Source organism: Artibeus jamaicensis, unplaced genomic scaffold, assembly GCF_021234435.1.
Source record: "Artibeus jamaicensis isolate MK-2021 breed Jamaican fruit bat unplaced genomic scaffold, CSHL_Jam_final contig_387, whole genome shotgun sequence".
In the NCBI taxonomy this organism is placed as follows: domain Eukaryota; kingdom Metazoa; phylum Chordata; class Mammalia; order Chiroptera; family Phyllostomidae; genus Artibeus; species Artibeus jamaicensis.
In genome coordinates, this window is record NW_026521812.1 from 41,123,389 (window position 1) to 41,267,567 (window position 144,179).

The window sequence follows — 144,179 nt, forward strand, 5'->3', positions numbered from 1 at the left end:
AGAGGCAACCACACATTGCTGATCTCCCTCTCTCCCTCCCTTCTCCTCTCTGTAAAAATAAATAAATAATGCCTTTAAAAATGTTTTTTAAAAAGTGTTAAAAAAGATCTAAGTTTAGCTTCTAGGAGCCTGTGAAGATGGTCTGTGCCGTTACAATGACAGTTCCTAAAACAACTTATTTGAGAAAAATTGCAGTTTCACACAGTATTGACATGAGAGAGTTTGTAATTATTGGTACAAAACGATGGTTGCCAAAATTGAGAGAAATATTAGAAAAATGTTTCCATGGTAACGACTTCCTGCAGAAAACATGATCCGACCTTCAACTCCTGGATAAATTACTTTCATTTTTGAGATGTATTGAGAAACCACGTTGATATCTTGGTCACCTAGAAAAATACAGACATTATTGTAATTACAGAGGAGGTACTGATTAACAGTATGATTGGGGAAAACCAATGTATTTCTATAAAGACCTTTCTAATTACAATTGGGAAGATAATCCCCTTATCAGCAGACAAAATGTCACAGGAAAGAAGTAGTGATCACACTGCAAAGATTTGGGTTGCTTTCCTGCGTCCCAGGTGTCGTGTGCCCATCAGTCACTGCTGAAGAACTGGGGGCACAGTCAGCTCTGAGGCGACTCAGGAAAGAGGTTGTTGGTGTAACTGCCTCAAACCACTCCAGAGCAAGGGCCTTGGGGAACTGGGCCAAGGGAACATAGTTGAGACTTTTAAATACAAGTGGCTTCTTTTTGCTTGCCTCCCCCAGAATAATTTTCACAAAATTGCTGGAGAGACAATGGAGACTTCATTTCCAAAAAGGAGAGCTGATAAAGAAATACTAATTGCCTATAACTGTAAGAAATGCATAGGAACCTGACAAATTTTTATTTTAAAAACATCTATAAATTGTATATCTCATAAGGGGTTAATATTAAAACTATATATGAAATATAGTTTGATATATAGTGATAAAACTATATCAAACTAATACAACTCAGTAAAAAAATTTGATTAAAATTGGGCAGAAGATTTGAATAGACATTTTTCCGAACATACGGATGGATGTCCAACGAGCACGAGGAAAGGTGTTCGGTATCACCAATCATCACGGAAATGCCAGTCAAAACCACAGTGAGGTATTACCTGACACCTGTTAGAATGGCCATCATCGAAAAGACAAGAAATAAGTGTTGGTGAGGATGTGAAAAAGAGAAGCTTTTTGCCTTATTGGTGGGAATATAAATTGGCAAAGCCACTATGGAAACATTATGGAGGCTCCTCAAAAAATTAAAAAATGGAACTGCCTTATGATCCATCAATTCCATTTCCAAGTATTTATTCAAAGAAAACGAAAACACTAATTGGAAAAATATGCACCCCTCCCTCCCCGTGCACAACAAAACATTCTTTTCAGTCGCCAAGAAGCAACCTAAGTATCGGTGGATAAATGGGTAAGAAATTGTGACATAGATGTAACATAGTCACATGCACACACAGGGTGGGGCCAAGAGAGGTTTGCAGTTGTTTGTATGGACAATAATACAGTAGTAAGTAATAATATAAGAATAAACTTTCAAAGCATACATCTGTAAACCTCCTTTTGCCCTACTCTGTATATGCACACTATTCAGCTATACAAAAACAATAAAATCTTGCCATTTGGGGCAACATGGATGAATCTTGAGTGCCCTATGCTAAGTGAAATAAGCCAAGGAAGACAAACACCGTATGATTTCACTTATATGTGTGATTCAACCATAAAACCAACCTAACAGATACTAAGAACAGACGAGGTTACTGGAGGCTGGGGGTGAGGCGTGGGAGAAACATGCAAGGAATCAAAAGGTACAAACGTCCAGTTATAAAATGAGTCTTGGGAATGAAGGTCCAAGACTCACCGTAGATATTAACTACGGTGACTGCAGTAAATATCACATTGTGTATTGAAAGTTGCTGTGAGAGTAGATTGTAAAAAGTCCTCATCATAAGAAAAATACTGTTTCGTAACTATGTATGGTGATGGACGTTAACTGGACTTCCTGTGGTGATTTTACAAAGTATGTACCAAGATCAAATAATTATGTTGTACACTGAAACTAATGTTATGTCAATAAAATCTCAATAAACATTACTCTAATACTTAAAAAAACAACAGCTCTCTGGTTCTCACCCCGGGGTATACATGAGGATCACTGAAAGAGACTTTTCTCTCAGCCCAGTTAAATTAGAATCTCTTAAAAGTTGGGGCCAAGGTACTGGCATTTAATTAAAATGCTCCCCTAGTGATTCTAATGTACAGCCATGGCCGAGAAACCTTGGGGCCAGGGCTGCCTGAGCCTCCAGTGTGAGCCTCCAGGGCTCGGGTGCTGCGCAGACACCACGCTCTTGTCTCATGGGGAGCTGACGGCCACGGGACTTCAGAGAACACCTTGTTACACCTGACTTACATCTTCTATCCGGGAATGGACAGGAGTAGCTAGTGCCTTTTTCCCCGGGAAGGGCTGCCTGCTTTGCCCCGACTCTGCTCTCCGCCCTTCTTGGATAAGCGGCTAGAATGGCGGGCCTACCACGCTAAGGCTGAGGAGGAAGCCAGCTGAGCTCCAGCCCAGAGACGCAGAGAAGCCTGCGTGTGTGTTCTGCCCTGGAGAGAGGAAGGGGTGGCATATTCTCAGTGGACTTTAAGCACATGATGTGATTCTCATAGATTTTTAAAAGGTCGGGGTCTAATGACTGACCCTCAGTGCTGACGAATATATTGCCTGGATCAAGTGGGGCTCCCGTTACTTGCTCCCCCAATGCGCTGTGCTGACAGGTGGGGATGCGTCTCAGGCCTCCCTGACCCATTCACACAAAACACTTCTTCAGGTTGAGATGATTTACTGCGATGATTTTCCACATTCAACCTAAAGATCTAGGGTTATGTTTTTTCTATACGTTTTTTTTTATATTTTTCACAATTCAAACTGGTGTTTATATGTGCATAAAAGAGCTTCAAAACATTTTTGATTTAAAAATGTGTTTTCCCTCGGAAGGATGGGCGAATGTGCTGGGAAGGGACAAGGCACAGGTTTGCCCGGACAGGCGGCCGTCGGCCCGCGGGCAGCACCTGGATTCTGGCTTCGCCGTCCTGCCATCACGAGCAGCTCCCTTCTTCGGACCAGCACTGTTGTGCCCCAGTACCTCTGGGACGTGGGCAGGGATGGGCACTTGTGCTCACCTGAGTTGTGTTGTAACACCTCTTCTTTTATCATCTGGAATCCATCTCCACCTTTGGCGAGGAAGCTCGGGAGGACCACGTTATATTCGTCATCCATTCTGAGAGGCTCGTAGCTGGGCACTCGACACCGGGTGCAAAGACCGTCTAATTTGACCACCCTGTCCCCGGGGTTCCGGGAAAGATCGTACACCACGTGGATTCCTAGAAAAGAAGTGAGTCTGTATGTTTTCCCTGGGTCCCAATGGAAATTTCTGTTTTCTAAGAGAGAGATTTTGGTCAAAACCTAGAACTGGGGCACAGGGCTTAGTTTGCATTCAGTGTGAACTCGAGTGGAATTTTGGCAAGCGAGCTGAGGTGACATTGCGGCTTCCCATTCTTGGTTAGGCTGCGTCCTCCTGGGAGGTCTGAGAACCCAGGAAAACGGAGACTGGCCCGGAGTGGGCAAGGAGCAACTCTATGCGGAGAAACCACATCTTTTAAAAATCCTGAGTGACTGGGTCCAGCAGCTCAGTTCAGCAGCTTTGAAAACTGAGACATGGATGAGAGGTGGTGAAGATTTGCTACAATTTTGAAGACTACAAAATGGTAATAAGTTGGACTTGGGCGACTTCCACAAAACATACAACTACCAGGCACAGCGCTGGAGCATCGAAGCCTGGTTGTTCCCTCCGCTGTCTCCTGGAAAAATGCAGAATGTCCGTGTTACCCCACAGCAGGCCGGAGCCCCGCCACCTTCTGCAGCCCCTCAGTCCCAACAGGCTCCTGCAAAGGGAGAACCCCACAAAGCATTCGCACCCACTGAGTGAAGGCCCACCATCTACAGGCAAAGAACTGAGGGCGTGAAATGGATTCGGAGTCAAACAAGAATATTCATTTAAAGGTTAATTCGTTGGGCTGTGGAACTATTGACAAAAGCACTGTCTGAAGCCCTTGGCAATTTGGGAAGCGTTTCTTTTCATCCACGAGTCACTGGAATCCGTGAAGCGAGCAGGGCAGGTTTTCTCTGCACTCAGAGATAGTGAAGACCTGCCCCAGGCCACAGTGGAGTCAGAACTGTCGTGGGGGTGAGGCCAGGGCTGCGGCCCTGCTCTGCGCGATTTGAACCCCTTTGCTCCAGTTGTCGGGTGTGTCTGTGCAGCAGGATGCCCCTTCCAGAAACCATTCTTGTTAACAACTGATGGACAGACACGGCACGTCTGCCTTTGAACTCCAGCACGGTTCCAGACGATTATGACGAGAACGCAGGAGGGATTTTTTTTTCCTCAACAAAAAGTATTGAATGCTTAAACAACTAAGATTTTAATAGAAATGATTTCAATGCAGCTGACCCGCTTAGAGTTGGGAGGGTCCATCTGAGGTCCAAATCAGATTTGACAGATACTGCTCATTGCCAGGCACTTGGGGCTTTGAGAGGACCTAATCTCAGTGGTCTGGGAGTCCACAGCCACTGAAAGACTATGCGCCAATGTTGGCTTGTGGAAAACCTGAGCAAGCTTGGCCACAGGGGTCCTGGTGAAGAGGGAGCTGGCCATCTCCCCAGGAATCCCACCTCACTGGGAGGGTGACTTACCGCCCACCTGCAGGAACTCTCCGGTGGACTGGCCATAGCGGTGCACGCTGTGCTCAAAGGCCTTCTTCAGGGTGGAGCCTTTTAATCGGACCAGGTCAAAGGTGCCTCCAAAGGGTAACACAGCAGTCAGGCTCTCCCAGGTGATGGTGCCTGAGGGTAGTCACAGGTGAGGCAAGAAGGAAAATATCTTGAGAACAAGCTGACACCCAAACAAGTTTTCTTTAGGACAAGGGGTGGGGGGAGGAGGGGAAGGTGAGGGGGACACAGGGCCTTGGGAGGCTGTTGGATCAGCACCTGCTGTGTCTCAGTGCCTCCCAGCACTTTAGGAGGGAACAGGTTCCAAGAGGCCTTTGCCTGTGCCCTCCACCACTGAGCAAGACAGGAGGGGCTTATAAATGGCTGTGGCTCCAAAGTGGCCTGAACCCTGCCCTGGGTCTCCTGGCGTGAGGTGGGATCTGCAGTGGGTGCTAAGCATTGCTCAGGTCCTCCAGACAGGCAGTATTTCCCTGCCCCCCCCCCATCCCTGACCGAAACAATGAGGGGCAGGGCACACACCCGGACTGGCTGGTTTTGATGGTGTTATCAGTGAAGACAGCAAGAATGCCTTGAGTACCTGCTTGGTTTATTTCATCATATAACATAATCCTGGGTATCCGTAAATGCGCGAAAAGGATTTAGTCCAGTGGCATGCTTTCCAGTACGGAAAACCTTTTGCCTTTCCAGATTTCTGGGTGGAGGCTGTCAATGTTTTGCATAAACCAGCAACGATTCCTATTTAACTTTGTGAGTCAGAAGTTTAGATTGAGCTGGGGTTCCACCAACCTTAGCCTGCCGCTGCTGTGTGCAGACACACAGGAGAACCTGAGCATGTGTGTGTGTCCTTTGGGCAAGGTGCTGCCTTGAGTAGTGGCTAACTCAGGCTGCACGGCCTGACCTTGCGGTGCACGGCTGGCAGCAGAGGTCGGCCGGGCTGCCCACGTGCACGGTCAGAGAGAGGACGCTGACCCGAGGACCAGGAGCCTGGGGACCGTACCGTTGTTCTGCTCGTCAATGGGAGACCGAATGCCACCACCGTTTAGAATGCACATGGACACGTGGTTCCAGGACATTTCATCCAAGTGTCTGAGGTTGTTGTTAATCTGCAACGGTAGCGTGAATCTACGTTACTTATTCTGAGTCTTCGTCTTCGGGATCAGTTCCAGGAATTTGGTCGCTCTACTGGGGACGTAAAGCCACTTTGCCCTGCTGCTGTGTTCCCAGAGACTTTTCAAGTGTAACGAGAGCTAGTTTTATGCTGTGAGAAGCGAGACTAGGACACTGTGGCCTGTCCCACGCCCTGAGCCCCCTGTCCCTTGGTGCCTGTGATCTCGGTGGGCCTCAGCAAACCCGGCTCTGCTCACGCCGCAGACTGTTCTGCAGCGCCGCTCCTCCAGGGCAGGCCCCGCACTTGCTCCTGAAGGCAGGGCCCGAAAACCTTTCCACTCCTGGCCTCAGGCCAACAAGGAGCCTGGTCTGGCCCTGATCCGTCTGACTGTCCTGTGAAGAAAAGGGTCTCCAGTTTGACTCCGGTCAGGGCACGTGCCTGGGCTGTGGGTTTTGATCCCTGTTTGGAGCATGCGTGAGAAGCAACCAATGTCTCTCTTTTATATCAATGTTTCTCCCCCTCTCTTTCCCCCTCCCTCCCCCTCTGTATTAAAGAAATAAAATCTTTAACCCAAACAAACAAACAAAACCCCCGGCCTCATGTTGGGGCCCCCAGGAAGTTCACAAACAGGCGATTTTAAAGACACAGAGACAGCCTCCTGAAGCTGGGAGAGCCAGTTACATTTTTACTTTCATCCTACAAAATACATGTTTAATTACAAGAAATAAAATGACTACATTCTCATTTGGAAAAAAAAGTGCAAAGCCAAACATGTTCTTCTACTGGCCCCAGTCTATTAGCAGAGAGGTAAGCACTTCAGCCCAGGGGTTTCCTTTGGGACTGTTCCCTAAACACCCACACCTGCTGGTGTCTGCAGCTCCTTCTCTTGTAGCATCGGTCTTACCTGGGGAAGTGTGAATATTGTTACTTTCCACTTGGCAGATGTTAATTTAGTGTGGGTGGCTATGTCCCCCACACCATCCAGAGTGCAGACCAAGAAATAACCCCTTGGGTGTGGGCTTGGAGTCTGACTTGGGAGGCCTGGCTCGGCAGAGTCCCAGAGGACTGCCGCCCCAGCCTCCCCACAGACAGGTGGACGGAGGGGGCTTTTTGTGGCTGCCGTTGCTCAGCTGCAGAACTTATTACCATCACTGTACGTGTGTTGTCATCCTGCTTGTGACGGGGTTCCAGTCGCATAAGGCCTAGCTGTCTGGAGCCAAGTTAGTCCCAAGGACATGTTTGATGTCTACATCTTCAGAGTAGTGGAGTTTTATGTATTCAGATCGCCTTACAGGAAAAGCAACCCCCCAAATTCAGACATCCAAAAGTGAATGCCTCAAGAACTCAATTTGCCTTGAGTTCTTGCAAATCGATAGAGTGATGGTCCGCTGTCTAGTTGATGGACCTTCCCAAGGTGCTGGGTGTGACTCCATGCAGAGCGCTAGTCTGGGCACTAATTTCTTTCTAAACGCTCAATTCTGTAACCATCAGGTTGCCCCTCCCTCCCTCCCCTCCCTGCATCTCCCCTCCCTCCCTCCCTCTCCCCGCCCCCGGTGGGCCACTCACCATTGCATCGCAAATCAGGTTGCCCATGTTGCATTCTTTAAAGCGGCACGACCGAGAGGAGCCATCCAGGTAGACGATGGTCTTCCCCAGTTCCTGGGAAGAATAATTATCTAATTTTACCCGCCATTTGTTAATTTCTGCTTTTATGGTTGGATCTAGAAGAGAGCAAAGTAACCACAGCAACAGCAATCAGTCTGCCACTCAAGCCCATCTTGCACTGGCCTAAATTTTGAAAAAAGAATCAAGCATTATTTAGCCTGTGTGTGTGAGTATGCATTTCTTTAGCCTTTGTCTGTACATTTTGGGTTTGACTATGAAATTTCCTTAGGAGCCTCTGTTCTATTTCCTGGTACTAAGGCCCAGAATGGACCCTAACTTGAAGCCATGCTAAGTATCTGAACATCAACTCATCCCATCTGTGGAGTGCCTGTTGGCACCCCGGATTAGCACTGGTGGGGTGTGGGGCCATGAACGAATGGCCAAAGTGCAGGCACAAGGGGCTTGCTGAGGTCCTGCTCTCTGTGTGGTCCCTGCCCCTGCCTCTGGCTCTTGACAGGTCTGTTGAGACCATCGCCCTTCAGGGCCCCTCACTGTCCATCCCTCCGGACCAAATCATCCTCAGCAGTCAATGGCCAGTGAGGGGACATGCAGGAGTGTGTTTGTGTATATTATATGAAAATGGATGACAGGAAGTGTATATTTACTCTGCATCCCAGACCAAGAAGGGAGAAAGACACTCCCTCATTTGATAAACAAAGAATCTAAAGCCCTTGAGACTGGGCAATTTGCGCCAGGCACACTGCTGCTGGGGCTGGGGCCCCTGCTCCGCCCCATGTGACCCCCTTGGTGTCAATCATCAACTCTCCTCTGGACAGGAACTGAGAATGGCCTTCCCACACCAAGGCAAAGCTTGGAAAGGCACAGGAGGCAGTGACAGTGTCTGATGTTAAAAGGACTTATAGAAGCAAATGGAGATTTGTGGCATTTGGGTGAGTTTTAAATCTCTTTATCCATGAAAACAATAAACTCAGAGAAACTCAATTCTTTAAAAGTATATAGTCTTGTCCTGAAATATTAACAAAAAAAGGAGAAAAAAATCAGCCATCTAATTTTTGCTTTAGTGGAACATTGCCCTGAATTTCACATACCTTCGGGAATGCTGCTGTTGAGAAGAATGGGATTTCCATGTGAAGTGATGACATTTCCTTTTACATCAAACTCAACCTTCAAATAGCCTAAGTATTTGCCAAAAGCATAGGCTTGGACCACAGGAACCTTCCGTCCATCATCGGAGGTGACTATGAATGGGTAGTTCCCAGCCGGCTTCTCTTTGGAAGGTGGGTTGCCTAAAATAAAAGGGCCAAAGCTGATCAAGTCAGCCCTCGTACATGGCTGACTGCAGGCCAGAAGGCCACTGGCCAGATGACAGTGAATCCCGAATTGATGAGTTGCTAGCCACTGCTCCACCCAGCTGGTCTTTCAGAGCGCTGGTTGCTGGGGCAGCTGCCCATGTTTCTGAATGCCTTTTTGCAAACAAATCCTTCTGTTTGCAACTCAGTAGGCATTTGTTAAACCCTTCCTGAGTCCAGGACACTGCCTGGTGCTGTGTGTGGCGGGGGGGGGGGGGGCGCAAAGATGCAATACTGCTCAGATTATCCTACTTCCTCCATCCTGGCCATGGTCCCACTCTCGCTGGCCAGGTATAGCCGCTTCACTGCACTTCAGTTTCCTCGCCTGTAAAATGGGTGGAATCATCTCTAGTTCACTGGGCTGCTGGGGCAATTAAATGACTAAACTCCCTAGCATAGTTCATGGTGCACGTTAGGTACTCAATAAATGTATATTTCCTTCTCTTATCCGGTGATGGCAACCTCTAGAAATGCCAGCCACGCACTTTTAGATCTTAGAATCTTCAATGACACATGAACAGAAATGACAAAGGGCTGTTTTCAGGTTTTGCTACTAAATCTTGTGTCCACTCGGGTGACTTTTGGAAGAGCTGGAATGTGAAGGATTCCCACTGGAAAGCAGGGCTGTGAGTTGGGTCCTCTCCACTACCCACTCCAAGCCTGGGCGGCACTGCGGTGCCCCACGCTGTTCGGGTCTTGTCTCCACACCTGAGCCAAGGGCAGTGGGTGTTATGGAACCCTGCCCCCTGACCGCCCCGCTCGCTCCTGTGCCCAGAGCAGCCTCCTCCAGCTCAATTACCACAGAGCAGAAGAAGTGCTGCAAATACCAGCACTCTACAAGCATGAAGGAGCTGTTGCCAACCTTAATTTCCACTTTTTTAACTCTCTCTGGGAAAAAAAGAAAAAGAAAAAAGTCTTGTAACTATTCTTACAAAAGCACCCGACTGGAGAGGCAGTGCAGACCTTGGCCCATCTCCATCTGCAGGGTACAATTTCATGGGCTATGATAGCTGAAGGTGATATGAAGCACTGCACAGTAGCAGGGAATATTAACACTCGCATCTTCCTCCTTCTGTTCTGTGCTGGTCCTCCTCCGGGCAAGCCTGGGACCTGCTTTACTTCAGGGCATCAGGGGACCAGCTGGGTGGTTCTCTGAACCCAGAGAAGTTTAGGGAGGTGCAGTTCCAAATATGCCCACAAGGTGGCGTAGAACGCACGCCCAGGAGGAAATAGCACTAAGTCAATTTCAGAAAGGAAGTCTGGCACTTTCCTGGAAATCCAAGAGGAGGACGAGCCTGATTTTTTTTAGCCTGTAGTTTTCCGCTTTCCATAGACATATCTGAACTTGAACAGAATGTAAAAGCTAGAAATTTGACGATTGGTGAAATGCCCCATCTGATGAGCATGCACTCTACAAACAGGAGCTATGAATCCCAGCTCCTGTCTGACAGGGAGCAGCGCCCTCCAGCACTGAGAGCCCGTGATGTTCCTTTTAGAACAAAAGACATGTCATCTGTGCCTGAAATGGACTTAATCAGGTACCAACCAGCAAGATACTTTCCGTGTGGCCAAGCTCTGCCTCCTCCACAGCTGAGCCCTCTCTGCTCCCGGTCAACTCAGCAACCGCAGAAACCACGAGCAGCGAAAACAACCCAGGGCTTCAGATTTTCCATACCATTCTACCTCTTGCCAAAGATGCTCATGCACCACTACCCTGTCCACATGGAGCCACACCTCTGTCTTTAGAAACCCAACTTGTCATCTCAGCAGGAGAGAAGTTATTTGCCAGAACTCTATTTCAGCCATTTAGCAAATAAACAAATCTGGGAACCAAACCTGGAGAGTCCGTGAAGTTGCGGGCTGGCATTTAAAGCCAGTAAACTGACTAGCCAGGGCATTCACTAGCACATAGTGGGTGCCTGAGAAAACCCTACAGGGAGGGCCCTGGGAGCCGGATCCAGCAGCCATCAGGAGCACAATGGCTCCAAGGCCAGAAGGGGTGGCCAGAGTGGATCCCATGGCGACAGAGGTGCCAGGGAGCGGACCTTTGACCTGGTTTTCAATTGGCTGAATTTCAGAATATTTTAACATAGTGCGTATCATAGTTTTTAATGTGTATGGGAACCAGTTTAAGAACTTCCAAAATTCCTATTAAGGACAGGATAAAAGTAATTGGTAATTAGTATATTTCACATCATTGCTTCTAAGGGAGTTGAGTCTTTTATTTTTATTTTTTAAAGATTTTATTTATTTATTTATTTTAGAGAGGAGAAGGGAAGGAGAAAGAAAGGGCAACATCAGTGTGTGAGATAACATCGATTGGTTGCTTCTTACACACCCCCTCACTGGGGACCTGGCCCACAACCCAGGCATGTTCCCTGACTGGGAAATGAACTAGTGATCTTTCAGTTCACAGGCTGGCACTCAATCCACTGAACGATACCAGCCAGGGAGACCCTTTCTTTTAAATTACTTGGAAGTGGCTCACTTCTACTAGACACTGCTTTTGTCTACTTCTCTAAATCTCAGGCAAGCCACGGGGGTAGTCACCATTATCTTAAGCCTGGGCTACTGCAACGGCCACCTATACCTGGCCTCTGTACATCCCACCTCCCCTCTTTCCAACTCATCCTCCACACAGCAGCCTGAGTGGTCTTACTGAAACATAAACATGACCATGTGCTCCCTGGTATAAAATATTTCCTACTGGCCTTAGGCAAAACACTGTAAGTTTTGGCACAAACATCATAAACTATTACACCTACATGACCGGGCTCTTTCTCACTGTGCCAACTTCATCTAGAGCGAGGGGTGCCCAACCTTTTGGCAACTCTGGGTCACACGGAAAGAAGAGTTGTCTTGGGCTACCCATTAAATACACAACCACCAACGAACACTGACGAGCAAAAAAAAAAGTTTTAAGTAAATTTACAGTTTTGTGCTGGGTCCCATTCATAGCCATTCTGGCTACATCCTGGCCACATGCAGCCCACAGGCCAGAGGCTGGTAGACCATCTGCCCTGCACCTCAGCAGTCTTAGCTCCTTTCATCCCTCCACCACACCCAGCTGCACAGCCTTAGAGTTCAGAGTAAGACCCGGAGCTGGAGGGCTGCATGTGAATTACATCAGTTTATGCATCTTAAGCCTCAGTTTATGCATCTTGGTAAAATGAAGAAAGTGACAAGACCTACCTTATAGGGTTGTTGGGAGAGTTAACGAAGTTAATGTAACAAATGAAGCCCTACTTACGTAAATGCTCCATAAAGATTAGAGATAATCATGTATCAAGTTAACTCTCGGCTGTCTCTCTGATCTTAGCCCAGACATCCTTTCCTCAGAAGAACACCCTCCGATGATCCCCCAGACTCGGTAAGGTCCTTCTATAGGGGGTGGGGCAAAAGTAGGTTTATGTTGTTCATATGGAAAATAATACCATGACTGATGCATAATAGTACAAGAATAAACTCTGTTTGGAGTACTCACAGCTGTAAACCTACTTTCCGCCCCAGTCTGTATATGCTCTCACAGGATCTCGTACTTCTCCCTCCACAGGGCGTTTTTTGGTGATGTATATTGTAGGGGTTCAGAATGCGTCACCCCAGAATGTGCCTCTGTGGCATGGGGATGACTTTGAGCTACAGGCAACTGAGACCCTCTGGGTTCAAGAGGAACTTCTGCCCCTCCGCTAACTACCTAGAAGAGATTGAATTAGTGACCTTGCCTATAATAAGAGATTATCAGAGATAAGCATAAATTAACTGATCTACAGGTCAGGACAAACTTCTACCTACTGAACATTTGCTCTTCTTGTTCAGTAGTTAGAGTGACCATCCTCCCCCAAGGTGCCTCCCCCGACCTTTAGCTCAGAACATTACATACACCCATGTTTCCTTTCTGTCTCCGAACCTCTCATGTATGTAGGGTCTCTGACTCTCTCGTGTATGTGGGGTTCCCGTGTGTATGCGCATTAATTAAATTTGGTTATTTTTCTCTTGTTAATCTGTTTCATGTAGATTTAATTATTCGGCCAGTTGAAAGAAACTTGGAGGTAAGAGGAAGTTTCTCCATCCCCCAATACAATGATTCCTTTGCGTACTTTAAGAGGAAGTTGATCAGGGTCAGTGTGGAGGAGAGGCTATTCCACTGCCAGCCCCACCAGCCAGATCCAGCCAGACGAGGTTGCTTCCGATTGACCCCCTGTGCCTTGGCCCAGGCGTGCTGGTGCCTGGCGCAGGCTGTTCTCGGCTCCCCAGGCAAACGCGCAGGTCACACTCCCCAGTGCCCTTATCAGTCCCGAACCTACGTAACCCTTTAGTACCTGCCATGGACCCACATCACCCCGCCACTGCCAAGATGTGTCTCCCTCTTATGTGAGTCCCCTTAATAAATACCCTTGATATAATCATGGAGTTGTCAACCTCTTCCTCTGATCTCTCAGCCCTGGGAAATTTTACTTAAGAGTCAGCATCTCTTTTAAGATAATAAGTTTCATGAGTGTAAAGTCTGCCATGTCCCTGGAGTTTGCCTAGCACATAGTGGGTGGTCGATAAAAATTTGTTGAATGACTAAGCGTAAGTATTTTAACCAACACTCTTCTATAGATCAGTCAAGATTTTTATGCTTTGCCTGTGGTGGAATCCATCTGTCGAGAGGAGCAAGGCCTGCGTGCCCACCCAACTCCCCTGAGTTCCACTTCCATAGCTGATGAGCTCGGCAGAGCTCCCAAAGGGGGATGGGAGTTGAAAGTCAAGAAAATGCATTTGGTGCTAGCTCAGTTTGCATCTGGTTTCATGACCTTGGGAGAGACAGTGAGCTCCTGGGGCCTAAATTTATCTCCTAAATTTGTAAACTGAGAGATTTGATTAGTGGTTTCAACCAGAAATGGTTTAACTTTTGTTGGTGTTGTTTGTTTTAAAGCTCTGAGCATGCCTTGCCCACAGAAATTCAGTGGCAGTGTGAGGCACAAAGCAGGCTGCTCAGGCCGTGAAGTGTGAGCGGGGGCTGGTGCTGGAGTCCAGCTCCAGGTTCCTGCCCCTGCATTCTTCAGGGCACAGTGTGGGGACTGCTGGCAGAGATGCCCTCCTCGCCCAGCCAGTAAGGCCAGCTGCCGTGTCCCAGCCTCTGGTACAGGAGCAGCTCCAGGTGTCCAGGGCTCCCTCCCATCTTCACAACAGAGTTAAGAGGTGGCTGGCAGCCAGAGAGCTGGGTCATGGTCTCCCTGGTGGTCCCTGCACCCAGCCAGGGTGCACCCACTGTCATGTCTCCTCTCTGTCTGCATATGCTTTGACTCCCTGCTCAGATTCTTGCCCTTGAACATTCCATGAAGACTGAGAGGCCTAAAAGAGGCAATGTAGCTTTGAGTAGATCCCCAGACACTCTGCCCAACTCAACTAAGGAGCCCACCTAACTTGCTTTTCCATATGAATGGCTGGTCTTGGCTCATACTGTACAACTTCCTAAATCCTCTCAAAGAATCAAGAGCTGGCCTCAGGGAGCCCCATGCCTGGCGCTAGCAGCAGCCAGCCTAGATTCACTGCTTGGCTTTGCCTAGGAATCTCCAAGCCCAGCACAAGAAGCAGCCATCTATGATAGCTTTACAGCCCAGGCAGTATGGCTCCAGGCAAAACACAGGTGGGGGATGACCTTGGCCTGCACCACCCGGGAAACTCCAGGGCCTACAACCCTGTGGACAGCTACAGACCATGTTGGAGCACTGCCACCCTGTGCCTGCACAGCTGATCCTCGGGAGAGGTTGGTGGTCAGTGGTCACAGCCAATCCTTACAGCTCATTGGCCTTGGTAAATCTCTCCAACTGATCTGCCAACAGCGGCCGAAGCTCAAATACAAAAGGCAAGTGTACTCAGCCCACACAAAGAGTCCACCTCAAGTACCCAGCTTGTGTGATAGGGGAGGCTGTGCCACTGGACCCTACAGGACACCTAGTAGGCCACACTGTTGCCTATTAGGCCACACTGCCAAGATACAGAGTCAAAGCAGTTCTACCTAATACACAGAAACAAATACAGAAAGGCTGTGTAAACCAGGAGACAAAGCAACATGGCCCAAATGAAAGAACAGATCAACACTCCAGAAAAAGAGCTAAATGAAATGGAGATAAGCAATCTTTTAGATGCAGAGTTCAAAACACTCATTATATGGATGCTCAAGGAACTGAGTGAGGACCTCAGGAGCATGAAAAAGACCCAGTGAGAAACAAAGGAGACACTAACTGAAATAAAGAACAACTGACAGGGAAACAACAGTAGAGTGGATGGAGCTGAGAAGCAACTCAAAGATTTGGAACATAAGGAAGAGAAAAAACAACCACTCAGAACAACAAGAAATAAGAAAAATCCAAAAAATGAGAACAGTATAAGCAGCCTCTGGGAGAACTTAGAGAGGTCCATCAAAGGCCTCAAAGGGATGCCAGAGGAGGAGAGAAAGAGCTAGAAATTGGAAATCTATGTGAAAAAACAGTGGAAGAAACTTCCCTAATTTGGTGAAGGAAATAGACATACAAGTCCAGACAGCACAGATAGTGCCAGACAAATGGATGTGAAGAGGCCCACTCCAGGATACATCATAGTTAAAATGCCAAAGGTTAAAGATGAAAAGAGAAAATCCTAGAAGCAGCAGGAGAAAAGCAGTTAGTTACCTACAAGGGAGTTCCAAAAAGACTCTCAGCTCATTTCTCAAAAGGAACTTTGCAAGCTAAAAACATTGGCAAGAACCATTCAAAGTCATGAGAAGCAGGGACCTACAGCCGAGATTGCTCTACCCAGCAAAGCTATCATTTAGAATCAAAGGACAGATAAAGAGCTTCCCAGACAATAAAAAGACTAAAGAAGTTCATCCTCATCAAACCATTTTTACATGAAATATTAAAGAGACTCATTTAAGAAAAATAAGATGACCAAGAGTGTGAATAATAAAATGCAAAAAATACATATCAACACTTGAATCTAAAAAACAAACTAAGCAAACCAGAAGGACAGAGATAGAATCACGGATATGGAGAGCATGTTGATGGTTGCCAGATGGAAGAGGGGTGTGGGGGAATGGGTGAAGAGGTGAGGGCATTAAGAAGTACAAATAGGTAGTTACAGAATAGCCATGGGATGTAAAGTACGGTGTAGGAAATAAAGTAACCAAAGGACTTACGCGCATGACTCCAGGACAGAAGCAATGGTGTGGGGATTGCCTGAGGGAGTGGCTAGTGCTGAGTGAAGCAGGGCAAAGGGGGAAAAATCAGGACAACTATAATAGCATAATCAATAAGATAAAATTAAAAAATAAATATTCTAATACTAAAAATAAAGCCTATTTTTCTGTTTCAGTACTGCAAACTCCTGCGTGTGCATTTCTTAGGCCAGTGCAGGCAGGCAGACTCCGGAAAATACACTGGGGCTCTGGTAACAATCCTCTGGTCTCTATCGCTATGGCCTGTTAAAACGCGGCATCCAAAGGCATGGGATGGACAGAGAGAGGAAGAGAGGCCAATTTTCATCTTAACATGCCCTTGTGGTTCCATTTATCAACAGTGCTCTTTTCAGAAGTAATACCTAATTTCTTGAAATTAATAAGCAGGTCCATATGACCATAAATTGATCATTTTAAGGGAAAAATCAGCATTTAGCTGCAGATTCCCAGGGTGGTCACGCCCCTGGTCTAGTAGTGCAAAGTGCTGTGTATTTGTACTCAGTGAGGGGTCTTAACAACTGATTCGCACAAATTCCTTTCAGTCACATAGGTGAGCCAGGAAACCTGCAGCGCACAATTTACATAGGCCTATCAAAGAGCACGTGGAGGTCACCTGGCCTGGATGACTCAAACCCTGTTTTCAAGCTGTGATAGAGTCTTTACAAATTCCCTCTTAGATGAACACCAGTTCGCAACCATTGGAGTTCCTAGGCCTGGGGAAGTTTATAAACTGAGAACAAAAGAATTGAGTAGACACAGATTAGCTGCTTGGGATAAAGCACTGTATTTCTGGTTTCTTTTAAATGTAACAAAATATATTTGGTCATATGTGTATTTAGATCAGAGTCTCAAATTGAATAAAAATATCTTTTTAATTTAACAAAAATATTTATAAAAACCCACTTGTTAAAATAACCAAATGAGCCCCAAGATGCCCTTTGCTCATGTTAAGCTCCATATCAGCAAACCAGAACTTAGCTCTGTTCTTATGCTCAGCTCTTCCAGAAAAGGAAGACCTGGGCCAACCAATCAGCACTTGCCTGCTCACACAAGTTACCCAACCAGCTCAAGAGGAGAAAGAGAGGGAAACATCAGTGCGTGGTTGCCTATTGTGCGCCCCCTACTGGGGATTGGGCCCACAACCCAGGCATGTGCACTGACTGGGAATCAATCTGGTGACCCTTTGGTTCGTAGTCAGGCACTCAATTCACTGAGCCACACCAGCCAGAAGAGCCTTTTTATTTATTGAAAGTAGGAGTGATTCCGTAAGTTACTTGAAGATGTGTGAGTCTGACGTGGTTACAGCCTGGACAATAACTTTTTATACAGTTCTAAAAAATTTTTTTGTGTGTACTCTACTTTTTCATTTAATATTACATGTTTGTCTATGTTGCAGAATACCAGAGAATTGACATATTTGTCTTGGACCCGCTATGCTCCACGACCTAGTTGTGTTCATATATCACCTCATTTCACCCCTACAACATTCTCTGAGGTAGTCGTATCACTGCAGCCCATTTTTAAAAATAAAAAGCTGAAGCCCAGAGTGCTTAAGGAACTTGTCTGAGGTCACATAGCCTGTAGTGACCCACCCCAGCAGAACGGGGTTGGTCAGAGTCCAAGGACCTCTCCACAGCCCCAAGTGGTTAGGGGGGTAGGAGAAATGAGGTCCTTCTTGGAAGACCATTGGGCAGCAAATTAAGGCAACTCAAGCTGCAGTCCTGGGAAATATTTGTACTTTGTGGGAAGAATGAGCTTGTGATTTCACAATAGTTGACTTTCCTTTTAACATGACCTGCTGAATCGCCTTGACCTTGTTTTGTAGTTCTTATTACATTTTGGATTTGGCTAGCCCCACTTTATCTTGGGAAACAGTTTCATGAGACCTAACTAAAACTGATCAGTGTTATGTAACTGCAAACATCACTAACCAGAAGGCTTTGCTCCATGAAGGAAGCTATTGCTAAGGCTGGGGCATGGCTAGAAATTGACTAAATGGTCCAGAGGAATGACTAACTACTGAAATAGGTAAGGACATCATCTTTGCAAAGAAGGGCATCATCTTTTGAAGCTACGAGCCACACATCTGCCCTCTGGCTGATCCTCCCCACTGACTTAATAAACTACAGCTGTCAGCAGTCCTAATTGGGGCCAATGGTGGGTGTGGTAAATATGACCATTTTCTTGTTTTAAAAGGCAAGATTATCTAAACTGCAAGAGTGAAAGCTGATGGAGAGATGAACAACGATTGCAAACAAAGCCTTTCGCCCTCCCTCATTCTGCTGAAGCAGGGAGGGGTCCGTTCCTTTGCACTGTGCACCTGGCCACTGGCTACAGTGGCAAGAACCAGCTGTAGGTTTTTCTGCTCTGTCTTAATTTATATTTACATTGCAAGCTATGCCTATTTTGCAAACAAAATTTAATACTCACTAAAATCATTTACATTCTCTGCATAAACGAAAGGTCTGAATTTCATATTCAGCCAATGGGTGCCAAAATCCAGAAGCAATACAAATTGGGTACTTTGTCAAAAGACTGATCAAATAAAGAAATCTTGCTTTTAAATGAGCTGCATCTGTTAACAGTCATTCAACAATTCTGGGCACCTGCCTTCCGTGTGGCAGCCATAGACTCAACCCAGAGTCTGTAATGGATACAGCCAGGCTGACGAGGAAAGAGAAGTGAAGCCCGCTGAGTTGGGAGGAGACGAGGACTTCGTGAGGCTGAAGTTTCAGTAAGGCTGAAAGCAGCCAGCTCGCAAAGGAGTGAGGGGTGAGAGAGCTTTAAGGCTAGGAGGCTCTGACAGGGAGGTGGGCAGTGTTTGAAGACAGAGCAATTCTGGATGATGACATGCCCAAGTCTCAGCCTGTGATCCTAAAAGCGAAGGAGTGGAGGTGACAGTCATGAGGATCCAGGGGCTCTCAGCCTTGGGTATTGGATCAGCCATTCACATGGCCACTCAGCTAAGATGAAAGCAGGCGCCGCAGTGGGGAGGAAGAAAGGAAGTTGGGTGCTAAGTCGTCAGTGATGCTGGGGACTGGTTTGGAGGCCATTCGATGGCAGTGATGGGGAGGGACAGAGAGTGGTATAGCCTGGTATAGCCAGGAGGCATGGGCCTCAAAGGAACAGAGGTTAAATTCCTGCAGAAGCCTGAGGAAGTTATAAGGTGTTCTGACAAAAGATGTCTTATTTCCCCCTGTTTTGAAAATTAAGCAATCAGGCTGTTTGCATGCTGACTTTCTAGGGAACAGGATGTCAGACTGGAAGGAATCGTAGACTTACCACCTCTAATCCTGTTATTCTGCTGATACAGACGCTGATGTCTACGCTCACCTGAGGCCACGGCGAGCCAGGCTGGCTTGTATAATCCAAGGGGATGTTAAAATAGTGGGCGGCAAACAGAGAGACAGCATCTCAGGGGTTTGTCTGCCTTTGAGGACTGACACGGAACAGGTTCCCTGGTGTACTTGGTGCCGCTTCCAACCTGCACTCACTTCACTGCTTTCTTCCCCAAAGGCAACAACATGGATTCGCTCCCTTCAGAGGAGATATGTGCAGACCGGCCCTGGTCCTTGTGGCTTTACCATTCTGTGAGTCTGGGGGTGGGGGGGGGAACCCTGTCTCTCCACTCAGACGTGGCAGACGGTTTATCTGCATGTGTGCTTCGGTTGTTATCAAAAGAACCTGGAACAATCTGCAACATTTGGAGAGGAACTGTTTGTGTACTGTTCTTTGTCATGCCTCATTTAAAGCTGAGTTTAAATTTTTTTTATTATTTTACTTATTTTTGTTTAAACAAAATTTATTGGCGTGACATTGGTTAATAGCATTATATAAGTTTCAAGTGTACAATTCTATGATACATCGCCTGTACATTGGATTGTGTTCTCACCACCCAAAGTCTAGTCTCCTTCCATCACCACCTACGTTTAATCCCTTAAGGGGTCAAATGGACACTCCAGGGTTCAACCTCACCTGATCCTAAAGCTGAGTTTTCAAAAATGAGGGCCAGCTACAATACAATAAAATGAATTTAACAGGTGGTAACCAGCATTATAAAAATTAAGTAACAAAACAAGAAAAACATTGGGTGCTATCTAGATGCTTTTCGAAATTTTCTTTCAGGTGTGTATGTGTGCCAAAATGATTCTTGGCAAAACTTAAAATTCCAAGCAGTGTGTCGTTTTAAACTATATTTTATTAACTAATAATATGTAACTTTAACTTCATGCTAATTCAATTCAAAACAATTCAGTGAAGGTTTTTTTTTAAAGGCTGGAAAAATGTATTTAAACAACCAAATATGCCTCTTCCCCTGTTGTGTCCTGGAATTACCTTATCACCTCCGTGAGCTCACTTCTCAAAAAGATGAGTGTCAGAACTGAGTGTTTTTCACAAGAACAAGTTTAACCTTGGTAAGCAATTGGGAAATGTGAAAGACATGACTAAGACTCTAGAGGCAGTTTTCTCAGAGACTGTAATTATCTACGTTTAGATTTATGAATAAGCAAATTATAATTTTTATCTACATATCTTTCTTTCACCCATTCATCATTAAATATATTCATCTACTTAGCAAAAGGCACATATTATTTTGCAGGACTTCAATGGCTGGAACACAAGGACAAGAACAAAAGGACAGGCTGCAGAATTAATGGAAGCCAGACAGAGCCACCAGCCTTCTGAGAACTATCAGGGCCCACATTTAATTGGTGGCCACACGTCAAGGTTGAGGGTGACCAGCTGGCGCTGTAAGAAGGTGCCACCTGAGATGATGTCAAATCCTCAGCAACAGGGCGGTGACTTCAGCATCTGAATAGAGGGGTCAAGTACTAAGATTGTTCGTGCATGATTTTGATCTTGCCTCATTTAAAGCTGAGTTTTTCAACATATGGGCTAGCTACAATATGAATAAACTAATTTAATGGGTGGTAACTAACACTTAAAAAATGAAACAAACAGAAGATATCAGAGTGCATCCCAGGTGCTTTGTGAAAGTCTTCTTCCAGTTTGCGTGTGCATGCATGTGTATACCTGCACATACACAGACAGTGCCTTTCTTACTACGGACCAGAATGAACAGAGTTTGAAATCACAACTGTACAGCAGGAGGGGGTGGGAAGCAGGTGTCTGGCTCCCACTGTGTGCCCTTGGGTTCTGACACTGTGTTAGAGAAAAGCTAAGAAGAGGCTCCAGGGAAGGGTTTTTCGTGGGTCTCAGCTGCAGTGCTGGGACCTAACTGAAACAAGAACAGCTAAAGCAGAGGCCCTGTCCTGAGGCTTTTCACCGACAGCCATTCATTACACACAGGAAGTCACAACGACCCTGTATAACAGGTTCTGTTGTTACCACCCTCATTCTGCAGATGAGGGAAGTCAGGCAGAGACAGGACCCAACCACTCTTTAGTGGCACAGCCAGAGTCAGAACCCAGGGCACTTCACCCAGTGCTGCTCTGGATTTTTCCTGGTCTTGGTGCAGTTGGTCCAGCTAACTCACTGCGGTTCTTAGATGGCTCACTGATGTTTGACTTCACCATTACCAATGCTAGGAAAGTTCATGTCACTGTCGGTGACCGTCAACACCCTTGTCCCATGTATTGATTGCCTGCTATGTGCTTGGAGCTGTTATCATTTTATGTATGTGTTTTTTAAAAAATATTTTATTTATTTATTTATTTATTTATTTATTTATTTTAGAGAGAGGGGACAGGAAGGAGAAAGAGTGGGAGAGAAACATCAATGTGTGCCTGCCTCTCATGTGTCCCCTACTGGGGACCTGACCTGCAACCCAGGCATGTGCCCTGACTGGGATTCGAACTAGTGACCCTTTGCTTCACAGGCCCGTGCTCAATCCACTGAGCCACACCAGCCAGGGGTATATAGGCCTTTTTTTATACTTTATTTTTATTGTTGACACTATTACAGATATTCCCATTTCTCCCCTGTTTGTCCACTTCCACCTAGCACCCACACCCCTTCCCTCTGGCCATCGTCACACTGTTCTCTGTGTCTATGGGTCATGTGTATATGCTCTTCGGCTGATTCCCTTCACCTTCTTTGATCCAGTCCCCCTCTTTCTTCTCCCCTCTAAGATTTTTCTTGCTTCTTGAGGAAGGCCTGTAACACTATGAACTTCCCTCTCGGGTCTGCTTTCCCTGTGTCCCACAGATTGTAGGCTGTTCTCATTTTCATTTGTTTCAAGGTAACTTGATTTCTTCCTTGAACTCACTATTGACCCATTCAATGTTTAAAAACATGTTGCCTAGCCTCCGTTTGAATGTGTTTTTTCATCCTTACTTGAGGACATTTCTTCATTGCTTTTAGAGAAAGAGGAAGGAGAGAGAGACAGAAAGAGACACACAGAGAGAGAAACACTGATGTGAGAGAACATCAATCAGCTGCCTTCTTGTACATGCCCTGAACCAGATACCAAACCCACAACCTGCATATGTGCCCTTGACTGAAAATCAAACCCATGACCTTTTGGTCCATGAGATGACGCTCCAACCAACCAAGCCACGCTGACAAGGGCTGTTTTTGGTTTTTTTTATTGTAGTTTCATAGCACTGTGACCCAGGAAGATGCTTGATTTCAATCTTCTTGAATTTGTTAAGCCTTATTTTGTGCCTGACGTGATTTATCTTTGAGAATGCTCCATGTACACTTGGGATATATGCATATTCTGCTGCTTTGGGACGAAATGTTCTGTAAATATAAACTTAATTGCTCTGATCCAGTGTGTTGTTTAAGGTCACTGTTTCCTTGTTGATTTTGTGTCTGGAAGATCTGTCCTCTGATGAGAGTGGGCTGTTAAGTTCCCCTATTATCACTGTATTTTTGTTGATCTCTCCCTTAAAGTCCACCATATATTTTCTTTATATTTAGGTGCTCCTGTTTAGGGTGCATATATTTTTATAAGTGTTATATCCTCTTGTTGGATTGATCCCTTTAATTTTATGTAGTGACCTTCTTTGTCTCTTGTTATGGCCTTTATTTTGAAGCCTATTTTGTCAGGTATAAGTATTGCTATCCCAGCTTTTTAAAAAAGATTTTATTCATTTATTTTTTAGAGGGGAAGGGAAGGAGAGAGGGAGAGAAATATCAATGTATGGTTGCTTCTCCTGCTGGGAACTGGCCTGCAACCCAGGCATGTGCCCTGACTGAGAATCGAACTGCGATAATCTATTTGGTTTGCAGGCCCGAATTCAGTCCACTGAGCTACACCAGCCAGGGCCCCAGCTTTTATTTTTGTTTCTATTAGCATGGGATTTTTTTCCATCCCTTCATTTTCAGCCTGTGTGAATATTTTGTTCTGAGGTGGGTCTCTTGTAGGCAACACATATGAGTCATGTTTGCTTATCTATGCAGCTACCACATGTCTTTTGATTGGAGCATTTAATCTATTTACATCTAAGATTACTATTGATACATACTTATTTTTTGTCATTTTTTCCCCTTTAAACCTATGTCCCTCTATTTCCTTTTCTTAAAGAAATCCTTTTAACATTTCTTTCAATACTAGTTTTGTGGTAATGAACTCCTTTAGTTCCCTTTTTTTGGTCTGGGAAGCTCTTTATTTCTTCCTCAATTTTAAATGATAGCCTTGCTAGATAGAGTAGTCTTGGTTGCGGGTCTTTGCTTTCCATTGTTTTGAATACCTCATGCCAATCCCTCTGGCCTGAAGTGTCTGTTGAGAAATCACTAGACAGATAGCCTTATGGAAGCTCCCTTGTAGATAAATAATTGTCTCTCTCTTGTTGCCTTCAAGATTGTCTTTAACCTTTGCCATTTTACTTATGATGTGTCTTGGCATGGGCCTCTTTCAGTTCATCTTGATTGGGACTCTCTGTGCTTCCTGGACTTGTGTCACTTTTTCCTTCACCAGGTTAGGGAACTGTCATTGTTTCTTCAAACAGGTTCTCTGTCCCTCGCTAATGTCCTCCTCCTTCTGGGAGCCCCATGGTGTTCCTGTTGTCATACTTGACGTTGTCCCAGAGGTTTCTTATTTCTTTTAATTCTCCTTTATTTTGATGATCTGCTTGGTTGCTTACTGCTAACCAGTTCTCTAATTTGCAGATTTCCTCCTCTGCATCATTTGACCTGCTGTTGATTTTTTCTAGTGTATTCTTCATGTCAGATTTGTAGTCTTCATTTATGACTGGTTCTTTTTTATGGTTTCTATGTCCTTTTTAATGCTTACTGTCTCTTTGTTTGAGATCACCTGTTCTTCCCCTAAGGCCCTTGAGCATCCTTGTAACCATGATTTTGAACTCTGCTTCTGGTATTTTTGTTTTTTTCCATTTCATCCATTTCATTTAATTCTTTTTCTGGGGATTTCTCTTGTTATTTTGTTTGGGACATTTTTCTTTGTCTTTCTATTTTGTCTCTGTGTATTAGGTAAATCTGCCATGACTCCCTAACTTGTTACGATGGCTTTACGATGGTGTCTTATTGGGCTCATTGACACAATCTTCCAGATCACCTGTGCTCCATGTTCCAGGAATATTTCTTGTGGGTTATGTGCACCCTCTATTGTAGCTGAGTCTTAAAAGCTGTTTGTCCTTTTGCAGGTGGAGTTGACCCTTCAGTCTGGGTAGCTGTAGGAGTAAAACCTAGGTCACCGTGTATAAGACACTGTGCAGAGACTGCCCCCCAAGGCAGAGTTGTTCCCAGCAGGGTCTGGTGCCTGTTGGAATGCCCCTTTGGGTGTGACACTTGTGTGGCTGGTTAGGTCCAGCTCTGGTATGGACTGAAGCCCACCACTGGTTGTGTTGCTTCTGGGTCCGCTTGGGTGGGGTTCAGATTAAGGTCTCTGTCAGATGTTGTTTGTAGCCGGCCTTGGGCTACCTGTCCATAGCTACCATGCTGTTCACTATGTTTGCATTTACTGGCCCTGGGTGTGTGTAGGAGGGGCCAGACTGTGTACCAAGATCAGCTTCCCAGAGCTCTGAGCTGGGGGCAGGTAAGTCCAAGACTCCCTGAGGTCAGCATTTACCTCTTGGCCACTAAGAGGAGAATTCTACCTGCACCCTGCAGTTGCCTTGACTTCCTCTAGAGTCTTATGAGGAAAGGCTGTAGAGTGGGCCCAAGCTGGCTACACCCCACTGACCCTTCCACAGGGCTCAAGCTTGATAGGGCAAAGTGACCAGGTCAGGAGAATTGGGCTAGTGGGGCAGCCTGTACTGGGGGCAGCCTGGTCAGGCACTCAATGGGGAGAATGTGGCCCCTACTCCTGAGCCATACCATTCAGTGTGTGTTAGAGTCTCCAACTCTAGCTCCCCCAGGAGGAGCGTACCACAGGTTCAGGTTGAGTGCAGCCAGCTATCGCCTCTATAGGACCAAGCTCAGCAAGACAGGGCAGTGTCACCAGAACTTGGGCAAAAAGATCAAGAAAGTCTTCCTTTGTGGGTGACATTGGCTGGGCCATGGGAGGGGTCAAGCTGCCCTCCTCTCCTTAACTCTGTTGGCACACCTGCTTGAGCCCTGGACTAGAGCCTCTGAGGCAGATGCACTTTGAATGTCTCAGCTCTGAGCCGAGTTGTCCTCCCCACTGCAAAACTGAGCCCAGCAGGACAGGGCCAGTGTGGCTCATAAAAACAGACCAAGGCCAGTACCAGAATGTTTTGATTACAGTGGCCTGGTAATACAGTTAGGTATCAGGTATTGTGATCCCTCCTACTTTGTTCTTCTTTCTCAAAATTGCAGCTGCTATTCGGGGTTGTTTATAGTTTCATATAAATTTTTGAAGTGTTTGTTCTATGTATGTGAAATATGCCATTGGTACTTTAATAGGTATTGCATCGAATCTGTAAATTGCTTTGGGTAGTATGGACATTTTGATGATGTTAATTCTTCCAAAATATACAAAGAACTCACACAACCCCACTCTAAGAAGACAAGCAACCCAATTAGAAAATGGGCAAAGGATTTGAACAGACACTTCTCCAAGGAGGACATACAGAGGATCCAGAGACACATGAAAAGATGCTCAATATCACTAGCTATCAGAGAGATGCAAATTAAAACCACAATGAGATACCATTTTACACTGGTCAGAATGGCCATCATAAACAAAGCAACGAACAACAAATGTTGGAGAGGTTGTGGGGAAAAGGGGTCCCTAGTTCACTGTTGGTGGGATTGCAGACTGTTACAACCATTATGGAAAACAGTATGGAATTTTCTAAGAAAACTAAAAATGAATATGCCTTCTGACCCAGTAATTCCACTGCTAGGATTATATCCTAAGAACCATGAAACACCAATCCAAAAGAACCTATGAACCCCAATGTTCATAGCAGCACAATTTACCATAGCCAAGAGTTGGAAGCAACCTAGCTGCCCATCAGTAAATGAGTGGATCCAAAAACTATAGTACATTTACCCAATGGAATTCTATGCAGCAAAAAGAAAGAAGGAGCTACTACCCTTTGCAACAGCATGGATGGAACTGGAAAGCATTATGCTGAGTGAAATAAGCCAGGCGTTGAAAGGCAAATACCATACGATCTCACCTTTAACAGGAAGCTAAACAACAAAACAAACAAGCAAGAAAATATAACCAAAGACACTGAAATACTGAACAGGCTGACAGGGACTAGAGGGGAGAGGGGAGGGAATTTCAGGGGAAAAGGGGAAGGGTTTACAGGAACAAGTATAAAGGACACATGGACAACAACCAAGGGGGGTGGAAATGGGAGGGAGGTGGGGAGCACTGGGGGGGTGGGCTGGGATGGGAGTAAAAGACAGAAAACTGTACTTGAACAATAATTAAATTAAAAAATGCTTTAAAATGCAAAAATCAAATCAAATAAAATTAAATTAAAAATATAAAACTGGCCAAGGCAGTCTTCCATGGGGGGTGGTGCTGGCCTGCTCACCTCCCTTAGCTGCACTGCATAATCTGCCCATCACCGGAGATTAGCAGTGATAACCTTTTTGACTCATCTAGATGGTGGGGAAAACTTGTGTTGACTGAACATCTCCCCTTCTTACCATTCTGCAGTGACACTTGGGAGACCCCAAGGCACCCGACCTTATCATCCCCAGTTCAGAATGTCCCATATCCCCTGTTCCCTTTTTGTCTCTGACCCTCTCATGCATGTGGGGCTCCCATACTTGAATATATATTAAATTTGGTTATTTTCTCATTTTTATCTATTTAATGTCTATTTGATTATTAGACCACTAGAAAGAACCTTGAGGAGAAAGTCTGTTTCTACCACACAATCTTTCTTAGTGATAATCGTTTAAAACATTTTTGGGTGTTATCTACTATTTGGAGGCTATTTCCTATTGTTGCTTTTATCACCTTAGATAGCCCATACAGAGATGTGGTAAGAATAAACCTCTGAAAGGGGTGCGTTGCTCGCCACCAACGCCTTCCTTCTCACTGCTGATAAAGTCTCTAACCAGTCGGGCCTTCCTCTTTTTCCTTTTCTTGAAAACACTTCAAAGCTCCATGCAATGGGGGTGATGGTAAAGACTCGGGGCCAGACTCAAAAATTGTGGGACATTACAGTTCAAAAATTTTTTTCAAATTTCTCACTAAAACTAAGTAACACCAAGGAGAGAGGGGAAGGGAAGAAAAGAGGGGGTAGGGAAACTGGGAGAGACAGAACAAGAAGGTGAAGAGAGAGGAAGGTGTGAATGAAAAAAAGGGTTCTGTGGAAAATAACCTCACAGGGAGAGAGCTGATCATAAATTCCTAACTGGCCGGCTCACGGGCAGTCACACCACAGGCACCTCTGACCATTGTTCCCCTGCATCCAGGTCACTACACCCTTAAAATGCCCCTCGAATAAGGTATTAACCCTCAAGAAGGCACACAGTGTTTTTAACTGTCCTGCAATCCAGACCCCTCCTTCTTGCTTTCTCCATCTCCCTTGCTTCCTCTTCTTAATTTCAAATGCATAAAAGAAACTGCAAAGTTCTTTTTCTCAGGAGCATTTGGAATCTTGCTCCCTGGCACATGTCCTCAGCTTGGCTCCAATAAAATCTTACAAAAATTCTCTACAGCTTTGGCTGTTTCTTACACTGACAGGGAGGGACATAGAGAGAAGACTGAGGGAGAGGGGTGATGACAGAGAGGTCTCATCAGATCCCTGGGGAGAGGAAGGGAGGAGCCGCTGGAAGAGTTTAGCAGGAAGAGGCAATGGTTAACAGCCTAGGACGACAGGATTGGCTGAGACCTAATTGCCTCCAGAGTCCGTGGAAATAAAGATGGCTGGCTCTGCGGCTCTCCGGCTCTCTCTTCCTCAGGGATGCCCGGGTGAGTGTGCTGCAGCTGCCTGCATTTCCAAAGGACGGCATTTTGGATGGGGAAGGGACCCCGGGCACAACTTAGCATCAGGCTGGCCTGGCAGAGGGTGGCAGGGTTATTCTTCTTTGGATGTTCTAGAGGGAATGACCTCTGAGGCAGAAACCAATTCTTCTAAAATTGTGTAGCTTTTGTACTTTATGTTGTTTTAGATTGTAAACTAACCCTATAGAAATAAGATCATTAAAAACTAACAGGGTGAATAGTAGGAGAACCCAGGTGTTAAAGAATTTAGCCTTAATTGATAGGCTTAAGTGATCAAAGCTGTAACTGAAGATTTAGAGTTTAGCCTTAATTGATAGGATTAAGTGACTAATGAGTGGAAAGCTGTTATTTAAAATTGTGCAACTTTTGAATAAAGACTCCTTTACTTTATCCCAAACTTCTGCCTCTAGAATTTTGCCTAGAAGCTGGCAATGGGCTGCAGGACCTCAGCTGCTGTTCAGTAACAGAGGGAGAGGGAGTAAGAGAAAGGGGGAGAAGAGGAAAGAGAAGGTGACGGAGGGGGAAGGAAAGCGGAAGGGGCCAAAAGGGGGAGGGAGGACGGGAGGGAGGGCGAGTGCACTCACTGTCCTGGGCTGCGGCTTCTGTTACCTGTGACCCTACAAATAAGTCTTGTCACTTTGAGCTGTGAAGGCCTTATTTATAGTGTTTTGTTTATGCTTTAAAAGTGTTTTAATCCACACCTGAGGATACACTGGTTGACTCTGGAGAGTGAGGGAGGGAGGCGGGAAAAGAAGAAACATCAGTGTGAGAGAGAAACATCAGTCAGTTGCCTCATGTACACGCCCCAGCAGGGGATCAAACCTGCAACTTAGGTGTGTTTCCTGATGAAGATCGAACCCACAACATTTTGGTGTCCAGGATGACTCTCCAACCAACTGAGTCACCCAGCCAAGGCATGCTTAAAATTTTTTATATGACCTGTTGCCTTTTGCTATAAACTAACTTTTGGTTGAGGTTCAATAATTTTTTGTTATATATTTTTAATACACATGTTATATATATATATATATTTATAATATACATAAATGGAATTGACATAATCATGAAAGCAATAAATTATTCTTAGTAACGTCTCTGCGTAAGATTTACACGTTATCTTTCAACGAGTACTACATGTATATAATGTATTACATATTATGTAATTTATGTAATGTGTTAAATAGTAGTAAAAATGCTAGTAACCATTGCAAAGCGACTAAGTGATGTAGACGCCCGGCCGGTGCAGCCGTTCGGAAAGCATTACCTGTGTAGAGGAACGTGTTGGAGTGCCCTCCCACCACGACGTCCACGCCCTTCACCTTCTGAGCGATGAGCTTGTCCATTTCGAAGCCAGAGTGCCCCAGGGCAATAATTTTGTTCACCTTCAGAGTGGTTAGCTTATCCACTTGATGTTGCAATGCAGTGATTTCATCTTCAAATACTAAATTCGGTCCTACAAGGAACGAAACAAATAACATGGGCATTTATTAACCGTAATTTTTATTATACTGCTTACTGAACACACTAACATGCCAAGTAAAAACACCTCAATCTGTTTCAACCCTTAAATTACTAAAGCAACATGTATTTTTAAGTTAAATATAGAATCGCTACAAAGGCAACCGCAAAATGTTGTTGATTCTTAGTTACGCTCACTTGACCTTGCATCAGTTTAAGCTTGTGGCTCATAGGAGGTTACTCAAATTCAAGCTCAAGCTGTGAGGAGGCTTCAGACTGGCAAGCCTATTTTTTCCATTCTATTTTTTTAAATCTATATATATGTTTTAAAGATTTTACTTATTTACTTTTAGACAGAGGGGAAGGGAGGGAGAGAAACATCAATGTGTGCTTGCCTCTCCTGAGCCCCGCACTGGGGACCTGGCCCACAACCCAGGCATGTGCCCTGACTGGGAATCAATCTGGTGACCCTTTGGTTTGTAGGCCAGCACTCAGTCCACTGAACTACATCAGCGGGGGCCTGTTTTTGTATTTAGACTTTCATTATACCAATGCGGAAAATGCTTGCACACATAAGCATAAAGTACAAAACAGATTAATAATTTTAAGGCTTTATTTGCAAGTGTAGGATAATCAGTCTTAAAATTCTGTCAGCAACTAGTACCTGAATGCCAGTCTTAACACGCCTGCTGACGACTCTGTTTTGTTCACTTGATGAGGGTGGCATTAGAGTATTAAGCTGCAGATGAGACATGGGTCCCTTCCCAACATTGCTGCAGTGGGACTGCGTGTTCTTCACTGGCTGCTTACGCCCACCCAGAGGTAACGGCACGGCTCGTTGGTGCCAGTGGGGGAGTGTGGGGCTGGCTGCACAGCCAGGGCTCTCTGAGGACAGCAAGCCTGTGCTACTAAGTGTGGCCAGACCACCGATTTCTCTCTGTAGCTAAATCTCAGCAAGCCTTGAGGTCTTACAGCTTTCACTCACACAGAGATGACAGTAAACACAGACAGACACACTGCCTTGAAGTCATGTCCAGTACTCAGTGACGAGAGTCCTCCAGGTGATCTAGACTCCTTCGTGTAACATTTCTAAGAATCATCACTAAAATGAAATTGCCAAGCACATATAATATCTTGTAAAGAACTCTAAAAGTCCAGGAGCCTGACAGCTTGAGTTCAAAAAAGAATTCATCTCTTCAAAGACCAGCACGTCTGTGAGACACCTTTTGTATGACAGGAGCAGTCAGGTCCTTGTGGGGGGACCACACCCTTCTTGGTCAGAAGAGCACTTCTAACATGTTTCAGAAGGCGGTGACTTGTGTGCCACCTTCTGGCTCCACAATGACCTCAACGACAACTACTAACTATATGTCACTCGGTGTGCAAAGGCGTGGTCACCGGTGGGCCAGCTGTCTGCCTGCTGCCCAGAGCACCTGGCAGTCCCCAGCTCCCCTCAGCGGAGAGCAGCCTGGCCCAGGCTTGCCCTGCCCAGCGCCGGCTGCAGGACTCTCCCCTCAGGGACAGCCATGCTGCTCAGGGTCAACATCCGTTGACCTTCTTGTTGTTTCCAGTGGCTTGGACTTATTTTAACAAATACAACAAATACTTTTCTAATTGTTAAATATTATATCTTCATTATCAGTTAACTTTTTAAATTTTACTTTTACTGAATTTATCAGTTGGGTGATATTGGTTAATATAGTTATATAGAGTTCAATTGTACAATTCTATGATACATCATCTGTGTATTACATTGTGTTCACCACCCCACGTCAAGTCTCCTTTCATCAGCATTTATCCCTACTCTACCCTCTCCTACCTCCCTTTATGAGGTTTCTTTTCTTAACCCCTTCCCCTTTTACACCCAGCCCCAAACCTCTCTGCCCGACAGCTGTCAGTCTGTTTTCTGTATCTATGAGTCTGACTCTATTTTATGTGTTTGCTTATATTGTTTATTAGATTCTACATATGAGTGAGATTGTACGGCATTTGTCTTTCTCTGACTGGCTTATTCCACTCGGGAATATTCTCGAGGTTCATCCAAACTGTCACAAAAGGTAAGATTTTCTTCTTTCTTTTACAGCTGTGTAGTATTCCACTGTGTAAATGTAACACATAATTTTTTATCCACTCATCTACTGCTGGACACTTGGGCTGCTTCCAAATCTTGGCTGTTATAAATAATGGTACAATGAACATCGGGGTGCACATATTCTTTTGAATTAGTGTTTCTAGCTTCTTCAAATATCTTCCCAGAAGTGGAACTTCTGGGTCATGAAGCAGATGCACTTGTAATTTTTTTGAGGTAGCCCCACACTGCCTTCCGCAGAAGCTGCGCCAGTCTGCACTCCCGCCAGCAGTGCACCAGGGTTCCGTCTCTTTATGTCCCCGCCAGCACTTGGTGTTTGTTGATTTATTGATGACAGCCATTCTGACAGGTGTGAGTATCAGTGTAATTCTTAATAAAAATCCTTATTTCTGCTAGCTTTTAGTTTCTCTTTTTTCTTGAAGTATGGAAAGAAAATTAATTTGTTTAATTTAGAAAAAAACATCATTTTCTGTCCTCACTGATAGTGTTTTGGTGAATGCGTTCCTTCCTGTAAAAGTGGCTCAGAAATATTTCCTGAATGGTTTTGGAAATATATACAAAAGTGTATAAGTGGATATATAGATATAGCAGATATGTATCATATATGTCAGACCATTCAAGAATATATATGTATTTCCCAGAAAGCCAGATACACAAAGTCATTAAAACTACAAGAGATGATACCATATGATCTCACCTTTAACAGGAAGCTAATGAACAAAACAAACAAGCAAAACATAACCAAGGACACTGAAATACAGAACAGGCGACAGAGATGAGAAGGGATAGGGGAGGGAATTTCAGGGGAAGGGGAGAAGGGTTTGCAGGAACAAGTATAAAGGACACATGGACAAAAACAAGGGGTGGGGTTGGAAACAGGAGGGAGGTGGGGAGGGCTGGAGGGGTGAGTAAAGGGCAGAAAACTGTACTTGAACAACAATTAAAATAAAAAAAACTGCAAGAGATGAATAGTACAAAGGAAGAAAGGTGAGGTAGCTAGACATGTAATAGTCATACTAAAACAGGAAAGGTGAGGTGAATCGAGGTGGAACCTGGGCGCCCGGACTGCACAGGAGGGAGGGCATGAGTTACCTGGCTCTCGTTCTCCAGTAAATGTCCCTGTTCATTTAGCCCTGGATTTAAATGGACTTCTCGAATTTTGAACACACTGAATTAAACAAAGATAGTGTTGACAAAGAAGCTCGCTGAGCAGAAGGGCAAATGTCTTTAAGAAGTACTTTAGAATGATTAAGAAGTCAGCAGCCTGGCTTTATCGGTGTCATCCTAAGGGCACCACTTGCCCGAAGCACCCATTGTTCCTACTTTTCCCAGCAGCCCGTAAAAGCAGTGCCAAGCCCTGATGCGGGGCATCTATTTTCAGGCACTGTGTGCCATAAAAGTAGAAAATACCTGGATTTGAGAGAATAGGAGTTTCTTTCGAGGTGTATCCAACAATTCCCACAATTTCACCACCAACAGAAAGGTTTTTATATGGCAAATAAAGATTCGCTATTTGAGATGCTAGCGGCTCCTTCGCTTTAATGTTTGCACTCAGAATTGGAAATTTGGCCTGTTTGAGGAGTGGATCAATCAGACCTTCTGCACCATTATCAAATTCATGATTTCCCAGGGCCTAGTAAAAAAAGAAAGGAGAAAAATAATTAGGCACTCCGGATTTTCCAATAGAGGCATACTTCAAAGAATATTCCACTGGCCTGGTGGCTCCCCAACCTGGCAGGGCTCCAGGAGTCAATCACATGGTCTCTGTCCTCCTCATGTCCAAAGTTGACTCAGTCATCCTGGAGTTGGGCCCAGGGACGTGCAGATGGCTGGGCTGGTTTGAGAATTGCTCCCTTACCACCTGCTATACTGAAGGTGGTATCTATGGAAGAGTCACCCGGGAAGCTGGCTGGGTGTGCATTGCTCTGCCATCCCAGATCTGGGACTGCTTGGCCTTTTTTACCCTCTGTGTTCTCTCAGAAACCCACATTTCAATCCACCCACCCATCTGCCAGGGAAAACCACTAAAATCAATGGGACTTGAGCAAAAGGCAACTGAAAGAGTATTGTTGACTGAGACCAGGGACTTCTCCTCCTTCTCACATCTTCCTATCTCCATGGTCATGATTCCCTTATGTTTCCACCATTGTTTCTTGCCAAGGACTCGGTGGTCCTTTCTAATGCTTCCGGGGAAATGAAGACCCCCCCCCAAAGGCAAGCAGCAGAGAGCATTCTCATTTTACAGGGTGGCCTTGGTTTCTTCCTTCTGTCTTCTCTGGGCTACCCTGTGTTTCATTCCCAGCAGCTTCCTGTCTGATAAAGAACAGGTGAATGACTGCACCATGGTCGGGGTTTCCAGACACACTCTGAGCACAGGGCTTTGTGAAGAGCTGGCACGTTTAACGCAAGCCTTGTCTCCCACCTTCTCTGCTCTATCCCATTTTTTACTGCTCTGGAAGTGGCTACTTGGGGAAAAACAAGCATTTTGACATCTGGTAGCTTCCCCTGGAATAATACTGACAAAACACAGCATGCCAGCCACCTCCCCTGACAAGCCTGCAACTCTTTCTCCATTGGCCTCCTGGAATTTAGTCTGTCTCCTCTAGGCATGTATCTATCTGCTCTGGTTGCCAAAGCTGTTTTGCTAACTTAGTATGTAAACCAGTGAGTCTCAAACTTTCTAAATACCACTCCTGATTTCGCTTCACTTAACTGGTCATCTGGGAAGAGGCCAGGAACTGCTGGCTGGTGACCCCTCAGTCTAAGTTAGTACCTTCTGACCCTGTATTTTCTTATAGCCCCACCCCTTCCTTCTTAGCACATTCCACACTCTAACAGCATGTTCATGGGTCCTCACCAGACTCGGTCCTGCCCCCTCCACCCTGCTCCATGCTGTAGCCTCCCACCTGCCACACAGGCACCCCCTGAGCATCTGCTGCTCAAATGGTTGTGCATTACGTCCTGAAGTGGACACATTTACGCAGAGAGAGCAATGCAATGTCTTCCTATTCTCACCTACCTGCCTCCTCAATTCAATGCAGAATTTCTGATTTGCCTTCTCCCCCATCTCTGAGTATCTACTCATTTTACCTCTTCCTCTTACTTGATTACTTCCCTCTTAAAAGCTAAACTAGTCTTAAACTTTCTCCCAGTCTTGTGTAATTGTCTTTTTTTCTTCTATTCTGAGAACACCATTTCTTCCTATGGTGAAATGTTTCCGTTACGAGATTTCGAAAACTATCTTGCTTAACTATAAAGTTTTTTTAAAATGAACATTTCTATAGTTCTTCAGGAAAGAGTATTGAATGTGTCAGCCACCTTGGAGTTCACCAACCACCATTACATGACTGGAATTAGGTGGCATCCTAATTTTCATTTATTACATCTTGGCCCAAGCTGCCACCATCTACCCAGTTAATAAAGCCAGCAACCCAGGAGCAGCCAAACCCTTCCACTCCCTCCTCCCCCTCTCCTTCCACCAACCTCCCTTCCCTTTGCCCGAATGTCCTGTCTGCCCCATTGCTACTACCTACCTGTAGCCCTCACCATTTTTTCTGGATCACACTGCAACAGGGCTCTCAGCTATGGTCATTCCCATCTCTAAGCCATCTTGTATACTGCTGCCAGAACAACCTTTCTAAAAGGCAAATCTAATTTGTCAATCTTGACCTTAAGGTCCTACAGAGGTGCTCCATTCTCTTGTTGATAAAACTCAACATCCTGAGCACTTTGAACCACAAGGCTCTTTGAGATCTGGTCTCAGCTTCCCCTCCAGACTCATTTCTGACACCAGCCCCTAACGTGCAAGGCAACCAGGCAGAACTGGCTCCACCACTCATGAGCAATGACCTGGGCACATTTCTAAACCACAGCTCCCTCTGGAAGGGCAGTTAATGAAAAAAACAAAAGTTGGAATAAAAATGATGCAGCATTGACTAAGCAGTTGCTTCATACCCACACTGTGCAATGCGATTTCATACAGACAACCTGGTTTTGGGCTGAGAGGTTGGTATTATGACTATTTTCATTTTACAGATGAGAAAAACTGAGATCTGGAGACATTACATGAATTTCAAGATCACACAATTAGGAAGTAGTAGAGCTGGGGCCAGATTCCCTTCTGTTTGACTCCAACCTTCTCAACCTCTGTGCTTGGATGTAAAGGGCTTTGTATATGGCCTAGTATATAGTGAACACTCAAAATCAAATCCTAACTATTTGTGGCTTTTCATATTCTCACTTATCTTTTTCCCTTTGTATCTGATAAATGATGAGAAGATGAGCAACTGACTGATACATACATGGGTGGAACAGAATATTCCTTTTTCATGCCATGCCTTTATTACCTTATTCAACTATGGCTTCATTTCCTAAAGTCTGATGACCCTTCTAGAAGAGAGATTGACCAAGAACCCTTCGCTGTGTTCCCTGAGTTACATGTCCTCCCCCTGGCCCACAGTCACCTCTGTGCAGCCCTCAGAGACCCTGCACCTACCCACTGGGCCCCCTAATGCCCAGCAAAATTCCAGGAGCAGATCAGGACCATACCATCAAATGAATACATGAATAAGCATTGATGTATTCATTTGATGGTATAAGTATTGATGGAGGAACTCGAGAATTAGACAATTTTTGTTTATTTAATTTTGAAGTTGATTGGTTAGTTTGTTTTTTTTTTTAATTTAAATGATATTTTATTGTTAATACTATTACAGTTGTCCCAATTTTTCCCCCTTTTCCCTCTCCACCCAGACCCCTGTCTACTCCCTCAGGCAATCCCCATACCATTGTTCATGTCCATGGGTCATGCATATAATGCTCTTTGACTACTTTATTTCCTATGCTGTACTTTGATCCCCCTGACTATTTTGTAACTACCAATATATATTTCTTAATCCCTGCACCTTTTTTGTCTGTCTCCTCAATCCCTCACCCATCTGGCAACCATGAAAATGCTCTCTGTATCTATGATTCTGTTTTTGTTCTGCTTGTGCATTTGTTTTTTAGATTCAATTATTGATAGATATTTATTACTATTTTATTGTTCATACTTTTCATCTTCTTTTTAAAGAAGATCCTTTAATATTTTATATAATATAGGTTTGATAGTAATAAACTTCTTTAGCTTTTTCTTATCTGGGGAGCTCTTCATCTGTCCTTCCATTCTAAATTATGGCTTTGCTGGGTAGAGTAATCTTGGCTATAGGTCCTTGCTAGTCACCACTTTGAACATTTCTTGCCAGTCCCTTCTAGCCTGCAAAGTTTCTTTTGAGAAACTAGCTGACAGTCTTATGGGAACTCCCTTGTAGGTAACTAACTGCTTTTCTCTTGCTGCTTTTAAGACTCTCTCTTTGTTGTTTCTCTTTGGCATTTTAAATATGATGTATCTTGGTATAGGCCTCTTTGGGCTCAGCTTGTATGGGATGCTCTGTGCTTCCTGGACTTACATGGCTACTTCCTTCACTAGGATAGGGAAATTTTGTCATTTTTTCAAGTAGGTTTTCCATTTCTTGCTCTCTCTCTTTTCCTTCTAGCACCCCTACGATGCGAATATTGGTATGCCTGAAGTTGTCTCAGAGGCTCCTTGCACTATCCTCATTTAAAAAAAAATTTATTCTTTTTGTTCTGGTTGAATGTTTTTTGCTTCCTTGTAATCTAAATCACTGATTTGATTCTCGGCTGCATCCCCTCTACTGTTGATTCCTTGTACATTGTTCTTCATTTCAGTTAGGGCATCCTTAATTTTTGACCTTTTTTTTTAGATTTCCATGCCATTTTTTATGCTGTTGAGGTCCTCACTAAGTTCCTTAAGCATCGTTAAAAACAATGTTTTGAACTCTGTATCTGATAGATTGCTTCTCTCCATTTTGCTTCATTCTTTTTCTGGAGTTTCGATTTGTTCTTTCATTTGGGCCATGTTTCTTTGTCTCCTCATTTTGGCAGCTTCTCTGTGTTCGTTCATATGCATTAGGTAGAGCTGCTACAACTTCCTGGCTCAGGAGAGTGGCCTAATGCAGTAAGTGTCCCATAGGGTCCTGTGGCACAGCTTCCCCTATTACCCAAACTGGGCACTTGAGTTGCACCCATCATGTGGGCTGTGTAGAACCCCTCCTGCAGCAGAGCCTTAATTGCTGTTGGCAGGTCAATGGGAGGGATTTACCAAGGCCAATCAGCTGCAAGGACAGCAGTGACCACTGGCCACCAACCTCCACCCACCATGGAGGATCAGCTTGCAGGAGCCCACTCCACATAGCAGGATTTAGCAGGGCTCTGGTGCCCATTTAGTCCACCCCCTGAGTATGTTGCTTCTGGAGATGGTTGGGTGGTGGTGCTCTGATGTGGTCTGTAGTTGTTCACTGTGCACACAGCCTCTGGGGTCTCTGGGAGTTTAAGGCCAAGTGTTCTGTCCAGGGACACCCAAGTAAGCTACAAAACAATCTGCAGTTGGCTGCTACCTGTGCTGGGTTTGGAGTTGCCCAAGTGAGTCCAAGCAGTTAAATAAGACCAGCTGCTTTGCTGCTAGTGTTGGGCCTCAGGCCCCTTAGCAATAGGCAGGGGGATGCTGAGCCCAGATGCTGTCTGTTTGAAAGAATTTAGGAAAATATGAAGCATGAGCCAAGCAAACTGTTTATGTGAAAATGCCACCTGAAATAGCTTGGATGGACCTGAAAGTTGTGGGTGCAGGGAGCCTCAGGAAATCACCAGGGTGGGGCAAACAGTGTGAGACAGGTTAATGAAATCTCAGATATGGTGTCTACCTGCTGGTTCTGTGGCTTTGTGGGTGGAGTACTCAGAAAACATCCAGTGGCCTCTGCCAGCACTTTTGTCTGGGAGTAAGTTGCCCCCAGCTCTCACCCTGATGCTGGACAATCAAGTTCCTCCCTGTCTCTAGTGTCTTTCAATCTGCTGCCCTTGTGCTGGAGCTCAGAGAGAGTGAGTCCAAATAAGTCTACGTGCAGGTCCTTTAGGAGGGATTGCCTGAGAACTGCCTGAGACCAGCAGTTTGTCTTCCACAGTCTCAGTCCTCACCAGTTTTTACAGCCAGAAATTATGGGGACTTTTCCTGGCACTGGAATCGTGGGCCGAGGGGCTTGGACCCCTCACTCCTGAGATATCCCTTCCAATATTTTCCCACCACAATGTGGGTTGGGACCAGCCCATTCTGCATCTCCGCCCCTCCTATCAGTCATGCTGTGGTTTCTTCTTTAATTCGGTAGTTGTAGGATTTCCATTCAGCTTCATTTCTGTTGGTCCTTAATGATGATTGTTCTGTAATTTAGTTGTAATTTTGATGTGGATGTGTGAGAAGGTGAGCCATGTTTACCTATGGAATCTCGACAGAGAGTTGGAAAATTTTTAGTTGTATGTTATAGTTAATAAAGTTAGTAGTTAATGCATGTGAAAAGCAACTGAAGGTGACACACCATGATTCCAGGAGACCTATAAGCAGTTCCAGGCGGAACTGCTTTGTGCCCCAGGAGGACTATTAGTGACCAAGATGGCATCTGAGCCATTGTGCTCCCGGGAGAGATGTCCACCCTGATGAAGAACCACTGGTCAACTGAAAGGATGCTAGGAAAATTGCTGGACTACAGCTTTTATCTAGTTAACCTTTTCCCTGAATTCCAAACCATTTACCTACACTTTTCTTCTCCTTATAAAAAGGGTTAGTTTTAAATGAAATGTAAAAATGTCTGTTCAGGTGCATAACCAGCTGTGTTCTCAGATCACCGGCCATCTGAACAAAGTGACCATAAAGATTCAATCCCTGTCCTACTTATTAGCTCTGGTGGTAACAGGCAGCGGGAAGACTGACTTTGCCTGTTTTGGCATCTCTAGCAAATTTCTTTCTTCTACACACAACTACTTTTTCCTACAAAAATTCATGCAGATGGGGTGTGGAAGGTAGAGGGATCAAATGAAAAGAGAAGAAGAACTGTGGACACAGACAACAGTGTGGTGATTGTGGGTGGGAGGTGGGTGGAGGTACAGGAGGGTATAAGGGTGATAAATGATAATGGGAAAAATACAATAAGAAATTCATGCAGAAGATTCCTTTGGAAACTTGTAGTTTCATTTTCCCACTGTGACGCTCTCCTGTTTGTGTCTTCCTTGAACCTCATTATTCCTAAGCTCTTCAGAAGGACTGTGCCACTCACCGGAGCGCACCGTGTCCCTACCACACTGCTGGCCTACAGCAGGAGCTCAAGAAGTGTGCTAAATAAATTAATTATTCATTTCTATTATTCTCATCAATAACTTGAAAATCCCTCAGGAAGAGTCTGCCCCTGGGATGAACTCAGAACAATAAAAGATAGAATAGAATGGCAGATTGCTGTTCTGTGTTCTTTTACATCTTGTAGAGCATTTGTATCAATAATGCACACATAAGGACACTTAAAGATTCACACTGCAGTGTTGGTCCTCCCTTTTTTGTGACCTCTGAAAACTGCCTTAGGTGTGTACTTGCCGATGAGAACACGTTGCTGCTCTTCCCAGCTTCTCTCCTGCCTTCAACAACTAACCCTGATCTGATTACTTGCCACTTAATGCTGTTATTCTCACATCAGGCACGCAATTTCCCTGGCCCAAACTCATACTCTTACATCCTCCCTTTCTCTCTTCTGCTCCTTTGCTTTCCAAACACTTCATTTCTGCTATTGGGTTCATTCATTCACTAACCCTAGTCATTCACTAATTCCAGCCGAATGACAACCTTTTATGTTTTTACTACAAATGCTACATTTCTCTACCCTACCCGCTCCTTTGTCTATGGCGAATGCCAGTGCACTTTTTCATAAATTCAGAGAGCTGAGCCTAGTAGGTGACCTTCTTCAGTATCTCCAAACAATTTTCTTATTTAGACAAATTTTCAGGTAATTATGAGGTGATCACATCGCTAATCATTTATTTCCAATGCATGGTATGCTAAAAAGAATTTAACTTAACTTCAATTGTCATATTCTGGATACCAGAATCACAGAAACATATTGTGTGCATATGACCTGAACCCCACTCCTCACCCTCACTCCGTCCTTTGTGCAGGAGAACCCTAAAAAACCATTAAAAACCCAGACCTGATGATTTGACATGAAAGAAACTTTCCATATCCCTCACTGAGCCCAGCCCAGGACAAACGGGCCACCCAAACACCTAAAAGTTAAAAACAATAAAAGTGCAAGGACAAGAGGAGGTTTGATTTTTCCATGACTCAAAATCCTGTTGCTGTTGTTAAATGAACTGTGAGGAGTACATCCCGGTGTTTTTTTAACCCCTTCTGTCAGTATGTGTCAACATTTACATGTTATGTGGATGGTCTGTGAAAGTACAGTGGCGCTGGAGAGACTCTGCCAACCAAGAACGAGGCCCAGAAGGCTTTTGAGGTCATGTGAGTAGGCAATGGAGGAATGAAGATATTCTAAAATTTCTGACTCCAGATTTCTTGTTTTCATTATTAATAATACCCTGCCATTATGAGTGAGGAAAAGCTGGTGTCTAAACTTTGGTTTGAAATTTTCACAAATTCTGAACACAGGCCAAAGTCTACCTTCTCTCTGGGGGTAAACAATTTCCTTACTTAGACAAATTTTTAGGTAATCATGAGGTGATCACATCTCTAATCATTTCTTTCCAATGGACTGTATGCTAAAAAGAATGTAACCCAACATTCAGTTATCATCTTTTGGATACCAAATTAACGGAAGGTAACTAATATTCACCCAGATAGAAGTGCAAACAAATGCATGATGTCACAGCGCTGCTCTTCCCTACACCTGCAGTATCTCTGTAGCAGGAAACCTGCCTAGACAAGCCCAGACAAGTCCGTTTGCCAAGCCACTAAGATAAGGAAGAATGAGCAATTAAGTAACTAAGAAGTAAGAACAAAAGAACATTGTAGGACCCTAGCAGCAGCCCTGCTTTCTTGCTTCTGTAAACCTGCTTCTGCCATGTAGGCTTAGTAAAATCACCTCCTCATGCCACACTATATAAACAAGCCCCTGCCCGAGCTCGGGGCCCAGAATTTGGAGACTGCTTCCTCTGGGTCCATGCATGTAAATAAAAAGTTCCACTCTGTACACCTGAAAGTGGCTGAGTTGTTTTCTGTAACATCTCCAACACCAGAACCACAGAAATACAGTGTCCATGGAAGATGCTAATAAGTCGATTGAATCAGCCTTTCCCACTGAGTTTGGACTGAGCCTCAGACTCCTGCTTATCTTGCCCCTGCAGGAAATTACTGTCAATCAACTAGACACCAACACAACATAAAATTGTTTTTCATGCTTATACTATTATAAATTATAAGTGTGGAATCCCTTTATTGACTTTTACCAATGGTAAAATGTATTTTCAGTGAGTAAAAGATGTTAGGGACAATACTTTCAAATAAAGAAGAAAGAATCCTTTCTGACCTTCCTGTCTTCACTATGTTTGTTCCAGGAACTGTGTGGATGGGACCTGCAACTGAATTCAGTAGTCACTCAGACAGTCTGCTGGCTGGCCATACTGTTGTCTGAGGCTACATGCCAACTGGCAGGTTTTTCCACTTTCCTAGCTTTCCCTAGGAGGAGCTGCCATTTAATTTACTTCCTGCTTTCACCCAGAAACAAATGTTCCCATTGGTATGGAGTAAATGTGTGAACAGAAGAAACAGTGAGGACACCCCTCAGAGAGAGAGGAAGAGAAACAGAGCCCTTCGTGTGAGATGGGTCAGTTGCCGGGAGACCGCAGGAGTCGGGGCCAGAGCCTTGAGGCTGACATTTGTTCCTGGTCTGCCAAAGGGGACACAGAACACAGTGGCCATCTGACAGCCTTCCATGTAGGCCTCCCATGATTCTGGAGTATTTTGTGTTAATGGAGAAATCTTCCCCTTTCTGACTCTTGCAGTTACCGCTGATTGAGCCAAGAAATCCATCTTCCTGTTATTAAATAGTATGCATTAATTGGCCCCCCAAATCCATTTAAAATGTACCTAATACAGAGGAAAACTTGGTAAATATTTACTGAATGAACGTACAAGTAAAGAAATAACCGGAGAGCAGGAGTAGAAGAGAATTGATTCCCAAGGTTGGAGTTACGGTCCTCGGCCCCTGGGCCAGTTGCCTGCACAGCCTCTTCCATGTAACCTGGAATCCTGGACCCGTGCCATGGTGTCTGAGAGCTGCAGTGGAACGAGGCTACAAGACACAGTCCCTCTGAACTCTGGCACCAAACTGGTGAAGAGTTCTATTTTGAAAAACTCTAACGAATGAACACAGCAGCCACAGAATGATAATTTCATCAGGAAACTGGGCCACAAAAGGCATGCAGGCCACGAAGTCCTGAAAGCTGAAAAAGCCTCCCAGGCCAAGAACCTGCTAGGCCTTACTAAAGACAGAGCCTGAGTTCTCAACTGGGAAGTGTGTCCCCAAATCAATAAAGCTGTGAGGCGATCACAGTGTCCCAGCTCCAATGAGCTCCTGATGCAGCATGCTTGGTTAGTTTGCCTCAACCTGCAGCAGAATTTTTATTACATGGTTTACCAGAAAATGTAGATCTTCTCCAAGTTTTGAAGGGTCCCTCCCCCTCTTCATTCCAGGCCTGCCCAGCTTGAAAGCAGGCCAGGTGGGTTGTAGACACTGTGAAAACACACAGGCCCGGGAAGGCACCGGTAGAACAGAGGACTGGACCACTACACTGTTTCTTGTTTCAGCAGACACTGGATGGAGTTAACTGGGTGTGAGCTGGTGGTCACTGCCCTTTCTCCAGCCCCCCGCCCCCCTCCTCCCACGGCTTCCTATTCCTCTCTGCTGGCCAGCGAGCCCCCTGCCAGGTGGAACACCCAGAACCTAATGAATGAGACACTGTGTGGCTGCATGTGGTCCCGGGTGTTGGGAAAGAGCCTCCAGCACCACAGAGAAACACCCTGAGAGGCCAGGAGCTCTGCCCTCCTCCCCTCGGCCCTCCCTCACTGCCAACCAGCCTTGAGGTCCTGTTGTTTGTGCTCCTGCCGCATCCCCCAAGGGCTCTCTTCCTTCGCCCCACTCCACTACCCCACTCCACTGCCCCACTCTGACTCATCAGCGTCCTCTACTGGTCTCCTGGCAACCAGGCTCCCACGCTTCTCAGCCACTCACTTCCCACAGGCCGCCAGACTGCCCTTCCCCACACACCCAGCTGCTTCCTGCTTCCAGTCTCTCCAAGGCTTCCCTGCCTCCCACCTCCCAAAATCTCAGTCCTGACTCCCTGGACAGCCCCTCCTTGATCTCCCTGAACTGCCTCATTTTTTCTGCTAAACTTCAGGTGCTCTGAGTTTCAGAAATACTAAACCACTCTCATGCAATGAGCTGCTTTGGATGCAGCTGAAGTGTGACGGCCTGAGCAGCCTTCCGTGGCAGCTCCGCTATTGACGCTCACCTCTCTGTGCGTCCATCCGTCCGTCCATTGTACCTCGCACACATGTCTCTAGCAGCATTTGTCCTCGCGGTGGCTGCCTGCCCTCACACCTTTTTCCCAGAGGTAGGAGTGGTGCCAACTGTCCCTGCATCCTCTGTGACACCAGACGAGTGGCTGGCACCAGTGCTCAGCAGATGTTTGCTGAATGGATACCAAAACCGCCCACTCCCCAGCTCCTTTTAAACGGTCTCCATTTTACTCTATTGTCTGTATGGGAGCCATTACAACTTTTCAAAAGAAGGCAGGATACAAAAACAAACTTGGTGACGTAGTTAAGCAATAACTTAATTGTAAAATGAGAGGAAAACCAAGCTGCTGGGAAGCAGGCGAAAGCTTAGGCAACTGCCCCGCAGTTCAGAGCCTGAGCCCTGGCAGACCTTACAGGGCAGCCAGCCTGGGTCCCTCCTCTTTACTCCCTGTATTTTTACTTTTGTTTCTACTAACATCTCACTGGCACTTGTTCATGAATGAAACAGGCATTTAAAAAAACAAAGCTTGTTGAACTTTTCTGTGTGTCTTGTATGTGTGCACATGAGGACATTATTTAGATTTCATGATGGCAGAGAAAATGGACACTTGGAACAGTCTGTGTTGGAAATCTACTCAGGAGACCAACTGTTCAGGAGACCTGTCAATGGGCACCTACATTTGAAATAAAAGGGGGGGATTTCATAGCCTCAGCTTTGCTCACAGAAAACTGTAAAAAATGTCATTGAATTTGACATAGGGAACTGTCAAGAAAAAGAAGAATTTTTTAAGTAAAAATATAAAAAGAAATATTGATAGTTAGACTTTGATGCTATATGACCAAGCTCTGTTGACATAGTAACTCATTTAATTCTTACAATGAAATGAGGTAGCTGCTATTATTTGTCCTTTTCAGAGATGGGGAGGCTAAGGCATAGAGCTCCCACCCCTAGTATGTGGCAGAGCAAGGTAGTGAACAGGGGTACTGAGGTTTCAGCATCTAGGGCCTTAACCATTTGGCAAAACTGCCACCTATATAAACGCCTGGAAGGGCTGGGGATTGTAACACCACCCCTCTCTCACAGGGTCCCAGAGAGCCAAGTAACGAGGCCACGGTCCCCATTCTCAGGAAGCTGACAGGGCAGACAGGGAGACAGCAAGACATAGCAAGCACATCAACCCGTCCGTCCATGCTTACATAAAACAAGCAGGAACCACAGAGAGGGGTGTGAATGGGGTGGCCCGGCAGAGACACAGGCACGCCCTGCCAGCCAAGGGCAGAAGGGGCTCAGGGTGTGAGCTTTACCTCCACGGCGCCAGGCCGAGCGGGGGTGCTCGCGGGCAAGTGACGTGGTCGACTGTGTAAACAAATGAGGAAAAGAAAACAGGAGGGTCTAGGAGGTGAAAAATGCTCCCAGTGAAGAAAAGAGGCTTAAACACAATGTGAAAAGAAAAACAGAGGAAAGAAGAATTGATTTAAGAGCAGTGCAATTTGCTGTGATGCAGAAGAAAAAAATGTTTTTCAAGTCACAGATACCAATTGTACAAATGTCAAAAAGCCACTTGTCCGGAATTTGCAACACTTGACTTTAGTCATTTACACACTATCTCACCCCATTAAGGGCCTTGAGTTGCTGTCCACCTTATAATTTAAGCATTAGGGAGAGGCTGGCCTGTTATACAGTGAGGCTCAGTTCTCATCACTCAGGAAGACTCAACATAACTTCGGGAGGGGATGATTACAAATTATGCTTGGTTTGGATGATACATATCTGGCACTGTAGACCACTTCTGGTTTGGGGGCACGCTCCATCCTTCAGTCCTGGGCCCGGGCATGGCGGCCCTGGCAGGTGAATGTGGCTCCTGACTGAATGGCAGAAATAATCAGTGGGGCTCAATCCAGCTCGTCTGCACTTCAATGTTTGTTGAATGAATAAATGAATAAGTATTCAACAGATAGCATTTCACATTTTCCATATCAGATGAAAAAACTTACAAACTCTCCATATGTGCAGAATATGCATACCAATGTTACATTTAAAATGACCTGCTCAACTATTTGAGGTTTAGGCAGGTTTAACTACATCTCTGAGGGGCTGAGGGGCTCCGGCTAATGTGTGTGTTATGTACAGAAGTAGTTACTGAAGTGAGGGAAAGGGAATGTGAAGAGAATTCCCTTCAAATTCTTGTGATGAGGTTGAAAAAAACAGAGGCAGGAATTTGCACAACATTCAAGTGTATCTGAGTGAGTTTTGAAAAGCTGCCAATCTGGTGTATGCTTTGTTTGTCTTTTTCCAATTTTCAGTTAAGCAAACACAGCCACTAGAACGAGGACAACATGAGCTCCTGAGGTCAGCTGCACCCAGCTCAGCCCCGGGCTGGACCTCAGAATGCAACAGAGGAAAAGGCCTTGACCGCAATACCAGGCTCACATCTCTGAGGCCTGGGCACCCACAACCCCCAGTACTTTCAACCCTCAAGGTCTGAGATTCAGATACTAACAACCTTCTTTGCCTTAAAAAAGACACCATTGTCACCAGGAGATCCCTTTCGGGCCTCCCAGTGCAGTTTCGGAACTAGCGTTGCTAGTTCCGTCTTCCTTTAACCAGCTTTATGATTGAACACAGTAATTCTGACAGTTTCCTTGTCAGATGACATGAGAACATCAAATTCCTTCACAAAAATTTCATTTGTAAAGCACTTGGACATAAGGTGACTTCTCTTTACTTTAGGGATTCATTTCCTGGGGCAGACAGGAAACACACTCACTGCCATGACCCCTGCACACAGGTGTTAGAACTTTCGTCATTTGTGCTTTGCTCTGCTTACCCCCATCCTTCATTGGTCTCACCCAGCCTCTTTATTTGGTTAAGAAGGGGTCCAACGGGTACTGCCCCCTCCACCTACTGAACAGCGAGTTTCACCCAAGCGGGTCTTGTTCACTGTCCTCAGTACTAAGCGGAGCCTGGCACAAGGTAGTGCTTAGTGAGTATTTGTGGACTGAATGAGTAAATGAGCTGCAAAGACAACAGGCTTGAAACTAGGCTCATCCTCCTTCCATTTCCTTCGGCATCATTTCCTATCACTAATAGAGTAACACTCCAGCCCATATCCTGGGGCCCTCTTTATCTGGAAACAATGAGAGAAGACCCAACCCATCACCCGACGACGAAAGAGCTGTTGTGGAGGTAACTGTGAGGGAGAAATAAGAGAGTTGTCAAGCAAACTTAGACCTGTGAAATTAGGTCCTGGGGCAAACCAAGTTATTATGCTGGTGGATTAGAAGCCAGGCAGAGGAATGGGCAGGGGCTGAAATGCTGAGAAATGACATGCAACAGACCACTTTCTCCAGTCCCCCCATCTTACAGATGAGGAATCGCTGCCCAAACTTACAGAGCTAATGAGTAGGAAGAGGCAAGCCATAAAGCCTGGGTGTCCCGACATCCCATCCAAATCCCTTTCCACCTCCCACATAGGGGTCCAATCAGGCCCAGTAAGCCCAGGAAAAGCCTTTACACAGATTGCAGCTCTGTGCTGCAAATAGCAGGGGTAAGCTTAAGTAAAAGAATCTGCATTCCTGTGTAGTAGCGTCAAAGTCTGCAGACTCTCCCAGTGCTCCCAGCTTGAACCCTCTGAGTCATCTCTTGATTACCACCCTCCCCTGAGACACTCCAGCCAACAGAAGGTGAGAGCATGGCCAGCACTTGCTGACCCCTTACTGTGGGCCCACCCTGTGCTAAGCACTTAACACGCATCATCATCTCCTTCAAACCTCACAACAACCTCTGGGATGCAGCTGCCGCCACACCCGTCTCGCACAGGCGGAAAGGGAGGCTTCATGAGATTAAATGACCTGCTCACAGTTCATAGATTCTAAGGGGCAGAAGGAGGACTTGATCCTCGACCCAATCACCAGGGAGGTCATCCTTTCAGCCATGAGCCGTGCTTCCTGCCTATTAAAACTGGCTCCCCTGGATTCAGCCTTTCTTTCCCCATCGCCACAGTGCAGTTCTTAGCATCTCACACCTATACTACTGTCCCGTCTCTTCTCCCAGCCTCTTCTGTGGTGTCTCCTCCTTCCACCCACTTCTGTTCATCTTCCCAAACTGTGATTCTTCTATGTCGATGAGAGGTTTTTGTCACATCATCAATTCTCTGTAGACACCAACTGGGTGTCCAACAATTCTACTCAGTTCTGATACTATCTACCTGGAGTGGGCAGTGGATCCCACAAGGTAAGGGGTCAGTCCTACAGGACTGTCTCCACTTCAGATGACAGTGGCAGTGTTGAGCCACCTGTACCTTTGGCTGGTCAGCTATCAAACCTCCATAGGTTTAATAATTTGCCAGAATGACTCATGAAATTCAGGAGAGTGCTTTAGTTACTATTAGTGGTGTATTATAAAGGATACAACTCAGGAACAGCAAATGGAAGGCATGCATCCATTGGGAGTACACAGGGGGGTGTGGTGTCTGCCCTCCCTCTTGGCACACCAGCCTCTCAGAACCTCGATGCATTCACTAACCCAGGAGTTCTCTGAACCCCATCACTCAGGGATTTTTAGTGGAAAGTTCATTACCCAGGCACAATTGATTAAATCATTGGCCCTTGGTGATTAGCACAATCTCTGTTCCCTCTTCCATCTCAGGAGGTTGAAGGGAGGCTGAACATTCAAACTCTCTAATCAAGGCTTAGTCTTTCTGGCCACCAGCCCTCATTCTAAAGCTATCCAGGGGTCCCCAGCCATCAGTCATCTCAGAAACTGGGTTCAAAGACCAAATATTTCTTTTTTCTTGTACCAAAGTCATGCTCTGCTCAGAAACCTCCAGTGGCTCCCCTAACAACAGAAGAGAGCCCAGACTTGTCCAGGTGGCAAGTACACAGCTGTACACAGCCACACTTCCCATGATTCCTACCACTCGCCATGGTCCGGGCTGGTCCACCTTCCAGACTCCTGCCTCTGCACCTTTGCCCCATCCTCCTGCCCTTTGACTGAATTGAAACACTTCTTAGGACACTGTTTGTTTAAAGACTGAGGGGGAGTAGAGGGCTCCAGTCACTCAAGAAGGCAACCTGGTAGTCCTTAGTCAAAGTCAGGATACAGCTGCCTGTGGCCAGCAATTCTGCCCTTGGCTATGGGTCCTAAAGAAATCCTCACAGGTGGGACCAGGGGGAGGCTATTCGGAGCAGCATGCTTGTGGAATTGCAGCATAATCTGTGTGATCTCCAGATGGACCCGTCACCCAGGGGTGGACGGGGGGAGCCGATGGTAAAGTCCGTGGAGATCTCTGTGGAGCACGACGCACATTATGTGGTCTGCGCAGAGTGACAGAGACAAATCATACAACCAGTTTAGGACAAAAGGAAGAAGTACAATAAACTGAGTAACAGGATGGGTTACATAATTTAAAAATACAGGCATCTCAAAGAATAACAAAAGCTCTGCAAGTACATACAGAAACAAAACATAAACATCTGACATGTTGGAATGGTTACCTATGCAGGGCATGAATACCTGACTAGTGGTCCCTGGGTGAGTTAAAGACTGGGGCCACGGTACCTACCCCAGCTCCTGGCTCAGTTACCTTGGAGCAATTTGTGGACAGAAAGGGGGCTGTCAGGCCAGGGCCTCAGAAGCAGGGTCAGCTAGAGAGAAGGCTGCCCTTCTCTGCTGAGGATGTCTTCCTCACAGCTCACCCACCTCCATGGCGATGGTGAGAATCTCATCTCTAGAGATGAGTTCATTTGGCTTTGTAGTTGGGGAGTGGAGGATTTCATAAGTCTGCTCAATGAGTAAACATTAAGGACAGTTTAGACAACGGGACTTAGAAGAGATGGTGAAGGGAGTGGAGGAGGAAGGTAAACTGTGCCAGACTGTCAGAATCAGATAAAACCTCTACTGAGCACTTACAACAAGCCAGCAGGGTGCTAGGGAGTTTCACATGAATTATCACATATAGGTTCACAAATATTCTCCCGACGGTTGGGGGTTATCCCCTCTGGTTTGTAGCTGGGGAACTTGAAGTCAGAGAAAGAAACCTGGCCACACTGGCCTGCACTGTGAGTGCGTCCGTGTTGTTTTCCTACTGCCTGGGGAACACCGGCCTTTCCACTGCTACAGCTTCGAACTAGCTGCTTTTGACATCCTCTCTAGATTTTTCGGCCTAGCAGCGGGTCCGGATCTCCAGTCTCGCCGGGACCTCCAGGGCTATCAGAACTGCTCCAGCAGCTCTGGCTGGAATGTAGCAGGTCTAGAAGCTCTACATCTCAGACTTGCTGAGGGAGCTCCTGGGGTTAAGCTAAGTTCTAGTAACTTCCTCTTTCCCTCCCACACACTTGATTCTTTATTTGTGGCTCCTCTTACTAGGTCTAATTTTTAGGGAACTAGAGATCGTCCTCCACAACTGTCTTCCACTCTGATCTGAATCTCCAGCTTCCTGAGATGCATGATGTTACGGGGTAAGGGGTGGGGTGAGGGGGACCCTTTAATGAATTCTCTGAGAGTAGTATAAACAAAATGACAGTGAACAATCTCTGTAAAACAAGGATACAGCAGAGTTTTGCCGTATGCTAAAGCATTACAAGAACCAGGGTTATACGCAGGTCAAATGAGGCCTGTCAAACCCAGGAATGCACAAAGTTCTGAAGAGATGGCGTCAGAAAGGCGACTTTTACCCAGCCTTACCACTGGTGCTCCTCACCCGCTTCACACCCTGCCAGCTATGTAAGCAGCCTCATTTTCAAGTCCTAGGTCAGTCACTTTGAGTAAAATTTAAAAGAAAGTAATTCCATCCAACATAAAGCATTCTCCAGTTCCTGGCAGCGATTATAACTTGCAGATTGCCCACGCCTCACCCAGAGTCCTGTCATAAACACTTGCTGAAGTGATTAACACCACAAGCTCAATTTGACTTAAACAGGAAAACAGTATTATTAGAGAAAACTATGGATTCTCCTTTTTTTTTTTTTTTTTACCATAAGGAGTTTATACAACTGTGAAGAAAAGGGTGTCACAGAAAGACACCCTTTAAAAATTTACACAGCAGTCTCTGGTAACAATAATAACTAACATTTAGAGAGGCTACATGTACTCTGTGCCATGCAACCCTCTGAGGGAGGCACAGTTCTTACCCCCAATTTATAGAGGCTGGATAGAACCGAGGCAGGGAGAGAGTAAATGACGTGCACACACAGGTACGATGGCTGAGCAGGGAATCTAACCCAAGGCTGTAATTTTAAGGTCAAGCTCCAGAGTCAAATGGCTTTGGAATCCACCCTTATCCGGTCTCCGTCTATTGGGGCTGGTGCCCTTGATGATGTACACAACCTCTTTGACTCTGAGTTTCCCTTCCGATAAAATCAGATAAAGCATTCTTAAATAGCTGGAGCAGTGAATGAGCGAGATGCGTGGCGGGTCTACTTGGGGTCCCTCGTACTGCTGTCAATCTCCCGCACAGCCCAGCTGAACCGTCTCGTAGGCCGGGCTGGGTCTACTCCTCTAAATACGGCATCTCTTGGTGGAGGCCCAACTTCAATGCTTTTAAGACTAATCATCCAAGAGGCTTTTGCATCTGCATCTACCTGGCACACTGACCAGAGTCTCGCTTTCTCCGCACATCTCCCCTGGGTCCTAAGCTTGCAATCTCGCGCCACGCAACGGGCTCCTCCTGCACCCCGGCTTCTGGCTCCTTCCGGACTCCTACCCGGAGCTCCGGGGCCTCCGCGCTAGCGGCCGGCTTACCATGGCATCGTAGCCCAGGGCGTTCATGAAGTGTGCCACCTCCGCTCCCTTGTACACGGTGAACCAGATGGTGCCCTGGTACTGGTCGCCAGCGTCAAGCAGTAGGACGTGGGGCTCGGCAGTGCGGATCCGCTGCACTTGGGTGTACAGCCTCGCCACGCCGCCCACGCAGCGGCTGGGGTTCACGCATTTGCTAGAGTCCTCGCTGGTCTGCTCCAGGCGGCTGTGCACGTCGTTGGTGTGCAGGATGGTGAGTTCCCAGGCGCTGGCCGCCTGCCACAGCAGCGCGCCCAGCGCTAGGAACAGCGGCGCTAACGCCGGTGGGGCTCGGGGACACATGGCTGTGGCGCATGGACTGGGCGCGAGTGCTGGGAGCTGAGCAAGCGGCGGCGGACTGCGGGGAGTGCACTGAGGCGCCCAGGGGAGCGGGGCGGGACAAGGGCGGGACCGGGGCGGGCGCTCTTTCAGTCCGGAGTCCATCCCCGCGGCTTGGTCATACGGTGGGACCCTGGCAGCTGGCACCCGCTCCGGCAGGATCAGTGGGAAAGTGTTTCCCCGCGAGGAGCGAGATCAGGATCCCAGCCGGATCCGAGAGTTTGGGCGCCCGCAATCCCACTGCTGGAGGAGTTGAAGTTGCAGTTGGAGTTGGAGGGTCCACCCTGCGCCTACCACCTGCCTGACTCTCGCTTCTTTTGAGGAACGGATTTTTCTAAATAGAAACCGTATGGTTTGTGTTGGATTTGTGGCGGATTGTACGAGCTGGGTCACTGGAAAGGGCGAAAGAGGGTAAAGAAAGGACGCGGACAAAAAAGGTGGGCGACATGGGGGCCGTAGGGTGGGGAGAAGGGTAAAGAGAGATGGAGACGAAGGAGAGAGACGCGATTTGCGTTTTGTACTTTGGGAGCCAAAATACGGATTGTGAGAGGTAACCAGCCAGTCTCTTTCCAGCCATGGTGAGAACTCCCTAAGGAATGAAAACTCTGTAAGTCTACTTTGCTTAGGCGAAAATTTTAGAAGCTAATAAATAATCCAAATCCAGTCCTCATTTATTTACTATTAAAACCTTAGCGATAAAACAGCAATGGTGCATAGACAGCTATGGGAGGCTAAAACGAACTATGAGGAGTACAATTAGTAGCTTTGAGACTGCGTACAATTGATAGCTTCTGTTGCTTTTATAGGCATTTTTTTCCTTTCTGTCCTGTTTTTGAGGGTTTAATATGTTAAGGATGGCGCGCACATCTTTTAAGGCAAAGCTTTTCACAAGGAGGATGATATGAACACAAACAAATCAGTATGATAAATCATCTTTATAATCTAATTTTAATGGCAGTATTTCCTTCTGTTTCACAGATTGATTTCTTAGTGCAATCAATAATCTAGCCACTTGGTTAACGGATTGGGGTTTGTGGATGCAAAAGGTGAAAAGGATTAATAAGAAGTGCAAACCACCAGTTACAAAGTTAGTCATGGGGGTGTCACATACAGCACAGGGAATATAATCAGGAACATTGTAATAACTATGTATGTTGTCAGATGTGTGCTAGCCTTGTCAGGGTGATCACTTTGTAAGATATATACATTTCCAATCACTATGCCGTACACTAATATAATATTGTATGTCAATTATAATTCTTTAAAAGTAATCTTGGCACGTTGGGAAGGGTAGGAGAAGGGTGTTCACCCATTAGTATATCAATGAACATTGTTTTTTTCTCACCTTTTGGCTACTATGAATAGTGCTACTTGAACATGGTGTACAAAAATCTTTTTCAGTTGTTACTGAACTAAAGGGGTCCATTTGCCTGTGTGCATCAAAGCCCAATCAAATATAAAAAGAGTTTAGACCAAAGAAAGTAAAGTTTAATTAAGAAAATGGCAGAGTCACAGCTGGGCTTGTGCTCGGAGACCTGGCTCCCGGCTGGCACGGGGACAGAGTGTACATGGGAAAGTTCATCATAGTGAGGAAGCAAGTTGGGGTCCTAGGCTCCACTGACTGGTGTGGGGCCAGGGTAGAGAGTAGTTGATCGTTTTATTAGGTCCTCACATCAACTGTGGCACCTTCCTGTCTAGTTTCATGAGTGTGGCAGGTAGGTTGCATGTGCGCCTGGGGCTGAAACACTTTTAAAAAGATGTTATCTTTAGTTTGAGCAAAACACTGTTTCTGTGATCAACTGACTTGAGGCTTTGTTCTTAAGAGTTTGATGTTGACCAGAATCTCACATCCTAAGGATTTAATGATTAAGGAAGGGAGTGAACAAACATCAAGGAGAAAGAATTATATTAAACAAAAGAAGTTTCTGCATTGTTGCGAAGTTTGTGCTTTCAGTTGTGAAAAACAATGTAACTGAATGGAGGTCAGCTGGGACTCCAGCCCGGGCACTCCGGGCCTTACTGGAGTCCACATTGTCCTGGCTGTGTCACCAAAAACTGTAGCCAAGTGCAGGTTAGCTGCCTACCTCTTTGAAAACAATGCTTGAGAGGCAGGTGCTAATGTAAAGAAAATTGGTTTATTCAGATACTGGCCATCTGAAAGAGAGGAGGGGACTCATGTTTCAAAGACCATCTCTGCATCTCAGTGCAGGCAGAGGTTTTTATAAGGAGGGAGAAGGGAACAGAACGAAGAGAAGATCAAAGGAGGGGTTGCAAAGTTCTCTACCTGCAGACGAGCACAGTCCATTCAGGTAAGGCACGAGATGGTCCACCGTGCGTCATCCTGGTTTAGTCATCCCAGCTTCACGTTATCCAGGCTCCACCATTGAAGGTCAGCAGAGCTTCTGGAGCTGGGATGCCCGAAGGTCGGAGTCTGTATCTTTTGAAGTTAGTTCCTAGGACTCTTATACAGATGTGCTGTTCATCTACAAGCTATGTATTAGTCAAGTCAGCAATGACAGAAACAATGTCAGAAGAATGGTGGGGTGGGTTACAATTTCCTACTGTTACAATTTTCCACTACTACAATAATATAAACAAAACCACTACAAAATGGGGTCAGAGTTTCTGTGCATAGGAACTGCCTTGTATGTCTTACTCCTCCAACTTCTGGAATGTTAAAACTGGGCACAATATCAGCTTTGGGACTGGGCCTAAAGCAACACTGCATCCCAAACCACTGTTTGCAAAGACAGCAAAAAAGCCAGTAGTATGACTTTCAAACTGAAGATTTAAAAATTTCTTTAGAATTAGCATGACTATGCTAGTTTATTTGCACTGATAGAAATGCCTTCCTTCTGATGATTCTATCAGTGTAATGATTACCACAAATATTTAATGTAATTTTGGAAAAGAGTGATTTTGGGGTTTTTCTTCAATAAAGAACATTGTTTTCAGACAAAAAATGCTTAAAAAAATCTCCTTTAGAATTTCTGTTGATATTATGACATGGCTATTCAATGCAATGCTATGTAGTATTAAGCACAAAAATTAAAACCAAATAAAACAAAACAAAAGAAAAAAGAAATGCCTTCCTTCTATTGATAAAATTATTTCCCTTCCCTTGCTCATAAATACCCCTTACCTTCACCTCCCAAATGGAACATTATTTGGGTTTCTGCCTAAATCAGTGCTTGCCGAATAGGTATTCTGTTAGATTTCAAATAAATGCTTGTTGCCTCTCACTTCAGCATTCATTTTTAGGTTAGCCCATTTTGGGGGGGATATATACTCAGAAGGAAAATTTCTGAGTCATATGGTGGTTCCATTTATTTTGCTGAGGAATTGCCATTCTACAGATGACTGAACCATATAACACTCCCACCAGCAATGCACAGAATTCTAATTCTCCACATCTTCCTCAACACATGTTTTCTTTTTTTTTATAATAGCTATTGGGAAAATAGTATCTCATTTATCCAATGGCTGTTTGAGAGATAGCATCTCATTTTGGTTTAATTTGTATTTCTCTGGGCTGTGGAGCCTGGTATGGGGCTGGGACATTTCATGCCTTAGGGGGCGGGGACCTCCATAGCCAAGTAGTCCCTCCCATTTCATAACTGCCACATGCAGGTGGGGGTCTCGCCCACCCTGCATCTCCACTCTCCCACCAGCCTCGACATGGCTTTTTCTACATATTCTTAGTCATAGGACTAGTGTTCACCTAGTCTGTAGGCGGTTCTCAGTGACCGTTTTTCTGTAGTTTAGTTGTAAATTTGAAGTAGTCATGACAGGAGGCAAGCACACCGTTGACCTTCTCCGCCATCTTGACTGGAAGTGTCCAAAGATAAACGTTTTACTAAAGAAGTTATATGCTGGGGCAGGACTACCCACCATGACCTGCCCAGCTAGGGAATGTTTTTTCCTCCCTCACACCTCCAAACAACCATTCTAACCTGCTCTCACATTTAATAGTAGATCACATTTAATAATAGTTCCAATTTAATAACAATAAATTTATTGGAAAATGAGACGCAACTCCATTTGTCAAATCACAGTAGAATTGGAAGCACAGTTAGCTATGGATAAAAAAGTACTGCAAAAATCAATGAAAGTGTTCTGTGAGAACTAGCGCAGAACAGTTGTACGGTGTGTGAAATAAAGATTATTGCTATTTCATTATATTTATAAATTGCATGCTATAGTCCTTCATATTGGTAAAATTTGTAATACATATGTATCTGTGTGTAAATATGTGTGTAAATGTTGCGCATTCACCAGCACACCACTGGAACTATGTAATGAATAATTTGTTAAAGTTTCTTTTGTCATATGAAATTTTATTTCTTAACACAAGTATTCAATAAAATGTCCATGTTTCTTTAAGTGTGCTGTGACATTACATTTGTTTAGGTGAACCGAATTAAAAATCTGAGACCTGCTTTGATGTGAAAATGGGGGAAATCTATTTGCCCACAGGCATGGGTTATGCTGTTCACTGTGTATTTTTGTCTTACTGAAGATAAAACTAAACGTGATATATAACCTGGATAAATACTTTGTCCAAGAGCATTTAACTAGTAGGTAGCAGACAGATTTTGAATACAACTGAACTCTAACATTCATATTAAATCATTAAGTCCTTACAAAAGTGTGAAGGCATAGACATTATTATTCCCCTTTCATAGTAATGTCAGGTTGAGGTTCCATGCGTTAAATTAATTGTCCAAGGTTGCACAGGTGAGCAGGTTTTACCCTCTTTTTATATGTGTGACTGTTTCACACAACTTTTCTGCCCACTCACAATATTTATATCCTGCTCCCCACCCCATTCTAGGATCTCTAACAGGAGAGTTCTGGGGCCGGGTTTCTCTGAGGAGACTCAAGGAGCTCGACATCCTGTCTCGCAGCTTTCGCCACAGTCTGGTGGTCACGGCAGGACAGTCGATGGATATCTGCCCCTTTCATAAACCAGACCTAATGGCGCGGGTTGGGTCTGAGTCAGCTGGGACACGTAGAACAGGTAGGCAGTGGGGAGACAGGCCCGTTGTCCACTCGTCCACTCCGGTGCCTCACCTCAGACCCACTCGCTCCACCACTCGGGGGCAGACCGAAGTTTAGCCTGCAGCCTCTGTCACAGCCATTCGGGTTGTGCCAAAGTGCCCTTAAACCTGGAGTGTCAACCTCATTGTCACCAGGGACCACATCAGCCCCGCAGTTGCCTTCGAAGGGCCAAATGTAACTTAGGGCTTTATAAATGTAACTATTCCTTAACTAGGAGCAAGGAGCTTGGCAATGTCGCTGGGTGCCTTGCGGGATAAAACAAGGTGGAGCGCTGGATTTGTTCCCCGGCCTCGTGGTTGCCACCTGTGCCTTAAACTATCTTCGTTTCTTTTAAGTCTTTTTTCTCTTTGTTGCTCTGGTTGCGTGTTTTTTCTACCTTATCTTCCAAATCACTGATTCAAGCCTCTGCTTCAACTAGCCTACATTTAATTCCTTCTAGTGTATTCTTCATTTCAGATATTGTATTCTTCATTTCTGACTCATTTTTATTCATAGTTTCCATGTTCTTTTTCATACCGATGTAGTTCTCACTAAGTTTCTTTAGCTTCCTTATAGGATGCTAAAGGCTGCAGGACCAGTCTGCTGTTGTTGATATGCAAAATAGCTCTCCATGGCCCTGCTCCATGTCTCCCTTCCCCCAGCCAGGTCTATGGGGATATCCTATAATCCTGGACACCCCAAGTTCTAGACACCATCACAAATTCCCCCTTTGGAGGGGCCTGGCCTCCCACCCTGTACCCCATTACAAACCTGCTTGCCTCAATTTCATTTAGCTCTTTTTCTGGGGATTCCTCCTTTTCTTTTGTTGTGTGGTTGTTTCTTTGTCTCTCCATATTAGTTGTCTCTTTGTGGGTTTTTTTCTGTGTATTAGATAGATCTGCTTTGACTCGCAGTCTTTGTCAGATGGTTCATGTGAGAGGTATCCTGTGGGACCCAGTGGTGCCGTCTCTGGATCTCCTGAAGTGGATACTCCAGGAAGGACCATTGGGTAGGTTATGTGACCTCTCCTGTTGCAATTAGGTCTTGATTGTCATTAGTCCATTCACTGATGGGACTTCCCCTCCGGTTGGCTGACTGAGAGGCTCAACCCCAAACACATCTTGAAAGCTATTGCACAGGTGCCGGCAGAACAAAACAAAATGACACACACACACACACACACACACACACACACACACACAACCAAAAGAAACAAGAATTCACAACAAGAGAAAAAAAGAGCAAAGAAAAAGAATACAAGAAGACAAAAAGAAAAAAAATGAGAAGAGAGAAGGAAGACAAACATTAAGAATAAAAATAGAAAAACAGCAAAAAAGGACAAAGAAGAAAGAATTAAACAATAAGAAAAGGGGAAAAGGAATAAGAAAAAAGAGTAAAATAAGAGACATGAAAGAAAATAGAGAAAAAAGAAAAGTAGAAGAAAAAATAAAAATTATGAAAAAGAAAAAGGAAAAAAATGAAAAAGAACAAAGTGGGGTCGTCTCAGCAGAGTTGAATGCCGGCCTATTGGGATCTCTGTCTGGATTCAGCTTCGATGTTGTCTGAAGCTGGTGTAAGCCAATGTCATATGCTGTTCATGTCTGGCCCTCAGCAGCCTGTTCAAAGCTGCGAGCAGTCCGTAGGTTGTGGCTGCCTCTGCCAGGCTTGGCTGCACACAGGAGGGGCCAAACTGCACTGCAAGGCCGGCTTTACCAGCACAGGACCCAGAACTGAGTCAGCAACCATCTCAAGGTACTGCAGGATCTGCCTTTGCCTGCCTCTGCCTGCCTCTGCTTGCCAGCCTGGAGTCAGTCTTAGTCACTGAACTGCTCCTGAAAGGGCTTCTGGAAGATTTGGGAGGAGGGGGCACCTGGATCTCTCATGGTGGGGAGGTACCATTCTGATTCCAGGGAAGATCGTGGGTGTTCCCCTGTACATCTGAGTCTGTACCGGATTATTTTCCTCAAGTTGGCAGGGCAGAACCCCTAGTAGGTCAGCAGATGGGCCCTCCAGAGCCCAGAGTTTTGGTCTGCTGGAAACCAGGAGGGGTTTCTTTTGGCTCTCTGGTGAGGGGAAAGTGCCAGCCTGGTTCCTGGGAAAGGGTAAGGAAGGGATGTGCCCCAAAGCCAGTCCATGACACCCCTTGGGTCTGCCTATGATGCTGTCTCCTTTTTAGGAAGCAGCCAGGAATGAGCGGCCAGAGGGGAAATAAAGCAGGTACCCTGTTTTATTTGATCTAATGAAGAACTTAAAACTGGAGGCTAGATGCAAAAGGGAGGTATGTCACCTACTAACTCAGCAGTCCTGAGCCTGGTCCAGTAAGACACCAGGTTCCAAACGTCACAAGCAGGACTGATAGAGCAGGGGGAGGGCTGGAGCCCTGAAATTCTGTGTGTATCATTTCCACTACGGGGGACAGAAAGCCTCTGACCTGTGAATCAATCCCAAGGTCTGGAGAGGGGGGAGGAGAGGTACCTAAAAACTGGCTACAGTGTGTAATCCCTGGAGCCCAATAGTCAGTGTACTCAGATTAGTTGGGTGCCCACTTGTAGCTTCGGGCTTAAGTGTATAAAACCAAACTTACTGACAACTTTATTTCCTCTATACGTGGGGGTTCAGACTACCTGGGTGCCTGCCTGTAGTTTTGTGCTCAAGTGTATTTCATAAATAAACTTGCTATCTTATTTCCACTATATGTGTTTGTACCCTGCCTGATTTTCCTGCAAGCAAAGCAAGAACTGAGGAGGGGAACCCCCTGACTCTGGTATCCCTGGTGACATCCTTAGCAGGGGGTTAAGATGCAGAGTGGGGAAAAAAGATGCAGGGTGGGGTGAGTGGGATTGCAGATGGTGGGCTGAGTGGCATCCCACAGGGTGCGGTAATTGTTTTTCCCCAGGTTGATTTCCCTGGAAGGAGCTTGCTCTTCTCAAGAAAAATGGCTGATTCCACACTGAGGGATGACCCCACACAGGGACAGGGGCAGCCACTCCCCCATGTTTCCCCCCAATGCCTCCCACTCCAGACCCTCCACAGGTGACTCCAGTCCACACTGCCCTCCCTTCACTGGAGCCCAGGGTAAGTGGCTGCAAACGAAAAACTTGAGTTCTGGCTTCTTTAAGAAAAAGTGGCTCTGTGTCCCTTGGGCTCTGTCTCCCCGTGAACAGAAACCCCACTTCCAGGCTGTGGAGCCCCGTCTGGGGTCCAGGCTTCCTTTCTCTCAGGGTGTGGCTCCCACGGCTGTGCTCTTCGAACCCTGCACCCTCAGCCTGCCGCCCGGGGAGCAGGGCCAGCCCCTGTCTCCACCCTGCCCTCCCTACCTGTCCCGAGGTGGTTCCTGCCCGTCCTTGTTTGAAAGTCTCCTGTTCAGGCAGTCTGAGGTTGGTAACTCTGGGAAACTGTTCCCCGACTTTGTTTTAATTCCTGTTTGGCTGTGGGAGCAGGTGTGAGAGCGGTGCTTCTAGTCTGCCACCACCTTGCGACACCCCCAACTTACGTACCTTCTGATGAATGTTGCTGTGAACCTAAAACTGTTTTAAAAAATAAAGATCGTTTTTTAAAGAAAAGTCCTAGAACGATGCCAGTCCTGTTATTTTTTAAAATTTTGGCAGCTAAGCCAATAAAGCATGTTATTTTTCAGTAGTATGAATAATGGTAATTGTAGCATTTTTAATAGAAAGATTTATCCATTTAAGTATGAATAACTGGCAGATAATACATATATAATATAATACTATGTATTATAATACATACATAATATACTTTATAGTACATATATGTAACTAAAAGTTATATATATATTTTTCAAAGTGAAATAAGAATAGGTTTTCTTTGAAAAAGTGAAGTTTCTTATATTTTCAATCCTAAAGATTTCCCTCTTCTGAGTGGTACAGAAGTGCTCTCCATGGTGTTCCTATTTTTTGACAAAAGTTCTTAAAAATGCCACACTTCAGAGATCTGCTCCTGATGATGGTGTTGCCTCTATTAGCTGTGGGGAAACTGCTTCCGGGTGACATGGGGAGCCTTTGCTGCAGTGTCTGTCTGTGCAGGGGGCAATGAGAGCCGACTCGAGCAGGTTCCTTTCTCACAAAAGTGGGAAGAGATGTGGGACCGAGTGTAGCTGGGAGTCCCACCTGAGTGAAGGGCAGGAAGTGTTTCTTCTCAGACCAAGTTCTGCTTGGCAGCCTTTCTTTATTAAAAAAATGTCCACTCTCTGTAGTTTTTACAAAGGACTGAAAAAAGGGTAAGAATTTGTCTTTGGTGACATCAGCAAGCACATAATGAACAGAACAAGGAGGTGGCCACTTTAAGGAGATGGCCCATAGTTTCCACCAGTTGCCCGCTGAAGGGGAATCTCGAGGCGGCCCATTCTTCAACAATATGCCACAGAATGCTTAAAAAATGTTGCCGACCCCTCTTATGTAATGAATCACTCCTCTCATTGCTTTGAAGACTGTGTTTTTATTTTTTGATAGGTTGACTGTGATGTGTCCTGTGTGGATCTCTTTGAAATTATTGAGCTTCTTGGATGTGTGGATCTTTGGTTTTCATCAAATTTGGAAAGTTTTTGTTTGTTCATTATTTTTTCAAATATTCTTTCTGTTCTCTCTCTTTTTTTCTGGCGGGTCCTATTCTTTAAATGTTCTTACATGTAGTTATGTCTGACAGGTCTCTGAGGAACTATTTATTTTTGTTTATTCCTTTTATTTCTGACTGAGTAATCTCTACTAACCTATCTTCAAGTTTATTAATTCTTTGTTCAACCAACTCAAATCTATTATTAATACAGGGGCTATATTATTAAGCCCCTGTATTAATTTTTCCTTTCAGCTATTTTCCCTTTTCACTTCAGAATTGTTGTTCATTCTTTTATTTATTTATTTTAAATAAGTTCTCCTTATTAGTATGATTTATCCAAGGAGAAATTGTTCTCATATGTTTCTTTACTTTCTTAGACATGATTTCCTTTGGTTCTATGAATGTATTTATGAATCTATAGCTCACTGAAAGTTTTTGTCTATTTGGGCCCCTTTAAGGGCAGTTTTTATTCACTGCTTTTTATCCCCTGTGTATGGACCATACTTTTCTATTTTTTCACATCTTATAATTTCTTTGTTATATACTACATTTAAAATAATATAATGTGGCAACTCTGAAAATTGGACTACCCTACCAAACCATAGTTTGTTGTTCTATTTGTGATTATGGTTATATTGTTGTTGCTATTTGTTTAGTAACTTTCCCGAACTAGTTCTATAAAATCAACATTTTTTGTTGTGTATGGCCACTGAAGTCTTTGCTTAGTTAACTTAGTAATCAGCTAGTGATTGGACAGACATGTCCTTAAATGTCTTCAGCCAGTATGTCTCCCAGCCTTTGTAGAGGGGCTTCCTTGGGTGTGTTGGTATGTAATTTATGTGTGTTGATGGGCAGTATACAACTCTATCTTAGCTTTCACTTTATGCTTGCACAGAATCTCAAGGCTAGCCAGAGGTGAAAAAATATGGACCTTCTCAGATATTTCCTGAGCATACTCAGAGCCCCGTACATGTGCATGGCCTTTAAAGTTCCTAGGAATATACTGAGTTTTTCAAAGTTCTCTATGGGCTTTTTATTCATTAGCTTTTCTTTTAAAATAGTTTTGGTCAGCTTCTTATTTGCTCAATTAGTATTGCTATGTTAGGCAGCTGTAACGTTGAATACTTGTCTTGGATTGTTTTTGACAAGCACTGTGGGGCAAAGGGTATTATACTGGGCAAGGGCTGAGTTAGGTCAAATAAAGACAAGCTTTGTGAGTGGAGGTCTCAAGGAGCTGCCAGGCAGGTCATTTAATGACAATTCTTCAGGAATAGAAATGTTTGGGGAGTGAAAAACCTGTATTACTACCCACAGTGACTTCTTTGGTCAGTGGTATTAACAGCTGCTGTGATTATATAAGACTATTGGGCTTCAAGACTATCATGACGCAAATTAAATTTCAAAATTTCAAAATGCTTTCTTTTCTTACACTCACCCATTTTTTTGAGGAAAGTAGAAAAAATTGAGTGTTGCAAGCCTTTGATTAATTGCCAGAATTTTGAAGTTGATTTTGACAATTTTTGCTGATTCTCTTCTTATTTTTATAGAGAAACACATTTGGAAGGCTTTTTCCTGCTATTTTGGAAGCTTCTCAAGACTTTTTTTTTTTTTTTTTTTAGCAAAAAGCAATAGTACTATGATCTGTCAAGCAGAGAAACAGAAATTTTCTACTTTATTTTCTTTTTACTCTCATGTCTATTGTTTAATTTTGATTACAATATCTGTCTTTGAAAAGAGTCACATGGTTTTCTGATTCTTCTTTCAATCCCTTAACTCCCCCCAAATGAGGGGTTGGTGATGTCCTATCTTTCAAGTCCACACTTTTCCTGAACCGAGGTAGGCTGGAGCCTTGATTAAAAGTGTGCCCTCTGGGTCAGCAGCACAGACCCAGCAGAGGGAACCTCAGAAATGCAGAATGAATCGGAACCTGAATTTTGATGACATCCACTGGTCTTCCATGTGCACATTAAAATTCTAGAGAATTTCACACTTTCAATCATAACACTTGATTTAGTTATAAATGTCCTTCAAATCATATGTTGCTTATTAATCTTGCCTTTTTCAAGAAGGAATTGAACCTTTTATTAAATCTAACAAAAGGTAAGTTTTATAAGACACTGAATGTAGTGTAAAATTGCCATCACTTTTTTCTGAGGCTATAATTACAGCTGGGCCTGGCTCCTGACCACATTCTGACGTCATCCTGTCTTTCATGTCCCCTTTCTTCCTCATCTTCCCTCCTACTTGCTCAGGAACTGACTAGGACCCAAGGATTTTGGCTCTGAAAATCTAAGGGACATGGTTACAACCCCACTGGACTGCAAAGTCAAATGTAATAACAATCTATTTGTCTGTATGTTTTTCTGTGAAGCTCGGGCTTGAGCTCAAGCCAGCAGGCAGTGGCGCCAGGCCTCATGTTGGACATCAAGCGAGAAAAACAAGCAGCACAGTTTTTTCCTTTTTGCAGCCTAGCAACTCCAGGAAACCTTAAGAAGCAGAAGGCAAGGATAGACTGTGGGGGCGACCCCTCCGCAAGTCCCCCCGGTGCCACAGACACATGCAAATGAGTAAAATGGCCAAGACAAGATGAGATCTGTTTGGGGATGGAGGAGTGGGCTGTGGCCAGTTTCTCTGGGGAGAAAAAGGCCCTGAGCGCCCTCTTCCATAGCCTTTTATTGGGTTGTAATACACAGGAATACAGGGCGGCAAGGATCAAACAGTAGATAACATTACAAAGAAATCTGAGGGCTTACTATGAGTCAGTGTCTGTCAGGAAGAGAGTTGCAGAAACTTTGGGAGACATACTCATTTCCTCTCGAACCCTTATCATATGAATGAAAGCACTCTTAGCAGAGCAGATTTCGCAGGTTTATCAGCAAGTCTTTGTGGTGCCAGATTTTTCCCCAGGGCACGCTCTGGTAAGGCAAGTTGCCCCCCGCTGTGAGGGGTCTTACCCGTCATTGACTTCCGACCAAACTCTGGGGGCAGGGAGAGGAACTGAGGCAGCGTTTGCTACCAAAGACAGGCTTTGTCTCTGTGGCTGGCATTCCAGAGGCCGTCTCTCGCCCTTAGCTACAAAGGGTAGAGATACAATTCCTAAAACTAGGCAGAGCAGTCTACAACAGTAGACCCCAAGCTGGTAGCCACTGGAGATCTTAAAGGGATAGGACTGGGCCCAAGTCCAGCCAACGGTATGAGGCATCTCAGCAATTTGGACTTTTCAGGTGTAGTTTATTAGAATTTATTATATCCTTGTCATGCCAGACTGTAAGAACCTTTCTTGAGGGAATTGTCTTATTTCTGAAAATATGACAAGTATTCTAGATTTTCCAGGATGTTGCATTTTATTTTTGTAGAACTAATAACTTTGGGTTTATCTCTGGCAAGGGAGATTTTCAGACTAAGCAGGAAGAAGTAGATGGACCATGGCAGCCCATTCCTGCAGGGCCTCTCCACTTACCCAGTCAGGCAGCTTAACCATATATGGTATTGGGAGCACTTCAGCAAAGATGTAAATCCTGCTTATCTCAGAAAAGTTGCTGATTCTTGGTCTAATCAATAACCTGGGGGAGAAGGAACCTTCATGTTGATAAAGCCTGGCACGAAAATTCTACTCAATTGATACGCCCTTGAGAAATCAGCAATGCCTTGTTTCCACAGGTATCTGAAAAGTTCTGAGGGCAGGTTTTGACTAAGTTAACTCCTTGAACTTATTATCAATTAGGTAGGCATTTCTCGGGTAGTTTTATAGTCATATCTCTCTGGATTTAGGGGATTGCTTTGGACTGGATTAGGCCTTCTGTCCATTAATGTCCCTAACTGGACCCCTGAGACAGCGTTTCAGATACTGCATCAGGCTGCTCCACGTCCAGCTTTTCTTCTCCTCTCTCTCCTTTTCTTGTCTTTCACCTCTCTACTTTTTATTTCTCTGTGGCCTGTGGCTGGGAGCCCATCTTACATTAATCAATCATCCAATAGATGTCTTCCATGCACCAGGCACCATGCTGGGAGCTATGGAGGATACAACCGTGAACACAACATGTGTTTGTCCTTGATGAACTTGCCCATTCGCTAGGGAAACAAGCATACACACATATAAAGGATGATCTCACACTGGGAATACTTTGCTATAAATATAAGTACAAGTATACATACAAGAAATTCAGGCAAGGAGAAATCACCATTGTCTCAGACAGTCAGGGGAAATGACTTTACAGGGTTGGCGAGACTTAAAAAAATAATGAGGAGTTAACGGCTAAGATATGGATGCTTCCTCAAGAAAAACAACCAAATGCTGTTGAGCCCTGGACTAGTTCTTCTGGAACTATAATTTTAAAAAAGTTCTTTGCAGTCCAAAGTGAAATACTGAATTTCTGGAACAGATTTTGATTATGTTCAGAGGTTTTCTTAATATAATATCTACAGAATTAATATTATCTATAAGTATTAATAATTTTCATGGCAATTTGAGTATCTAAACAAATTTCCAAGCATACGCTAATTCACTTGAACTTGTAAGAAACATCCTCTCCAAAGTCCAAGTTAGTTGTATAACTGACTCTACTGTTTCCTCTTGTGTACACAAATTGAAAATTGTGAGAACTTAAAAGTATTCAGTGAAAATATTGGAAATGACTGCATTAGCTGCATATCTTCCTATGAAGACTTGGGCCTGGGGTCACGTCAGAGCAGCTGTGTCCCCCCTAACAGCCCCCGGACACGAGAGTAGATACTGCGGCGGGTTCCAGTCCAAGCGTCTCATTCTCCCGGGGCTGTGGAGGGTTTCCCTAGGAGCCAGTCATCAGCTTTTGCCTTTCAGTGTTAGTATTGGCCCAGCCTCTGCATCTTGGGAGTGGGAGTCCAGTGCGAACCTCTCTTCACCTTGCCCTTTCTTCTTCCCACCCTGGCTTTATTTAGTTTGCTTTGACAATTGATTTGCTTCCTCATGCACAAGCCTCCCTTTCCTAACAGGAAGAGAAGGCTAGAAGGTCAGGCACTCCCACTTTCACCATAAGTTCATGGCTGTATTCTCTACTCTTGCCCAGGTTGTCTACTGACACATGCAGCTACTGGCACATTTGTTTAGGTTAATCTCTGATAACATGGTCACCCAAACTACCCATTTTGATACCTATACTTGGTATTATTCTTGCCTCTGAGGTCCTCAGGTAAAACAAACATCTTTTATAAGAGTTATTTTCTTTTTCTTACCATACTAGCATTGTAATCAAATCAGGAAAATCCTTTCTGGTAATAAATTCTGTCAGAAATCAACCTCAGATCCATGCAAATGGCTGGTGTGATAGAAGGTCTCAGAAGAGAGGCATTGCCAAGGGTGGGTCTGCATTCTGTGTTGCCTGGGGTGGGGGGGGGTGCAAAGCCCCACCTGCAATCTGCAGCAATTTTCCACCTCAAATCCAGAAAAGTCATTCTGTGTTTAGTTAACCTGATCTCTTAATGTATGTGGATTTTAAATTGCCTATGAGTGAGTAACAAACTAGAACTCTTTATTAATTTGTATTGGGAAGCTTGATTAATTTGCCAAAGTTAATATTCTTTTTCCTTTTGGTCTCTCAGTGCTGCTTTGCTCATGGCAGCTGCTGACCAAGGGGTACGGTGTTGGTGTCCATCAACGCAGACTCTGTCGACCGAGGATGATTTTCAGGCTCAAGGATTCGGAACATTTTCTAAGTAATCTGGAAGGGAAAGCTGTGTTCTCTTGGATCTCTGAGTTTTACCTTGCTTTTCTTGCCCAGCGTTGCTTTATCCCCTTGTGAATCCTGCTGAATAATGTCATTGTTTATCTTAACTGCGCTCCTCCCTGCTTTAACCAGTTTCCTCCTTGTTTGGTGAATAAATAATGTTTCACATTTTTCTGAGGTCAATGCCAGGAACCTCCACAGCAAAAAGCACCAAAACAGCCTTTTCATTGAAGTCCTTAAAACATAACCTGAGCGGACTAAAGTTTTAAAGCTGAGTACAGAAAGAGTTTGACTATAATTTCTTATTGCCTAGATGTGGAGTTTTCACTTGATTTTTCTGATTGTGTGTGTGTGTGCCTGTGAGAGAGAGAGGAGTGGGGGAAGAAAAAGAGAGGGAGAAAGAGAGACAGACTAAATGTCTCTGTGTGTCGGTTCTGTCTTTTATACTTTACTTTCATTCATTCATTCATTCTCCTCCTTTATATGGTTCAACGTAATTTGTTTCTATTACTTCTGCTACTAAAACACAATCAAAACTGATGGTCAGGTAGTCCACAGAGGTATGGCTGTGATGATTGTCAAATATGGAAATACTCTGCACCTGATGACAAATAACTTGCCTCAAACCACACCTGAGTGACCCTCTGCTGCCAAGGAATCCTTCAGACCTCTCCCAATCTGGGGTCATACCTGGCATAGCTGGGAGTGAGTCTCTGGGATTCTACTTCGATGTACCTCTCCCTGTTCACATTCTGTCTAGTTAGTGTCATCTAGTCTGTACCAGTAATTACTTTATTTTGATTATCACCTCCTCTAAACACAAGCACCTAACTCACAGAGTACATGGGTATTCAGCCAATCTTACTTCTGAAATTCAGCTAAGATTTGTGAAGGAAGCCCAAGAAATCCCTGAACAATGAGGACAGATTCTACAAAGTTCAGGCACTAATGATCACCTACTTTCCTCATCGTTTGTGACAATTTAGATGGTCACAGTATGGGCCCAGCTAAGTGGCTGAAGTGGGAGCTTCCTATCACTAAAGCAGACTTGAATGACTTCCAAGGCCCTTTCTAAGCAAATTATATTTAAAAATTAGTAAACACTGCAAATTCTTCCACAAACGGCATAACTTGAAGGTCACATGAAATACATAAGAGCTAAATAAGTAAAGAACCAGGTTCTCCCTTAAGGCCTCTGTTTGCCTGTTCTTGGTTTAGACATCTGGTGGCTGCAAGATTCAACTCAATACAGTGTAAGCCTGTCATTATGGGACTTGATGCTGGAACGCTGCTTATCCATGGCAACCAAGAGGACGTGGGATGAAATGACAAGCATGTGTGGGGGGTATCAGGATGTCGGGGAGGGAAGTGGTTTGATTTTGGGAACAAGCAGTTGAACTTTGTACATACAATGACAACAGTGAAGGGAGGATTTATCTGTGGGTAAAACCGAAATGGAAGGAATCTCTAGTGTCCTGAAATGAATGAGGCCACCACTGCTACGAGCCACTTCAGACAGACATAAACTCTGCAGAGTATGGCATCCAGCGGGAGTGGCTCTGGTAGCCAAAGCTTGTCCTCTGAAGAAGGTTGCAGGTGAGCTGTTGGAGTGAAGGAAACAGAAGCAGAGGTTCTGGGTGGAATGTCAGTATAGCTGCTGCAGCGACTTCTTACAAGTCAGCTAACTCGAACATACTTCTGTTTTCTGCTTTGTAAAATAAGGATTATAATATTTCCCCCTGTACTTTTCTTAGCCATTGTAAGTTATGTGGTTGGTTGTGACAAGTGTGAATAACGATTTTTGCTATAAGTCTGGGAAGCAAAGTGGGTCGTGGAAAAGGGAAACATCCCAGGGCCTGAAGCCACAAGACCTCTGGAACTCCACATACTCTCTGATCTTATCTGGCTGGGCTGTATTCGCTTCTTAAATTAAAAAAATCAAATCCCAGGAAAGTTGAAAGATCACAGTAATTAACATCCATATCCTGTCCTCTTAGATTCACCAGCTATTAGTGCGCGGGTGCACACACACACACACACACACACACACACACACACTTTTATAAGCATCTGAAAGTAGTATGCTGGTATTGTGATACTTCACTTCTATACGATCCTGAATAATGCACAAAGACACTTGACACTTTTCAGTAATCCTATTTCCACATCTAAGGAAACAAAATTCAATGATAGTCAACATTTAATCGATCATAAAATTTCTCAATTGTTTTTGGAATGTTGTCAGAGTCAAGGTTAATTCATTGCCTTTGCCTGCTGTTACTTTCATAGACTTTAGAACAGCCTGCCTTTCTCTTTCTGTTCTTTCTTATTGACTCTGTGACAAACCCGGGCCAAATGTCCTGCAAAGCACTTTGTTCATTCCTGTCACTGTTTCCTTGTTGTGTCGTGTTTCTGAGTCAGCCCTTCTAGCCCTGGACTGTGGGTCACCTGGTTAGCTTTGGTGCTGTAGCCTGAGCACCTTGCTAGATGCTCTGGGTTTGCACTTACAGAACTAAGGGTAAAATTGTTGCACACATGTGCCTCCAAAGGGCTCCTGGTTCGCTCAATTTCTATTCACCACCACGTAAACCTCTGTTTACTACAAATCGGTCATCCTTGCTACACCATGACCAGTTCTAAAATGTGAGGCAGGAAAGGGTTTTTCATTTTTCATGTGCAGTGATGGTGTGCGTTCACTCTCAAGGCACCAAAAGTAAAGTGGGGTTGAATGAAGATCTGAAAGAGGATTTGTTGTTTTTAGCTTGAGTATATGTGAAGAAATCTTCTTCCCCTACAGCTTGCCCATAACAGACTAACACACTGTAGGCTGTAAATAAGGCTAAGACTTTGAGCTGTGAAATGTTGGAAGAGTGGAGAGGACAGAAAATTGGGTTACCACTGCCACAAGCCTCTCCAGCATTTACACAGCTCCTCTTATTTCCCCAGGGATCTGTAATCATGGAGACAGAAGGGATCATTTTGCAGATGAGGAAATGAGTCCTAGAGAGACAAAGTGATTTGCCCAATGCCACCGGGCTCGTGAGTGGGCAGACCTGAGATTTAAGTGTGTCTCCTAAATCCAGCCCTGTGTTTTGTCTGTAGTACACACGGATGGAGTTACTTGATTTTGTGTTTAGATGCCTGAGAAAATAGTTTGAAATGGCAAGTACTGGGGAAGAAGAGAACACAATTCATTTAGCAGATGCAAGAGACTCTCATAATAGTTAAAATGAGAGGAGTGTTCTCCCCTGTCCTTGAATCTTCAAACATGACAAAGATGGCATTCTCTATGAAAGGATAGAGCACTTTGCTTCTTGCAAATTCTTTCTATTCTGGCCTGCCAAAAATCATAGTTTTCTGACCTTGAGAGTTTGAGTCATGATACTATGTATTTGGGAATAGGAAACTTTCTTGGGTTGCTGTAATGAACAGATTAGGTGTTTTTTTGGCAAGATATTTTATTTATTTATTTATTTATTTATTTATTTATTTATTTAATTGTTGTTGTTCAAGTACAGTTTTCTGTCTTTTACTCCCACCCCAGCCCGCCCCTCCAGTGCTCCCCACCTCCCTCCCACTTTTTGTTTTTGAATTGCAAACCAAATCACTTTTGTTTGCAAGTATTTGTTTTTCACAGGCATTTTTCTTCTGAAGTTATTTTGCAAAAGTCTTTCTCTTCCTCCTCCACAGACATATAAATATCCTTTGCAATTACCAGGTGTCTGTCTCCACCTGTCTATTACAGAGGGAGTTTTCAGAAGTTTCAATTGTGTACCATATTTCAGATCATGGCCTAGATTGTACTTTGATCTTAAAAATAGAATTTAAGCTTTTTTTTCTCAACCAAGTTGCAAATATTTTGGTGGTTTTATTTTTTGTGCATAAAATATATTTGTTCAATGGTTCTCCTTTTTTCAGTTAAAAAAAGTATCTTCAGTTCCCTATAGAAAGGAAGGAAGGAAGGAAGGAAGGAAGGAAGGAAGGAAGGAAAAAGAAAAAAAATGTCAACCACCTACACTTAATGTTTTGGCCAATTATTTAGGCTGTGAATTTTTTAAGCTCTTTTCAATGTTTATGAAAATCTTCTTCAGGATCAATGAAGGAAAGAAATCAGTAAGCTACACATTTTTACCAGTTAGATGTTTGGGCTGCAAATAGCAGAAGCAAACAGATAAACCTTCAGACTGCTTTAAATAATTAAATATATTGGCTCATATTATAAGGAACCTGAAAATGGTGTGGCCTTCAGGGTACATTAATCTTGTGAGTTGATGATGTCTTCAGGGACTCAGGTTCTTTGCATCTCTCCATTCTGTTAACCGCAGGGTACAGTTTGTTTTAAGGCTGGTTGCTCTTGGGGTAAAAATATGCTTGTCAGTAGCAATCGGAACCATATGAGTTCTTTTTTCAGGTTTAGTTTGAAAGAGAGATAATCTTTTCCTATGGTTCTCTCTAGTGCCCAGAACAAGTCCCCTTATATTAACCCAAATTGAGTCATGTGCCCATTTCTTAATCAATTCCTGTCACAAGGAGAATGCCATACTTACACCTTATTATACAGTAGGGTGAGTTCCTTAGGAAGCCACCTTTGAGACAATTTGCATGCATGAGGTACCTCCATCTTGACCAGTTACTGGATGTGAGCTGACTACAAGGGCACCTTGTAGCCTTGGGCAAGTTCTTTGTCTTTGCCTTGTCTTTCCACAGCGATCCCTAGAAAGGTACTCAGTTGAGAGCCATCCATGATCAAAATCTTAGCTGCTGGGGGAATGGATATTTCAGTCTTGAAGTGTGGGCATCTGGGCAGCGGAGCACAGTGTACACTGTGTCTTATCCATCGATCCATTTGCCTCTTACCTACTTTCCTCGTATAATATGCTTTTCGAATAGCTCCTCCAGGAGTCTGATTGTTTTGTGTTCCTGGGGAACTTACAACAGGGAGGTTAGCAGTCAGAAGAAATTGCTACCACTTTGAGGTGTGAGGAGTTGAATAATCAACTTGCCACCAAGGAGCTAGTTTCTTCAAAGGATGATGCTACAGCCCCTCACTTCCACCTGCAGTGGTAGACAGATTGGGAAAGAATATCAGAATTTGAGGTACCACCAAAACAGCAGGGAATTTACCATATTTATTTTTTTTCAGGTACCTCCAGCCTGATTTCAACATGGTCAAAATCTGGAAGTCAACCCTGTAGAACCAACAGTGACCCAGAAAAAATTCTTTAGTTTTGGCTTGAGAAGCAGAAAAGAGAACTCAAAGCTCAGAGGTTGGAGGAATCACCCTGGGTTTTGTATTTTTTCTCTTTTTTTCCCCCTCCATTCACTTTTACCTCAGGATCTTGTGGTGGGGGTGGGGGTGGCAAAGCAGCCAACACGGGAAACTGCAAACGTCAAAATTCTGAGAAAGGGGAACTTTTCAGTTTTCATTTGGTGTAGCTACAGTGCCAAGAGGCAGAGCCAAAAACCTCTCTCCCAAGTCCCACCCCCTTTCTGTCCTCAAGTCATTTGGACCCCAGATGTCACTTACTCACATTCTTGGCTGAGGGACTGAATAAAGGAGGGTCAAGGCATCAGAAAGTACTAGGGAGACAGGAGAGAAGGAAGAGTTTGGGAATTGGATCCCATAAAACTGGGAACATCTGGGCTTATCTTTAACCTGTGCATGGTAGATCTGCTCCTAATTAGCACTCCAAAGACAATGAGGGCTGTGCTAACAGATAGACCTCTTACCAGGTCACAGGACAGATCTGAACAGCATTTCAAGCCTTTGAAACTTGAACTGACATTATAACCACAGCACACAAAAAAAGTGAGTTGGAATTTAAAGTTTGAGCCTAACCAGGTCAAGTCCCTGTTAAGATAAAAACAAACATTCTCTCTAAGATTTAAATAAGACCCACAGAGTCTCATAAACTGATACTCAAAATTTCCAGGACATAATCCAAAATTACTTGGCATGTGAAGAACTATGAAATTGTCAAAAGACAATCAATAGTTGCCAATGATGAGATAGTATAGATGTTGGAATTATTTGACAAAGACTTTAAAACAGATATTATGAGAAGAGTTGTGAACATTTTTTGAAACAAGCTTAACATGGAAAGTTAAAATAGAAGACATAGAGATGAAGCAAATGGAAATTTTAGAACTGAAAAACACATTAACCAAATTTGAAACTTCATTGGAAAGACTCAGTAGCAGAATGAAGAAAAGGGAGGGAAAAATAATAGTAAACTTGATGCCAAATCAATGGAAATTATTCAATATGAACAATAGAGAGAAGAAACATTGAAAATTAAAGAATAGGCTTCTGGTTAATATGGTAATATAAGCAGACATGGTTGGCCTCTTTGCACACCACATCAAAATTACAACTAAACTGTAGAACAACCATCACTCAGGAATGTCAGAAATCGAGTTGAATGGAAGTCTGACAACTATGGAATTGAAGAAACCACATCCATCCAGACTGGTAGGAGGGGCACAGATGCAGAACAAGTTGGCCCCACAATGATATGGATAAAGATTCTGGAGGGATTATCTTGGGAGTGAGGGGTCCCAGACCCACACCAGCCTCCCTAGCCTAGGATTCCAGTCTAATTCCCCACAACTTCTGGCTGTGAAAACCAGCAGGGATTGAGATGGTGGAAGACGCTGCTGGAGTCCCCAGCCATTCTTCTTGGGGAACCCACACATGGACTCATCTACTCAGACTCACTTCCTCTGAGCTCCAGCACCCAGGTGGCAGCTTGAAGGGCACCAGTTATATATCGGGAGAGACTGAAGTGTCTGGCATAGGGGTGAGCGGAGGCCATTGCCCTTTTGCTGAACCCTCCCTACACACAGTCAGTAGGCTGGTGCCATGTCTGAGACTCCATTAACCTGGGTAACACTATGTGACCCACTTTGGAGATCCACAGAGGCTCCAACCCTCACAACTTATGGGCCCACCCAAGCTGCTTGTCCCAAACAATGGCTGGTCTTGGTTCCTAAATTCTACCAAACAAGTAGTAGCTGGCTTCAGTGAGCCCTAGTGACAGCCAGGTTAGAGTCACAGTTTGGCTTCACCTGGAAATCTCCAAGTCCAGCACAACTAGCAGTCATCTCAGATTGCTTTATAGGTCAGGCAAGGTGCCCTGAGTAAAACACAGATGGGGATTGACCTTGGTCTATACCAACTGGGAAACCCCACCACCAATGCACCCAGTATACAGCTACAGACCATGCTGGCACACCACCACCCTGCCCCTGCACAGCTGATCCTCTACAGAGGGTGGAGTGTGTTGGACAGTCCTTGCAGCTGACTGGCCTGGGTAAATCCCTCCCATTGATCTGCCAACAGCAACCAAGGCTCAAGTACAAGAGGAGGGTGTACTCAGCCCACACAAAGGATGCACCTTGTGTACCCAGCTTAGGTGACAGGGCAGCTGTGTCACTGGACCCTACAGGACACCTACTACATTAGGCCGCATTACCAAGACATGGAGTCATAGCAGCTCTACCTAATACATAGAAACAAATACAAGAAGACTGCCAAAATGAGAAAACAAAGCAACATGGCCCAAATAAAAGAACAGATCAAAACTCCAGAAAAAGAACTAAACAAAATGGAGATAAGCAGTCTATCAGATGCAGAGTTCAAAACACTGTTTATAAGGATACTCAAGGAAGTTAATGAGGACCTCAGCAGCTTAAAAAAAACCAGAAATGAAGGATACACTAACTGAAATAAGGAACAATTTACAGGGAAACAACAATAGAATGGATGAAGCTGAGAATCACATCAATGATTTGGAACATAAGGAAAAAAAAAACAAGCAATCAGAACAACAAAAAGAAAAAAGGATTCCCCCAAATGAGCATAATGTAAGCAGCCTCTGTGACAACTTCAAGAGGTCCAACATTTGCCTTATAGGGGTGCCAGTAGGAGAAGAGAAAGAGCAAGAAATTAAAAATCTATCTGAAAAAAATAATGAGAGAAAGCTTCCCTAATTTGGTGATTGAAGTGGACATGCAAGTCTAGAAAACAGTTCCAATTACAATGGATGCAAAGAGGCCCAGTCCAAGACACATCATTGTTAAAAGGCCAAAATTTAAAGATAAAAAGAGACTCTTTAAAGCAAGAGGGGAAGAAGCTAGTTACCAGAATATTGCTAGATGGGAGGGGAGTGTGGGAGAGAATGGGTGAAGAAGTGAAGGAATTAAGAAGTACTAATTGGTAGTGACAGAATAACCATGGGGATATAAAGTACAGTATCAGAAATGGAGAAGCCAAAGAACTTGAACGCATGACCCATGGACATGAACAAGGTTGGAGGGGAATTCCCTCAGGGAGTAGGGGCTGCTGCATGGAAGGGGGCAAAGGAAGACAAATCAGGACAACTGTAATAACATAATCAATAACATATAATTAAAAGAAAAAGAAGAATTAAAGAATAGAACTCAAAGGTCCTGTGGGACAACTAACTAAAGGCTTAATGTTTGTTTCCTCATACTCCCTGAGGAAGAGAAGAAAGAATGTGGTGCTGGAAAGAGATTTGAAGAAATGATGGTTGAAATCATTGCATGTTTGGAGAAAGAAAGATACTTACAAATTTTAGAAGTGGAGTAATCCCCAAACAGGATAAAACTAAAGAAATCTCTACCCAAATATATCACACTCGCATTTCTGAAACATCAATGACAAAGAAATATTCTTGAAACATCTAGAGAGAAACAATGTATTATCTCTCGGAGAACAACAATTTGATGACAATGATTCTCTCCCACGAGACTGTACAGGTCATAAGGAAGTGACAACATTTTTCAAGGGCTGAAAAAAAAAAAAGAAGTGTCAGCCTAGGATTCTATATACAGCAAAAATATCTTTCAGAAATAAAAGTAAAATAAAAACATCCTCAGATGAAGAAACTAAGAAATTCTGTACCCAGCAGACCTGTTTTAAAAGGATTGCTAAAGGGAAATAATACCCCAAAGAAACTTGGAACATTAAAAATAAAGAACAACAGAATTGGTAAATATTTGGGTAAATAAACTATTCTCCCCTTGAGTTCTGTAAAATGTGTCTTATAGTGAAAACAAAAGTATAACATTGTCTGAGGAACTTTTCAGAATATGTAAATATGATATTTAAGACAATATCTCTACCATGAAGAAGGACCAGATAAGGGAAACTTTTTGGTTTTAAGGTTTCTATATTTCAAACTGAAGTGAAAAATATTGACTGTACCAATTAGTTAACAGGGATTGTTAGATTAAAAAACATGTCTTAACCATATGCTATATATAGGAAACATAACTCAATTACAAAAATATAGGTATAAAGGACACATGGACAACAACTAAGGGGAAAATGGGAGGGAGGTGGGGAGCCCTGGAGGGGTGGGCTGGGATGGGAGTAAAGGACAGAAAACTGTACTTGAACAATAAATAAATAAATAAATAAATAAATAAATAAATAAGTAGATTAAAAGTAAAGAATGGGAAAAGATATACAATGCAATAACTAATAAGAAGGAAGCTGGAATGGTTATACTGATGTCAAAGTATACTTCAGAGGAAAGAAATTACCTCTGGACGAAAAGAGATATTACATATTAATTATATAAAAATAAAAAGGGCAGTTCACCAAGAAGACATAAAAGTATAAATGCGCAGGTACCCAACAACAGAGCTTCAAAATATATGAAACAAAACCGACAGAACTGATAAGAGAAATCGACAAATTAAAAATTTGTGGTTAGAGAGTTCACCACTCCTCTCTCAGTAATAGATAGAACAAACAGACAAAAAATCAGCATGGATATGACGGTGGACATCAACCACTTCGATGTCCAGGTCATTTTAAAATGCCAGTTAAGATGAATCTAACTGGCATTTTAAGACATTCCATCCAACAGCAGAATACACACTCTTTTTAAGTGCATATAGAATATTTTCCAGGAAAGACCATAACCTGGGTCATTAGTCAAACTTTACAAATTTTGAAAGAATTGCTTTGTCCCTGATCTTAGTGGGAAAGTTTCAAATTTCTCACCATCAGATAGGATGTAAGCTTCAAGATTTTTGTCAGTGTTCTTTATCAAGTTAAGGCAGTTTGTTCTATTCCTAGTTTACAGAGACTTCTTCTCATGAGTAGATGTTTAATTGTGTCAAATGCTTTTTAATATCTATTAGTAAGATCACGTGATTTTTCTTCTTTAGTCTGCTGATGTGACAGATTGCGTTAATTGATTTTCAAATGTTGAATTAGCCTTGAATACTTGGGATAAATTTCACTTGGCTATGGTATACAATTTTTTTATACAATATTGGATTCAATTTGCTAATATAGTGAGGATTTTTACATCTATGTTCACAAGAAATTTTGGTCTGTAGTTTTTTTGCAGCATCTTTGGGTTTGATATTAGCATAACTCTCATTTCCTAGAATAAGCTAGACAGTATTTCCTTTGATTCTATCTTATGAAAGAGATTATAGGAAGTTGGTATAATTCCACCTTCAAAAATTTGGCAAAATTCACCAGTGAACACATCTAGGCCTGTTGGTTTGTTTTAAAAGACTATTAATTACTGATTCAATGTCTTTAATAGTTATAGACCTATTCAAATTATCTATTTCTTCTTGTGTTAGTTTCACCAGATTGTGTCTTTCAATTAAATATTTTATTTCATTTAGGTTGTGAAATTTGTTGGCATAGAGTTGTTCATATATTCCTTTACTATCCTTTGAACGTTCATGGGCTCTGTGCTGATGTCCCCTTTCTCTTTTTGGTATTAGTAGTTGGTGTCCTCTCTCTCTTTTCTCTCAGTCCAGCCACAGCCTCATCAATTTTGTTGATCTTATAAAGAGCCAGCTTTGGTTTTATGGTTATTTTTAATCTATTTACTTCCTATGTTCAATTTGATTGATTTCTAATATACTTATTATTTTTAAAGATTTTATTTATTTATTTTTAGAGAGAGGGGAAGGGAGAAAGAAAGAGAGGGAGAAAAACATCAGTGTATCATTGCCTCTTGCATATCCCCACTGGGGATCAGGCCTCCAATCCAGGCATTTGCCCTGATAGGGAATTGAACCGGTGACCCTTTGGTTCACAGGCTGGCACTCAGTCCACTGAGTCATGCCAGCCAGGGCATGAAACTTCTGAAAGGCAAAATAATATGGATCAATTTGAGCTTCAGCTGTGCAGCCCAGATTTCTCTGGCCTAACTTGGAGACATACCTGACTCCGTGATTATAAGAAGGGTTAGGAGGCTTTCTTCCTGCCTTCATTTAGACAATATTTACAAAACTGTTAAGTTTCTGGAAATGTTCTAGGTGAAAAAATAAATGATAGACAAAAATTCCTGGTCTAGTGGGGAACATGTACAATAAACAATTATACAATACACAAAGCATGCCATTTAGAGAGGGGCTGCCCTAGTACATGGCAAGTGATGGAAGGTGTGTGACCCAGGACAAAGGAAGTAGGGGTGCAGCAGAGGCAAGAGGAGTTACTTGTCTTCTCAGAATACGCCGTCCGACCTGTGCCAGTTCAGAGGCAGAGCCCTGCACCTATCATGGTTATTCCTGGAAAACTGCGCTCACAAAAGCAATATTAGACAATGTAGTGTGATCTGTAAGAGAGGGTTTCATTAATCATCCTACTGCAGAAACATAAAATCTTTACTCAATACTTGTCTCTCCCGAGTTCTTCCTCAGCCTCATTTACCAGGTGACGAGGTGATGACAGACTGGAATTTTATGGCTACGCAGGAGCAGCAAGCCTTAGTGAAGGCAGGTGGAAGAAGGAGGAACATCCTGGGCAGGAGAACATGGTACAAGCCAAAGTTTCTGAAGCCTAAGATTATGTCCAGTTTAAAAAGGGGGAAATAGTTTAGGGTTGTTATGCCTTGCTAAGACTTGGGGAGTGGCATGAGCAGAGGTAATTTCAGAAGCATGCCCTGATGGCAGGGTGATTTGAAGGGTGGAGACCCCAAGAGCGGGGAGACGACTCAGAAACCTGGAGCACTGGTGAGAAAGGAAGGAGAGCCAGGATGGAAAAAGTGGATTAAAATAATCGGAGGGTTGGAGTCATAGAAACCTCTGTGAGGTGGAAGGGAAGGCGCTATAAGTGGGGACATGAGACAGCTAAAAGTTAGGTTTTTTTTTTTTTTAGAGAGTAAGATACTAGGTTATAAAACCTAAGATAAGGAAGACTCTTGGATAATGAAAGATTGAAGATATGACTCTAAAGGTGAGAAACCACAGTCTAATGGCAGGCAAGAGATGATAATGATGATGATAGTGACTTGCCTTTAGTTCCACGAAGAATACAGAGGGAAGAAGCAGGCTTCGAAGTGAGATCATCACATAGAACACAGCCTGGTATTGAAGCCCCCAATAAATAAAGGATTGAGTTGCAAAATAAGTATATAGTTAAATTCAGAATCCAGTTGACCTTTGAACAAGATGGATTTAAATCGAGGGTGTCCACTTATATGCAGATTTTTTTCAATTGACCACAGTTCAATTTCTCCATGTGGTAAACCCAAGTTGTTCATGCGTCAACTCCACAGTTGGGAATCTGTGTATGTGGAGGGCCGACTGTAGTTATATAGGGATTTTTGACTTTGCTGAAGGTCTGTGCCTCTAATCATTGTGTTGGTTGAGTCAACTGTACTCTAATGTTGTAAGGGTGGTGGGTAAATCACTTAAGTCACAAGAGAATGTCCTAGTGAAGAAAAAGCCTTTTAAGAGTTTATTTAAGCTGAACTGATGATGGTTGCTGGGAAGCAAAACCCAATGAATTGAGAAAGTACTCCAGGGAATGGTGGTTTTGCAGCTTATTTTATACATTGGAATCTAGGGAGGAGACTAAAGGAGGGTTACATAAATTTTACTGGTGGTAGATTAAAAAGGCAGGAGAAGGCAAAGTGGGGAAATCTCTGAGGTTGGATAAAAGTAAAATGGAGAGATACATATTTTTTAATTTTTTAAGTTATATTTTATTGATTATGCTATTGCAGTTGTCCCAATTACACTCCCTACGCCCCCCTCCAGCAGCCCCCTACTCTGTCAGGCCATCCCCACACCATTGTTCATATCCATGGGTCATGAATACAAGTTCTTTGGCTACTCCATTTCCTATACTGTACTTTACATCTCCATGGCTATTCTGCAACTATCTATTTGTACTTCTTAATCCTTTCACGAATTCATGCTATCCCTTATACCCCCCTCCTATCTGGCAACCATCAAAAGGCTCTCCGCATCACGATTCTCTCTCTGCTCTTGTTTACTTAGTTGGTTTTTTAGATTCAATTTTTGATAGATATGTATTTATTGTTCATAGTTTTGATCTTTTTCTTGAATAATTCCATTTAACATTTCATATAATAATGGCTTGGTGATGAGAACTCTTTTTCTTCTTCTTCTTTTTTTTTTTTTGGTCTGGGAAGATTTCACCTACCTTTTGATTGTAAATGATATCTTTGCTGGGTAGGACAATCTTGGCTGTGAGTCCCTGCTTTTCACAACTTTGAATATTTCTCAAAGTTTCTTTTGAGAAATCAGTTGACAGTCTTATGCGAATTCCCCTGTAGCTAACTAAGTGCTTTTCTCTTGCTGCTTTGAAGATTTCCTTTTTTTTAATTTAATTTTTTAATTGATTATGCCATTACAGTTGTTCTATTTCCCCCCTTCATTCCCCTCCACCCTACCCCCCGTCCCCACCATTACCCCCCCTTTAGTTTATGACCATGTGTCTCAAGTTCTTTAGATTCTATATTTCCCATACTATTCTTGCCCCCCCATCTATTTTCTATATACCATCTATGCTACTTATTTCCTGTACCTTCTCTCCTTTTCTCCTCCTCCAACTCCCCTGTTGCTAACCCTCCTTGAGATCTTCATTTCTATGTTTCCACTCCTGATCTAGCTGTCCTTTTACTTTGCTTTTGTTTTAGGTGTGGTTGTTAATAACTGTGAGTTTGCTGACCTTTCACTGTTCATGTTTTTTTAACTTCTTTTTCCTAGACAAGTCCCTTTAACATTTCATGTAATAAGGGCTTGGTGATGATGAACTCCTTGAATTTGATCTTATCTGGGAAGCACTTTATCTGTCCTTCCATTCTAAATGAAAGTTTTGCTGGATAGAGCAATCTTGGTTGTAGGTCTTTGGATTTTATGACTTGGAATACCTCTTTCCAGCCCCTTCTTGCCTGTAAGGTCTCTTTTGAGAAATCCACTGACAGTCTGATGGGAACTCCTTTGTAGGTGACTGTCCCCTTATCTCTTGCTGCTTCTAGGATTCTCTCCTTCATTTTAATTTTGGCTAATATAATTATGATGTGCCTTGGTGTGTTCCTTCTTGGGTCCAAGTTCTTTGGGACTCTCTGAGCTTCCTGGATTTCCTGGAAGTCTATTTCCTTTGCCAGATTGGGGAAATTCTCCTTTATTATTTGTTCAAATAAGTTTTCCACTGGTGGCTGTTCATTTCCCCCTTCTGATACCCCTATATTTCGGATGTTGGAGCGTTTAAAGATGTCCTGGAGGTTCCTAAGCCTCTCCTCATTTTTTCGAATTCTTGTTTCTTCATCCTTTTCTGTTTGGTCATTTTTTTTCTTCCTTCTGGTCCACTCCATTGATTTGAGTCCCAGTTTCCTTTTCATCGCTATTGGTTTCCTGTGCAATTCCATTCATTTCAATTAGTTTAGCCTTCATATGTTCCTCTAATTGTGGCTATAATCAACCAGATCTGTGAGAATCCTGATCACCAGTGTTTTAAACTGTGCGTCTGAGAGTTTTGCTATTTCTTCATCCCTTAGATTTATAGGCTCTGGGGCTTTGAGATCTTCTTGAGCCATTTTTTTTTAGTCTGTTCGCACCTGTTAAGTATGAAGCGCGGACCCTTGGACTCCCAGGTCGCTGGGTTGTGACGCTGTATGTGGGGGCGTGGTCAGAGCGGGAAATGGCGGCCCCCTCTGCTGTTTCGTGCTGCTGGGTGAGGAGCAGAGACTTAGGTGGTTCACCAGGGTAAGGCTACTCAGGTGGCTGGGTTATGACACTGTATGTGGAGGCGGGGTCAGAGTGGGGAAATGGCGGTGCCCTCTGCTGCTGCTAGCCGCTGGGACCTGCTGGGTCCCGTCCAACCGCCCACTCCCTTGCTGGTCTATCTGCGCACGAATGCGTGACCACAGTCAAATCTCGGCCCTGCTCCCTTGCTGGTCCCCCCCCCCCTGTCGCTCGCTGGGTCGCTCCCTAGGTCCACCCGTTGCAACCCTGCGCCTGGGTTCTGCGCGCCTGAGTCCATCTGACCGAGTTTTCCTGTGCAACCCTGCTCCGCCAGCTGCTGGTTCGTCCCTTTTACCGGTCAGGCTGAAGAATTTGTTGTTAACAGACTTCCGAAAAGTTCAATTTTCTGTGTTCTGGCTGTGTTTTCTGTTGCTAATATTTAGTTCACTCTAAACTTGGTTGTGTGAGAAAGCAAGGCGTCTCCACCTATGCTTCCATCTTGGCGGAAGTCAAGATTTCCTTTTTATCTTTAACCTTTGACATTTTAATTATGATGTGTCCGGGAGTAGACCTCTTTGCATCCATCTTTTTGGCACTGTCTGTGCTTCCTGGACTTGCATGTGTATTTCATTCACCAAATTAGGGAAGTTTTCTTTCATTATTTTTTTCAAATAGATTACCAATTTTTTTGCTCTTTTTCTTTTCCTTCTGACATTCCTATAGTGTGAATGTTGGATCTCTTCAAGTTGTCCCAGAGGTTGTTTACACTTTCCTCATTTGGGGGAATTCTGTTTTCTTTTTGCTGTTTAGACTGGTTGTTTTTTGCTTCCTTATGTTCCAAATCTCTGATTTGATTCTTGGCTTCATCCACTCTACTGTTGTTCCCTTGTAAATTGTTCTTTATTTAAATTAGTGCATCCATCATTTCTATCTGGATCTTCTTTTATGCTGCTGAGGTCCTCGTTAAGTTCCTTGAACATCCTTATAACCAATGTTCTGAACTCTGCATCTGATAGATTTCTTACCTCCATTTTGTTTAGTTCTTTTACTGGAATTTTGATCTGTTCTTTCATTTGGGCCATGTTTCTTTGTCTCCTCTTTTTGGCATGTTCTCTGTGTTTATTTTTATGTATTAGGTAGAGTTGCTATGACTCCCTGTCTTGGTAGCATGGCAAATGTAGTAGGTGTCCTGTAGGGACCAATGGCACAGCCTCCCCTATCACCAAAGCTGGGTACTGATGGTGAGCCCTTTCATGTGGGCTAAGTACACCCTCCTCTTATAGTTGAGACTTAGTTATTGTTGTCAGGTCAGTGGGAGGGATTCATCCAGGCCAGTCAGCTGCAAGGACTAGCTATGACAACTGACCACCGACCTCTGCCCTCCATGGCTGATCTGCTGTACAGGGCAGGGTGGTGGTGCTCTCATGTGGTTATAGCCATGTACTGGGTGCATTGGCCCTGAGGTTTCCCAGGTGGTCCGGCCCAAGGTCAGCCCCCACCTATGTTTTGCCTGGGGACACCTTGCGTGAGCTATAAAGCAATTTGAGATGGCTGCTACTTGTGGTGGGCTTGGAGATTCCCAGGCAAAGCCAAGTTATGAGTCTAGGCTGGGCATGCCCTGGGCCACTTACCAAGAAGTATGGGGGCTGGTGATTCATCAAGTTAGGTGTTGCTTGTCTGAAAGGATCTAGGAAGTAGTGAAGCATAAGCCAAGAGCAGCCATTCATATGGAAAAGCTGCTGGTAACTATTGTAAGTTGGGTGGGACGGAGCCTCAGTGGATGTCCAGGGCAGGGGAAACAGTGACAGCCAGGTTGATGGAGTCTCAATATGGCACCTGTTGCTGGATCTGTGGTTGTTTGTGGGGAGGGTTCAGAAAAAGGACAATGGCCTTTGCCTGACTTTCTATCTGAGAGAAAGCTCTCCCCCAGTTCTTGTCTTGATGCCAGACAGTTCAGTTCCTCCCTGTGTACCACTGGTGCTCTTCAAGCTGTTACTTGGTGCTGCAGCTCAGAGTGAGCGAGTCTGAGTAAATCTGTGTGTGGGTTCTTTAAGAAGAACTGCTTGGGACTCCAGAAGTTTCTTCCACCAACTCAATTCCCACTGGTGTTTGCAACCAGAAGTTATGGGGACTTATCTTCCTAGGACTGGAATCCTGGGCTTGGGTCCTGGTGTGGGGCTGGGACTCCTGGCTCCTGAGTTGTCTTTCTTGAATTTTTATCTACCACATGTGAATGTGGGACCAGCCCATTCTGCATTTCCACCCCTCCTACCAGTCTGGATGGATGTGGTTTCTTTAATTCCACATTAAAGTTATCAGACATCATACAGCTCAGTTTCTGATGATCCTGAGTGATGGTTGCTTTATAATTTAATTTAATTTTGATATGGTTGTGGGAAGAGGTGAGCCATGTTTACCTACCTATGCTGTCATTTTAACCTGAAGTTGGATTTCACACATACCTCTTTAACATTGACAGGCACAGGATGGTATGTGGGAAACAAGATAACAGTGTTGTCTTATGCTCTGGTGCCAGTGGCTGTGCTTTCAAGAGGTCTGGAAAGAAAGTTACTCTGACCTTGCAAAGGTATGCTATATTAGATACACAAAGACAAATGACAATTTCAAAGGTAAGGCATGATCTTTGTCATGGAAGCCACAGATTTAGGATATGACTACCCACTATGACCCACATTTAGTGGGGCTAGGACTCCTTAGGAATTTTTACATTTATACAACCCCGGGTGGGCAGAGACTACCCCTCCCGTTCCTTGCTCTTTTGTATTCTTTGCTCCTGTGCCTAAGCCCTCTGTGGCAAACATGCTCCACCGGGTACTTACTTGGTCAGGCCAAGTAGCATCCAAGCTTGATCCCCTAATATGTGTCTATTGGAGCCAGAGGTATTGGGGCAGCACTGTATGTCTTGCCCCTGGCATTGTTCAATCCAGATGTCTGCTGGGCCAGAAAGAACAACCCAGAACCCTGGAATAAACTGGGTTCCAGAGATCTAACAGGTTCTACTCAGTGAATGTAGATCACAGAAAACTGAAGAAAGAGGTTCAGACTTTTAAAAAAATAATATAATAGTTTATGATTTTTTTATTATTATTCTTCCCTGTTACATCTTCTTCCACATCCACCCCCACTCCTGCAATCACCCTACTGTTGTCTGTATCCATGAGTTCTTTTTCTTTTTTGCTCAATCCCCACAACCACCCCTGACCTTCCCCTGGGGGCAGCTTGCTTTATATCTACGAATCCGTCTCTGTTTTGTTAGTTCAGTTTGTTCATTAGATTCCACACACGAGTGAAATCACACGATATTTGTCTTTCTTTGACTGGCTTATTTCACTTAACATAATGTTCTCTAGGTCCATCTATGCTGTCGCAAAGAGTAAAAATTTCTTTTTTTCTTTCTTTTTAATGGGTGAGTAATATTCCATTGTGTAATGTATCATAGTTGTTTTATCCACTCATTTACTGATGGATATTTGGGCTGCTTACAAATCTTAGCTATTGTAAATAGCATTGCAATGAACATAGGGGTGTATATATTCTTTCAAATTAGTGTTTCTGGTTTCTTTGGATAAACTCCCAGAAGTGGAATTGCAATGAAATGTTTCATTAGAAAGCTGCTTTGAATGAGGGTCTTTGAAAGGCCATCTGCACAATTTCTCACTTAACCAGGAAATATTACCCATCCACATGCATGAAATCTTGTTGGAGTATTGTGTTGGGGTGTATACTGATTAATAAATATCTGGGACTTGAAAAACAACTACCCTGTGTGGTGACTTTGGACTCTGAGTTGGTGAGGCCCACCATGTGGGCCTCCCATGAACTTGTCAGGTTTTAGTACATGGCTTTTTTTCTGTCTACATTTACAACTCTAGTATGTTTCAAAAAGTTTTCAATAGCATAGGAAAATAAGTGTGATTTCTTGTGCTAAAAATCCCAAAATTTCTATTCAGTAATTTGAGGGGGAAAAAAGCTAGAAAAAGCTTTTGTAGTTTCTACCATGAACAGGTATCACTTTAAAGTTAAATAAACAACAACAACAAAAAGCAATGTGTGAGAAAAGAACTCCTTGGTCAAGGCCTTCTTCTAAGCTACCTCTAATTAGCATTCCAGCAAGGATGAGGTTGGAAAACTCAACTCGGAGGCGCTTCAGAAGTGACAAAGGTTTAGATGATCTGGGACATGGCTTACGTTGGTTCTCGTGTTGGGTTGTTAGAGTTGGGGAGGAGTGTGAGGAGAGGGCTCTCCACGGGCTGTCCCCTGCCCCTCGGCGATGCCATCTGTCAGTCGTGCTGTGAGGTACATTTTTATATCTCCCCCTATTTAGGGACTGAATGGGATGGTGGTTTCCCTGTAAGGGAGCATCTCACAGAAGAGGAAACAGATGGATAAAGGAGCACTGGAGAGGAGAAAAATGGAAATGGGAGATGTTGGAAGATGTCTCTGAAGGTCAGGGTCCACCCAGGTCACAGATTTTCCACTGTCAGAATCAGGGCTGACAACTTGGCTAGAGCTGGGGCAACCTTCCACCCGGGACTTTGTACAGACTTATCAGCCATTAACTTACTGAGGCAAACCCACCAGCCCTTAGAAAGAGGAAGTTTTCACATTTTAAACAACTTGGCTTTTAGCCCCACCTTTCCTCTGGTTTGAGTCAAATATGTGTGTTTCCTTTAACAATAATAACTGGCTTTCATTTTCTGTGCAAAGCTTTGTGGCTCTCAAAATCAGCATGGTTTATTTTGAATTCATAGCCACAGCTTAAACTGGGCTGACAAGACATGAATCAGAACAAAATGTGAGGGATTGTGGTCTGGAGGGATGTATTGTTTTTAGCTTAAAGAAAGAAATGAAATTTCCTCTTGTAAACTGGGTGTGTTTTCTGTACTCTGTGAGGACCGACACCTGTGATTCCTTTCTATCAACTAGGGGGCACCAGCGAGCTCTCACCTGTGTCCTGGTGCCTGAGACCCCTTCACTCAAGTCACAGTCAGACCTCTTTTGGCTGTGACAAACAAAAGACAGGGAAGTAACTGGGTTTAAGTCATCCGCCTTAGATCACACTGTGGCTACGCTTCACTGCCCATCATTTATAGGCCTTAGGGTTCATTCCAGTTTTGGAAGATAAATGAAATTTCCCCCTGCATCCAGGAGTATTATTTATTTGTATAGCACAGGTGGGCCTCACGGGATTTCCTGGGCTGTCACCGGCTGGACTCAGTTCCCCAGTCATGCCTACTTATTCCCTGAAGGCTGGACCACAGTGGCAAACTGTGCGAATATAAAGGGATTATATTATTCTTTCCTTCAGAGTTATCTTTGGATTCAAAGTTCTAAGTTGCTTCAATTTTTCTGGTGCATGGATAAAAAGATGCTCTAAAGACACACAGCCTGTCTTTGGTAGCTCTCTCATCTAGTCCATTTGTAAAAGAAAAGTAGTTTAGGGGTGACATTAGCCATGCTATTCTTAAAGCTTCGTGCTCAGGCTGCCTTGGATTTCTTCACTTACTCTGGTGAATGCATAACCCCGCTGAGTAAGAACACCAAACTAAGCCTGCTTTTGCCGGGACCAGCCCTGGGGACCAAAGCAACCCATCTTGAATTGATAACAGAGCACGCCTGTTTCCAAGACTTCAAGTATTTGGTTAAAGCTGCATCAATCCCTTGAGCCAACTTCATGTTTAAGACATTCCAGAGTGCTGACTTACTCAACTGGTCCAGTTTCCTGAGGATGTGATTCATTCATACCCCACAGAGGGGAAAGAACAACATTTGGAAGTGCACACAAGGAGAAGTGGATAAAACCCTACTCTTTCTGGCAAACCTGTCTTTTGCGGTATAATGCGGAGGTTTCTGGCATTTTACTCTGGGACAAGTGTTGGAGATGACGTTACTGAGGCTGTGAGTGGGGGTGTGAGGACAGCTTGCTCCTGCCCAGCCTAAGGCCCCAAGAAAGGAGGGGCTTTCTGCTCAGGGAAGACAGGAAGTAGAAATTTTCTGAAGTTGGGGACCTATGTTTCCTCACTGAGGATTCATGGCTAATGTCTCATTTCTGTGCCTGCCCCAGGGCTGGCCATGGAGCCCAGAGAAGCAGAGAAGGGAGCCTGCTCTGGAGTCTGGTCTTCTGTCTCCCTTCTGGCACAAGTACAGTGCTCGAGTCTTGTTTTCCAAGGAGCTTTCCCTGGCTCCTGGCTCCAGCTTTGCTTTTCCTTCTTGGGCATAGTATCTATTCTTTTGTTTAGAAAACATTGCAACCCTGGCTGGAGTGGCTGAGTGGACTGAGCACAGGCTGTGAACCAAGGGGTCACTGGTTCAGTTCCCAGTCAGGGCACATGCCTGGGTTTCAGGCCAGGTCCCCAGTAGGGGGCATGTGAGAATCAACCCACAGTGATATTTCTCTCCCAAGAAAGAAAGCAAGAAAGCAAGAAAGGAAGGAAGGAAGGAAGGAAGGAAGGAAGGAAGGAAGGAAGGAAGGAAGGAAAAAGAAAACATTGCAGCCTATAAGTAGACTTTTTGCCATATATTATGGGAGCCAGATAGATGCCTTGTGCTGACCTATCCATTTTTATGTTTTTGTAAAATGCTTAATTCTACCTCAACCTGAAATTCAGCTTGATTTAGTGATACCCATGACAAGGTTTTATTTATTTGCTTGTTTATTAATTTGTTCATTCATTCATTCACTTCCTTATATAGTCCACCAATCCTTATAAAGTGCCAGCTATGGGCCAAATACTTATTCACTTATTCATGTATGTGGAGACATTTTATTCATTGGGATTCAGAGAGGGGCTGGGAATGACAGGCTGGCCCCCAGGGGAGAAGCAGGCAGAAGAGGACAGGGATAGACTGGCCGTCCCAAGGGCTCTGGGTACAGGGGGACAGCTGGAGTTGGGCTTCCAGAGACCAGTGCGTGGGCCTGGGCTGGCTCTGTGAGAAAGATAGGAGGTGGGCTGGGCCCTGTGTTGTGCTGCGGTCAGTGCCTCCACACCCCCAGGGTCCCACTAATCTTCAACCCAATGACGGCAATCATGATGATCATAAATCATGCTTAATATGACTGGGTTTCTTCACAAAAAGTGAGAGGGATGGATTTCGTTTCTAGGTTGGCCTTCGGGTGGAACATCCTAGGCAGAAGCAGAGACAGAGCTGTCTCAGGGAAATGGGATTGGATATCACAGCTATCTTGGGGAGGACCCAAGACTCATCCGGGATGGTGCAATTGGGAGGCCTTATCCAGGCTCATGTAACTGTTCCGAGAACAAGAAAATTCTTGAGTGATACCTCCTGAGTTTCACCAACAAGTTTTGATACAGATTATAGCCTCAGACCATGATGAACAGTCACCTGCTTAGTGGGCAGAAAAATACATAAACAAACATGCATAATAGTGGAAACCACTTGTTAGCAGAAAACTACAGCTTCCAAGCAGCTAACTGGCCATTTGCCAAGGCCATTAGGGAATGGTCTGGACAGAAGGCTACAGCCTCACTAGAAGTTCAGTTCTTGTCTCCTCCACAGGGCTGTGGCTAATGCTAGGGGAGGTGGTCACAGAACTGGGCTCACTAGCAGAACTGAGGATGATGGGACCAGAAGCAAGAGGGACCTATGGCACAATTCACCATCAGAAGCTAGGGAGCCACAGTTATCATTAAAAGAAGTGGGGGGTCTGGCCCAGGGGGCATCATTGCATTCACTGTAACCATGAACAGGCACATGCAGCAACCTGGTCAGAAACATGTATGGCTGCTGGGGCTTGGGCAGAAATATAGCACAGGTTTTCAGTTCTATTGTTCACCTGTAAGACATAGAAGGTCACAGATGGTCAACTCACAATACAGCTGGGATGTGCAGAGATTCAATATCTTTATTTGACCCTAAGCGATATTGTCTTCCTCCCATGTCCTTAGTCACTAGTTAGTGAGGAAAAACTTAACCAAATACCTGTTCAGTTTAAAATCTGGTATAATTGCTTGAACCAAGTTTCTAGGCACATTCATTTTCTCAGTGGCTTCTTTCCTTTAAGCCAATAATGCTGTGGATAGGGGAAGGTTTTGGCTCATGAGGCTTGTAAGTTCCATGTTATGTATTAACTGCTTCACAGAAAAACAAAATCTGGCTAATTATAGGACTCCTGGTCCATCTCGGTGCGTGCTTTTCCCCCAGGACCCTAGCTGGAAGTATACTCTGTTGTACCATCTGTTTTGATATCTTTCATTTAACATGTATTTGTAATAAAAAACCCTTATACTTACTTTCATGGCCACATACTTTCCATTGTGATGGTCACTTGGGTTTTTAGAAATAAGCTCAAATGCTATTTTAATTTCAATTTAAAGAAAGCCCCAAATTTTACCCAAACTAAATTCTGCCTGCCAAATCAGAGTTGCTGAAGTATTGGACTTAGAATGATCCGGATTTGGTGTTTCTTTTCCCAGGAAAAGTTAGAAAAACACCAGTGTAGAAGGCTTACTTTCCCCCAAGGAATTTCTCCACAGCCAGGTAATTTCTGGAGGCCGCACGGTGTGCTCCTTGAGTCTTCATCAGTCCCTCCGAGCGACCTGAAGTAAGTTACAATCTCAGTCCAATGGCATGTGCAGCAGCTTCAAGCCAGTCCCCAAACCAGTACCTACACCTAGACCCTCCAGCTTAGAAATTCTGATGCTTTCCCTGAGCACAAGCACAGGTGTGACTTGGCAGGGTGCCTCCCAGCTCTGCGTTACCCTTGGCGGGTGAGACAGCCCCCATGAGTGTCCGCTCTGCTCTCCTGCCCCTGCGCCCACGCTCCTGTCCTCTCTGCACCTGCTCTGTCTTTTCAGATCCTTGTCATCTTTAAATGCTTTCTCGAGTCCCACTAGAGCATGAGCTTTATGAGGGCAAATGTCGGTGGGTCTTAGATTGCCTCCTGTTTCCCAGAATGCCAAGCAGAGCAGCTTGCACATGGTAAATGCTCAACGAATTTGATGAACGAGTAAATAAAATTGGGCCAATGATGGGAGCAGTGGAGAGGAATGAGGCAAAATGCTGCATGAGCCGTACCTTTGAGTGAGTGGTATGGAGGATCATCTTAAAGATGCCAGTGGGTGGCCCTGTGTTTACAAGGAGGAAGGGACAGGAAGGCTAGGAATGACTAGGAAGTCCCAGGTGGCTCAGACACCTGATGAAGGCTTGCAGTGGACATCAAGAGAAGGTGAATGGGCTTGACAGAATCACTGAGGCTGGCATTGCTTTTGAAGCAGTTGAATAAAAATGGGAAGAGGTGTGTAAAGAAAACTTAAGGCATTTGGGTGTCCTAGGGGTTTGTTATTCCAGCATTTGGAGGCCAGAACTCCACCACCCACTCTGTGTAGAGTCTCAGTTGGAGATCCCGCTGAAGGTTTGAAAGACAAAGTTGGGAATTGTTAGGCTGAACCTTTTCATCTCCATTATGAGAGCTATAACAGGATCATATAAATTATTTTTAGACTTGGGCCAAATGGTTTACACTGGCTGTGCGTCATTCTGCCCCGAGAGGACAGAGGTTTTTTTGTAAGTGCCCATGTATTTCCAGTGTTTCATAGCCCTGCACTTTCATCAAGGATTAGTTAGACCAAGTTTCTTCCCTTCAGTCTGCACATCCTGAGCTGGATAAATGTTGCAGATGGATGTATGCAGCAGGCATAGATCAGAAATTCAGACTGAACTGCACTAGTAAGGTGCACGGCTTAGTTTGTGCTCAACAGAAATGATGCTTTTTTGGGAAAGCTTTGGCGAAGGTGCAGGAACTTCCATTCCACTTGTCCCTTCTCTCAGGTGGACACCTCCTCTTCTCCACCTGGCTGAATATAAACCATTTCTCAATGCTTATTTCAAATTCCAGGCCTTTTATGATACTTTCTTGGGCTCCCAAACCCCTTTGGGATCCCACCCTCCTCTGAACCCCAGAGTAATTGCTCATCATACCAAAGTGGCTGCTAGTTCTGTGCTAACTAAAACAAGGTGCCTTCGCAAGTCAATAAAAAGGGAAAAGAGATTTTAAAAAGTAAAAAAAGAAGGTGCTTTTCCATGGTGGAAGAATTAGATTATTTTTTGAGGGTTCCACAATGATTCATTATTTTACAACTTTTTCATGAAGATAATGCATATGCTTAAAACAACCTAAAACATTTAAAAGGCCTTATCACTTTAAATGACTGATGTTTTGTTAGCAAGGTTATTAGCACCTATGTCACAGAAGTTCTCTCTTTTTCCATTTAAAAAAGTATCTAGTGGAAGCAATTTCCCTTCTTTGTGAAGCCTTCTCTCCCAGGGATTCCTTCATATAAAGTAAATAAATAAGGCTGCAGTCGCTACCACAGAGCCAGGGTCTTGTGTGGGGAGCACTGTGGGGCCTGCACCCCCAAACCCCTCCACTGTGTGACTCGGAGTGAGTCATCGTATTCCATTGTCCTGCTTCCTATCGTCCACTGGTGGACACAAGTTTTAAATGGCCAGGCTCCAAATGTCTGCTTGTTCATTTGCCAGCCATGAGTAATGTTGACCTTGCTGGGAACTCAGTTTTGGTGTCTCAAAGAATTAGTTATCTGTGGTGTTTGTAGCCTGATGGCAAGTAATGAACATCTATTTAATTCCTGAAGTAGGTAGTTCCTCTAAGCACGGCTGACAGCAGGAGTAAAGTGTGTCTCAGTTCCAGAGTGAAACACATGGCATTGCATTGCCCTATCCTCCAGAAGGTTCTTCTAAGAGATATTAATGATGATGATGATAAAGATAATAATAAGAATGATCAAAGTAGCCATTTATTTGGTACTTACACTGTGCCATTGACTTTATAAAGTGAAATTGTCACAACACCCTGGGTTCCTCATTGTAAGGAAATGGAAGTTCAGAGAAGGTAAAGGATAAACAAGGGGCCACCAGTCTCGCCCCAGAGGCTGGGAAAAGTCTCTGTGAGCAACTGACCCACCTCTCCCCTCAGTCTGGATGTCAGGCAGGGCAGGGTTGCTTGGAGGTGTTTGTTTTCGGTATCTGTGGATGAAAAAGAAAAAGGACTTCTATGGAAAATAACCTCAAACGGTGATCTGATCTTAATCCCAAAATGGGCAGGCCATGGTAGTCACGGCCAGGTCTGTAACTTCTTTAGTGAAAGGTTTAAACCAGCTCCGGTCATTGTTTGCTAGAAGTAATACTAATCAAAGTGGGTATTAACCCAGAAGAGAGCACATAATCTTAACTATCTTGTAATACAATTCCCACCTTACTTCTCCTGACTCCATGTAATCAACCCTACGTTCCCTCCTAAATTTCAAATGCATACAAGAAGCCACAGAACTGTTATTCTCTGGAGCATTTGAGATCTTGCTTCCTGGCATATGTCATCAGTTTGGCTCAAATAAACTCATAAAAATTCTCTACAGGTTTGGATGCTTCTTCTGTCAATATATCCATTAAGTGCTCAGCAGGCTGTCGCCGCTTTTACAGCAGATTCTCCGTCCTTGACTCCCAAAGACCCAGGTTGGTCTCTTGAAGAGTCAATACATGACTGGGTGGTTGGATTACTGATATTCAAATGGGCAGGCCTAGGCGTTGGTCTGGTCAGGCAGAAACACAGAGAGACCTCAGGGGCAGAAGTGCCCGAGTCTATGGGCTGCGGTACTTGCTGCTTTATCCCCACATCAACTGTGAGCACATTTCTTGTTAGTGGACCACAGCTTCTTCTATTTTAAGAACTTCAAAGGGCCTCATGGTTGTTCTAAGCTCCTGTTTAATAGTGCGCAGGTTTTCCTGAGTCTGCATCTGGGACCTACACAGATTTTTTGTTTCTGTTTTCCCCCTTCATGCTCTCAGGTCCTCCTCCCTCGGTCTTCTGTTTCTTAAAGAGGTAGCCAAGAAAAAGGCACAGTTAGGAAACATTTTGCTGGAGGCTTCCTGGTTTTCATGTGACTTTGAACATTCTGTTCTTTGAAGGTAGTCATAAAACTTGGGTACTGAGAATATTTGGCATTAATTAGCAGTTTTATATTTGTGAATAAAACTGGTAGGAGATCACAGATAACTTGAATAAAATGACCTCCTCCTAGCTTAGCACCATGATAAAGTTAAAAATAATTTTAAAAAGAAGCAGTTCAAACAGGGATTAAATAATTAAAAGTTTAATTCTGAGGAAACTTTTCACATTTTTATTTTGACCCAGAATAGTAGCTCAAAAAGATCATCATCTCTGGTGTAGAGGATTTTTCCAGAGTTGCTGACATTGACTCAAAGCCTCACTCTGAGCAGGGGCCAGCTAAGCTCTGGTCAACCTTCGGGGCACCTCTGAAGACTCTGAGTGTGAGCCGAGAATCTTTGCTCTAATTTAAGGTGTTAAATAAGAGATATTACAAAACAGAGGCCTGAAATTGATAAAAATTAACAAGTCACTCTGGGTTTTATTACTGTATTTACATTTATTTATTTGTTGGGTTTAGGCTACTCTTATTAATGTGGAAAAATACGTGATATAAAGATTGACATTCCCCCAAGAACTCTCTGTGTGAATTGTGCAGCCTGATTAAAAATATTATATGTTGGCACTCAAATTATGGGCTTCTGCTTTTACCACCCACAGTGTCTGGGGAAAGTAGGAAGGAATAGAGAAGCTATTTAGAATTATGGAGTTATTTCTCCTATCTGATGGTCCTCTTGGAGCAGTGGCTCTGTGGAAACGCAAAGTCATGGATTTGTGGGAGGAAAGTAAATATGGTGGAAGCAGGAACAGAACCGTTAGCTTGGTGGAGAGTCAAGGATGTGGGTTGTGTGAGTGGCTAATTACTTGACTCACCTGATCGGACTTTTGGAAAAGTTGAGAAATTCCGAGTTGTTTTTCTAGCCCCTGTAGAGCAAAAAGGGGCCACGTACTAAACCTGACAAGCTCAGGGGAGAACCGCATGGTGGGCCTTACAAACCCAGAGACCAAAACGACCACCAGAGTTGTCTGAATATAAAAATTCCTAACTAAACTAGGGTCATGGTGTGTGGTCAGTCAAGCCTAGGCCTGCAGCTTCCTTGACAAAGGCCAGTGTACACACTGGAAATTGTCCATTGTCTTTGTGCACCTAAGGTAAAATACCTTTGAAATGCCAGAGTAACTTTCTTTTCCAGATCCCTTGAAAGCACACCCTCAAGCATCAGAGTGTAAGACCACATTGTTATTCCGTTGGCCACACACCATCTCTATGTGTAAAAGAAGCATGTGTCTCTCCCTTTCACTTTTTAATCCAACCCCACGGATTTCTCCTTTGTTTTCTCCCACCTCTGTAATCTATCATAAGTGAGTTTCATGTAATTTTAGGTAACCCTCCTTATGTTTCCTTCTTTGATTCTAATATATAAAATAAGCTGTAAAACTGCCTTTCTCCAGAGCATTTTCTCAATCCATTGAGATTTTGCTTCTGGGCAATTGTCATCAATTTGGCTGAAATAAACTCTTATAAGACTTTTTCTTAGGCTAGATGTTCTTTTGTCAACTCCTGAGAACTGATTACCTTTTTTTACCCTGACCTGAGGTTGTGATTATTGATTTTAGAGAGAGGAGAAGGAAGAAAGAGAGAACGGGAGAAAAACATTGATGTCAGAGAGAAACACTGATTGGTCTCCTCTTGTGTAGCTCTCTGGCCAGGACCGAACCCACAACCCAGGCATGTGCTCTGAGTGGTAATCGATCCCCCAACCTTTTGGTTTATGGGATGACCTCCAACCAGTTGAGCCACACTGGCCAGGCCTGATTACTTTTTGAGTCTGGATGAGTCACTGTACATTTCTGTAAAGAATCTTTGAGAAATGGTTAAGAAAGGTTTTTGATAACAATTCGCTCCCCCATTGTTCTTTTACAACATCCAGGGATTTTGACAGTCTCCCCAAAAGAATCAAAAAGCGAAATATTTATTATCTCTTTTCTAGAATACTCCAAAATTGGGTCTTAGAACATTATATAATAAATGGGTTAAATAGAACAATAGGTAAAAAACAGGAGTAACTTTTCTAGATAGGTGACTTTACGATAAAATATAGGCAGTGTTTATGCAGTATTTATTTTTCCATTCATTCAATGCTGGTTAGATTTTTAAAAAATCCTCACCCAAAAATATGTTTATTGATTTGAGAGAGAGAGAGACAGACAGACAGACAGATTGATGTGAGAGAGAAACATCGGTCAGTTTCTTCCTTTATGTGCCCTGACTCGAACCAAAACCACAACCTTTTGTTTTATGGGACGATGCTCTAACCAACTGAGCACAGCAGTCAGGGCACCGTGCACATTTGTATTGAGCACACTAGCAGATGGTGTGCATAACCCCACCCCGAGGTTCACCTCCACCCACAAAGGATGGCTTCAGTGTACCCTGGACACTTCTCACCTTAAGTGTTTACATCCCTTGGCTTTTCTTCCTACAACCAAAAGAGTTTGTTTAGTTCATGTATAAGTGCAGGAAATGCTAGAAATTAATGCTACTGAGGCAACCCTTCAGCATTGAGGGATGAGCTTCGCTACCCTCTGTGGGATAATTCTGAAGGATGCCTTCTAGAGGATCCTCAGGGGGACTGAGCACTAGCTGCCCACAGTGACAATCAACTCACTGATGGAGTCTTTATTAGCATCCTCACTTCCTTGCCTTGATTTCCCCACTTATGCTTCTTGGGATCATCTTCCCCATCAGCTACCTAATCTAGGGTTGCCTCAGCTTGCTTTCAGAGAAATCTGGGGGCAGATGAGCACATGTTGAGACTAAAGTACCACATTAGACCAAGAAACTTTCAAGGATCTAGTAATGTAGACAGAGAAGAGACTAAGCAAAAATGCACTAGCAGCAGAATGTGCCCACATACTTTGAATGGTAGAAAAAATAACTGCGAAAGAGGGATTCAGAGAAAGGAGAGATGCTTTTAGTGTGGGATAAATCAGACCATGGAGAAAGCAGAATAAAATTAGGACTTAAATGATGAGTTGGAATTATTTTTCTATGGGGTTGGGAGGATGGCATTGAACTTGTGATCTTGGGATGAAGGGGGCTGGAGAGGAAAAGAAGGGGAAGGAAACCAACATTTATTGAGTGTAGGCTATAGGTCCAGCCTAAAGGGGACACAGAGATTAGGAGCACAGGATGAACACACACTGTCACATTTACTCTCCCAAAGAAGCATGTGAGCAAGGTATCTGCCATAGTCAACGTGGGCTGCTATAATGAGGTACCATCGACTAGGTGGTTTACAGACAACAGAAACTTATTTCTCAGCACCATAAAGGCTGGAAGTCAGAAATCAGGGTGCCAGCAAGGTAGGGTGCTGGTGAGGTTGTCTTCCAAGTAGCAGACTGCTGAATTTTTGTATCTGCACATGGCAGGAAGAAAAGCTAGCTAGCCTTGGCTGGTGTGGCTCAGTGGATTGAATGCTGGCTTATGAACCAAAGGGTCACCAGTTCAAATCCCAGTTAAGGCACATGCCTGGGTTTCAGGCCAGGTCCCCATCAGGGGGCATGCAACAGGCAACCACATGTTGAGGCTCCTCTCTCTTTCTCCCTTCCCCTCTATGTAAAAATAAATAGATAAAGAAAAGAAAAGCTAGCTAACTCTCTGGCCTTTTCTAATAAGGGCACTAATCCCATTTAGGAATGCTCCACCTATGATCTAATCATCCCTCAAAGGTTCCACCTCCAAATACCACCACACCCAGTTTAAGATTTCAACATAAAAATTTTGGGGGGAACACACACATTCAGTCCACTGTAGTATCATTACATATAGTTGACAGTACAGAAAGCTGAGGCCCAGAGAGTTTAATTGATTGGCTTAAGGTGACACAGAGTACATTCCAGATATGGAATCCAAATCTAGATGTGCCAGTCTCAGAAAGTATATTGAAACACAGCTAGTTGAAGAGTTTAAGATAATGTAAACATCATTTCATTGGGCTGTCGTGACAAAAATGATATTCATGATTTACTCCCAGTCCCATGTTCTGGTTTATTATTTGACCAAATCAAACTTGACAGACAGTTTTAGTCATGATTGCTCAACGGATAAAGAGCCTAAAGATTAGAAGTTAACACTAGTTTCTAAGACAGTATGGTATTTTTTAGATGGAGAGAGAGTTAGTTCTCATCTCAATAGGCATTATAAAAAGTGTTAGGAGCTTTGATTTATATTTAGTTTCAACTAGAACAAATTATTTGCATCTGAGCAATTAATGTAGATAATTAAGTATTCTTTGCCTAATATTCTAGTTTATCAGTTGTTTGAGTAGACTTGATTAGGGTGGTTTATTTAACTGAACTTTGCCCCCAAATCTGTAGTAGAAAAGAATGGTGACTGTTACATATTTGGAGAGAAATAGTAGTAATTCTCCCTCTGGGGATACAGTTAGCTCTTTTACAAGTTATGTATACTGTTAAATAGGCATGAAAAGCTAGGCTCTCTCTTTCGATTCAGAAACCGCCAAGAAAAGAAAATGATGGAGAGGAAAGGCAACATGTATTAAATATGGTGGAAACCAGAGGCCTTCTCTCTCCTGCAATTGGGAATTTTATGCTTCTTTATGTTTTCAAATGTTTTCCATTTGCTTTAAATGGGTTAAATCTGGATGAGAATTTGGCTACAGCTATTGCAGTTCAAAGGATTTTACATAATTAAAAACAAAAGAAATGACTTAAAGGAATGGTGGGATATAACTCTAACACTCTCCAGCCCCCATTGGAAAAGGCCATGAAGGTGAGGAAAGAAGTAGAAGAAAAAGAGAAAGGAATGGAATGGGATGTTTGCTCTCTCTCGCATCTTGAAAACACCAATGAGAATTAAAAAATGATAGCTGGCATTTATGTGGGCCAGCCACTCTTACAAGCCCTGTGCTTATGAGAAAACTCAGGAACAACAAGATAAGTGATTTTGCCCAAAGCGGATCTGGGGTGGAAGCCAAGCATTCGGGTTCAGAGTGTGTGCTCTAAACCTCTGTACTCTCTTGCTTCAGTACTAGTAATGAGAGTAGTTAACTAACTCTTCTCATGTGTTCTTCGTGGTTTAGAGCACGAAGAACATGGGAGGTTTATGTTATCTCCACTCTACAGACAAGGAGTTTTAGAAAAATTAGCACATCAATTAGCCTCCAATCAGAAAACGTAGATGATGGAACATGAATTTTAGCCCAGGTTTGTCCCATTTCAAAATTTGTGCTTTATGTGCTACGCTGCTTAAAGTTCAAAGAAAAAGAGCTTCCTGAGTACATTTTCAGAAATAACTTTCACCTTTCTGTCCTGAGAGTGCTGTGGCCAGGAGAGCTGGTTAACGGGGCAGCTGCAGCCCTGGGGCTGCTCCCGTGTGCCCTGCTCGGGTGGGCAGGTCAGTCAATCCAAAGGAGACGGAGGAGCGCTGGCTTCCAGGAGGACTGAGCTGCCTTGCTACTATAGGTTCAAGTGCTAAATAAACCTCTTGGCAGCTCAGGGATGTTCCCTCATGGGTTTGGAGTGTACCACTTTAAAATGTAATCATCAAAAGAGGTAAGGCCCTATCTCCCAGGCTTCTGGGAGAGAATATGGACCTAATTTCAACAGTTCCCTAACTCCAAATGGCAAATCCCACCTCAAGTCACAAAGATAATAAAATTAGCAATTTTACCTTGAAAACATGAATATAGTGAATTGTATCTGTTATGAACCCAAGTTCGTGTGCCCGTTGCTTTGAAAAGCCAAAACTTAAAATGTCAGTTTGCAGAAAGGAAAGGTTTATTGATGGAGAAGGTGCCAGCTGAGAAGATGGGAGATGTAATGGTACCTCAAACCTACTTGCTTGCTGGACTAGCTTAGAGTTTTTAAGGGACTGTGGGAAACGGGCATGTGCAGGTGCTGGCGGGGAAAGTTTTAGGTGGGGGGACTTTGGAAACTGGCTGTTTATGGTAAAGGGCCATCAACGCTAGATCTTCCTGGACAATGGACCCTTTGCTTCTGAAGGGGTTTTGGTGTTCAAATTCCGGTTACGTCTTGGTCCTTTGGTTCCAGGTGCAGCTGGAGGTTGAAGTTCTCTCCTCTGCACATGCTTTGGCTGTGCGAATGGTGGCACTGGTCTGTTGTCTCTGAAAAGCAACTCAGTATCTCATTAAACAGGACAGGACCATTTTGAGGTGGTTCTGCAGTTACATGTCCACTTAGCTGTGGAAAAGATTATCGTCTTCTTTACAATCTCGGTAGCAAAATTGCCTGTAATGAGCATTACATTCATGAGAATTACTTAGTGAGACTGAAAAATACAAATTCCTGGGCCCTCTTCAGGAGACTTGTTCAGTGAGTCTGAGTGACAGTGGGGATTTGTATGTTTAGGAAACATCAGAGTAATTAGGATAATTAGCTAGGTGTGAGAACCACCATTCTAACTGACTCCTGGTATGAGTGTTATTTTGCTAGGAAAGAGCAAGTCAAATGAAAGAAGAGTAGTTTGTTCCTCAGGGGCACCACTCAGAGTTTATCCTGGTGAGCACCTTTGAAACTGCTTGTTTCCTTTCATTTGGTTCCTATCCTTTTTCCCCTGTCTTTTTTGTATCTTTTTATTTCTCTGTGAACTCATTACTGTAGGATCTTAAAGCCACAAGAAACTCTGGTCCAAGTGATGATTTAATCAGCCACATCTACTGGACACAGGTTCTACATGTTTTCTGACTCATATACTCCTGTCTGAGCTACAGGTATTAATTAGGTATGTGGTTTGCTCTGTGGATGCCACTGTGATGATGGATGATCCTACACAAGCATGTAATAGTCTACCCTCAAGAAGTTCAGGTATTTTGTTAGATTAGCAGAAGCATTGTTTTCTAATTATACCATATTATTACTTTAAACAAAATCATGTCACTGGAGATTTATTATGTTTCTGGTTGTTCATTACCCAGCTCTGGTGACATACACTGACGGGCAAAGCTACGACTAAGCCATGGGTTGGTTGCCTCCGCTCTGTGCCTTGCGGCTGCCACTGTCAGAGACTGAAATGGCTTCCCCAGCTGCCGCTCCACCAGCACAGCTGCAGCAAAGGTGGTAGAACTGTGATTTAGTCAATTTCTGATTCCAGTAACATTATGCTCTATTTCAAATGAAGTAAACCCAATAGCTATTGTCAAAATAGGAGATGACATCGCTGTGCAGCTTATGAAGAGGTAATTTGGGCATTTAAATATGAAACGTAATTCCTTGGTTAAAAAAGATATGCAAAGTCAAAAACAAGAATCTTTCTTCTTTTTATATAAAGTCATCATCTATTATTCCCTGAGGATAACATAAAAATTGAGTATAGATTTAAAATTTGCTTGAAGTGTATTAGAAGAAGAAAAACTGAAGGACTCAGAACCAAAGGGAAATGGGTTCTGTTTTTTTTTTTATCATGACCACTTATTAAATTGCATCTCATAAAAAATGAAGGATAATTGGGGAGGAGGATGCAGTAAACTGGGGCAACAGGGGTAGCAAAGATTGACATACCTGGAATCCAAAAATAACCCTTCAGAAGATGCTCTGCCCAAAGTACCGTTTGATTCAACACAACACAAATCTCCATGCCCTTGCCATCCAGCCAGCCTCTTGCCTGTCTGCCTCTTCAGGATTTCTCAACACTTTGGACTCTGCTCAGTTTAATGTTTTTTTTTTCTTTTTAAATTAAATTTATTGGTTGACATTGGTTAATGACCTTATATAAGATTCGAGTGCACAATTCTATAATACATCATCTGTATATAGACCCAAAGTCTAGTCTCCCTCCCTTACCATATATTTTACCCCTTTACCCTTTTCATCCTTCCCCGAACCCCCTTTCCTCCATCACCACCATTTGTTACCTGTGTCTGTGAGTTTGTTTTGTTTGCTCATGTGTTGCTTTCCTTTTTGTATCCCACATATGAGTGTAATCACATGGTTTTTATTCTTTTTTCCATCTGACTTATTTTGCTTGGCATGATACTCTGAAAATCCATCCATGTTACTGCGAGTGGCAGTATTTTATCCTTAACTGTGGCCGAGCAGTACTCCATTGTGTATATGTGCTACATCTTTCTGTTTGTTCTGTTTTCAGATGAGAATTACAAGTCAGCTTCTAAATATTAGTCTAAGTTATCTACTGCTCTTTGACTTGTTATCCATCTGTTTCTTCTTCCACTCATTTTAAAAATCATTCACCGAGCACTCATTGAGTATTTGTCTATAGTTACAGAGATAAGTAACAAAATATATGTGCTCATAAGGTCAAAGTCCTGGAAGAGATGGACACATAAACCAACAAACAGTCCAGTAAGTGTGGTGGGTGTATAGTAGACACTCTGCCCAGGGTAATGAAGAGCCTGCAAAGGGAATGACCATCTACCTGGCTGGGGTAGGATGTAGTTTCAGAGGAGGAACCGCTGAGCCCAGCAGAAAAAAAGAGGAAGGGATTTCATTCAGAAGGAATACGTATACAAATGCAAATGCACCACAACCCCCCAAAGCTAGTAGCTGCTTAAGTTTTGCTCATAACTTTTCAGCTGGAAGGTGGAGGTAGGTTTTAAGTGGAAAGGTGAGCAGTCCTTCATCAAGTTGTAATTCTTGAGATGGCAACAATAAGAACAGTAAGAAACATTCTGTACCTTCAGATCTAATAAAGCTGGGGCTTGACAGGGTTAGGTTGGTGGAGGAGGCACACACACCTTTTTTCCATGTCATCTTTATTTCTAGGGCGTAGGTTACTGGCACTACATTGGTATTACATACACATTTATTGAATTTGATTAAGTTGATTTGACTATTTTTTTAACTTATGAAGGTAACAGGGTAATAAAGCAAATAGAGAACAATAAATACCTTATTTGCTATAAGTGAGTTTATGGTAATCAAACCCCACTGGTGTTAATTATCGTAATGATGTTATTATGATGTCAACATTCCATGTCCATAGAGCAAAGGAAATTGGCACTCTCACTATAAACGAAAGAAAAAGAAAACATGTACTCAATGTGTGCACCATAAATTTGTACTCAAGAGTGACCCAACTGATTCTCCACCAGGGAGACATCTAACCTATATCACCATTACTTTCTCCTAAGAGAGGAAAGTACCCATATGTTGGAAATTGCTCTGCCTGGTTTCAGGAGTTGTAACTGCCCCCCATGGATAAGGCTGAGTGAATGACTTCGGCTGTGAGCCATTAAGGAGACAAAGCTCATCTCTAGCAGCAGCACTGCTTCTGCTTCATCCCCTGCCTCCAACACTTGGTCGGTTAGTCAATGATGGGTACAACCCCTCGGGGGGGGGGGGCAAACTAAGCCAGACATGATCACTTGGGAGTCCTTCAAGGAAGGACTCAGGGGGGCTGCAACAAAGAGGAAATGATGGACTCTCATCCCCCAGCAATTCTGACATAGCCCAAGTCCCCATTTCCATATGGGAGAATTGCTTCCTGGCTCTAATCCACTTAAGCCTAAAAACGTATGACTGGGAAGGTAGTGCAGCTCTTTGCTGTGTAGAGTGGGTTCTGGGTGATCAGGCCTAAGAAAGAATATGTAAAATCCCATGAAACCTGCTTTGTTTAGAATGCTCCCATTTAAATGATAAGGATCCGAGCAGGAAATTCTTTCCTCAAAGTTTTATGGCTCTTTAGCTATCTGACCCTGATTGAGGATAAGCCCTCATAGTTCTTTGAATGCTATCTATTGTTTGATCCTTAGCTGTATTCTTGTGCAAAATGAACCCAATAAAAGCCATTGAAGAAGAGGCTCTGGGTCCTTCTCCTGTAAGAGATTGACCACCTCTCCTCCCTAAGTAGTTCATGTCTTGGTAGTTTCATTTTCATCCATGGTAGAAGGGGGGACTTGTGGGCAAAGTTGCCCCCACACCCATAAGTCTTTGCAACTAAGGACATACATATTTAGTTGAGGGCTTGCCTGCTTAATTCTGGCTGAGTGTTGCTGTCTGTGATGAAAAGTTGTCCTTTGTTTACAAAGATGATTATAAAATACTTCCCATGTCCTCACTCACTCCCTTTTGCAGTGTGACTCTGCCACTCCAGTCCATTTCTAAAGCCTGTTTCTCATCCCCCTGAATCCAGGCTGGCCTTGTGGATTGCTTGATGGACAGAATGCAGGGGAATAATGTTCAACCTTCCTCATTCAAGGCTGTGTCTCAGGAGGTCCAGCTGAGGAGCTTGTGCTCTCATCCTCTAGGAAGGCTGCTGTCAAATGAAGTTTTATTTTTAATTATTTTTAATACATTTTATTGGTTAGGCTATTACAGTTGTCCCATTTTTCCCCATCTGCCCCCCTTCACACAGTACCCCCATTTCCTCTAGCAATTCCCCCACTTAGTTCATGTCCATGGGTTGTGCAAATAAGTTCTTTGGCTTCTTCATTTCCTACACTATTCTTAACACCCCCCTGCCTATTCCATACTTACTGATTTGTACTTCTTAATCCCTTTACTTTTTCCCCCATTTTCCCCCTCCACATCCCAACTGATAACCCTCCAAATTATCTCCATAACTATGATTCTGTTTCTGTTCTGCTTGTTTGCTTAGTTTGTTTTTTAGTTTCAGTTGTTGATGGTCGTGAATTTATTGCCATTTTAATATTTATAGTTTTGATCTATTTTTAAAAAAATAAGTCCCTTTAATATTTTATGTAATAATGGCTGGGTGATGATGAACTCCTTTAGCTTTACTTTGTCAGGGAAGCACTTTATCTGCCCTTCCATTCTAAATGATAGTTTTGCTGGTTAGAGTAATCTAGGTTGTAGGTTCTTGATTTTCATCACTTTCAATATTTCTTGCCAATCCCTTCTAGCCTGTGAAGTTTCTTTGGAGAAGTCAGCTGACAGTCTTATGGGAACTCCTTTGAAGAAAACTATCTGTTTTTCTCTTGCTGCTTTTAAGATTCTCTACTTTTATTTAACCTTTGGCATTTAAATTATGATGTGTCTTGGTGTCGTCCTCTTTGGGTCTATCTTGTTTGGGACTCTGTGCTTCCTGGATTAATATATCTATTTCATTCACCAAATTAGGAAAGTTTTCTGTCATTATTTTTTCAAATAAGTTTTCAATTTCTTGCTCTTTTTTCCTTCTGGCACCCCTGATTTGAATGTTGGTACATTTGATATTCCAGAAGCTTCTTACCCTATGCTTGTGTTTTTTAATCCTTTTTTTCTTTTCTGATTGAATTTTCTTCTTCCTTATGCTCCAAATTACTAATTTGATTCTTGGCTTCATCCACTCCACTGTTGATTCTCTGTAAATTTTATCTTATTTCACTTAGTGTAACCTGTGTTTCTACCTGGGTCATTTTTATGCTGTTTAAGTATCCAATTAGTTCTTTGAGTACCCTAATACTCTGCATCTTACAGATTGCTTATCTGCATTTTGTTTAGTTCTTTTTCTGGGATTTTGTTCTGTTTTTTCATTTGGGCCATATTTCTGTGCCTCTTTTTGTTGGCAACCTCCCTGTGTTTGTTTTTATGTATTAGGTAGAGCTGCTTCAACACTCTGTACTAGTAGTATGTCCTAAAGTAGAAAAGAGGACTCATAAATTAGATGGGGCGGAGCCTTAGATAATTGCCTGGGTGGGACAACACATGTGAACCAGGTTGATGGAGTCTCTAATATGGTGTGCTACTCTGTGGCTCTGTGTTGGGAAGGGCTCAGAAAAAGGACAATGACCACTGCCTGGCCTCTGGAGTTTTGTCTGGGGGGGAGCTGTTTCCCGGCACTTGCCTTGATGCCAGACACTTCAGTTTCCTCCTGTATGCCACTGGTATCCTTCAAGCTGTTGCTCAGGTGCTAGAGCCCACAAGAAGAAAGTCTGCATAAGACCTAGGTTTTCTGCAGACCCTGTAAAAGAAAATGCCTGAGAATCTTGCAGTTTCTTTTGCTTCCCAACCCCCATTGGTTTTTATAGCCAGAAATTATGGGGACTTATCTTCCTGGCACTGGAGCCCTGGGCTGGGGCCCCTGGTGTGGAGTTGGATTCCTCGCTCCCAAGATATCCCTCCCGATTATTATCTACCACATGAGGGTGTGCGACCACTCATTCAAACTCTTGGCATCTCTGCCCCTCTACCCGTCTGAGTGAATGTGACTTTTTAAATTTCTTGGTTGTGGGACTTCCATACAACTTGATATTCTGATGGTCCTGGGTATAGTTGCTCTGCGGTTCAGTTGTAATTTATGCTGTGGTTGTGTGAGTAGGTGAGCCATGTTTACTTATGCCTCCATCTTGATTGGAAGTCTATTTTTTTTTTGTATTTTTTTAAATTTATTGAGTTATTTTTCAAGTACAGTTTTCTTTTGTCAATTTCTCCCATCCCAACCCCCCCTCCGCCCCGTCTCCCCACCTCCCTCCCACCCCCCCCCCCCCACAGACCTCATCCGGAAGTCTATTTTTTAAAAATAGATTTTACTTATTTATTTTTAGAGAGAGAGGAAGGGAGGGAGAAAGAAAGGGAGAGAAACATCAATGTGTGAGGAAAACATCAACCAGCTGCCTTTCTCACACCTGGCCAGAGACTGAACCCACACCCCAGATATGTGCCCTGATCAAGGATTGGACTGGCAATCTTTTGCTTTGCAGGACAATACCCAACCAACTGAACCACATGGGTCAGGGCCAAATGAAGGTTTGATTAGCCTATTGGAGACATAGGGACAACCTAGCAGCTAATACCTATTTTCCGATATGTGATTTATGCTGTTCTAGGCTCTCCAGCCTAGGTGAGCTCCTAGATGACTGCAGCTGAATGAGTGACTCCAGACAAGATCCACAGGAACATCTTCTAGCATAATCTAGACCAACTAGAAATGCACAAAATAATGAGCAAATAAAATGGTTGTTGTTTTAAGAGACTAACCGTAAGAAATAACTGATGTACTAATTACTTTTCTTTGTGTAAATCTTACTGTCTTATTCTGGGATTAAACTGGAATCTGTGACATTGCCTTTTCAGTGCTTCGCCACAACAGAGTGTGGGGAAGAGATGATAGCTGCTCATTTATTCTCACTCTCATGTTTATTATTTGCATTTGGATTGAAAGGAGATCTGTTCTCCAGGACAGAACTACTCTATAAAGTCCTTCAAGTATAGGACTAGGAGTCTGTCACACAGAGCCAAATCGAGCTATGTCCTAAATAGAGGCATACACACCCAGATCTGAAAGATCTGAGAACTCACATAGCCTCACTCCCTCATTTTGCATTCAGATCAGATGTGAGATAATTCGCTTGTGTTCTCATGGCTTGTTGGTGCACAATTAGGACAAAATGATAATCTCTTGATTACTAATCTAAAATGCTTTGAATGTACAAGTTAAATATATAAGTTTTAATGTTCAAACTTGAATGGCTTTTGACTGAGAAGAGAGGCTAATTACTTCTAGGCATAATTTTTGGGTCACCAGAAAGACCTTCAATTTCAAAAATGCTGCTGGAACCCAGGTGCTAGTAATATGTAAGAAGACAGGTCTACCTTCAGGTGTATCCTGACTCCAAATAGGAAAACAACAATAAAAATAAAATAAACTCACAATTTTTGCCTCAAACATATTAATATAATTGGTGGTATCTAATTAGCTATATAAAAAGTAAGATTTTCTTTCATTTTTGTACTCTCTGGCCAATTGCTTGTGATCAACATCTCATTCTGGCTTAATGCTTATTCAGCAATAAAATATTTTTCTCTCCTGTCTTTGTGGGGAAGTTTTTGAGTTGAGAAGGTTTTGTTTTTAGTTATATTTCCCCAATAATTTATAATTTCTTCCCTTCCTCCCTTTTCATTTTTTAATCTTTTTTTTTTCTGGTTCACTTTTGCTTTGTGTAGTTTACACATTTCCTTTTTGTTGAAGTACAACCTTCAGTAGTTTATTCTCAGTAAGTGTTTCTGGAAAGTTATGTCCTTGTCTTTGTATGTCTGAAAATCCTTTTATTTCATTTTACTGATGGGGTGTAGTTAAGCTGGATATAGAATTCTAGACTGATAAGTTACTTTCCTTCATGGTTTTTAAGATATTAAGCCAAAGTCTCTGGCATAAGTGGTTGTTAATAAGAAAGCATTTTGTTAGTCTTAGTGTTGCTCCTTTTCAGGTGACCTGTCTTTTTCCTTTGGTGGCTTCTAACATTTTCTGTTAGTATGGTTCTACTATTTTAGTTTCACAGTGAGGTCTATAGATAAGCCTTTGTTTTTATTGATTTTGTTCAGTTCCTATTTTCATCTGATATCTCATAACTTTCTTCAGTTCAAGAAATTCTCTACTATACCTCAAAAGTTTCTCTTTCTTATTCTCTTTAGTCTTTTATTCTAGAGCATCTATTAATCATATTAGAGCTTTTCATTTTAGCTGCCACATTTCTAACTTCCCTTTTATATTTTCACCTTTTTATTTATCTGTGCTATCTTCTGGATGATTTCCTGAGATCCATATTCCAATTCATGAATTGTTTCTTCACCCTTGTCTAGTCTATGTTTAGCCTGTTTAGTGTCTTTTATTTTGATCACTATATCTCATTTTTTATTATTTATTCTGTACCTTTTTAAAAGTCAGATTTTATATTTTCTTCTCTTTCTTTGTACTATTAAAGTACTCATTTGAAAATTTATTAGAAATGCTCATTAAGTATAATTTCTCCTTTTTTGGGTTATTGAAATTTCCCTTTCACTTTCTGTTTCTTAATATGTTTTATAATTTAGGTCTACAAATTCATTTTCAGAAGGGGTTATCTTTAGAGGGAGTCCTGTCCATGCCCTGAATTGTAGAGATCTCTTGATGACAGAGGTTCACTTGTCTTTGTCTAAGTCCTACTGAGTTTACTGCTTCCAAACCAATTTTTACACCAGGTTCTCAGCTCCACATTCTTATACTGCACAGGTGATGGAAAGATGGTTGATTCTTTTTTTTTTTTATATACTTTTTTTTTTTAAAGATTTTATTTATTTATCTTTAGAGGGGAAGGGACAGAGAGAGGGAGAGAAACATCAATGTATGGTTGCCTTTTGTGCATCCCCTGCTGGGAACTGGCCTGCAGGGAACCAGCCTGCAACCCAGGCATGTGCCCTGACTGGGAACCGAACCGCGGTTGTCTGGTTCGCAGGCCCGCGCTCAATCCACTGAGCTACACCAGCCAGGGAAGATGGTTGATTCTTTAGCGGTGTGTGGTATAGTCTCAAGATTCAAACCTCTCTATGTGTGTGGGAGTGGCTGTAGAAATTTCTGCTCTGAGAGCCTGAGGAAGTCAACGCTCTTTTTCCTGCAACCCTGAACACGCTGGGGGAAACTTTCAGGCAATGTTTATGAGATTTTCAGCACATTTTGGAATAAGCAGTGCTAAGCAGAATGCCTATTCCTACTTTTTTATATATGTGGGGCCTGAAGTTTAAATTTCGTTTTCATAAAGATATAAACATGTCAGCCCTTAAAATATATACCATATTTTTTGGACCGTAAGATGCACCTAGATTTTAGAGGAGGAATATAAGAAAAAAATGTTGAAGCAAAAAATGTGGTAAAATATTTAATAACATAAATAACATAATATTTCACCAATGTAAATGTAACCAGAACTCAACAGCAGCATTAACAACCATTATTCCTCACAAATCTGGGGCTGGTGAAAGTGTGTTTTATAATCTAAAAAATATGTTATCTGATCTAGTGTCTCCCAAGGACTATGTGGTTTTAAAAACTTATGTTCATGATTATGCATTCCCTCTTAATTTTTTTAGCTCAGCTGTGTCTTTAACATGTGCATATATACACACACATATGTATATATATGGTGTTTGTATTTTAAATGGTAATGGAGATTGCTGCCTCTCATCAACAGATATCTTGAAGGAAGTTCCACAGGACCTTTGTTTACATTGTATACTTTCCTTGAAATGTCCTTCTTGTCTCTTCCAGGTACCCATTCCCCACCCTCCAGATATTTCCTCCTCTCATTGTGATTCTGGCTCAAACATAACTGACTCCAACTCCCTAAGATCAGGGCCATGTCTACTGTTGCTCAGCATGCTATCCTTTGCTAGCACAATGCCTGATACAGAGTAGGTGCTTAATAAATGTTTGTTGAGTGGATGAATGGACAAATGAATATTTTGCTTCTGCAGTCAGAGGAAAATGTGTAATAGAAAAAGAATCAATTCTAGTTTATCAAAGCTCTACCTGTTCTCACTTATAATTCCTAGGACAAGAAATATTCTAAATGTCAAGGGTTAAGATAAATTCATAAAACTTGAGCTCAGTAAATCCAAGCCTACATTTAGAATTTTTGTTTTTAAACCTTTGATAAATGTGAAAGAAGTATACAATGTTTATGCCATGGTATTATAAACATATTTTTACATGTAGGTTTAGTTAGTGCTTAAGATAATTACATGTGATTCTCATAGTCGCCAGCTCTTGCAATCTTGAAATTGAGGAGTGGCTAATATGTTCTAGGTTAAAGCTAGGTGACCTCTAGGAAATGTAGAGAAGTGAGGGAAAAGATCTAGCTTACAAAATAAAAACATGGACAAGTCACCATCAACAAAACAAAAAGACAACCCATTGAATGGAAAAAGATATTTACTAATAATAAATCCAATAAGGAGTTAATATCCAAAATTTATGAAGAACTCATACAACTGAACACCAAAAAACCCCAAACAACCCAATTAAAAAATGGACAGGGGACCTGAATAGACACTTATCCAAAAAAGATATACAGATGGCCAATAGATATATGAAAAGATGTTCAACATCAATAGGCCTGGCTGGTGTAGCTCAGTAGATTGAGAGTGGGCTGTGAACTAAAGGGCTCCCGGTTTGATTCCCAGTCAGGGCACATGCCTGGCTTGTGAGCCAGGTCCCAGTGGTGGGCCAGGAGGTCCCCAGTTGGAGGCGTATGAGAGGCCATCACACATTGATATTTCTCTCCCTTTATTTCTCCCTCCCTTCCCTTCTCTCTAAAAATAAATAAATAAAATCTTTGTTAAAAAAAGATGCTCAACATCAATAATCATCAGAGAAATGCAAATTAAAACCACAATGACATATCCTCTCATACCTGTCAGAATGGCTATCATGAATGAATCAACAAACAACAAGTGTTGGCAAGGGTGCGGAGAAAAGGAAACCCAGTACACTGTTTGTGGGAATGCAGACTGGTACAGCCACTATGGAAAACAGTATGGAGGTTCATTAAAATATTAAAAGTGAAACTGCCTTATGACCCAGTGATTCCACTCCTGGGTATATATCTGAACAAACTCAAAACACAAATTTGAAAGAATATACACTCCCCTATGTTCATTGCAGCATTATTTACGATAACCAGACTACGGAAGTATCCTAAGTGCCTATCAATAGAAGAGCGGATAAAAAAGTATTGGTACATACAGGGTGAGTACACAAAACACAGAGTTTATCCTTATATTATTACTTTAATTTTATTATATTATATTCCATACAAAAACTGTAAACCTACTTTTATTACACTGAATAAACAATGGAATATTACTCAGCCATAAAAGAATGAAATCTTACCATTTGCACAGTATGGATGGACCTAGAGGCTATTATTCTAAGTAAAATAACTCAGACAGAGAAACACAAATACCATATAATTTTCCTTAATGAGGAACCCAAAGAGCAAAACAAACAAAATAGAAACAGACTCATAGATACAAAGAACAGACTGATAGTTGCCAGAGGGGTGGGGGTAAGGTACTGGGTGAAAAGGTGAAGGGATTAAGAAGTACAGATTAGTAGTTACAAAATAGTCATGGGGGTATAAAGTACAACATAGAGAATAAATGAATAATATTGTAATAAGTGTGGATGGTGCCAGATAGGTACTGGAAATATTAAGTGGACCCCTTTGTAAAGTATATGATTGTCTAACCAATGTGCTGTACACCTGAAACTAATACAAAATGATATCGAATGTAAATTACAATTGAAAAATAAAATTAAAAAACACAAAGAGGTCTAAGAATATTCTTATGGTGCACCAAGACCACAGAATCAACAGGCCAAGATAAAACACTGGAAGAGTTCACAAGTTGAAATTGGACTCAGAGATGCACAAAAGCAGCTCCTGAGTTGAGGAACAGGTTTTAAATTAAGTCGTTAAGAGTGATTTTAGCTTTGTAGCAAAAAAAGATGCTACAACTGCCTTCTGGAGTATTCTTGAATAGCGTAATTAAGTTGTTAAGTACGCATTGCTTCCATTAAGTAATTATTGCTGAGGTAATTGTGCAGGCTGCTCCCCCAGGACTGCTAGTCCCACTTTCTTCACTCAAGTCTCCTTAGGCCTTCTTTGACTGCAGTTTCTTTATGTTTTTTAAAATATATTTTATTGATTATGTTATTACAGTTGTCCCATTTTCCCCCTTCACTCCCCTCCACCCTGCACCCCTCTTCCATCCACATTCCCTGACCTTTAGTTTATGTCCATGTGTCATACTTATAAGTTCTTTAGCTTCTACATTTCCCATACTATTTTTACTCTCCTCCTGTCTATTTTCTATCTACCATCTATGCTACTTATTCTCTGTACCTTCTCCCTCTCTCTCCTCCTCCCACTCCCCTGTTGCTAACCCTCCATGTGATCTCCATTTCTGTGTTTTTGTTCCTGTTCTAGTTGTTTGCTTAGTTTGCTTTTGTTTTAGGTGTGGTTGTTAATAACTGTGAATTTGTTGTCTTTTTACTATTCATATTTTTTATCTTCTTTTTCTTAGATAAGCCCCTTTAACATTTCATATAATAAGGGCTTGGTAATGATGAACTCCTTTAATTTGACCTTATCTGAGAAGCACTTTATCTGCCCTTCCATTCTAAATGAAAGGTTTGCTGTATAGAGCAATCTTGGATGTAGGTCCTTGCCTTTCATGACTTGGAATACTTCTTTCCAGACCCTTCTTATCTGTAAGGTGTCTTTTGAGAAATCAGCTGACCGTCTGATGGGAACTCCTTTGTAGGTGACTGTCCCCTTAGCTCTTGCTGTTTCTAGGATTTTCTCCTTCATTTTAATCTTGGGTAATGTAATTATGATGTGCCTTGGTGTGTTCCTCCTTGGGTCCAACTTCTCTGGGACTCTCTGAGCTTCCTGGACTTCCTGGAAGTCTATTTCCTTTGCCAGATTGGGGAAATTCTCCTTTATTATTTGTTCAAATAAGTTTTCCACTTGCTCTTCCTCTTCCCCTTCTGGTACCCGCATAATATGGATGTTGAAATATTTAAAGATGTCCTGGAGGTTCCTAAGCCTCTCCTCATTTTTTGAATTCTTGTTTCTTTTCTGTTTGGTTGTTTCTTTCTTCCTTCTGGCCCACTCCATTGATTTGAGTGCCACTTTCCTTTCCATCACTATTGGTTCCCTGTGCATTTTCCTTCATTTCACTTAAGGTAGCCTTAATTTTTTCATGTAATTTGCGACCAAAGTCAACCAATTCTGTGAGCATCATGATCACCAGTGCTTTGAACTATGCATCTGATAGGTTGGCTATCTCTTGGTTGCTTAGATGTATTGGCTCTGGGGTTTTGATCTGTTCTTCAGTTTGAGCCATTTGTTTATTTATTTTTTTGGTCTGGTTGCACCTGTTACATATGAGGGGTGAAGCCTTAGGTGTTCACCAAGGCAGGGCAACCCAGTCCCTGAGTTGTGACGCTGTATGTGGGGGTGGGGTCAGAGAAGGAACAATGGCGCTTCCTCTGCTCTCTCTTGTGTTTCAGCCCCCTCCACTGGTTCCCACAAGTAAATTGGGCCCTTCTCATTCCCAGGTGGGTGGGCTTGTGTACATTTTAGGACCCTGTGGGTCTCTCCAACAAACTCTCCTGTGAGGCTGGGAGTCTCTCCTGGTACCTCAACTTCCACAAGTGTTTTCAATCGGTGCTTTTAGGCTTTATTTTCTGGCGATGGGGCCCTGGGTTCCATGGTTTGTCTTGCTGACCATTTTTGCCTGGTTTATCTGCATGTGAATGTGTGTCCTCGGTCAACCAGCGCCTTGCATGCCTCACCGGGTCTGCCCCTTGCCTCCCACATCCAGGGTCTGCCAACTGCCGCCTGCACTCCTGGTCTGCTAGCCACCTCTTTCCCTTGCCATGACCCCTCTCTGGTGGCTGCCGACTCCACGCCTCTTACTGGTCTGCATGAATGGTTGTTGGACTTCCATACAGTTCAATTTTCTGTCAGGTCTGGTTGGGTCTTTTGTTTCTAAATTTTTGTTGCCCTTAATTTGGATTGTTTGAGGAGGCACAGTGTGTCTACGCATGCCTCTATCTTGGCCAGAAGTTGCCTCTTTCAGTATGTACTGATTGAGCAGCTACAGAAAGCAGGGTACTACTCAATGCTATGCAAGAGATCAAAGATCAGTTACAGCCCTCAGAGGTATAAGGTAGCCTGAAGACAAGCCACAGGCACTAGAAGAATGGGAAGCTATATTTAGATGACAAGCACAGGGAGACACTACAAAGGAAGCTGTAAAGCTATTGGTGGTTAAGAACTGAGTGAGTGTTTTTACACAGTGTACCCAGGGAGTCATGAAGCCCTTCCCTTTTGATACGAGAAACCATTTTCTTTTGTAGGCTGCATAGAATTAAGTTTATTGTCCCTTCTTACAGGATATATTTTTCATTCCTTTTAATTCCCTACTGAGAGATTATATGCGATAATACATGAAAGTGCATGCCCACATGTCTGGCACATAATAAATCCTTACTGCATGTTTGTTCGTGTCCCCGAAACCTTCTTTCTCTGCATTCTTTCAAAAGTGAATTCACTGCAATTTGTAGCCCATGGAGGGGCTTTTCATGGGTAGGTGAGTTGAATTGATATCCAGAGAGACATTTCTTTAAGAAGAGAGAATTTGGAAACCCAGAAAGGAGAGGTGGTAAGGCCGAGGGAAAAGTAACAGTGGGAGACTCTATATGAATTTTGCATAAAAACAATTAACCGGCAAACTGATCAGTAAACTCATGTCACCTTAGAACATCAGCTGCAAGAGAACTGTGGCATGAATGTAAAGACAGAATTAAGTTTGTGGATAGTTTACACAGGAAGCAGGCAGGAATGCTCACAGACCACAGGTTGGGGATTGAAATTTGAACCAATTGAAATAAAATCTTACTTTCACACTAGTCTTTTGGCTGATTATATAAATTGGGATTTGGAGGCATAAATGTAGAGAACTCATTTGTTGTTATTTCAAATCAAGCCCCAAATAATGGTGATGTTGCTCTTTTATTTATTTATTTATGTGTTTTTAAAGATTTTATTTACTTATTTTTGGAGAAACAGGAAGGGAGGGAGGAAGAGAGGGAATGAAGCTGTGTGAAAGAAACATTGGTTGCCTCTCACATGCCCCCAACTGGGGATCTGGCCCCTAACCCAGGCATGTGCCCTGACTGGGAATTGAACCAGCAACCTTTGGGTTCACAGGCTGGTGCTCAATTCTCTCAGCCACACCAGCCAGGGCAATGTTGCTCTTTTAATTTTTCCTTCGATGTCAGTTCTTTTTTTTTTTAAAATGTTTTCTCCAACTTTTTTAATTGTATTTTTTCCATTACTATTTGTCCCCCTTATACCCCTCTCCTCCCTGTAATAACCACACTGTTGTCCATATTCATGAGTCCCTTTTCATTTTTGCTCAATCTCTTCATCCCCTAAGCCACCCCTACCCACAGAGAGCTATTATCCTGCTCTCTATGAGTCTGTCTGTATTTTGCTTGTTAGTTCAGCTTGTTCATTAGATTCCACATATGAGTGAAATCATATGGTATTTGTATTTCTCTGACTGGCTTATTTCAATTAGCACAATGTTCTCCAGCCCATCCATGCTCTTGCAAAGGGTAAAATTTTCTTCTTTTTTACACTTGAGTAGTATTCCATTGTGTAAATGTCCCATAGTTGTTTTATCTACTCAGTTACTGATGGACACTTGGGTTGCTTCTCTATCTTGATGAGTGTGAAGAACACTGCAATGAACATAGGGGGACTTATGTTTTTTTTTTTTTGAATTAATGTTTCAGGTTTCTTTGGGTAAATTATCAGAAGTGAAATTGCTGGGTCATAAGACAGTTCCATTTTTAATTTTTTGAGGTAACTCCATGCTGCTTTTTACAGTGGTTGCACTAGTCTGCGTCCCCACTAATACTACAAAAGTGATCCCCTTTCTCTACATCATTGCCAACACTTGTTATTTATTGATTCATTGATGATAGCCATTCTGACAGGTATGAGGTGATATCTCATTGTGGTTTTAATGTGCATTTCTCTGATGATTAGTAATGTTGAGAATCTTTTCATATCTCTATTGAGCCTGTGTATATCCTCTTTGAATTAGTGTCTATTTAGGTCCTTTTACTTGCATTAAAAAATATTTTTAGGTAGACCAGAACTGGACTGTCTTAGGAATGTCTACCTTTGCTAAGGTTTTTCTTTCTTCTCTATTTTTTTCCCCAAACTCAGGCAAAAACATTAATTTTTCAACATATTTTAAACTTCTCAAGTTCCGATTATCTTGGGTTGTTTGAAGCAATCTAAGAATAACTTAATAAGTCCAGTAAAATAGTGGGTGTGCAATGCTTGCTTTGGACAAGTCACTATATCTCTCTGGGCTTTGATTCAAACACTGATTAAAAGAAAGTTTTGGATTACATGTTTCCCTAAGTTTCATCTAGCTTTAATATTCTGTTTAAAAGAATATTTCTGTCAGTATGACATGGTGAGCAATAATAGCTGTCATTCTTAAAGTGATGGTCAGAAATTGCAATGGCTCGTGGGAACTGATGCTGGCTGATCCCACCTATAACACAAATGGCCATTCAGTGTGTCTCACTAAGAACTTTAGGGACTCCATCAAAAATATCTGTGGTGCCTGAAATATCCTCTGTTGACCTTGCCTTTATTAATAAAAATGGGAAAATTCAAACTGCCCCAGTCCAGAAGGGAAATGTAAAAGCGGAAAGTTGGGGGTGTGGTGGAGGAAAGACCTGGGTAAACAGAGGAGGTAATGTTATTTTCAAAGAACAGTGCAGCAGGAAGCAGTGGCTCCCCTCCAACTAGTGTTTGCCATGTGGGAATGAGGGTTTTAGGATTGCCAGATTGTCTAAATTTTCAAGAGATGTCAGATATTCTGATTTTCTGTGCAATCTCCTAATTTCAAAATATTGGATCAACATCATTTGGGCCAAACAAACGTGTCTTTGACTTCAGTTGCCTTGTGGGCTGTCAGTTTGCAATGTGTATTTAGGAACAACCCGCTAAGATACAGAAGCCCTTGACAAAGACCTCATGACAGAGAATGACCAGCTTATATAAAAATCTTTTTTGCTCTCAAAAGATGTTCTTAAGGATGTGAAAGGCTCCCCCTGACAGTCTCACCTTTGCGTGCTCCAAGCCTGGCACAACGCTGGCTCTCAGAGGCCGCTGAATTAAAATTTGCTGAACAGGTCGAGAACTGAAGTTAGTACTTAGAATGGGGTGAGCGGTGCCCAAAGGCAGTGTGGGAAGATGACTGAAACAGACTGTGATTGCTTTGAAGTGGTGCCCGGCAACTGTCCAGGTAGGTCTTACCTAACCAGAGGAATTGGGTGTAAAATCAAGGACCCATCATCAGTGATTTCTGTCAAGGAAAGTGATCAATAATTTAAGGGGGTTATTTCAAACATCAGCAGCTTTCCTTGACTTCTAGAACAGCTCTTTGTTCTTGCGACTTGGATGCAGAGGTTGGATCACTCTGGGTGGCAGCCTGAGCTAGCTGACCCTGACGGCTGTGCGACCTCTTCCCTCTGTGAGGGGCCCCTGTTGCGTCCTGTCTGTAAACATCATCTGATTCACCCATTGGAAGGCTTGCCTTCTGTCATAGTTTTCTTTAGCTTGGAACAGTTTTCCAGCTTTTCTTTTATCTTTCACAACATTAACATTTTTTAAGAGCCCAAACTCTTGCTTCCACCCCATTTATTGCTAAAAAAATTACCTAATAATCTTTACCAGGTGATTGTGAGTCTTTATTTAAACACCCTTAGTAAAACTGTTAAGATGGCTCTGGAGACAAATTGCTGAGTTCTAATCCTATCTTTCTCCAATGACCTTGGGCAAACAGCTACTCATTTTATTACTGTTAAAGAATGAAAATGGGATTCATTTCTGTTATCTAATGTGGCCTGTATATATTCAAATTTCTGTAATTTTGCTAATAATATTCTTTAGAACAGTTATACATTGTATTTCCTTTAGTCTGTAGTCAATTTAGTTGATGTAATTTTCTTTAATTCAGAACAATTTCTGTTTTTTTAACCTTGACATTTTTGAAGAGCCCAGACCAGAGGTTTTACAAAACATTCCTCAATTAGGTTGAGTTTGACTCTGACTATCTGATTTTTTGACAGCTCTAAATTCTGAGGCACTCTTTCTATTAACGGACTAAAATTTTGTTGTCATTGCTACCCACTGATGCTACTTTTAACTTTCAGAAAAGAATAAAAGTATTCTACATAGAATTATTTGCTGAAAAATGCTGAATGAATGTTAGTGAGCTTTAATGAAAAAAATCCAGGTAATAAAAAGAATCTTGGTGTGTGGGAACACAAGGACTTGGTGATTATCTGGGCCAAAGTGCTCTCTGTTCAGGTGTTCACTCCAGCAGGCCATGTTGTTAGAAGCAATGTAACACAAAAATGTTTTCAGCACTTGGCATCTGAATTTTTCTTCTAATTGGGACACAATGTGGCTTTGCTTAAAAAAGGGAAAGAGGTGTGTGTGCTGCAGAAATGAAACAAACAAAATTTGTAATTTGGAAACTACTAATAGTGCTAAGAAGGTTTTAAAAAAAGGATTTCAGGTTTTTGGTTTTTTTTGAAAGGAAACCATACTAATCATGTTTGGTCTTACTGGAATCAAACATCATGCATTCCAGTTTACATTTCTAGTGCATGTTACTGGCAAATGAGCAGTTTAGTGATTCATACTATTAGGAATATATCTGAAGATCTGAACAACCAACTAAACATTTAAAAAATATATTTTATTGATTATGTTCTTACAGTTGTCCCAATTCTTCCCTATTTTTCCCCTTCCACTTGGTACCCTCCTTCCCTTCCGCATTCCTCCCCACTTAGTTCATTCCATGGGTTGTGCATGTAAATTCTTTGGTTTCTCCATTTCCTATACTATACTTGACGTCCCCCCCTCTATTATGTATCTATGGATTATGCTTCTTAATCCCTGCACTTTTGATACAGGGTACAGCCAAGAGGGGGACCCCAAAAAGGGACACCCAAATGGTGTCCAGAACTCAAGGTGTATAGGAATTATTGGAGAGAAACATAAAATGTCCTCACCCTTCCCCCACAGGTGTGAGTTGGGGGAAGGGACACGTGGAGCAGGAACATGCAGGGCTGTTGTGTACAGCCACTGCCTTGCAGCTAATCCCTAGCATGATCATTTAACATATCTATAGCCTTTGGCCGGTCACTTGCATATGTTAAATGGCTGAGGCCAGGCTTGGAGCCAGGGGGATGGAAGTCACTTCCCCCCAAGATGTAACTGGGGGGCAGGTCCCCCCGAGTTACAGCGCCTGTGTGGGAGCTTGGAGAAATTGGCTCCAGGACACGGGGCCATACCTGCCCAGACTCACGATGGCAGCCCAGTAAACTTGTAATAATACAGAAATATTGGCAGGTGTAACTGATTGTGGGAGGAGTTGGAATTGGGGGTACAGAGAAAGGGTGGCATGGGGATTTAAACCCAGACATGGCAGCCACTGAGAGAGAGCCACACGGTTTTGGCAGAGTGAGGACCCCGTCTTGGACAGGTGAAGGAGAACCATGCAGCTTTGCCAGAGTGAGGACCCCTGAAGCCAGGTGAAGAAGAAAGCCACACACCTTTGGTGCAGACCCGAGCAGCTTTGGTAGAAGAGGCCCATGTGGCTTTGGGGTGCTCCCTTTGGCCACGTGGCCTGGGAAGCAGGAGAGACTTTGCCTGGAAAAATGGGCACAAAGAACTCTTGCCAGTGGACCGTGAGAAGGTGCAACATGACTTTGGATTAATTGGAGATCCTGCCTGGACGGTAATGAGATTTCACAAATCTCTGGCATTCAGAGATGTCTTTCCCATTGGCAGCAGATGATCGGGCCCAGTAGGTGGTCCAGACGGTATTAGTATACCATCCTCTGGAGTCCAGGCCCCGGTGTATCTGTTCTGTAACAGTTTTTGGCAACTCCGCTGAGCCAATAATTGTCTGTGGCAGACCAACCCCCTCAGGTACAAGAGAGTGACTTAGGAATTTTCCCAGTCTTTGAGAATTTCTCTGCACTTTTGAAGGCATCGGCCACCCAGTCATGCCCAGAGATTTGTGAAAAGGAAAGAAAATGTTTATTTAATGCTATACAGATTTAGAGTAGTAACCTAACATCTTCATTAAAATATCAAAGTTTTTTAGGATATCCACCTATGCCCACAACGCTTCCTTCCCCCCTGCCCTAATTCAAGGTACCGAAAACAGGAAAAGAAGCACACATCCATGTTTCCAGGCCGCTGGCAACATCAGCTGTGTTGCCGTCCAGGCAGGATCTTCAAATAATCCAAAGTCATGTTGCACCTTCTCACGATCCACTGGCAAGAGTTCTTTGTGCCCATTTTTCCAGGCAAAGTCTCTCCTGCTTCCCAGGCCACGTGGCCAAAGGGAGCACCCCAAAGCCACATGGGCCTCTTCTACCAAAGCTGCTCGGGTCTGCACCAAAGGTGTGTGGCTTTCTTCTTCACCTGGCTTCAGGGGTCCTCACTCTGGCAAAGCTTCATGGTTCTCCTTCACCTGGCCAAGAGGGGGTCCTCACTCTGCCAAAACCGTGTGGCTCTCTCTCAGTGGCTGCCATGTCTGGGTTTAAATCCCCATGCCACCCTTTCTCTGTACCCCCAATTCCAACTCCTCCCACAATCAGTTACACCTGCCAATATTTCTGTATTATTACAAGTTTACTGGGCTGCCATCGTGAGTCTGGGCAGGTATGGCCCCGTGTCCTGGAGCCAATTTCTCCAAGCTCCCATGTAGGCACTGTAACTTGGGGGACCTGCCCCCCAGTTACATCTTGGGGGGAAGTGACTTCCATCCCCCTGGCTCCAAGCCTGGCCTCAGCCATTTAACATATGCAAGTGACCGGCCAAAGGCTATAGATATGTTAAATGATCATGCTAGGGATTAGCTGCAAGGCAGTGGCTGTACACAACAGCCCTGCATGTTCCTGCTCCACGTGTCCCTTCCCCCAACTCACACCTGTGGGGGAAGGGTGAGGACATTTTATGTTTCTCTCCAATAATTCCTATACACCTTGAGTTCTGGACACCATTTGGGTGTCCCTTTTTGGGGTCCCCCTCTTGGCTGTACCCTGTATCAATCCCTCCTTTCAGATATGCATCTACTTTATAATCACATAAAGGCCAATGGATGAAGGTCTCATCTTCTTGTAACTACTTCTGGCTGGACATGGACGTCGTCCTACCTACCTTTGGGTCAGGGGTGCCCTGAAGGGGGGGGGTTACAGCATGGAGGGAGTCCTTCCTGTAAGGGGAAGGACCTTACAGGGTCCTGGTCAGTTGGCTGTCACCAGGAAGTCACAGGCTTGGTGTCCAAAGGCTGGCATTACTGGACTGTTTGCATATTGGTGAGGTCATATTCTGGAGATGACAGATTAGGCAATAAATTGGAAGCACAATTAAATCATACCCACTAAATGGCAAAGGCAGGGTCTAAAGTAAAGAATGACTTATATAGTAGAAGGTGTACAAGGCATGCTACACCTATCCAAAACTCTTGCGGTCTACTATATTTCACTAGGGGAATACATTATGATTTTCCTTCTTTCAGATTTCTGAGCCCTTTCAGTCCAAGTCATCAAGACAGAAAAGGGAAAATCAGTTTTAAGTGAAGCCCACAGACCACCCCAACTCTTTATCAACCCAACCACTTAGTTCAGCCAAATCTTTGAGTCTCAGGGGGACGATGACAAAGATGGGCTCCTTAAGTGAGGCCTATATTACAACCAATCGCTCATGGGCATAGGCAGAGCATAGGTATACACCCTATGAAAACAGAAGAACACATAGGTTAATTCACACAACAATCCCTAAATCAGTCTCTGTGCCTATGAGACTGTCTTTTGGGAAGACATTCCATTGCAAGGTTCTTTGTACCTGTAAATTGTACATCTTTGGTGACACCTCAAACCCGTTTTCAACTTTCAAATGAAAACAAACTTTCAAGACAGTTGGCTGCACCATTCTGATGTCCCATACTGAGCAAGTAAATTGTGATTTTCCTTGAACCACAATTTTTATCCTTAAGATCACCCTCACTATTATTACAGGGACTACTTTGGGTCCCGCTTTTGATTTTGACTGTTCATTTGCATAAACACACCAAGAGCAGCCTGGATTACTTATGATTCTTAAGTCCGCTTTGCTGGAACTCACACAGGGAACCTTCTCAGTCTGCCCCTCAGGGCACAGAAGTAGAGTCACGCATCCGCCAACTGGTTTCACCTGTACCAGTCATTTCACTCAAATCCTTGAGCCTCCATTATGCTACAGGTTCCTTTTTAGCCATCTTTCTGGAAAGGCTACCATGAACCGCACAACCAACCAAAGTACCAGGCTTTTTTCTTGGGTTTTTGTTAGCTTCGCAAGTAAGTCCCAGTTCCTCAGGGCTTTCTGGTAATGTCAAGAACCCATACATGCCTCCTTCAGGCGTGATATTCCAGTCAAAGTTTTGGTTAACAAAACCAGTATTAATGACTGGTCTTATTGGTTTTATGCAAAGAAAACTTATGTCATCACTCATCTTTCAGAATGCTAAATTCTGGAGGGATCAGGTAGGGAGAAAAATACAAAATGTGATGGAAATCCTTTTTCTTGTTCACTTTCCTACAGAGTGTGAAGTTCTAACCTTCCTGGAATCCTCAATTTCTTTTTCAGAGCACATACAGAGCATAATCTGAAACACAGAGTCCTGGAACAATACACAGGTAGAGGCATTCTCTTGCACCAAATGTGTCCATTGTTGCCTCACAGAGACATGCTCTTTCAGGCCTGGTCTCATGGCAGATATGTGCTGCTTTGCCTCAGGCTGAAACACTGATCAGCCCCAAATGACCCTTCCTGGGTCCCCAGTGGCAAAAGCATTCTCCCCAACTGGCTATGGTGGCCTTTCCTAAGTCTTACAGTGACCTTAAACAGGTCTTACAGTACAAGTTCTGATCAGAAACAGAAGCACATGTGAGAAATTTGCTCTTTTCTCACGAAACCAGAAAACAAGTAGCTGAGGTTTCTTTTACTCCAGATTTAAGACTTTTACATCCTGGTTCCTTTCCCACACTGCGAAGGACTATACTTAAGCTCAGTACTCAGACTCAGTATCTGGCAGCCAAAAGTCCCTGGCTTTACAAACACTTGCCTGACATATCAAACACTGTCACCCTGCATCACTTTTACCCCATTCTTCCTTTTCCCCCTCACGGTTGATAATCCTCCACATTATTTCCATACCTATGATTCTGTTCCTGTTCTGGTTGTTTGCTTAGTTTGTTTTTGTTTTTTAGGTTCAGTTGTTGATAGTTGTGAATTTGTTGCCATTTTAATGTTCATAGTTTTGATCTTCTTCTTTTTCTTAAATAAGTCCCTTTAATGTTTCATGTAGTAATGGCTTAGTGATGATGAAGCACTTTATCTGCCCTTTGTTTTAAATTATAGCTTTGCCAGATAGAGTAATCTAGGTTGTAGGTCCTTGGCTTTTCATCACTTTGAATACTTCTTGCTAGTCCCTTCTTGCCTGTAAAGTTTATTTTGCAAAATCAGCTGATAGTCTAATAGGAACTCCTTTGTAAGTAACTCTACTTTTTTTCTTGCTGCTTTTAAGATTCTTTCTTTATTCTTAACCTTTGGTGTTTTAATTATGATGTGTCTTGGTGTGGACCTCTTTGGGTCCAACTTGTTTGTGACTCTCTGCACTTCCTGGACTTGTATGTCTATTTCCTTTACCAAATTAGAGCCGTTTTCTTTCATTATTTTTTCAAATAGGTTTTCAATTTCTTGCTCTTCCTCCTCTTCTGGCACTCCTGTGATTTGGATGTTGGTATGTTTAAAGTTGTCCCAGCAGTTCCCAAGCCTATCCTCATTTTTTAAAGAATTCTTATTTCTGCCTGCTGTTCTGATTGAATGCTTTTTCCTTCCTTGTGTTCCAAACCATTGCATGATTCTCAGCTTCATCCTATCCACTGTTGTTTCCCTATAGATTTTTCTATATTTCACTTAGTGTAACCTTCATTTATTCCCTTATGTTTTCATTGTACTCAATGAATTCTTTAAGCATCTCCATCACCAGTGTTTTGAACTCTGCATATGATAGGTTGGCTATCTTTTGTTTATTTCTTTTTCTGGGGTTTTGTTCTATTTTTTAATTTGGGCTATATTTCTTTGTCTTCTTAATTCAACAGCCTCCCTGTGTTTGTTTCTGTGGATTAGCTGCTTTGACTCTTTGTCTTAAAAAAAGGCACCTGTAAATTGTGTAGGACAGAACCTTAGGTGGTAGCCAGGGCGAGGCAACCTGCTTCACTGCTTTGTGGGCCTGTGAGGGGGGAGGGCTTAGAGAGGGGACAATGACACTGCCTGCCTGGCACTTGGCCCCTCTCCAGTCACTTCGCTCACTTCCCATATGCAACTGGCACCCTTCCAGCTGTTGCTCTGGTGGTAAACCTGAGTGGGGGGTTTGTGTACATTCTAAGTCTATGAGTTCCACTTAAATAGACTCTTGTGAAAATGTGGCAGTCCCTTTGACTGCCCCAACCCCCACTGGTTTTTACAGACAGATGTTACGGGGATTTGTCTTCCCAGAGCTTGAATCCTGGAATGTGAGCTATGGCCTGGGATTGGGAAGGCTCTGTGAAGAGGTACTTGCCATGGATAAGATTTGGTTGGGATAGGAAAACTTGCGGCAGATCAAAATAATTGACACACCAACTCTGAACTCCCTTTAAATAAATGGCATCATCTATACCACCTGCACTACTATTCTTTCACTTCTGACTGATTTCTTACAGGGTGTCTGTCTTGGGAACGAGAACAGATGTTCCAATTTACGTCCTGTGTGACTTCAGGAAAAAGATGAATTTAAATCAGTGTCATGGCTTCCATTGTGTTCTGCAGTGGGAAATCTTCAGATTTTGCTCATCAGCACTTTATGCTGCACAGGTCTTATCCTCCCGAATCATAAACTGGGTCCCTGATGTGGTCTTCACCTAAATCTTTCTGCTGTCAGTAGCCTTCTCTGGAGTGGCTGAAACCCCGTTTCCTGGGGGTTCAACACTGGACGACCAGTTGGCAACATTTTACCAAACAGCCACCACACAGTTTCCCACAGTCCCAGAATTGCCTCTCTGTGGTTATCTCAGCTGCCAAAAACATGACTCTCCTCTCTTGTAACTTTTGCTGATGGTGGTTCACCAACTTCTCTCCAACTACCTCCACGGATTGTCACCTAATTTTGGATTACAAACCCCTGTGAAAGAATCTGTTGACAGCTAGGAAATCTCATCACTGGAGGCGGGGGAGGGGGAAGGAAAAATAAAGTATACATATGTGCTTATTACCATAATTTGTATAAAATTTCATGGACTTCTTATTATAAACCCTTACTGCAAACAGCTCATGAAATTATATTTTTGCTTCTGTTAAGTCGATGTCAAATATAATACAATCACCTTAATACACAGTTTATTTATAAAATCTATTTCTCTTCAGAATGGGATAGGTAGTGGTAGTCTAACTGGAATTTCTGTCATGCCGAATCCTAGGTTTTAACTTGTGAAGTACATCAGAATCCTCTTGAAAATTCAGCTGTAGAAATATAAGATCCGTTACTGAAACAAGTTACACCTCCTAGTCTGTGTTTCATAGTCTTTCAGTCATCTACTTTTCTTTTTTTGCTGTAATTTCTGCTTGTGTTTGCATAGCTTCACAGGTCAGGTGTGTTCCAGTTGCAGGGTAGACTCCTCCTTGAGGGAAGGCCACCTCTGACCCCTCCTCTGGGGTGTGGCCAAGTTAGTGATGCCTGCCTGCGGTTTGTCACACGGTTCATTTTGTCAGCCAGTTTCTTTTGGGGCAGCAGGTAGCAAGAACTTCCTATCTGTGTTGCAAACTTCTTATACAATTCTCCAACAACCATGTGAAACTTTTGCTTTTTGCTGATAAAAACCAAATTAGGTTATTCATTTACGAATTTTTGTGGAGATTATTTTCCTTGGCTTCTTTCTCGCCATTCCTAGTTACCATTTTCTCTCATTTAAATGAATAGCACTGAAGCCAGTCCTCAGTCTTCCAGTTTAGCCGAAGGCAAAGCCTGGGCTGGGACCCACTGTGCAGTGCCCGGGGGAGTCTGTTCCTCTGACAGAGACTGGGGGGGGGCGAATCTCTGCCACTGAGAAGCCAAGCTTCATCAGCTCTAAGCTCACTTCGTCCGGGTGGATGCTTTAGAGATGAGGTTTGTTTCCCTCCCCCACCTTTTTCCCCCTAGGCTATCATTCCTTTCCCGACTATACAAATACTGGGCAGTTTTGCAGTGTTCAATGTCTTCCTTTTCTAAAGTCCATCCACTAAAAAGGAGCTAAATTCTATGAAGCCTGATTTGAAAATCCATTCCATCCGTCCAGGACAAGTTTTGACTCAGAATTTGGGTGTCTGTTTACAGCGTGGCATGGACTTCACCCAAATTCTAAGCTGAAAGAGCAGAAATCCCAGAACCTCAGAAATGGAGGGACCTGGGACAGCACAGGCCCTCGGCTTTCTACGTGACTGATAGAGGCTTTGAAACCTAGAGTTGTTAAAAAAAAAAAAAGCATAGCTAAATTTAAAATAGAGAGCTGTTTCCAAAAATGATGTGGTTTTCATTGGCATTTTATTTTTTCAGTTCCAAATTAAAACATAATGAGTCTTGTGGGAAAATAGCCACATTCGACAGTTGTTTTCCAGGAAAGAAATTCTGTCTGGGAATTAAAACTATTTAACATGTAATTACTGGTGACATTAGGTGTCAAATGGACCCCCAAATCTCGCAGAAGCTGCTCAATGACTCGTGATGGTTTGCAGGGGGTGCCTCTTGCTTCCTTAAACTTGAATCTGGGAAGGGGTCACAGTCACAGGGCATCATAAACCCCTTGGGCCCCAACCCGCAGGAATCAGTGGGGCCGCAGGCCGCGGGCCTGGCTTCTGGCAACCTTCCCCGTGGCCGGACTCCAGGCAGCTGCGCATGTTTTACTGCCCCGATGTGACCTGTTTCACACTGTCGCCCAAGTGGGCTGTTCCTATTTCTGCTCGTGCTGCTGGGCTCAGCATTTCCTTCAAAACGCAGAACTTGCCTGTGGTTAATGGCCCCATATAAAGTATATTTGCTATTTCTTTTAGCTTTCCCTCCTACGATCTTGATAAAATCAGAGCGAGAGTGAATGGTATTGATCCGGTGGAGCTTAGAACAGTGTCCGTCAACCCCCCCCCCCTCCCGCCGCCGCCCCCGCCCCTGGAAACTCCTTCTCTGAGGTCAGGGACACACCTCCCTGCTCCCAAACTGCAGCCACCAGGGGCCCCATCCTGGGAGTGGGCACGCGAGGAGCTTCGCACGCGAGGCCCTTGGTGAGCTGTTTTCTGGCTTCTCTGGCTTCATATCGCAGAGTAGTCGCACAACTCGCACCTGCCAGTCAGTCTTCCTTATTTGTGGTTTCCACACTTGCAAACTTGCCTGCTCTGTAATATTTACCAGGAACCCCAAACCGGCACTTGGGGTGCTTGGGCGCGCGCGTGCAGAGTGGTGAGTAACTTGCGCTGCCGCGTGTGCTCCCAGTGAGGTGATATTCTGCCCGCTAGTGTCAGCTCTCCCACTCTAAACAAGTGTCCTCTCACGGTTATTTGGTGACAGGTCTTCTGCAGTTTGTACTTTCTGTTGATGATATCACTGTGTAAAGTGGCGACCACGTGTGGTGCCCAAGTGCTGGCTAGTGATGTCAAGTGCAAGATGACTGTGCTGGGCCTTGCCCGGAGCACACAGGCTGGAGAGGCTTTGCTCAGGCACGAGCTACGGCACTCCCGCCTGTGAGTTCAGTGTTCCTGAATTAACAACGCATTTTCAGTAACGTGCCTTTAAACAAAAACACATAAAAGGAGGGTAAATACTGAGTGACTGATGAAAATGTGACCAGAGGCTGGCGGGAAATTAACCCTGTATTTTCCCATACAAGCAATGGTTCAGTATTTCTTAATTGCGTATTTACAGAGACTTTACAGAACACAATTGATGAGTCATGAGAATGACCATATGTGTGTGAAATACTTGTAATTCTTTAAATATGCCAAGTGGGAACACACAGCTGTGTCTGGCAGCTTCCCTCCAGCTCCCTTTATCCTTCAAGGTGTAACCCACTGATTTAGCTATCCCACAGGTTAGGGTGTGCTTTTCCCACAACTCATTGTATGTATCCATGTCAACTGTTTTCATACGAAGTTGAAGCACAATTTTAAGGGGAAGTGAAATCTCACAAGTGCAGGTAGAACAGGAAGGAAGGGCTCTCATGCTCTGGCCACGAGGCAGGTCTCACGGGGAGGAGAGGGACCGGTTGACTGGGCAGGCTTCTCCTCTTCCTCCTTTGTGGCTACATTCCCACACACTCCCATAGTTTATTTTGGCTCTCTGGGGATGGCTCTGGTTTGTGTCAATTTGAATGTTTTTGGATGGAAAACACTTGAGGACAAACTGTAAAATACATATAGAAAAACTCACAGCAACAGAGAACTGGCTGAAAGTTTCTGGGGAGAAGAACAGACAGGGAAGCTCTGAGAACACGGACAGGAGTGGGTTCACAGGGAGCGGCCCGCCCCGCTCCTGCCTGAGTTTCAGGGCACAGCTTTCAGCTGCATAGTGTGAACAGTGGGAGGGGCTCTGTACCTTGTTATTCCTGCTGGAGGCCATGGAGACAGCAGGACTTCAGAGCAGAGATGACCACATTGACTGTTGAGCCTGGAGGGGTCTTGGGGTCTCAGGGTCTCACAGAGTCACCTGCACGGTATTGTGGGGGGAGGAGCGGCAGAATGACTTCATGAGATAGCACAGCAGAGCAATCCCTGCATCCTCCCCAAGGGACCACAGGCTGGGAATGAAGGCTGTGTCTTCAATCAGTGGGTGGCTGGTGGCATTTGGTTTTAATTGTCACTGCTGTGTCCACTGCCATCAATATTAGGACTATTCCACCCTGGCTGGTGTGGCTTAGTGGATTGAGTGCTGGCCTGTGAACCAAAAGGTCTTCGGTTCGATTCCCAATCAGGGTACACGCCTGGGTTGTATTCCAGGTCCCCTGCAGGAGACGTGTAAGAGGCAACCACACATTGCTATTTCTCCCCTCCCCTTTCTCCCTGCCTTCCCCTCTCGAAAAGTAAATAAATGAAATCTTAAAACCATATTAGGGCTATTCCCCTCTTTCAAAATATGCCTACCCCTCCCAAGCGAGCTTAGGCACAGCCCCAGAGGACCACGAGTTCACCGAGACACAGTTTCTGCCGTCCCAGCAGAATGGAGAATTTAGAAAGAAAAACAAAACAAAACAAAACAAACAAAAGCCCTAGAATATTTCATACTCATGAAGTCACTGACATTTGTATTTACTAGGAGATTTTAAAGTAATAAAAATAATCACCCAACAGAACTATGTTTATGGGTATGCAGTAAAATGTCATTTTAAACTGGAATTACTTGCAGATTAAATGTGTTGAGACTCTTAAATAAACAGGTAAATCTGTGGCTTATTTGACTTACATCTTTATATTACCCCACAAAATATTTGCACAGACCCTGCCTGTTCTGGGCCAGCATGTCCCATCTTGTCCTCTTCCCCGTTGCTGCTGCCTGGTGTCTGCTCTCTGACATCCAACAAGTAGTCAACAAAGAGCTCTGCTTCAACTAAGGACTGGAGGCAAAGACGCATACCTACTCGTGAGATCTTGGAAAACGAACGCCAGAAGATACCCTTGGAACGTAGGCCACACTATAGTTGGGAGAAACTGGTACTCGTCCACCCCAAACCCATTCCCTCCTTGATGGGCCAGGGTGCCCAGCCCTAGGTGACAGCCATTACTGACAACGCTGTTTTCCTGCCACCTCAGCCTGTCTTACAGCTCTGGTGGGCCTGTGACTCGGTGCTCGTTATCCTCAGACACCAATAGGACAAGGGTTCGTATCCAGGATATCTCCTGGGTAATCTTTTACGCTCCTGATATGTTGGTGAAACATCTATTCCCACTGCTTTTTGCCTTCAATGTGTGAGCGCCTGTTTTGCAACCAAAAGAGAAATTTTAAGAGAGTGTAGAGACACTGGCTCTGACACTGTCCAAGTGTTGAACCAATGCCAGAAGCTGTCTGCTTCTGCTGCTTGTTATGTGAAAAAATAACCTGTTTGCTTAGGTCAGGTAGTCTCTTCCCTACAGCCAAGGTATTCCTAAGTGATGCACTGATACAGATTGAAAGAGCTGCATGTAAGACAAAGAAATGAAGTACAACTTCTCACAGTGCGAGTGCTCTCCTGAACTCTTGAGTGGTGGTCTTGCTGAAGGAAGTGGGAGTTGTGGGAAAGTATTAGGAGAGGATAGAAGGTCCTGAAGACACAAAGAAACACCAGCAACTCAGTTCCTTAACAATAAAGCTGGGCTTAATAAACTGTTTCTCTCAAACAAGTCTCTTCTTGTAAATAACACAGTTCCAGCACTGTGGGAAGCCAAGAAGTCACTGGGTATGTTCATTTAAATTAGTTTAAATTAACATAACAAATGTGTTCCTCACTTGCAGTTGGATGGGTAACCCCTAAGTCACAGGTCTTCCAAGTGCTCAGTAATCACATGCAACTAGTGGCTACTGCATTGGACAGTGCAGTTATAGAACGCTTTCATCGTTGTAGGAAATTTTATTGGACAGCATTGCATTATAGGAAAGGTCAGCAAGCATCTCCTATAAAAGAATATATGGTGTATATTTTAGCCTTTGCAGACTAAGGGGCCAAATTAAAGATATCATGTGTCTCCCTGCAACTACTCAACTGCTCAAACGCAGCCTCAGATACACATAAGAAAATGGGCCTGGCTGGGTTCCACTAAAATTATTTGCGAAAATAGGCTCTGGACCCAGGGGCTGACCCCTGCTTTGCATCGTTCGTTCCCTGCTGCGAGGCTGGGCTTGCTTTTGTGACTTCTCCATAAACCAGCCTAATCTGATTAATAATTCTATCCCAGCTGGGTGGTCGATAGAAGGTACCTTTGATATCATTCCAAAAATTCCACATGAAAAGTTATTAACATATACTTAGAACAAATGTAAAGAATTAGAACTTGAAATCTCCTTTTGGGGGGGGGCGTTATAAAACTACCCTCGCCTCAACATCGTTTTATAGTTTTATCACTTCGTAAATTCTTCGTCTCTGGTTCTGACCTCAAGCTCTAATATCTTTTCGGTGATGAACAAAGCGCCCAGTTCATCATGCTGAGGGCTTAAAGGTAGCACGAGAAATCGCCAGAAAGTCAATAAAAGTACAAGTATTCTCAGTGATCTGATTTAGACCAATCTGATTCCACATGTCTGCTGGCTCTGCAAACGGACCTCCCACCCAGAGCGCTGAAGTGGACGGGCAGAAGTAGTGAACATAAACTAGCTTTGTGATCTTGGACAAATAATTCAAATGCTCAGTCTTGTGTTTTTAAATTTTACCCTCTAGTGCTTAAAAGCTTTGTTAGTGGCCTTGTTTAATTACGCGATTTAGTTGTCCAAAGCCACCACCTAGGCATGAGCACTCTTTTCATTAGATGATGTCGCCCTCTTCTGGATGCTTTCTGTATCTGCACCGTAATTTTTCCCCACCTCTCCCAGACCCCACCCCACCACCTTACCTTGATTCGTTTAATTTAGTACAGCCACTCGCTCAGGCTGAGTTCCTCTGTGTTATCATGTCACAAACTGCAGGATTTCACTTACGGCCAATGAGACATAAACATAGAGAGGGAATTTAAAAAGTCTCTTTACTTCTGTTATTTTATTAAAATATAAAAGCCAAACTATAAAATTACAGGTCCAAAGGACCTTAGACAGCATGCCAAAAATGACAAACAAATGCCACGTCTGTTTTCAAATACATAATTACTTCGTGAGAATATGAAACACAGGCAGGAATGGCAGGTGCCGACCTGAGGACTGGGATAGCTCCCAGGGAGGGAGGGAGGGAGGGGACTGTATCTGTGGAGTTTTATTTGTTACAAGGAAGGACCTGAGGATAATATGGCAAAATATTTATGTAGCAGCTGGGCTTACTGGGGTAAATGTCACCAAGTAATTTTATATCCTTACACCATTTTTTTTCTTGTGTGCATATGGACATCTCCCTTCCCTGTCCTTGGATGATATTTTGGGCAAATTCCAGAGCTTTTGCTGTCACTTCTAGATATTACTCTGCAGTTTCCTTTAACGTTTTCGAGAAGCTCAGTCTGATCTAAACAAAAGCTTTAATCTCCGCTTCGAGCGGCTCCACTGTACTGGTGCCTGGGCCGAGCGGGCTCAGAAACCTGCGATGCCAGTCTCTTCTGTCCTCACTCAGTGCTGTCCCTCGATGATAAGGAGGGTACAGAGACTGTGCGCACACACGCGCACCCCACATTTCCCCCCACTCCACCTTTTCCCCCTCTCAAACACACACATATGCAGAAATGAAGCAGGGGCAGGAGGGCGTTCGGGGCAGAAAGTCTGACTCCCCTGGCTCGGTTTGCAGATGCCCACGTGGTACAGGGCTGTTTCAGTGTGTCTCCTCCACAGGGCAGCCTCCCACCGAACCTCTGTCTGGCACCAGCCTCTGCTCCTGCTTCTGGCTGGCAGTGCACCTGGCACAGACGCTTTCTGTGGGGTCACCAGCCCAGGCCTCTTGGGTGGGGTTGCTTCCAGCTGCTGCAAGTCTTAGGTCCCTTCTGGCTCTAGGACATGTTCTGGCTTATTGAGGAGAGGTTCCCTCTCCTCCCTTGACCCTCAGGGGCAGCACAGCCACCCTCTCCCCTTCGCCAGGACCCTGTAGACTTCAGGGCTTCCTGTCGAGCTCTCTGTGGAAGTGGGGCCCCTCCACCCTTGGAGCGAGTGAGTGGGGAGCCTAGCGCCCATGCGAAGGAGGAGGCTCAGCCCTCCGACGTCTGTTTCTACAGGGATGCTCTCTGCCAGTCTTAGGGATCTTTGGCTCTTTCTCTTACATCCTGGAGGTTGAGGAGCTTTGGTGGCAGAACGTGTTTTGGGACTCCCAGTACGTCCTGTCCTTCACTTTAGATGGGTAGGTACATAACACTCTTTGTTTTTAGCTGATGTCCAAAGTTTTGTTTGAATGTCCTTTCAGTGACCTCTTGGCTAGGTGTTTGTGCCCTTGCCCAGTCCTGATTGTAAGAGCCAGATCTCTGTCCAGAATCTGGTGTCTGTAACCTCTAGTCACAGGCCTGTGTGCCCTCGCTTCTCAGAGTGGGTTTCGACCTGGGCCTCCTCTTATAACTCTGGGCTTTCTCTCTCTCTCTCTGTCTGTCTCTCTTTTTGTGATGAGCCCAGTTCACAGAGATACCTCTACATTTGTGAAAGGTACAGAATAATTATATTATTTTATTCTCACTGGGTAGAAATACTTCTAATACCATTTAAGAAGTTATTTTAATTTCTCACATGGAATTCTTCTAGTGAGGAGACTAAGATCCAGATCTGCTGAAGGCATCTGCTGCGAATCCGGCTCCTGGAGTTGGAGCCCAGATGCTGGATGTGACTTTATGGCCTTGGAGTCGGTTACACCGTTTATTCAAAGCACAGACTGGGTAGTGCTCAGTGTCTTTGAGTTTGAGCGTGAGGTCAAAAACATTCTTAGCTTAGTTCATAGCAGGCAAACAGCTCTCAAAGTATTTTTAAATGCGTGGAAATTGAGGTAACTTCTTGAAATTTGGGGGTATCTGGAATCCTAATCATCTCCTAAGGAACAAAATACACTTACAATAGATTCAGGTCTCCAGTCCACACACACCAAGGGACTTGTTGACACTGAAGACATACTGTTCCAATTAGGTGATGATTTTAGGAATTAACAGCTTAAACATATTCTAATTTTATAAAAAGCAAACATGGATAAGTCACGGTCCCATGCAGAGCTCATTAACCACTTTATTATGTCATCGAAAGTCTAAACGACCTTCTGCTTTCTGAAGATTTTCTCCAGTCTCGCTGTTCCTTTGTCTAACCATTCACCCAACCAACTTTTTATTTAGTGCCTACTATGTCCATCTCCCGCCCCTCCCCCACCCCTGGCCCTCACAGCCTTTTCCTCTGAAACACTTCCCACCCGGACCTCAGGTTACCTGATCACAGTGACCACTAACGTGTTTGTCCTGCCATTTCTCTGCCTGAGGGGATGGATGGCTTTAAGTTGCTGGGGACTGTTTTACAGTCAGTGATGAGAAGGGGTCTAAACTGTGACGATAGGTGAGAGGACTGACTGGAGATGCAGAGGCGCACGCCAGTGTCATGGGTTTTTGTTAAGCAGAGGGCGTTGCGGGCATGTTTTGCTCCTGCCCCATTGCCATTGCTCTGCTCTTGGGACCTGGTTTCTGTTCTGAGGTACCGTCTGTGTGTTCCCATGTGTAGACAGGTGCGCCTGGCAGTGAGACAGTGAGTGTAGCCCCGGGCCAGGAGAGCAGGGCCTGCGTGCGTGTGTGTGCAGGTGCGTGTGTGTATGGGCAGCAAGCCCAGAGTTCCGCCTTTTAAATGAGGTACCTGTAGGACTCTGCAGTGAGGTGGAAATTCAGACTGCTTCAGAGCACACCCACAGTGGCAGTGCTATTTTTAGGATTTTTAAGTCATTGAGGAAGTTCATCGTGTGATTTGAAGTATACTCTGCAATTTCATGATATATTAGGATAAATAATATTCTCTAACTTAGAACAACTGCTTCCTTCAACTCACTGATGGAGAGCGAGTAAACTCTAGGAAAATCTCAGTCTCTGTTAGGAGTCCGTAAACTTGCGGAATGCGTGTACATCTTGGAGGAGTGGAGGGCTGGGGGAGGAGGTAGGGTTGGGAGAGAGAGCCCAGCTGGCTGCTCTGGGCCACCCGCTGGCACCCCTGCCCCGGGGTGTGGTCACCACGGGGCAAGGACAGGTCTTGACTTAGCTTCTCACAAATGCAATTTTATGAGTGCTGAGCACAAAACATTGTGTGTGTGTGCAACCTCAATCTACTATTGTCCCATAGAGTCCATTTTTCATGAAATCAGTTTGAGAAGTCCTGATCTAGGTAATTAATAATGGTTATTGTAATGAGAACATTCTCTTTTTGGAAGGTCACCAAACATATCATGAGGTCTTTGGCATATGCCTTCTCTGGTCTCATTAAACATCCTGTGTGCGTGGGAGCTGGTACAGGCTTGTCTGTATATACAATTGTGAATGATATGAATAGCTGATATTTCGCTGCAGCACAGACTGTGGTTTTTGCTGAGATTTAGAAGAGATTCCTTTCCCCGTGTGAGGCATGGGAAGCATGTCATCCTCAGTGGTGTTAGTGAGCGCTCCTGTAGGTGACCCATCTCGGTTTTATATTCACATTTATTGGCTCCACATTTGGAGAGTGCAGTGGCTTAAATAGCATCGCCACCAAACTTCATGTCCACCTGGAGTCGTGGAATATCACCTTATTTTGAAATAGGGTCTTGGTAGATTCTCAGTTAAAGATCTTGAGATGAGATCATCCTGGACTTAGGGTGGGCCGTACATCCCATAATTGTCTTTGTAGAAGAAAGAAGAGGGAGAGATGGACAGAGAAGAGACACAGAAAACACAGCCACGTGAAGACAGAGGCAGTGGCTGGAGTGAGGCAGCTGCAAGCCAGAGCACCCTCAGGACGGCTGGGAGCCTTCAGGGGCATGTGGCCCTGGTGACAGCTCCATCTCAGACTTCTGGTCTCCAAAACTGTGAGGGTATAAATTTTTGTCATTCTAAGCCACCAAGTTTACAGTAATTTATTTGGAGCAGCCTTAGGAAAGCAATACAGAGGGTGACATTTCTTGGTATTTTTTTTTCCCAAATTATTCTTCAGCTCATGACTCACTGACCTTCAGTCTTCTATTGAACAAATTGTCCTGTGTTTTCCAATAGATTACTAGTGAAATATAGTGACTATATCTTAAGATAGACACTATTCACTTATTTATTAATTAAACACACACACACATGCATAGTATTTCTAAAGTTTCTAAGTCAAGAGATATTTTCACAAGGGCTTATTAAACTCATAACACAGCATAACTCATGGGAGTAGCCTGAGTTCAGAAGAAGAGTTCTTTGGTGCAGGACAGAGGAAAAAAGAAGTTACTTTCCTTTCTGGGACACAGACCAATCAGGCCCAGTTTTTTAAAAAATAAAGTTTATTTAACATCCTTGTCCCTCTTGTCCTCTCCTTAGTCCACTGGGCACACAGTTTCCTCATGTGCCTTAGCCCTGCTGGCCCTGACCTAAGCCCTGCTCTAGAAAGGACCCTAGGCTCTGAAATTGTTATCACCCCATTCCCCCACCCATCCCTTCCCAGCAAAATTCACTCCATGCGTTGTTTATTTTTTCTAGAATTTGGTCAATCAGATTGCTTCTAATTTATGTTAGTGGATGCATGCTTGACTTTCTCATAACCCAGGAATATTGGAGTTTTAAGAGAATACTTACATATTTGTTACCTGCCTTACTTCCAGTCGCCGAAAGGTTGGAATAATCCTTAATGCTTCAGCTTTAAAGGTGGTCATTTCCCCAGAGCACTGAGTACCTTTCCCTGTGCTCAGGGAGTCAGAGCGCATCATTCCTGGGATAGGGGCGCTGCCGATGGCCCAAGGGCCTCGTCTGAAAGACCCAAGGTCAAGGGGAGCAAGGTCTGGTTTCAAGGAACTGAGGGAAATGGAGGAGAGGGGACCCTGGGTCCAGCCACGCTGAGTGGGAGGCAAATCTCCTGGTGAGAGAGCCGGTGACCCAGGGACTGAGGGTGACAGTGGGGAGAGCAGCTGGGGCAGTCGCAGAGGGTCCGTCATAAGAGGAGAGGAATAAACAGGGGTGACCATTGTATTTTTCATGTTTTCTTTATGCTGAGTCACAGTGTTTTATATACTTCTGAGATCTAAACAAATATGAATTCCACTCATGCCTTTAAAAAAGTCTAGGTTAATTTTTTAGATCCCCAAAACAAGTGTATAACTCTAAATCTGCATAAAGAAAAGGTGAAAAGTGTCTCTTCCTCCATTCCCTCAGTCAGTCAACAGGTGGTACATGGCTGTCCACATCTCAGGTAAACACATAGACCCTTTTATTTTTTTTACTGTTGATCTCTTTTACTATATGAAATTGAATTATACTGCAAACAGTTCATGAATATTATTCTGCTCAATCAGACATTGTGGGCAACGTGGACTTGCTACTCACTCACTGTGCTCGGTTGTGAGGTGACACCCATTGTGTGAGCCTCCCGCACTTTGTGCAATGGTTTCCTCGTGGAGGGACACTTTGTTTTCCTCCAGGCTTCGACACTAAAAATATCCGTGTACAGACATCTGGACATATTGTTGTCATTATCTTTTATAGCATGAGATTCCCCAGAGTGGGATTCCTGGCAAAAGGGTCCTGCGAATTAACAAATATTTCCAGTTTATTTTCCAAAAGCACGACTGTGTGTCACACTCCTGTTCACATCGGAAGAATGTCTGTTTTTGACAATCTCGCCAGTACCGGATGATATCACCCTTTTTAATTTTTGCCATGGCTGAATGAGCAATGTTTTTTCCTTGCTGATTTCACTTGTTTTCTTTTTCATTTACAAGCCTAAGAAAGAAATGCCCTGGGCTTTGGAAAATCAGGCTCTCCTGAGCTCTAGATACAGGCTTGGCTTCTGAGAGCAGCAGACCTGGTGAAACCCTGGTTCTGCCGACTCCTAGCTCTGTGGGCTCGGCAAGGTTAGTTCATGTTTCCAGTTCTCAGTTGCGCAATCTGTGAAACTGTTGAATTATTAAATAAAATGGTACATATAGATATCATAGTATAATCTCTAACAGTTATAAGAACTCAATACATGGGAGCTATTATTATATTGTTATTAAATAGTGACATGAAGGGCTGGAGAGAAAAATTGCAGATTCATCTTCATATTGTCTTGGTTGCCAGTGTGGTCACGAGTTACAAACTAAGTTTAAATAAATAATTTATTAAAACCCCCCACAGTTTCCCTAGTTTTTCCCTCTTTATTCCTCCTCTGCCCTGTCCCCCCAACCCTCCAGCATCCTTCCCCCTTTAGTTCATGTCCATGGGTTGTACATATAAGTTTTTGAACTCTCTGTTTTGTATACCACTTTTGATCTCTCCCCATCTATTTTATGCCCACCATTTATGCTTCTTCCCAGTACCTTTTCCTCCTGTTCCTCCCCTCCTCATTCCCACTGAAAACCCTCCATGTGATCTCCATTTTTTCTGATTCTGTTCCTGTTCTAGTTGTTTGCTTAGTTTCTGTTTTCATTGTTTTTCTTTTTTTAGGTTTATTTGTTGATAGTTTTGAGTTTGTTGTCATTTTACTGTTCATAATTTTTGATCTTCTATTTCTTACATAAGTCCCTTTAACATTTCATATAATTAGGGCTTGGTGATGATGAACTCCCTTAACTTGACCTTATCTGGGAAGCACTTTATCTGCCCTCCCATTCTAAATGATAGCTTTGCTGGATAGAGTAATATTGGATGTAGGTCTCTGCTTTTCATGACTTCAAATACTTCTTTCCAGCCCCTTCTTGCCTGTAAGGTTTCTTTTGAGAAATCAGCTGATAGCCTTATGGGTACTTTGTAGGTAACTCTTTCCTTTCCTCTTGCTGCTTTTAAGATTCTCTGTTTATCTTTAATTTTGAGTAACTTAATGATGTTGTGCCTTGGTATGTTCCACTTTGGGTCCAGCTTCTTTGGGACTCTCTGTGCTTCCTGGACTTCCCGGAAGTCTATTTCCATTGCCAGGTTGGGGAAGTTTTCCTTTATTATTTGTTGAAATAAGTTTTCAATTTCTTTCTCTTGTTCTCCTCCTTGTGGCACTGCTGTAATTTGGATATTGGAACATTTAAAGTTGTCCCAGAGGTTCCTAAGCTTCTCTTCATTTTTTTGTTTCTTCATTCTGTTCTGGTTGGATGTTCATTTCTTCCTTTTGTTCCAAATCATTGCTTTGATTCCTGGTTTTCTTCCTGTCACTCTTGGTTCCCTGAATATTTTGCTTTATTTCACTTTGGGTAGCCTTCATTTGTTCTTTCATTTTTTGACCAAACTCAGTCAGTTCTGTGAGCATGTTGATTACCAGGGCTTTAAATTCTCCATGAGATAAGTTGGCTATCTCCTCATCATTGCTTAGCTCTTTTCCTGGAGTTTTGCTCTGTTTTTTCATTTGGGCCATATTTCTGTGTCTTGGCACACCTATTAAAATGAATAATTAAAAAAACCAAAGTGGTTTCATCAGACTGCTGCCGTACATTTGATTCAAATTCTAGCTATTTGATTTTATCTTGTAGGGATAGTTTATTATTACTCATTAATTAGCCATTCCTTTTAAAGACTTTTCTTTTCAAGTAATTGCCATATCATAAGCACTGTCCTGAGTGTCAGGAATTTGCTGGTCAGGGAAAGTAAAGCTAAGCTATAGCAACAAATACTTCTAAAATCTTGGTGGCCTAAAACAACAAAAGTTTATTTCTTGCTTTCAATACATGTGCACTGGGAGCCTCTCTGTGTCCTGCAGGCCTCATCAGGGATCCATGATGGTGGACTGGCCACTGTCCAGCGGGGAAAGAGTACAGGGCAAACACACATTGAATCACTGGCCAAAGACATTGACAAAAGGGAAGTACCATCCTATCACACACCATGAAGGAGAGTCAAGATCAGTTGTGAACTGTCCTTGTGACAACCACACAGGATAAAGATGAAAGGCACATGACCTTGACTTTGAAAGAGCTCTCAGTCTGGAGAAGAGAAGTACTTTTAATTAGGTATGAAGTGTGATAGGAACTCAGAAATAAGTGCTGGAAGGTGGGGAAAGTTTTCACAGAGATGTTGATGCTTGAGATTAAAAAAAAGTATTATTCTTGACTTCCGGCCAAAAAGGAGGTGGAGGTAGACACACTGTACCTCTTTGCACAATCAAAATTAAGGACAACAAAAATTTAGAAGTAAAAAAACCCCAGACCTGGCAAAAAAATCAAACTGTGTAGAAGTCCAACAACCATTCATCCAGACTGGTAAGAGGGGCAGAGTCAGCACCAGCAGAGAGGGGTCTTGGCAGGAATAAGCAGTGGTTGGTGGTCCTGGGTGCACAGGCGGCAGGCAGTGTTTGGCAGACCTTGGATACAAGGTGGCAACAGGCAGACCCAGTGAGGTGCGCAAGGCCTCTGGCTGACCTTGGACACACATTCTGGGGCAGATAAACCTGGCAAAAATGGGGAGTGAGACAGACAACGCAACCCAAGGCCCCAGCAGCAGGATATAAAGCCTAAAAACACCAAAAACACTTGTGACGGTCGAGGTGCCAGGACAGACTCCCAGCCTCACAGGAGAGTTTGTTGGAGAGACCCACAGGGTCCTAGAATGTACACAAGCCCACACACCCGGGACCCAGCACCAGAAGGGCCCAATTTGCTTGTGGGAAGTGGCAGAAGGGACTGAAATACGAGAGTGGAGCAAGCGCCATTGTTTCCTCTCTGACCCCACCCCCACATACAGCGTCACAACTCAGGGGCTAGGTATGTATAAGGCTCTGCCCCTCATACATAACAGGTGCAACCAGACCAAAAAAATAATGGCTCAAATGGAAGAACAGATCAAAGCCCCAGAGCCAATACATCTAAGTGACCAAGAGATAGCCAACCTATCAGATGTATAGTTCAAAGCACTGGTGATCATGATGCTCACAGAATTGCTTAAATTTGGTGCAAATTAGATGGAAAATGAAGGTTATACTAAGTGAAATGAATGGAAATGCACAGGAAACCAACAGTGGTGGAAAGAAAACTGGGACTCAAATCAAGGGAGTGGACCAGAAAGAAGAAAGAAACAACCAAACAGAAAAGGATAAAAAAACAAGAATTCAAAAAAATGAGGAGAGGCTTAGGAACCTCCAGGACATCTTTAAACATTTCAACATCTGAAATATAGGGGTACCAGAAGGGGAAGAGGAAGGGCAACTAGTGGAAAAGTTATTTAAACAAATAATGAAGGAGAACTTCCCTAATCTGGCAAAGGAAATAGACTTCCAGGAAGTCCAGGAAGCTCAGAGAGTCCCAGAGAAGTTGGACCCAAGGAGGAACACACCAAGGCACATCGTAATTACATTACCCAAGATTAAAATGAAGAAGAGAATCCTAGAAGCAGCAAGAGAGAAGGGGACAGTCACCTACAAAGGAGTTCCCATCAGACTGTCAAGTGGATTTCTCAAAAGAGACCTTACAGGGAAGAAGGATCTAGAAAGAAGTATTCCAAGTCATGAAAGGCAAGGACCTACATCCAAGATTGCTCTATCCAGCAAACCTTTCATTTAGAATGGAAGGGCAGATAAAGTGCTTCTCAGATAAGGTCAAGTTCAAGGAGTTCATCATCACCAAGCCCTTATTATATGAAATGTTAAAGGGACTTATCTAAGAAAAAGAAGATAAAAAGGATGAACAGTGAAAGGACAGTAAACTCAGTTATTAACAACCACACCTAAAACGAAAGCAAACTAAGCAAATAACTAGAACAGGAACAAAAACACAGAAATGGAGATCACATGGAGGGTTAGCAACAGGGGAGTGGGAGGAGGAGAGAGGGGAAAAGGTACAGAGAATAAGTAGCATGGACAGTAGGTAGAAAATAGACAGAGGGAGGGCAAGAATAGTGTGGGAAATGTAGAAACTAAAGAACTTATGACACATGGGCATGAACTAAAGGTGGGGAATGAGAATGAGAGGGGGTGTGCAGAGTGGAGGGGAATGAAGGTGGGAAATGGGACAACTGTAATAGCATAATCAATAAAATATATTTTTAAAATCCAAAAAATTTTATTATTCTTTAATTTTATAATTTCAAAATATTTAAAAAGTTGCAGTAAAATACGCATAACAAAGTTTACCGTCGTAACCATTTTTAAGTGTAGAGTGGCACTGAGTACGTTCCCATTGCTGTGCTCCCACCACCACCATCCATCCACAGAACTCTTATAACTTTGCAGAACTGAACCCTGGCACTCACTAAACACTGGCTCCCCATTCCCTCCTCCCGCAGCCCCTCACAGCTGCTGCTCTACTTTCTGTCTCAGTGAATTCGATTACTGTAGGTACCTCACATACGTGGAACTGTACAGTATTTGTCTGTGATAGACCGGTTTCACTTAGCATGATGTCTTCAAGGATTAGCCATGATGTAGCATGTTCACGTGTCAGAATTTCCCTCCTTTTTATGCTGCATGGTATCTCATTGTATGTGTACATCACATTTTGTGTAGGCAGCAACCTGGGTAGCTTCTGCATTTTGGTTATTGTGAACAGTGCTGCTATGAACATGGTTGTCCCTGCTTCAAGTCCCTTTTCTTTGGACACGTGCTCAGAAGTGGAATTGCTGGATCTTATGCTTGCATTTTTAAGGGATAGGAGGTTCACTAGGAAGACCACGTGGGAAGGGTGTGTCAAGCAGGGAGAAGAGTGGGTACCAAAGTTAGGGAACTGAGAGGATACTGAGCCCTATGGAGCAGCAGAAAGTTGTTGAGGTTGGAAAGCCAAACGGTGCATGAGCGTTTGGAGCCAGCCAGGGCAAAAGGGTGGAGGCAGGGTCTTGACTGGGACTCCACAGCTTTTGAGGGACAGTCTTAACGACAGTGCCACCCCATTGGCTGCACGTGTGCTCTGAAAGGTTCATGGAGAGCCCTTCGAAAAGGGTTGGAATGATTTTTCCTTAATCAGTACATTTTAAAATAATTAAAAAAGTGCCTAGTATATTGTTGACACTCAATAAATTACTTAATAATGCTAATTTTATTAGACAAAAATAGAGGAGAAAATTCCTATGATCTCCGATCTCCAAGTTTCTTTAATGCGCCACAGACTTCCTGCATCCTTTTCCAATTAAATAAAGTGCAATATCAGGCGGCTGTTGTCACAAAGGGCCAAATTGCTTTTCTTAAGTGGCCTCTTTTATACCCTTTTCTGCTGCCAGACAGAACTTTAATAGCATTAAGGACATTCAAACAGAAGAAGAAAGTAAATAAAAATTTCCAAAAGCTGTTAACTTTGGACATGTAGCAGT

At 43.5% G+C, this 144,179-nt stretch overlaps 1 protein-coding gene and 1 pseudogene across 1 annotated transcript; one reads left to right on the forward strand and one right to left on the reverse strand.

Annotated features, from left to right (window-relative positions):
- Positions 1 to 207: 207 nt before the first annotated feature.
- On the reverse strand, positions 208 to 52,521 carry NT5E (5'-nucleotidase ecto). The gene is made up of 9 exons (XM_037143823.2): positions 52,108 to 52,521; positions 33,374 to 33,596; positions 29,681 to 29,869; positions 8,651 to 8,848; positions 7,503 to 7,657; positions 5,826 to 5,931; positions 4,793 to 4,942; positions 3,223 to 3,423; positions 208 to 389 (listed from the first exon to the last, which is right to left on the reverse strand). Exons 1-9 carry the CDS (start codon positions 52,444 to 52,446, stop codon positions 229 to 231), a joined length of 1,722 nt encoding a protein of 573 aa, XP_036999718.2. The 5' UTR covers positions 52,447 to 52,521; the 3' UTR covers positions 208 to 228.
- A 32,761-nt stretch (positions 52,522 to 85,282) lies between these two features.
- Positions 85,283 to 85,859, forward strand: LOC119048369 (cytochrome c oxidase subunit NDUFA4-like; annotated as a pseudogene).
- The last annotated feature ends 58,320 nt before the right edge of the window (positions 85,860 to 144,179 follow it).

Bases quoted from the DNA above. Each gene is read 5' to 3' on its own strand.
- NT5E (XM_037143823.2), bottom strand. From the start codon at position 52,446: ATGTGTCCCCGAGCCCCACCGGCGTTAGCGCCGCTGTTCCTAGCGCTG. The intron at 33,597-52,107 runs GTAAGCCGGCCG...TTTTTTTACTAG, and splicing joins CCCTGGGCTACGATGCCATG to GCCCTGGGAAATCATGAATT. The intron at 29,870-33,373 runs GTATTTTCTACT...CGTTCCTTGTAG, and splicing joins TCCTATTCTCTCAAATCCAG to GACCGAATTTAGTATTTGAA.